This window comes from Mauremys reevesii, linkage group 9, assembly GCF_016161935.1.
Source record: "Mauremys reevesii isolate NIE-2019 linkage group 9, ASM1616193v1, whole genome shotgun sequence".
Classification (NCBI taxonomy): domain Eukaryota; kingdom Metazoa; phylum Chordata; order Testudines; family Geoemydidae; genus Mauremys; species Mauremys reevesii.
The window spans coordinates 96,837,487-96,957,870 of NC_052631.1; the positions used below are offsets into that span (position 1 = coordinate 96,837,487).

General features: G+C 43.5%; 1 protein-coding gene across 10 annotated transcripts; it reads left to right on the plus strand.

Annotated features, from left to right (window-relative positions):
• The first annotated feature begins 3,837 nt into the window (after window positions 1–3,837).
• Window positions 3,838–116,883, plus strand: ATP11C (ATPase phospholipid transporting 11C). Of its 10 annotated transcripts, none has more exons than XR_005584322.1 (31): window positions 3,838–4,332; window positions 43,032–43,151; window positions 49,280–49,369; window positions 60,840–60,920; window positions 62,023–62,130; window positions 64,809–64,937; window positions 67,288–67,391; window positions 68,117–68,167; window positions 70,296–70,360; window positions 71,931–72,012; window positions 72,394–72,544; window positions 73,556–73,753; window positions 76,526–76,687; window positions 77,705–77,859; window positions 78,757–78,828; window positions 80,160–80,233; window positions 83,108–83,211; window positions 84,247–84,428; window positions 86,094–86,357; window positions 86,953–87,127; window positions 88,636–88,738; window positions 91,012–91,157; window positions 91,727–91,786; window positions 93,413–93,540; window positions 96,600–96,735; window positions 98,134–98,199; window positions 99,251–99,354; window positions 103,579–103,732; window positions 108,951–109,016; window positions 113,056–113,631; window positions 113,697–116,883. XR_005584322.1 is itself a non-coding variant. In XM_039487081.1 (31 exons), exons 1-30 carry the CDS (start codon window positions 4,306–4,308, stop codon window positions 110,294–110,296), a joined length of 3,456 nt encoding a protein of 1,151 aa, XP_039343015.1. In that variant the 5' UTR covers window positions 3,838–4,305; the 3' UTR covers window positions 110,297–110,302; window positions 113,056–113,188. The 10 variants fall into 10 exon arrangements, 5 of the variants coding, with proteins under 5 accessions (XP_039343015.1, XP_039343014.1, XP_039343019.1 ...); XR_005584324.1 differs by lacking the exon at window positions 113,697–116,883 and adding an exon at window positions 109,897–110,066 and having other exon boundaries at window positions 108,926–109,016; window positions 113,056–113,188; XR_005584323.1 differs by lacking the exon at window positions 113,697–116,883 and adding an exon at window positions 109,897–110,066 and having other exon boundaries at window positions 113,056–113,188.
• The last annotated feature ends 3,501 nt before the right edge of the window (window positions 116,884–120,384 follow it).

Sequence of the window (120,384 nt, forward strand, 5' to 3'; positions counted from 1 at the left end):
AAAATTGTTTAAAAATGCTATACACTTAAAAATATTAAGTTCTAGACTTAAGAGTGTCTTGGAATACAAGCCAAAACTTGAGTGAAACTAAATATCCTGGAGCTTTCTGAGGTTTTTGCTTTGCATTCATTGTAACAACTGTCCAAAATACTTATTTTGATGGGTTTTACTTGTGATTATAGCCAGCATGTGCCGCAACACCTATAGTTAAGGTTGCCCAACACTTTCTCTTATAAGACCCTGTTTTCAGCTGCTTCTAATTTTGCCAAACGTAAACGGTTCAGCCTTAGGCAGACACGCGGTGAGGAAAATTTAAGGCTGAATTTTTGGGGGAAGTTCAAGCTAAAATGGTTGAGCCATTTCTGAGAATGAGCTCAGGGAAAAATATTGTTCTGCCCATTTAAAAAAACCTTGCAATTGTTTTGGTGCGAAGCTCTAGCATCTCCATATTTTGGAACCATGGATATGACATTTGGCAGGGGCAGTGAGCCTGGGGTCAGGAATGTGCCCTTTGCCATCTTGGTGAAAAGTCATCCAAATTTGGCCAGGTTATATGCCTCTGCAAATCTTACTTTGCACCTGCTCACTAGAGTCTTGTTAGGGTTTGGCAGCTAAAATCTCTTAAGTTTTTGTCTGTACTGAGCATGCTCCAGCCCCTCACAGCTCATTTGGAATGACCCAACTGTGTGTGTAATATCCCGGGGCTGAACACGACTTTGCCTGCAATGGCTCCTCCTGACTTCAAGGCCCAGCGTGGTACGAAGTGCTGGAACTGAGAGCAGGGAGACTCTCTCTTGGGCTCCCGATATTGGCAGTCTTGTCAAGGCAATGAGTAGGAAAAGGAGGTGAGGCCCTGACTCAAGTACAAAGTGGGTAGGAGATGTGGGGAGATTAGGAGCTGGGATAGGCAGGGACAGTGGAAGGGGAAGGATAGGAATTGGAGAACAGAAATGGGTGGGAACTGGGGACAGGGCGGCAGCAGTGAGGGTTTGGTGATAGATTAAGAAGGAAAAGGACGAGGCGGGAGCGAGGGCAGGGATGGAGTAGATGTGGCAACGCAGGCAGGAGCTGGGGTTGGGAGAGATGGGTAAAAGCTGGAGGAGATGGGACAGCAGCTGGGGTGGGGGTAAATGCTGAGACAGGCAATAGGAGCAGAATGACAGAAGGGGTTATAAACACTGGAGCACGCTCCTTTCCAGAACATGGAACAGAACCCAGGATTATTGACTCTGAACATTCCTTTGCAATCTAGCAACTAGCTGGGTTCAGTGTGTGTCTCATCCCCATCTGGTGGCTCAACTACATGATAGATAACAGCCTTCTGCTGCTACCAGTTGGACTGTTAGGTCATGTAGGGCTGTGCTGTGGCTCTAAAGATCCCAACTCTACTGATCACTCAGGAGTTACTATATTTCCACATGATGGAAATTATGTTTGTTTGCTTTTTAAATGACAGGATATTACACCCCAAAAACTACCTTAAAAAGAGTTACAGTTGCAAACTCAAGCACTCAGAACTTAGGAAATGCTAGAACTATGTTTCCCTTTGCAGCCTTACTTTGGCTTTCTTGTGTATACGCATTAGGATACAGTCTTTAATTACACGAACCCATATTTTCCCACTGGGCCCTGCACCCTGCATTTGTACATAATAATATTATAGTTTATATTTTTACCAATAAGGGCAAAACACATAACTAGAGGGCTTGATCCTGCAATCCTTTACTCACATAACAATACTATCATTATATAGCATTTTTCAGCAGTAGATCTCAAAGCAGGCCTGTATCATTATCTCCCTTTGATTGAGGCACAGTGAGGAAAAGTGACTTGTTCAAATTCACCCAGCAGGCCAGAGCCAGCAGTTAGAAATCAAGCTATCCTGAATCTTAAGACTGGGCTCTAACCACTACTTGGCCATAGTGATAGCACATTAGAACCTCAGCGTTACAAACACCTCAGGAATAGAAGTTGGTTTTAACTCTGGACAAAACATTGTGGTTGCTCTTTCAAAAGTTTACAACTGAACATTGAATTAATACAGCTTTGAAACGTTACTGTGAAGAAGAAATGTGCTGCTTTCCCTTTTTTTAAAATTAGTTTACCTTTAAACAGCACTGTACTGTATTTGCTTTTGTGTGTGTGTCTCTGCTGCTGCCTGCTTTGTGTACTTCTGGTTCCAAATGAGGTGTGTGGTTGACCAGTCAGTTTGTAAGTCTGACTCTGAGGTTCTACTGTACTTAAGTATATGAAGAACACAGAACAGTTACTTCTGGTAATAAGTATTTTGCTATTTCCCTTAATCTTTTCCACTTTTCTGGATAGTGTTGCGCCTCTTAACGTCAAATGGTCGATACAAGGGTTTGGCACATCAGTCCAGCAGTGCTCATTTGTATGAATAATTTTTAAGCCATGTGTGTAGGCAGGGGCGGCTCTAGTAATTTTGCCGCCCCAAGCACGGCGGCACGCTGCGGGGGGCGCGCTGGTGGTCGCCAGTCCCACGGCTCCTGTGGACCTCCCGCAGGCATGCCTGCGGAAGGTCCACCAGAGCCGCCTGCCGCCATCCCGGCGACTGGCAGAGCGCCCACCTCGCCATGTCGCCCCAAGCACGCGCTTGGCGCGCTGGGGTCTGGAGCCGGCCCTGTGTGTAGGCCCTTCAGAAGCATTTCTTGTGTGAGTAAAGCAAGCTGGAGGTGGCCCTAGGCCAGTGGTTCCCAAACTGGGGTTCGTGAAATGTTACAGGGGGATCTTGGGAAAAAATCCCTAATGGCGGACAGAGCTGTCCCTAGGGACTCTGGGCAGCACCAGGCCAGCAGCCCGGAGCCCCTGGACTTCCAAGAGCTAAGCAGATCAAAGCAAGCATCTCTATCACATGGAGATTTAAACTTCAAGACTTCTTATAAGAAATGGAAAGGGAGGTGGATATTTTTTGCTGTTTTTTAAATTAAATAGGCAGCTAGTATTGTTTTTTAAATTATTATGAAGAACAAGTTGTTTGCCTGGACTGCTCAAGACCTGAATGCTTGCGTAGGAGGAACTCTTTGAGTTGGCTTTTTAAATCCCTTCATGCTGATGAAACATAGGAGCCTTGTTTTATAACAGGCTCATCCAAAGTGATACAAGCTATGCAAGTGAGATCTTGGAAGAGAGTTGCTGTTTTCCTAATGTAATAAAAATACTGTAGTGATAAATAATAATTAATAGTAAATAGTGTGTAATAAGCATGTCATAAAAACAAATTTTATATGTCCAAGATCACTGCTTTTATAATTTATACTCAGGTAAAGGAAAAAAATCCCTGGAAATATTCATTTTTAGGAGGGAGTTCGCGAGACTTGACATTTTAGTGAAAGGGTTTCACAGGTTGTTAAGGTTTGGGAACCACTGCCCTAGGCATACAAAGAAACCAGTACAGGTACCACGTGTCCATGCTGACCTGAGTGAGGTTGCCAACACAGAGGGTTACAATCGAAAAAAGGGATGATGGTTTATTTGTATTTATTTTTTAAATAATCTAAAATTCAGGCAATCTGGCGCCTGCCCCTGCCCTGCAGCAGCTGCTACGTTTTCTCCAGCGGCATCAGCTCTGCTGGAGAGCACGTTTCGAAAGGCTAGTTCAACCCTCTCCCAGGGCTGACCGGTAGCCCATGTTTCTGCGCCGTGGGCGGAGCAGCCTCTGCGCTCAGGCTGGTGGTGAATACTACACGTCCCAGGCTGCTCTAGGGAGGGTGGGGACGGTCCCGCCCCGCTGAGAGCCAGCCAGACAAAAGCCCTAGGGGGAGGCGCTACTGAGCAAGAGAAAGTGGAAGTACGCGGGGCGGGGTGGCTGGGCGCAGGGGCGAAGCGAGGGGGGCTCGGAGCAGCTGGCAGGGCAGGAAGCTGTGCGCCCTGAGCCTTGGAGAGGTGGGGGCGCTGCGCCCTAGCGCACGGGCCGCTCCCCAGCTCAGGCAGCAGGGCCCCGGGGCGGTGCCCGGTGCCCCCGCCGCTGCTGGCGGGAGGGAGAAGCCGCTCAGTCCCCGGGGCCGTCCCAGCGCCCTGGAGCCGAGCCGCTGGGTGGGCAGCCTGGCTATGGTGCGCGGCTCCCGGCTGCAGCGCCCGGGGAGAGCCTAGCGGCGGCGCCCCGGGAGGCGAAGGAGAGTCCCCAGTGCCGGGCGGCGATGCGGCCGGGAGCTGCGCGCCGGTGACCGTGGTGGGGCGGGGAGCTTGTGGCCGGCCCGGGCGCTGCTCCGCCCGCCGCAGTGGTCCCCTGCAGGGGCTTGTGCCATCCGGCTGCCTGAATCCCCGAGCCTCAGCCGCCGCCTCGCAATGCTTCGCTGGAGCATTAATCGCTTTGTAAGTACAACCTCCACCCCACCCTCCCGGCCATGTTCGGGCAGGAACCGCTTCTGGGGCGCATGGAACCGCTTCTGGGGCGCATGGCCCGCAATCCCCGGGCCCAGGGCAGTGATGGGAGGGTACCTGGCAGCTCAGGGGCTGATCACGCAACCCCCTTCGGCAGCCCCCCCTGGAATGAAATGAAGGCACTGGGCATTGCCCCAGATTAGGGGCTGATCACGTCTCCTCCTCCGGCCCCCCCAAATGCGGTCCCGCCAAGGGACAGTGCCTGCGCTCAGCCCAGCAGCTGAGAGCCCCTCCAGATGCACCGACCTGAAGGCACGGTGCAGGATGGAAAAAACAACAAAAACCAGGCTGCTCCCCCCCTCCTCCTAAATGCTGATTGTAACCTACCAGGCTAGATGGGATTGGTAGGTGAATAATTCCTCCTGACCCTGCAAAAATCATAATCTGTCTTTTGATTGTCTGTGCCATCGCTTTCTTTTGTTCCCCCTGTCAGAAGCACATGGTCACCTCCAGTGGTCACTGATACTGAATACAAAGGCTTAATAAGGGGACTTTCCTGCATCTCTTTGAGCCTATGTCTGCAGGTATCAGGGGACTAATGGGAGTAGGAACCAAGGCAACTGCATAATGTAGGCATATGCTGTACATCCACTTTACAGGGCAGGCAAAGGACCCGAAGGGGTCCCGAATGGGAAACCTGTCTTAAGCAACCTCCCAACAAACCAGCAAAAATCGGTTGCCTGGTAGTGGAGGAATTTAAAGGTCAAAGAAAATTGTACCAGGAACCTTGGAGATAATTTACATGGTCATGTAAAACAGGGACTTTCCTTTTGGAGAGGTGTGTGGGTGTGTGATCTAGGAATGTGAACAAGGTTGCTGCAGGGGGCATGGCTCCTAACACCAGGCAGTGGTGTGCATAGGGGAAAAAGCTGAGGTTTCAGAAGCTTGCAGTAGAACCTCTAGCACAGTGCTTCTCGAGCTATCTGATGTGGGGGACCGGCAATTTTTTTTTCCAATGTGCCAGGGGCCGGTGCCATATTATTATCCTATTTGACGCTCTTATGAGGAAACTCGCCACAACCGGCAGCCGATGGCTCGTGGACTGGCACTGGTCCACAGACCACCACTTTGAGAAGCACTGCTCTAGCATACCCTTGTGCTTGCACAGACAAGGAACAGGGGTTACATAGTGCTGAACTCAAAAGTCAGTAAGTTTGGAGCCAGTTTGCTAGAATACAGAGTCACACTGGAGCAAATTAGCCTTTGCAAGCTGTTAGACTGGGTAGTTTTTTTGCAACAGCTGTTCCTTTCTGCAGAGTACAAATCCGTTATTAATTATGCTCTGAAGTTGTGGGCAGTTGGATTGTGATTCTTTCAGTGATGCGACAAGGACCTGAACTGGACACTTTAAATCTTTATGGAAGAAAATTTCTGATTAGCTAACCATTTACAATACCTGTTCAGGATCTAGGGTGGGTTTTTGTGTGTTTTTTTTTTTTTTTTTTACAGTTTACTTGTTATGGAAACTTCTTGAAGCTATACTTAGATGATATTTCTTCTTGAATGTTGTGAATCTTTGGAAATTCTGTCAAAGATAAGCATTGTTTTCCTGTTTTGGAACCCAGTAAAAGCCATTTACATCTGGCTAGAAGTCCTGCGTCGCTATTTCATGTTTTCAGCATTAGAAACATTTGAAAGCCAAGAAATACTCAGTTAATGTTGCAGTGGGATGCGGGGAGGAGCGGGGGTGTTAAAATGTCAGTGTGTGGGAAAGGTTCTGTGGAGAATCTGAACTCTGACCCAGTATGCCCATCTCCTGTTGGAATTTATGATTTCCTTGTTTACATGGGTATCTGACATGGTAACACGATGTGCTCAATGTTATGTTGTGTGGCTTGCTTGTACTTTCAGAAGCAAGGTGAGCATGTATCGTAGTCTCTTATTTTTTTGAAGTGCATTGGGGTGACATTGTGGTATTACAACCCTTGCATATATGAGAGGTCTGATCTAGATTGGACTGCCTTGTTTATAGTAAGGGAGTTGATGGGGAGGAGGGCTGTTTCTGGACTGAGTATTGAGGATGACAGATGACACGTTAGTGGGGTTTTTTTTTCACTGTCATTGTACCAGCGGCCATTTCTTGGTCAGCGGCCTGTGTGCACTGGGTGGGAGATAAGGTAGGTGTGCATTTTCAACACAGGGTTGAGAGGTTGTTTCATGTTGCAAATGCAGCTCGGGTATTTATGGTGGCTCCCTGGGTCATTTTTCAGTTGTCAATGGACCTCTGCTTAAGAGAAGAAACTGAGTGAGGCAGTTGTAGAAAAAGCTGTTCTGTTTAATAGACACAATTACCAAATGTGGACAATTACCAGAAGAGAGGCTCTGGAAGTTCTCTGACCTACTGCCCACCTGCCCTCTCCGGGCCTGAATCCCCATTGCCCTGCACCTTATCTAGCCATTTACATTGGTGTAAAGAGGGTGTGAAATGCTACCAGATCAAAACAGGAATATTTTGTATTTCCTGTACACTACTATAAATTAATACACAAGGTACAGAAAGAGCAGTGGTGAATGGTTCCTTCAGTCAAAACTGTCTGCACATACTCGGAAAGATTCTGCAAAGCTACCTCTGCAGGTGGGGTAGGGACATTAAAATTTGGGTGAATCTGAGCCCTTTAAATAGGGTACTGTATGTTTAAAGGGGTGTTCATTTGTAGTTTTCAGGATGGATGAGTTTACAGGGTCAGAGTTAAGGTTGTTAGCAGGACCTGAACTGTGCATTTTTGTACTTTATAACAAGTCTTCATTACTTCATAGAAAAAAATGTTTTATAATAAGTCTTTCTGACATTGTCATATTAAAAGCGTGTATATTTTTTTAAGAAAATCCTTGTGCATTCGTAATAACTTTGATTAAATTCTTTCAGTCTTAAGAACCAATTTACTCCTTTTGCACCTATGGTGTTTTACGCTCCGGACTTCTTTCTGCTTTGCCAATGAAACTAAATCAATGAGTTTCACCTTCTAACTCTTCTTCAGTTGTTCAAGGCTGCAGTGTTTGCATTGTAAACATTAGTACCTATAAACAACAAAAAAAAGCTGACTTCATGTGACTTAAAACAATAAAAATTCTATTTTTTTGAGGGGTTTATTTTTTGCATGTCTTTAATTACGGATAGGGTTGGCAAAATTTGATTTTTTTATTTTTATATATATATATTTTATATATATAAAATTAACATTGGTTTAAATTTTCACAGTTGGGTCACATGGATTTAAAGCTTTTTTTCAATGTTTATTAAGTTTTTATCAACGTATATTTTTACAGTGGCGGGAAATTAAGTGTGGGTGTCAGTAATGTATTCACAATAGACATTGATATTCAAAAAGTGAAAGCCTTATAATGGTTAAAACTCAAATTGTCAACATCACATATCAAAATATATAAAGTAAATATCCTTAAATCAAACACTGATAATTTCTGAAGCAGCATTTTTCTTAATGTGCCTATCTGTCAATTTCAGTTATCAATGGAAATATTTTTTTGTTGGTTTGCCTGTGAACAGTGAAATTTACCTTTACTGATTAAAAAAATCTAATCCTTTCAAGCCTAACAATGGTCAGAGTGCACTAGTGTTCTTAAATTTATATGTTCCTAATCTATGTCCAGATTTGGGGTTTGAATCTGAACAATTGTCACTACCAAGTTTTGACAGACCCCGTCTCATCTGTAAGAGCAGTTAGCTACTGATAATCTCAAGAGCCTGGCTATGCAGCTTAATTTAAAGCAGTTTGTAAAGGGGCCAACCAATAGGTCTGGTAAGTGTGTCTTCAGATAGTATGTTAAAGACAAAAAGGACAAGTACTCCTGTTCTTTTTGCGGATACAGACTAACACGGCTGCTACTCTGAAACCTATGTTAAAGACCTTCACCTTACCAGTGAAACTGCTTTGAGATTTTCATTGTGACCTCATTGCTTGGGCTGAATTTTGTAATTGCTCATTTTTCCTGTGCAGCAGTAATTGTGTGGAGCCCAGAGTCTTAGCATTATTGCAGTAGACTGTGTCCGTTCATTTAGGAGTGTAATTTCTAGCACAGGGCAGAGCTAACAGAACCGATTGGGATTACATTGGGGTTTATATTCTTATACACGTGTATTGTAGGACAACTGAAGAACTTCTGGAGGCCAAATTATACCTCTTGGCTATAGGTTACTTGGTTAGTAATATAAAATTGTTCCAGAGTTGTTGCTGTTGAATCACTGGACTTAATTACGTTTGAGAGAGTTGAGGGCTATATTTGAGGCACTGGGTTGACAAAGTTTTTGACTGAAGTGTGGCCATAACACAGCAGCTCTGAAAACAATAATGGCTAGTCTGCACATTTTTGTGGTCTATTTTAAATTTATGCCTGAGACATTGGGTTAACTTCATTGCGCAATAGAAAATACGGTTAGTGGTCACCACTGACATTTCAAAACTGTGGAGACAAAGCTGTCAGATCTAGTTGAAATGCACTGAAATACGTCTCCCAGACTCTGCCTTGAATTTAACTCCGTCTCGTGCCAAATCTAGGAATACTTCTCTGCTGGCTCAACACTTTTTTTTTTTTGGCCATATCAAGAAAACGCCTGCTGGAAGAAGTATCTCATCTGCAGCAGCTGAATTCGACTCAGAGCCTTCTTTTTCAGGGGGCTTTTTATGTAATTCGTTAGCCCTTATGGAATATTCAGGCCAGGTATGATGATTTCTTTTTTTTTCTTTCTTTTTCGGTGGTTGCTTGAGACTACAGTTCTGGAGTGAAAAGGCTTCTTTCAAGAACTGGCAGGCTCAACAGTATCTGTATGAGTGCTGGAGTTGTGTTCGGGCAGACTAGCCATTATTGTTTTCAGAGCGGCTGTGTTATGGGCACACTTTAATCAAACCAGTGCCTCAAATATAGCCCTCAACTCTCTCTCAAACATAATTAAGTCCAGTGATTCAATAGCAACAATTTTGGAACAATTTTATACTACTAACCAAGTAACCTATAGCTGAGAGATATAATTTGGCCTCCAGAAGTTCTTCAGTTTATAATACACGTGTATAAAAATATAAACCCTGATGTAATCCCGGTTGGTTCTGTTAGCTCTGCCCTGTGCTAGAAATTTACACTCCTAAATAAACGGACACAGTCTATTGCAATAATGCTAAGACTCTCTGGGCTCCACACAGTTACTGCTGCACAGGATCGACTCCTGCATTATCACTGGAGGCTGACTTGTACACATTTGTCTTGTTTGTAGTTTATACCAAATAAATATTGTACTGCACTATTAAGCATTCTTTCGCTCCTCTGTGACCCAAATAAAAAAACCAGAATGTCTAATTTATTGACATTAAAAGTTTAAAAAAAACCAACCTCCTCCTCCTTCCCCCCTCTTGTGTACCCTCCCACCCCACGCCACCTTTAAAATACAGTCTGTGTGACATCTTCCAGGGATACTGAGATTCACCATCCGTAAGGATGGACTGTAATCTCTCCGACCGAATGAATTTTTCATGAGTGCAATGTGTTAATTTTTTATAAGATGATCTTCGCATGGTCTTGTTTTTAGTGCTTGGATTTAGCCGCAGCACTGGTGGATGCGTCAGGCTGCACAGCAACCTCCAGCCTGAAATGACTGGAAGCTTCCTCTAACGCACAAAGGGAGAAAAAGAATGACTGATTAAAAATCCTGGAATTTTCTCTGATCTGCTTGGCTTGGGGCTCAGAAACGTGCTGGGTACCTACCAGCTGGAAGCTGAACCTACTAGCTAGAGGCAGATGTGAAAGATAAAGGTAGGAGAGGCTCTACCAGGGGCAGTGCAGTGGTGAGGCCCCAGGTGTTGGGAAGGGTGTGGAGGCTGGAGTTTCTGCCAGGAAGATGTCCCTGGGCACTGACTGTGGGGACCTTCTCGATGTGCTGAATCAGCTTCTGGCTAGAAGGTGTGAGACAAATTTTAAAGCTTCACCACTACCCCCAGGTGATGAAAGGATGAAGGCGCTTTCTCTCTTCTCTCCCAGTTTTCCCCACAGAGAAGGGGTTGAGAGTGGAGACCAGCTTCTTGGCTGCTGTTTTGCTGGCCAGGGGTAGGGAGGTGGTGATGGTTTGCCATTTTGTCTCCCAGCCTTCTTTCCTTTTGTTCCTTCTGTTATCCTGCACTATGAGTAATTGCTATATTTGCTTCTGCTACTGCTTTCAGTTTTGCCAAGTGGCATGAAACTGATTCTCTTGGTTCCCAGGATTCCGAATAGCAGCAGTGCAACTGGCTGGAGTCTTGCTAGTTTACTCTGCTTGACTAAGCAATGAGCAGCAGCAGAGGCACTGGAACTGTCTGTGCAGGCTCAGGAAAGCAGCATGGCCATAAGAGGGAGAAACATTGGAAAATAAAAGCCTTGGGCTGCATTGTTCTCTTGAGGTTCTGGCTGCAATTGCAGCCAGATGGCGTTCCTATTAAGGAGTGAGGAAGGTTTCCAGAGCTGGTGCGATGGTGCAGGGCTTCTGTCTGGGTGTGTCTAGTGCCTCAGGGATCCCAGGAAGTGTACTAGATTTTTGAGGCAGGTCCCATAGTCTATTCCTGGAGGGAGCAACATGTGGGGATCTCTGCAAAGAGATCTTCAGAGAGACGCCTCTTCCAGTGCCCCATCCTGTGAGTTCTGGAAACGTTGGTCTTTCAAAAGACTTGCATGTCATGGCAGCAGCACTACCGGAAAAATTCAGTATCACTATTCAAATGGGAGGAAGATTGTCTGACACGAGGTTAAAGCTACTCTGACAGATGCTGTCATTTCTCAACTAGATGGTTTCTGCCAGAGGCTCATAAATGTCAATGAATATTAAAACCCCATTTTCACATGCATCTCACAGCTTATATATAATAAGTTTCTTCCCTTATCAACATTGAGATTATTGAACATTGAGATAATTGAACTTGGATCAGTTTTCTTCTTGTAGATCAGGGGTTCTCAAACTGGGGGTCGGGACCCCTCAGGGGGTCATGAGGGTATTACATGCGGGGGTGGGTCATGAGCTGTCAGCCTCCATCCCAAACCCTGCTTTGCCTCCAGCATTTATAATAGTGTTAAATATATAAAAAAGTGTTTTTAGTGTATAAGGGGGATTGCACTCAGTCTTGCTGTGTGAAAGGGGTTACCAGAACAAAAGTCAGAGAACCCCTGCTGTAGATGTATTCTTATGTAAAGTTTAAAAAGAATGGTAGGAAATTAACTACCAGTAGTAGGAGAGGGTACAGTCAGAATATGTAGTTTATTTTGGAGCTGTTCCACTACTCTGTCTACATATAAGTAGAAGATTTCAGGATTCTGATCTTAATTTTGTAAGTGTAAATTTTGAAGTGATTTTGCTGAAGTCAATGACATCATCTTTGTTAATAAGATCAGAATTAGGCCCAGTACATGGAGGAATCAGATGCACACAGTTGTTAATCTACTTTAAGGAATACCGCCAGCTTGAAATATAATCAGTTTTCAAAAGTGCATTTAAAAGCAGCTTCCAGTGCTACACTGGAGTCTCCCTAGGAATGTTTTGTGGTCTTGCAATCATATTTTTCTTAAAACTTGTGTTGCTATGAGAAAAGCCACAGAAACAAAGTTGGAAGGTGACAATAACAAAGTGCTGTCAATTGGAAGAATTAGAGAGAACATTTTTTTTGTTTCTAAATGATAGTAAATTTAGGTCTTAGTGGGTTTTTTTTTTAAAGTAGGTCTAAAAAAGAAAAAGAAGTGTCCTTTGAAATAAATTGACTTCAAGGAGCTTTGCACCACTTGTATGAATGAACTTGGACCGTTCTCCTTTTATGGGCAAAATCTTGTTCGCCATATTCTTGAAATCAGTTAGGTAAATTGAATGAGTAAAATAAGCAGGATTGACTCATTATCCAAATCAGATGACTTAAAATGAACTAATGCTGCACAGTGGTTAGGCTCTGTTAGCCATGTCCCCTCCAAAGTCCTACAGCAATAACAGTGTGTTTTCTAGTAAAAGATATTCCCTCACTCACCTATCCTGCGACCAACAAAACACATACTTAGGTCACTGTCTGATCTAACGATCACAGGTGTAAATGTGGGCAAATTCCTTTGACTTCGTGTTATTTTCAATTTATATCCTGCAAATGACGCTGGACTCTGGCTCCTGAAGTTTTTCTTACTATCCTTAAGAATATGAAAGATCTAAAAGTACAGAAGTTGGCATACACATTTTAAATTGGCTACTGGCTGATTCATCAGACTGGTGCTTGAATTAAAAAATAAGTGGACAGTAATTTACAACCACAGTTTATTTTGTCTTAAATTTCACTACCTTGAGTTTACTACCCTGGACTTTTGGGGCATGTTACACTTTGTTGTGGTTGTGCTATGAAGCTATTTCATTGTATAATACCAAATTGATTGGTTTAGTTAAATTGCCTTCTAGGAGTTTTTGTTAGTAGTTTCAGAGAGGTAGCCATGTTAGTCTGTATTAGCAAAACCCATGAGGAGTACTTGTGGCACTTTAGTGACTAACAAATTTATTTGGGCATAAGCTTTCGTGGGCTATAACATACTTTAATCAGATTCATGGGTCGAGGTGCATCCGATGAAGTGGGTTTTAGCCCACGAAAGCTTATGCCCAAATAAACTTGTTACTCTCTAAGGTCCCACAAAGACTCCTTGTTGTTTTTGTTAGTAGTTGCGAGGCTTACTTGCAGGGAACTGAGCTCAGAGTTTGACCATCTTAACACCAGTGGTACACTGATGTTGATGGAGTTACGTTACAGTATCTTTTGTGATTTGAGTTGGTGGGAAGAACTGTCTCTGTGATTTACTTTCAAAAACATAGGAAATAAATTAGTGTTTAGCACTAATGTCTTCAAAGAGCCCACAGATTTCCTTCTTAGCCTGTGCTTTTATGTCCATATGTGCCTCTTTTCTATAGTTTAGATTCCTTTGTTGTTGTTTTAGAGTAATATTTGTGCCACTCAATGTAAAGCAGCAGCAAGCCCAACAGCTACCAACAAAACTTTCCTTCCCTCCAAAACCTGCTCCTCTCTCAGCCCCTTCTTAAAAGCCTCAGTAAATAGGCCTTGCCGCATGCCCTGAAGGTCAGCCGACTTGGGCTATTTTGGGCTAAGGTAGAAGCTTAGCTCTGTTAAGTTTTCTGCTGTCATTCAGGCTAAAAGCCCATATGCTGTCTCATTGTCTGCACTCAGCAATAGATTATGTTCTAATAGAGGTGTTGTTTTTTTCTGGATGCTATAATAATGAATGTCCAGGAGTGATGCACTGGTGGTTCTCTGATATGTTGCGTGTTTTGCTCACCTTTGGCTGTCTCTTTTTATTGCCTTCTGATACCCTGTCGTTTCTTGCTTTCTTCTTCCAATTTCTTCGCCTCCTCCCCTCTCGTTCCCTTCTGCTTTCTGTGTGCATGTAACAGATGGGAATTTTCCTGGAACTCTGTCTGATGTATGATTCACAGCCAGGCTGGCTTCACTTCCTCTGCACAAAGGAGTAAGTGAAGGTGGAGAGAGTGAAAACCAAGAATCCCTTTAAAAATGCAGGCAGTGGGGCACTCTAGGGTATGCATTCTGACTCTTTGTAGGAGAAGAGTAGGTAGGAGGCCAGTCAGAGCACCCTAGGAATGTAATTATGGCAAAAAAAAGCAGAGCTTGCCCTGCCCTGCTGCTTTTTGAGAATGCAGCTTCAGGCAGTTTGAGGTGGGAGGCAAATCCGCACTTCAGATTAAAAGTGTAAACGTTCCAAGTCAGAGTGTCTTAACGTAAACACATGCAATTGAATAGGCCGGGCAGGGATGTAGTCACTTATGGTCTGTTTGTCTTTGATTTTTCAGAGGTTCTTAACCTATAGTCAAGGGTTCATCTCAGCTAAGCCCTGGTCTAACACTGCAAATTTATGATCAGTATAACATGGCTCAGGGGCGTGGAAAATCTACACCCTGGAGTGATGCAGTTATACTGACCAAACTCCTGGTGTAGACACTCCCGTCGAGGTGGAGTACCTACCCCAATGGGGAAAAGCTCTCCCGTTGGCATAGGCAGCATGTGCTGCTGCAGTTCCGGAAGTGTAGACAAGCCCCTTATTCTCATGCCTTGTCTTCCCGCTCTCCTAATTCTCAACTAAAAACGAAACCAAAGTTCAGGTCAAAGTTCTGCAACAGCTGAATGTTACAACTTCAGATTTTGCATGTGGCAGACCTTCAGCAGAGGAGAGTCTTTTTTTTTTTCCCCTAAACTTAGCTTTATAATATTTGCTTTTATGTATGTGCAGTAAACACTACAGGGTTTTAATTTAATTATTCCCTCTGCTGGTGTGGATTTGCATAACTTTGCACTGGGCCAAATTCTGTAGTCTTTACGCAAGCAAACTGCCCATTGACTTCGGTGGTTCTCTTGCTGGAGTAGGGAATGTTGTATTTGGCTACCCTCATTGGTTCCCAATGAGGGGGGGGTGGGTGGATGTGTGTGTGAGAAGCCTCCTCTTCCATAAGTTCCAATCTCATCCTTTTCCCCCCAACTTCCCCCATACCATGCCGTGCTTGGTACAGTATAGTTACTTCCCTTCCCGCCCTTTATGCATTTTCTCCGTGTCCATTGTTTTTCTTTTCTGGGTCCTGTTTCCTTCCTTTTCTTATCCTCTGGTTTCTACCTGTACCCTGCTCCCCAGTCACTGCTGTTTTGAGGTGTACGGAGAGAAGAAAAGAGGGGTGTCATTTGTGTCCCGTGAGGCTGGGAGAATTCGTGTTCTTGCGGCTGAGTTAGAACTTTTTCCCTCCTGTGGTACTATGTCGTTTCTCATACCGCAGTCCTCACCGTAGTATCTGAGTGCTTTTCAGTAGCATGTTAAGCAACATGGTGAACATTTGTCATGTGCGTGTTCTCTTATCCTCTCCCCAGGAGGTGAAGTGTGTGCAGGAGAGTGTCCTGGTTTGGATATTATAGAGTAAGTAAAGTAGTGTGTGTGTGTGTGTGTGTGTGTGTGTGTGTGTGCGCACACACACACACACACCTATATATGTTATAGCAGACGAGGTTAAAGAAAATTGCTTTCCACTTAGAGTGGAAGGTGATGAGTTTGTGGTTGCCCTTAATTCAGTAGCCCACTGGCCCAAGCCTTCAGCCATGTATGTGCACATGAACTGTTGCACAGCCAGCTGCATTAGGAGTGGCTGCAGGGCTGGAGTCAAGCAGATAACTCTGAAGCATATTTCGGTTGGGTGGGGTAGAGGCTAGCTACAATCAAGCAGCTTTCCCCATCTCTACCACCCTTTTCTCTGTGCCTTACCCCCTCCCATACTCCCTCCAGACTTGTCTGGCATTCCCAGGGTGGGAAACACTGCCCTAGGCTGATAAACACAAACTTTAATATATACTGGGCCAAATTGGAGGTTACACAGTGAGATCAAGAATGTAGATGTGGCAGAATTTGGGCAGGTCTGTCGTGTGCATTAAATGAGGTAGGGGTCTGTGGGGAAAAAATATTATGTGATCACATAATTCAAAATTGTACCATAGTGCATACGTACAAGAGGTCTGAATTAAGGTTGCACAGGCAACCTTAATTCTGGCATATCCTAATTTCTGACTGCTTGACTTTGCAACCTTAATAATGTTCTTTTAATGTAGTCTTTTGTGTAACTCCCTAGGGACTTTTTTTTATATTAAAAAAAAAAAAAGGCAAGCTGAAAAAACCCAGAAATTCTGTCACGTGACATCATATTGACACCCGCATAGGACATCAGCAAGGTTGTAACCTTTAGATCCACCACCTAGACCTCTGCCACTTGCACTAATGGAGTAACTGAGAGCTGTAGTTGGTTGTCCTCTTCTGTGTGGACCAGCACTAAAATGGGATGTGACGTGTTTTGCTAGTGGGTTTCACAGGTATTTGCTGACAGCAAAGGAATGGGGAGACTCGGCAATCTTGGGTTCCATCCTGGGCTTTGGAGGTTTGTGTGTTCTAATGGGCACAGACTCTTCTTCTCACTTCCCCCAGGCATGACCCCCTTCTGCCCTGTCCCCACAAACTCATTCCCGTCCCTGTTTCTCCTCCCTGGCTCCTCCTCACAGTCCCATTCTCCTTGCCTACCCGGTCCCAGTCACCACTCCTCAGGTTTCTCATCTTCGCCCCAGTCTTCTTGCTCAACCACTCCGGAACTCATCAGGTTGTCTGTCCACTCCTTTCCATCCCCCCAGTCTGGCTCTTGCTCACTCTGTATTTCAGTTGGACGGCTTATTCCTCCACTCTGCCTGGGCGCCAGCAGAGAGGTCATTGAGAGTACTGGAGAGACAGGACCCCAGCTCTCAATTCATGTGCATGGCTGGCCCCACCCTGGCTGGGAGTGTTACAGGGAAGGTCCTTTTGAACACTTGTAGGTGTGTGCTGGAGCATGCTCGGTCGCCCTGTGGGGATTGTGCATGTGCAGTCTGATTGGCCTCAGGAGCTCCGAGGTGCGGGCACATGATCCAGGGCATGTGGAGATTTCGGCTGCTAAATTCTAAGAAGTTGCAAGCTACATTTCCTCTCCCACCCCCTCAAAAAGAGAGAATATTATAAGTTGGCTAAATTTCAGTGGATTCTTCTAAGACCACAAAAGGCACATCCTTGGGATAAAGACTGGCTTTCTACCAAATTTTAAATATATGCTCCAAAGCATGGGGAAAACCTATGCTACTGGAAGACACCTTTTCCTTGAACATTGCGAAACAGTGTGTTGTTCCATAGCCTGGTTATTTAAATCAAAACCTGTTTTTCATTGTGGGTCATCTGAAAAGTATGTGTTTTACTTTCCAAGGTTTGGGGTGGGAGGAAAAGGGAACGGTTTCTTGCCTGGCAGGTTTTGCTAGTGGCTTAGTTGGGTGAAAGAAATACAAAATTCTTCAGGGCCATCTGCTCCCCTCCTCCCCCGGCGGGGAGGGTGTGGAGAGAAACAAGAAAGGAAAGGCGCAGAAAGGGGTTCTGGTAAAACCCCTGTACAAGGTGCATGGTAAGCAAGTAGAGAGATGGCAGTTCCCCAGCATGATTCTTCTCCTCCTCCCTCACTGTCTGTGGAAGCCCTCCAAGGGGCCAGGGCAAAGATGAGGCGAGGATGGGCCTGAGAAATGACTGTTCGCTGCAATATTCTTGCTTCTCTTCTCTTCCTTCCCAAATATCCTGCTGTGAGGAGTTGACAGATCATGTAAGGACCATTTCAGCATTATTTGTTGCTAGTTTCAGCAACCGGCACACAGGGGACCTGCCCAGGGAAGCAGTGGGAGCATGACTCTGCCATGGGGATGGGGGTCAGGGTTTTCAATGTAGTGCAGGGACCAAGGCTGTTTAATCCTGCAGCTCCTTTTAGGCAGGTGAGTGAAGGATTTCAATAGGAAGGAAGTTTCTCCTTTAGTGAAGAGGTTGATGACAATCCATCTGCCAAGGTGTGTGTGTGTACCCAGGCATGTACACCTGTCTCCATGGCACTCACTTCCTCCACTGCTACGTGTCTGGTTTGAGAACACGGTGAGAAGTATGTGATGGAGCAATCATTGCAGCCAGGTATATAATGTGCCCGCAAAAATAAGCGGCTCCTGTTTCTCATGCTCAGTCAAGTTTGCCCAGCACTGGATGTTTTTAAGCCATCGTGGAGCCAGTGGTGAATGAATACTGACCGTGAGGATGTAACATTTATACCCGTTGACATTCTCAGGAAGGGTATTAGAGGTGATGAGCTACAGTAGCAGTCTTGCATCATCTTCACGTTTATCACTAAGACTTGGGAGGAGTCTTGAAAACTAATAAAACTGGAGAGCTAGTTTGCTGGAGTTTCTTTCTCCTCCCCTCCCTCAGGGTTCTTGAGGGTCAATCTACAGTCGGGGTTTTCAACCCTTTTCTTCCTAAGCCCCTTCCTCCCCTCACCCCCAATTTGTTATAAAAACTCCATGGCACAACTGGTTTTCTGCATATGAAAGCCAGAGCTGGCGTTAGGGGGTAGCAAGCAGGGCAATTGCCTGGGCCCCCATGTCACGGGGGGCCCGGAAAGTTAAGTGGCTCAGGCTTTGGCTTCAGCCCCACATGGCGTGGGGGGCGATGGCTTTTTCCTTGGGCCCCAGCGAGTGTAATACTGGCTCTGCTTGGCAGACCTCCCGAAACCTGTTCGCGGCCCCCAGGCTTGTGCTGCTAACAGGTGCGCCGTGTAGTTGCTGTTTGTCGGCAGGAGAGAGCTCTCCCGCTGACAAAACCGTCCACCTCCAGCGAGCGGCATTTGCTTTGTCGGCAGGAGAGCGCTCCTGCTAACAAAGCGCTGTTCATCCCGGTGCTTTTCATGGACAAAACTTTTGTGTGTGTGTGTGTGTGTGTGTGTGTGTGTGTGTGTGTTTTAACACCTATGAATGACAAAAGTTTTGTCGTTCAGTTGCCACTCTGGGCAAAGCCTTAGAGACCACCGGGGCAGTATAGTAACTGTATGGTGTTTGCCTGGTATGGCTATTTGGAGCTAGATCTTCATAAAATAAGGTGCATACACAATGTAATGCCTTCTTTGGTGTTTGGAATTGCTGTAATTTTTGCATGAAGTCGGTATTAGAATGTGCAAATACCAAGGGGGCCCAGGCCTTGCTTTATGAACTTCTCCACTTCTGTTTATCACCTTCTGCACATAGAGACCCAATTGCAGGATTGGGACTTTTGCATTCTTTGAAAATTAGTTTATACGTTTTTTTTTTTCAAATGTAAAAGTGCTTTCGTGTGCTTTCTCTGCTTGTATCTGGCACTAGAGCCGATAAAACATAGGAATAGTACATAATTTAGTTTTCTCTTACAGAGTGATGTTGGATTCTATGCTATTACTGCTGATGAAATCTGGATTTGTTTGCACCAGTAAGATCTCTTTTTAACAAAGTAACACTAAGATCTCATCCAGTCCTTGTTAATGCATTCAGATGAGCTTGTAGTTTCTGGATCCATTCCCAGTACAATGTAAGAAATCCAGATGCATTAGGAAGGATTAGATTGTAATGTAACTCTGTGGGAAACCTAGGTGTTAAGACCGCACTGGGACTAAATCTTCTAACAAACTGGCTTAGTAAAGATTGGTAGCTCTGACTTTGTTAATGGTGACCTGCAGAAAGAAAAGATAACATTAGCAATATATTGTACAAAACAACTTTCCCATATTGTATTAAATACTTTCTTACCATTATAGCAACTTAATAGCCTTACACACATTTTGGCTTGCCTTAAAATGATCCTGAGTAGTTTGGCAACAGACGGATAAATTCTGCTTTTATACCGGTGTGTGATTCTGCTTGATTCCCGTGGGGCTGCCTAGGAGTAATTATGAACAGAATTTGATGATGTATTTTTAATCTTGTATCTGGATTTGTGGGAGATACCACTAACTGCCCAAAGCCAATTCATTCCGTGGCTTGGTTTTTTTGTTTTTGTTTTTGTTTTTGTTTTTGTTTTTTATTAAAGCATTTTGAAATACTATCAGTATAAAAGATGATATATACAAAATCAAAATCCACGGTTAGAACATAAGTATGCCTAAAACTATCAGCTGGTCTGTAGGAGGATCTAAATATGGTGCACGCTGCCTTATTTTCTTGAATCTGCAAAAGCCTTACAACTATGAAAATGATCTGAAGAGCAGTTCTAATTTGAAAAGTGACTGCAGAAATTACACAGTGTGTCCCTGTGACTCCTGGTCACGCTTGCTCTGTGCCAACAAAGGTGGTATTTTATACCTGCTAGCTCAGGAAACTCAGCATGTGACCCGAAAGTCGAGGTATGTTCTTTCTGACTCGTGCGTCACCACTAGAGAGATTCCATCGTGTTTCTGCTTTGCAAACCTAGTGGCTTTAGATTAGAGTAACAGGCCCAAATTATATGTTCTATCATCAGAACTTTATTTAACAGATCACTTCTTATTTTAGTGCTTGGACAGTGGAAAGAGTAGATACAGATATAATGGAGAAAAAGAACAAAGGACACACCTAATGCTCTCACTTGCTTATAGTGTTACTGGTTTTGCATTTCAGCTGGGAGTGTTTTTGAGGGTTTTTATTCTCCAAACACTGTATTGGTGTCATCTCAGAGTTTGATCTGCACTTTGAGTGGAAATGTTTATAGGCCGGCACTTTAAAAAATGTGCGTAAGCAACTTGCTAAGAGCTGTTAACGTTGTACTGTGGCTAACCTTTTAAAACTAGTTTGACCTTTCCAAATAGGAAATAATGAATCAATGACAGTGATGCAATTCATGAAGACTAAATTAGAAAGGCTTAACTTCTTAAAGAGGACAAAATGAATTTCTGCATAGTTGCAGTTTGTGAGTGTAATATATGTATGAAGAACCTCTCTGTTACTAAATAAAAAAACATTAAACTGCAGCCCAGAGGTTAAACTGTCCAAATGTATCTGTTATACTTGTGGATTTTTAAGAACGTTAGTAGCTTTAGTAAATAACTTTGCCCTCTCTTTGCACAAAAGTCGTGTGTGTGTGTGTGTGTGTGTGAGAGAAACAAGAGTACAATTTGTTCTACCGACTACCATTGCAGCATAAAGGTTTGGTCCTGCAAGCTGATTTGGTGTGAGGAAGGCTTGTGTAAGGATTACTGTTAGTCACAGTGGTGACTACTTGCATGCACACAGGTTTGTAGAATTGGACCCAAATTGTGTAACTAATTTGCATCCCACTGAAACTGAAGCAAATATGTGAACAGAACCTTTTTAAAGGACGTCGTGTTTACTGGTCTCTCTCTTTGCTTCCTGACTATTGCAGTGACTGCGTCCAGATGTGTAACTGCACGATGGTAATTTTGTGGCCATGTGCTCTTGCAGTTCACATTATTTCCTTGTACTTCGGCACAAGAAATAAAAATCAACAAAGCATATCTTTAGGGAACTTAATACCGGACAGGTTAATACTAACAAGGCCAGGGTTCTCTTCTAGTTTTGCTGTCCAAAGGTAACAAAATTTGGTTGTCAAAAGTAAGTATGGCTGGGCACTGATTATACTGTGTCTGTTTTGGTTTAAGAAAAAACAATTCAGTGCTGAGAAATAATATAGAAAATAATATAGAGAATAAATAATATTCTCAAAATATTTTTGATTATCCTGCTTATATAAAGGCTCTCTGCAATGTTAGGACAAGGCTACATTATTGCTTGCTTGTTAGGCCAAGCAGTGATGTTACATCTCAGAGTTGTACCTCTTGGGCTAAATCTTACTCTTCGTTACAATTCCGCTGATGTCAGAGGGTTACTTTTAATTGCCTGGTATTTTACTGTAGAACTTTCACTCAGTAGCAGGCAAACTCTAACGAGTTTTGTAAAGTCAAGTTGAAAATTCAGTATTGCTATTCTAGACATAGGTTGCTTTGTTGAGCATACCATATTGGTCGTCTTAAATTCATTGTTTTGTTGTTTTTTCCCTTCCCCTCTTCTCCCTCCCTTCGAGTGACCTTGTCAATGTTCATTTAGGTGAATGTGTTGAAATTAGACCCTGTGTCCAGAGGTTTGTCCCATTTGAATTCTCTTCCCGAAAGATTGTTTCCCTAAACTAAACTAAACTGAATTGATGGAAATGGAACTTTCCATTTATCAACGAAATGTTCCAGTAATTTCAGATCTTACTAGAAGGGAATTCTGATGTCAAGAAACTTCTGTCTTATGAATTGTGGGCCAAGAAATGCCCAGATTCCCTTGCCAGAAAGATAAGCTTCAGCAAAGCTCGTGGGAGTGCATGGAGATAGCTGACTGTGCTATAGAGAGTGATTCCAGCGTCGTAGTAGATGGTTTGGCCATTTCTTTTTGGAGAGGTTTCCTGACCGTTGCTCTCCTTACAGGGGTGCACAGAAGATAAGAAATACCCTTGCTTTTGCTGCAGTGAAAAGCACTCTTAGGAGCGTGTAGGACTGAGGCCACTTGGTGGCAGCAGGGGTGCTGGTGGTGGTAATTTTCATGTCCAAAGCATTTACACATGGTGCGGGTGGGAATCGTGCTATGTGCCTAGATTGAAAGCAGCCACTAGGTTATTGCCTTTAGACTGAGGCTAACACAGTCTTTAGGCTTCCTATGAGTGGATTTATTTTCCTCTTTGGTGCAGTCTCTGCTCTTTGGCAGCTGCGTTTCTTCAGTGTAGTGGCTTTGTCAGTTTCTGGTGAGGCAGATGAGGTCATGTGTTTTCTCCTGGGCAAGGCTTACAGCTGCATTAACCAGCCTGATAGGAACCGGAGCCAAAAGGATTTCCTGAGGATAAACGAGAGGTAGCGTGTGAGATCCCTCTCTTCTGACTGAGCTACTTACAGTGTCGGTCACTGCATGAGAGCCCCAGTGAAACCTGTTGAGAACCAACTGGGGAGGACGACTGATGGATGAGAGTAACTCTCTGAGGCCCACAGAAGGGAGACATAGGAAAGCCACTACCTTAAATTATCGCTAGGGAAATGGGGTGACTGGAAGCTTGCTCTGCTGTTGAAACTGTCACTGGGGGCTGACGGCTTCCTGTCTGATCTGAAAGAGGTCATGTTCACCTGACGTGAAGAATTGAGGTTTCCCCTGAAATCTAGATCCGCCCACCATCTAAAAAAAAGAAACAAAATAAATATTCAGAAGGAACGAGGAGACCTGTTTTTGAGAAGAAAAGCCCCGTGTCCTGGGTATACGGTCATTGAGGGGATGGGAGAACATCTGCCATTATGTTTAGGGATTCTCTCTTGCACCAACGTCCCAGACAGGAAGCTATGTATAGAGGTGGAGGAGAATCCATGACGTACACAAATGAAGTTAAACCCAGCATGAGCGAAGTTAGTCATAGGCGCGTTTTGGGCCAATAATACAAATACTGGCCTCCACAGACAGCTCCTGCTTTTGCCATAAACCTGCCCCAAGCATCTCTAAAGAGACGCCTATAAAATAACTCTTGCTGTATGTACAGAGGGCTTTCTGGATACTCAATATAGAGAAGTAATGATCCAGTGGATGAGAACTGGGAGACTTGGATAATTTCCCCAACCTTTTCAAATATGTCTTAATTTGGGGTTTCCAACTTCTGAGCTACTCAGGGCCAATGCTGAGCACAGACAACTTGTGTTGCCTTCAGCTGGAGTTGGGGGGGCTCAGCGCCTCTGAAAAGTGGGTCCTGGTTTTCACATACATACGTGTAAATAGAGAGTTGATCTACAGTTATACTAGAATGCTGTACTTACAGACTAAGCAGCGGGGGTTCCTGGGAGGGAGGTGTGTGAGTGGGGAGGGAGGTGGAGAGAGGAGTTGTTGGTATCTAGTAACAGGCTGAGTTTCCCCTTCCACTCTCACTGGGCTTTTGTACTGAAACTGCTTTGAAGGTTGAGACTGGCCTTGTAAAATAAACTGCTTTGCATAGCAGCTAATAGATAAGAAACTCTGGTTGTTTAACAGGGGAAATAAATGGACTGTGACAAATTCAGGGCTGGAGTAGCTATTGGGTTCCGGGAAGTGGGCGGGCAGAAGCCCACTGCTAAAGGTCCCCCCACCCCTCCAGCTTAAGGGGAGGATGTACAGGACCTCAAAACCCAACTGAGCTCGGGGGACAACTAATAAAAGAACAGGGACAGGAGTGCGGTCAGAGTAGGCAGGCACAAAATACATGGTCTCTGATAGGTGCCGATTGTGGCCCTTTGGCTGTGGAAAATGATGAACAAAGTCAATGATTGGGGCTGGAGGGGTAGAAATGTTGTGGTTAGTGAACTAGAATGACTTTGACTTTAACTAACAAGTCCATGTTTTCTGGGTTGTATTTGTTGTTGTTTTTTTCAATCAAGAAATTAATTGCTTAAATGCTGATTCCTGAGGACACCCTAGCCTGCTTTGGTTAATGAACTGAGCCATGTGTTACTGCAACTACTGAAGTTTAGTAGCATAATCGTGCTCATTTCTCAGTTCATTCATCCCAATTTGGGCTTGCACTGGGACTTCCCAGTCTCACAGCCCAAGGGTGAAAAGCCTCTCATTTGTGTGTGGTGTTTTTGCAGTAAACTGAAACTTGGAACTAAATATATCAGGGCTTGACCTGATTCTGCTCTCATTTACATGGGTGCAAATTGGGCATGAATCCACTGACGCCACAGGAGTAGCGCTGTTGGAGAACAGGTGTGAGGTCAGACTCAGGCCTCCTATTTCACAGATTGAAAATGCTAATGAAATAAGATAATAAAATAGCGAACCTTTGAACCCAGCTAGCTCTTCTGTTTCAGAAGGCAGCTGATTTGAAGCTGTATTAAAAAAACAAAACATAACTTATGTAACTTATATACACCATGGATATATAAGCTCTTTACAGGAGGATTATTGGGAGTGGACTGCATCCACCCTGACTGAATTGCCCCTTTCAACACTAGTTCTCCACTTGTAAGGTAACTCCCTTCTCTTCATGTATAATAATAATGCCTGAATCTGCAATTTTCACTCCATGCATCTGAAGAAGTGTGGGGTTTTTTTGTTTGTTTTTGTTTTTTTTACCCATGAAAGCTTATGCCCAAATAAATCTGTTAGTCTTTAAGGTGCCACTGGACTCCTCGTTGTTTTTCATTGACATCAGTGGCCTTCGGATCAAGCCCTTATATCAGGAAACATATTACTGAGGAAAGTGCTTCTACTGCAGGTTGTCAGAGGCTCTGGAAATCAAGTCTCTCTTTACCAGTTGACTGACTGAAAGGTCACAACCTCGCCTCTGGGTGGTGGAAGTGGTGACAAACAGAATGAGAAGCTGCTTTCTAGGTGATAGGATATGGAGAATACTGCTCCAGGTGATGAAACAAAGCTGGTTTCAAACCGTGTCCTGGGCAATGCAGGTAGATTCCTGTTGGCTCAAATGCAGAGAAGTCAGACAGGAGCAGTGTATGGCTGTAGATGGAAGAGTTTTGAGTAAAAACTGACCAGAACCCCATGCCGGATGTTTAAATTTTGTATTTTTATAATTCAAGAACTCTAGGCTCTCAAAGAACTGGGAAGGGACTGAAAACCCAGCAGACTATTGCCATTCCAGCTGACACAAACTAGTTAATTGCAAACTTGGAACCTTTCCTTCCCCCCCCCCCCCCCAAGCCTCTTTGTATTCATTTTTGTTGGCTGAAGTCACTGGATTTTCTTGGAAATGCTTATTGGATTTCCGAGAGAGCCTGCAAATGGCTGCAATGAGAGATGTGAGCTAAGCGTGAAAGGAGTTGATTTTTGAAAAGGGAAGAGACCACATTAGATTTTCTTCATGACTTCTGTACATCCTCCGGGACCTCTTTAAAACCCAGCTTCAGTTCTTGTCTCTCAAGTCTTCTTGTGACACCTAGCTTCATGTGCTGACAACACAGCGGTCAAACTTTTTAGTTTGTTCTGCCAAAAATAAAATAAAATGCTACTTATGATGTAAATGATGGGTTTCACAAGCCAGCCAATAGGGCAGGCGAAAGAGTCCAAGTGTGTTCGTTCAGAATGCTATGGCATCTGTGTCAGCATGAGTGACATTTTCCATGTAACAGCAGGAATTAATGAAGAGCAACCCAGTGTCTGCTCTGGGGTTTAGAGGAGACGGATGCGATGGGCTTTAGCAACACACAGCTGTCCTGGTGCTGCAGTTGTGGGCAGTGTGACTCGGTTGTTCGTGAAGAGCAGTTTCTCACTATCGCTCTCTTTAGACTGTTCTGTTAGTTCAGAGATGTGCCTTTTGTTTCTTATTTTCACATCTGTTGTGATGTAAAACGCAGAAGTACACACACTGCACTGCCTGCTCTTGCATTGCTGCGCTGTTCAGTCGCTCAAAATGCCTTGTGTGGAAGGAGTTGAGTTAAAAATACCTAGAGTTGGGCCTTGGGGAGTGTCTGTTTCAAGTATCAGAGGGGTAGCCGTGTTAGTCTGGTTCTGTAGAAGCAGCAAAGAATCCTGTGGCACCTTATAGACTAACAGATGTTTTGCAGCATGAGCTTTCGTGGGTGAATACCCACTTCTTCGGATGCAAGCAGAGTTTCAAGTGTAGTTTTGGGATCTGCAGGGAGCTTTGGCTTCACCCCTTTGGATTTGAGGGCATTTGCACAGGGCGGAAGTTCTGTGCTGCTCTCCTCCGTGACCACTCGATGCCTTGGTCTCCTTACTACACTGTGGAGCTGCAATTGCGCTAATAGAATGGAGCGGAAGTGAATCCTGACCTCAATGGCATTTAGTGGCAGAAAACTCAGGTGTAAAGGGGCAGCTTCCTGTCTCCACCACCTGTGAAGCCTGGATGGTTTGCTCTTCTCAAAACACTTCCAAAAAGCATGTGCAATCACATGGCTTTCTGGTAACTTTTAACAACTCGCTGAGCTCCCAGTGTTGGATATAATCATGAGCGCATAGAGACTGAATTTCAGTCTGAAGTTACAGCATGTAATGCGTGGGACTAAGCAGAGAGATGGGATGGTTCTAAAGTCGACCAACGCTGGAGTTCTACATCGAACAGGAAACAACGGTTCTGCAGAGGGAGACTGACAGTCATTGCCCTGGGCTGTGTTGATACCCAGATTGCTGGGTCTTTGCTCCTGGGTATTTCAGGCTTTGGAGGGCACATGCTCATCTTCCCTTGCTGCACCATTGACAAGTACAATCCACGTAACGCAGAGGTCCTGTCAGGTCACACGTTTGCGCTCTGACCCCGCTTGGTACATCGTGTCAGGGAAAACCCTGTTCACTCTCCTCACTGGTTGTGGGAAACTCCATCGGGGCATCTCTGAAGTCGTTGTTCTGGGACCAGAGTAGTGAAGAGGAAGGTGGCGCTGGTGGAGGCTTCATTGGTGAAGGTCCTTATCAGGGAAAGGAGCCCAGCCTCCCCACCACCCATAAGAACGGCCGTACCGGGTCAGACCAAAGGTCCATCTAGCCCAGTATCCTGTCTACTGACAGTGGCCAATGCCAGGTGCCCCAGAGGGAGTGAACCTAACAGGCAATGATCAAGTGATCTCTCTCCTGCCATCCATCTCCACCCTCTGACAAACAGAGGCTAGGGACACCATTCTTGCCCGTCCTGGCTACAGCTGCTGGTAAGTAGGAAGGATGCTGGGATCTCTCCCAGGGCACTCTCCCTCCATCTTGCAGAAGAGAGGAGCATTTTCTTTTAGCCTGAGCTGTCCTCTCTATGTGCTGGTTGAGAACTCTCTCTCCTTGCCCTCCCCAGAGATGTTTAGCTGCTGGGGTGGGGTTGGGTGATAGAACTAGCATCATGTCCACCTCTGTTCTACCCCTGTTGTCTCTGAACTGGAGGGAAGAAGGAAGATCTCTATACTCCACTAACTCATCTTTCTCTCTCTCTCTCCCCCCCCCACCCCTTGCCAGGGCATGCTGGTGTGTGGAGTTCTCAAGCCCTGTATGACCTTGTAGTTCTGAAGTGCATTGGGATCCTTTGTGATTAGGGGGTTTACATAAATGTCTAATAAGACTGTGCCCCAGTGACCTTTTCTTCCGCTGGGAGAGCTGAGGACCATTAGCCGTAGCCTCCTTTTGCGTGTCTAGTTGTCTCTGCAGCAGCTTGACCCAGAAGCTTTGTTGCTGCAGACTTTGAGATTAAGAGACTATTTCCAGGCACCTGGCCCAGATCACTTCCTCTTCCACTGCACGTATCAGCAGGGCCATCAGATGACCGAGCCAAACCCTCATGAAGAGGAAACACTGTCTCCCTCCAGGTCACTGTGGAGTCTGTGAAGCATAAGGCTGGCTCATCATTTGCGCGCTTGCTGTTGATCATTACACAAACTGCTCCCAGTGGGTTCATCTCCCCTGCTAGAGCCCAGCGAGGAGCTGATCCTTCTTGGCAACGGGAAGAGTTGTGCTCAGTCAAGTTCTTTGTTCCAGTTTTGTAGTTGTTTTATCCCTGCCCCGCCCTCTAAGTAGGTTTTTTTTTTTTTTTTCCAAGCCAACTTTTCCTGGAATCTCAGGCTATTAAAACTATTTTTTCCCCATGCAAAAGTCATCCTTTCTAAAACGGAGAACAGCCCTTCCTTAAAGCATTTATTTATGAGGCAGCATGGTCTAGTGGATAGAGCATTGGAGTGGGACTTGGGAGCCCCGATTCTATTCCTGACTCTGCCACTAGTCTGTTGGGTGACCGTGGACAAGTTGCTTCACCTTTCTGTGCCTCAGTTTCTCCAGATGTGCAATTTCTCCTTTGTAAATGCCCTCCTTTGGAAAGCGTGTTGAAATCGACTGATGAAAAGCACTGGGTATTTATTATTTTGCCTGACATGTTGCACTAATCGCTCTGTTCCCATTTCCTTGTGTTATTCCAAGTCTGCAAATCTGCATGCATCTCCTTTGTTTGGATGCTCATTGCCTTGTAACCTCTCCAGGAGAGGGAGAGGCTGTGCAGACATTCCAAGGACTGAGGACTTGCCCAGCTGTCCAGGCAGCTGAGGTGGTGTGACAGTAATGTCCCACTTTGGGGAAAGGGCCCATCCTGTGAAAACCAAGGATGGGGGTGGGGAGGGACGAGCATGAGGAAAATGGGTGGGCCAATTTCATTCCTGGCTGTTACACCAATGGCACTGGTGGAGTTGCACCAGGGATAAAGTTGGCCGAGTGTTTTAAGCCCCTTGTCACATACGTGTGTGTGTGTGTGTGTGTGTGTGTAAACATCCTCAAAACATTGAGGGTTCATTAACTGCACTAAAAACCTGGTGGCAAAAACTACAGCTTTTTGTTTGGTTTTCCCTGGTTTTTTGGCCATTCCGGTTCCCCCCCCCCCCCCCCCCCGGGCCCTGAAAAGAATCACAGATCCTTTCCTACCTACCCCCAGTATATCAGCCTTCTTCGTGAGTCCCCCCAAAAAAAATCAAACCCAATGTCCCTCTCCTCCCCATGATCTTGGGGCACATTCCCTTCCCTGATACCTCTCGCTCACCTGTAGCAGCCGGTCTGATTTCCCTCGCTAGTGCCTTCCTTGGTTCCCTGGCAGAACCCTTCCCAGGCCCCTGGGCTCACTGGCCTGTCAGCTGCTCCCAAAGTTTGGGTCAAGAATCCATAGCAAGGAAAGTGGATCATATCAGAAGCACAGGCCTGAGGTTAGTTAGGGTTGGACAGTGGGCGGAGCAGGTGACATGAAACTTGCTCAAGTTGAAGTCTGAACCGTGCAGCACTTGTGGCCAAGAAAACAGCTTGCAATGATAGTGGTTCCTTCTCCCTGCCTGATTGCGCTGCTTGGGCAGCCTGTAAATGGCTGTTTACCATTCAGCTGGATTAAGTTTCATGCACTAGCAGAAATGGACATCCCTTCCAAATAAGCCTGAAACAGTCAGACTTTGAGGTTTTTATACCTTGAGGGCAATAAGGCCTGTTGGAATCAAGAATGACACACTGTCAAAATCTGTGGAGTAACATCAGTTTAAGGTGGTTTGAAGGAGATTGCAAACAGGCTCAGAGATTTTGCTAGCACAACATTATTGAGATATGAGGGCAGGGGACTGGACTCGAGGTCCCTTCCAGTCCTAAAGTCTATGAATCTATATTTCACCATAAAAGCCATGTAAAAAGTCCTCTTTATCCTCACTCTGGGTAAGGAAATATATTTTCCCTGCTATATCTTATTCATCTATTTATTATGGTGGCTTATGATGATAACTGCATAACTAATTCTGACTGTTTTTTCCTTCACCTGTGTTTTTAAAAAGAGAAGTTGATTCTGTATAACACAGTTTGCATTTGGTGTTAGTTTGTTGCAACCTTGGCTATATTTTTCTGGCTGAAATTATGTGAAGAGCATGAGCCTGAATACAGGTGAAAGGATCTTTCTTTAAAACTCCAGCTTTGCTCTCCTTAAAGCATTGGACTTCAACCTTCCAATTAGAATCTGCCATCAAAACACCCCATACCCTCCGATGAAAGTAACTTTCCAGCTGGTCCCTGCTTCCCTAGTTAAATGACCCCTCCTCCTGGAAAGCATTTGTTTGAGTTGAATGCGCTCCACTTCATACCACACTGATCTTTGCTCAGCTTTTGTGTAGAGGTTGTTTTCCTTTTGATCTTGCTAGGGTTTTTTTTTTATATTTTAAAACCAATATTTTGCTTCCCTGGATTTTCACATTGTATCGAATGCCTCTTTGCTATAGAAGCTAGATTTGGATTAAGAGTTATGGAATTCTCTATAAACCAGGAACTATGGCAAAGATTATGGTCCATGCGGGTAAGAATAGTCTGTTTAGTTACTTAATTAGTAAATGTTTAGTAGAAGTGTTGCAGCCAGGTATTAATTTAACTGCCACTTCTGTGAATAGTAACTAACTGCAAACAGTCATGTAAAAAACTGCTACAAGCATTATGATAAAAATGAGGTGATGTGGCAATAAAACTGACCCAGACAGAGAGCCTAGTTTGCTATAATGAGGAGTCCAGTGGCACCTAAACCCGCTTCTTCAGATAAACTCACATCTGAAGAAGTTGTTTTTTTTACCCACGAAAGCTTATGCCCAAATGAATCTGTTAGTTTTCAAGGTGCCACCGGACTCCTTGTTGTTTTTGTGGGTACAGACTAACACGGCTACCCCTCTGATACTTAGTTTGCTATAGATCTGCTGACTTTTGAAAATTGCCGCTGTGTGTGTGCGTGCGTGTGGGTGTGCGTGTGCGTGCTTTTTTAAGTATAGATCAGCTTTTCCCTTCTGCATCAGTTGGTAAATGGAACGATACGAGGGTGGTTAGACTAAGGGCTTGTTTACACTTACTGGGGGATCAATACATTGGCGGTAGACCGGCTACATCGACCGCAGATTGCTCCCCTGTCAACTCCTGTACTCCACCTCATCGAGAAGAGTAAGGGGAGTCGATGGGAGAGCATCTCCTGTTGACGTCACGTAGTGTGGACCCCACGGTAAGTAGATCTAAGCTATGTCTATTTGAGTTACGCTATTCACGTAAATCAAATGTGTAGCTTAGATCGAATTTCCCCTGAAGTGTAGAGAAGGCCAAAACCTGTTACTTCAGAAGATCTAAGCTGAATAACTTGACTTAATACTTCCTAAGCCTTTTGGCTATATTTAGGGTAGGCTGTGACTCCCTTCAGTTGGGGAAAAGCTTTGTATTGTTGTATGCTCTGTAAGTACCTCCAGTTTTTAGCAGTTTTCACTTTTTAAAATGTCTCTCTTCCCCCGCCCGATCCTTTTCTAGGACAGCTGTTTGTGATTTGCCTTGTGGAGTGAAAACAGCTGTAGTGAATTTAGAAGTTGTTTTGATTAGTTTGGTTGTTTCAAGTATATTCCCCACGTGGTTGTTTCTGTTGCTCGGAGCCTCAGGAAAGACACTTCTTGTTGTTTCTGTTAGAGTAACACAGTGGTCCCTAAACTGTGTGCCTTTGACAGGCCTGGCAAGCCCCCCTGGGGGGCGAGGAGGGAGGGAGCACCACCTGACCCAGATCCACTCTGCCTCCAGTGAGTGAGGGATTGAACCTAGATCCATTTGTTATACCGTGTTTATCTCTGTCATCAGCAACCACGCTTGATCCTTTGTCTTACGCAGGGAAAGAAACTCAACAACCCTTAAATGATTTGAAGAAAACCATCAGCCTGACGTTTTGCTGTGCAGATGTCCTCCTCTCATAGGCTTTCCAAAGGAGATGTGTGTTTGGAACTCAGAATTGGTTACTTTGTATAGTAAATCCATTACTTACAGTTGCTCCATGCCTGAACTGGAACTTATTGCAAAAGAGGGTGCTTGGAACACAGCAGTAATCCTCTTTTAAAATATGTTTGTGAAGTTTACAATGCTTATCTTGATTTGTACATGATGGAAACTGTGATATATTGCAGCAATAGTGCTCTGGTGGTGCTGTAACATATACAGCTAAGCAATACACACTCAAAGCAGGGCAAAAAAATCACGTTGTTGAGTTATGGGAGTTGTGCACCTGTGCATGGCTCTGAAAATGTGCTTTTCATAGGGTGGATTTTGAAGGGCAGACTAACATAAAGACTCTTAGTGGAACAGCTTCAGCACACTGGTGACTTTTAAAATCTCAAATGGAGAGTGAATACTTTAAAGTACAGTTTGTGTTTGTTTCTAGGCTGATGTTTTGAAAAGGAGCCCTAAATGTTTGGATTTCAAGTTTGAAAGTTGATTAGCGTGTCTATGAGCATAGCTTCCAAATGGATTGATAGGCTTTTTAAAATGATAATTGTTTGGTAACACAGCTGAAATAGGTTCTAAGCCAGGGGTTTTCAGACTCTTGTCCTGGCGACCCCTTTCACATCACAAGCCTCTGAGTGTGACCCCCCCCCATACATTAAAAACACATGTTTATATATTTAACACTATTATAAATGCTGGAGGCAAAGTGGGGTTTGGGGTGGAGTCTGACAGCTCATGACCCCCCAGGTCATAACCTCATGACCCCCTAGGGGTCCCAACCCCCAGTTTGAGAACCCCTGTTTTAAGCTTTTGTTTCCTGTCTGACCTATTCCTGCATTTCCTGGTCTTGTGCACCATAGGGGCTGTTGCTCTGTTGAGGTGAGGGGAATGTCGAATGTTGTGAGAATGAGACTTAAGTGATTTCTCTTCTTTCCCAGTTTCTCTTCCCTTTTCTGTCGTCACCTCCCATCTCATTTTCACATATTTCTGGTCCTTCTGTTACCTCATTATTATAGGATCAGCTTGCCCCTATCTGGAGGAAACCCTATGAGTGAATGAAACTACCTAGGCTTGAGCTCAGAGTTTCCTGCAAGTTTTCGCCTCAAGGGAGGTGGGTTTGGGGACATGGGGAGTTCATAAAGCCACTCTAACTGTGTCTTGATCTATGGAATCACAGCTCCTCTTTAATAGGAGGTGTCTGATTGTAGCAAACAGTTACAACTATACCTAAAATTGTTTGAAAATGAACATAGCTTGAGTTCCAGTTCTGTCTCCCTTGTTTACCAGGAGCAATATCCTCTGGCATATGCACTACAGCAGGTGGTGACATCTAGTGGCTGAATAATTTACTGCAAGTCCGCATAGGTATCATAACATGCAATCTATTTCCAACCCCTTGTACAGAGGCAGGAGCTGTCCAAATGGCGTTGTAATAGCCAAAGGAGGAGGAGGCTGGGGTAATTTGAGACCTACCATGTTGTACATGCATGTTGGCCTAATAACTCCTAATCCTACAGCCCCATTTGCAAGACACTTGTGAAAGAGCTTTTGTTCTATCAGAACCTGATTTAAAAACCTCTAATAGCCTCAAAACCCACTGAGCATTGGCTTTGTGTTGAGGTGGTCCTGATCCCCAGCAGCTCAACTGTGAGTGAAGCTTTGTTGGAAGGTCTGCAGGTAGCAGCATAAGTCACAGTAGAGACTAACTGAATGTGGAGTGAGTGCAGGTGATGGCCCTGAAACATCTCAAGAGGAGGTTGTACTCAGGTGAAGCAGGTAGGGGTGCTTGATCTTCCTCACTTGCCAAGACACCCTTTCCCCTTGGTCAGTGGTGAGGTCCTGTGGATCTCGGGGCATCCACAGATTGCTGGAACCCTTGTGTAGAGGTCCAGTATATCTGCACAGCCAGTGTCTTCTGATCCTCCTGGCATCCAAGTGTTAACGGTACCTCTGCATGCACTCCCTGCTGGGGAGGTGTTTCCAGCAGGTAGGGAGAGAATGCATGTAATATCCTGTCAACAGACAGCAATAATCTTCTTCCCTAAGCTTTCTGCAGGGGATGATGAAGCAGTGAGTGACCACCCCCAGACTCATTTCTTTCCCCCCCCCACACACACACTTGATCAGGGCTTCCATGCTCTTTAGACCAAAATACATTTGATCTGCCACTGCTCACCTGTGCAAGCTAAATCTGAAAAATATTTGGGAGGTCTTGTTCCCTGACCTCTCCTGCAAACATCCAGCCACTTACAGAGGAGCGTCATAATTCAGCCCGTGGAAAAACTTAATTGTGTGATTCATCTCCTCGGTGGAGGAGCCTTGTGCCACGGGAAGCTATGACATTTCTTATAGTAACGCCCATGCTGATTACTAGCCTTTCATACATGGAAAAAGCACCTAGATCCACCAGACGATGAGACTGACACTTGACTCATAGATAAGCAATGTATTTTCTTTTTGGTTTTTATAGCAAAATCTAAATCTTGATTAAATAAAGTAGAAAAATCCCTAAATTCTCTCTCTAATATGCACATTAATGTGTATATTACACATAAAAAACGGCAGCCTCTGCTTTTAAATTGCTGAGAACACTGTAGTTAAGGTCTCCTTCGACCAATTAGTCAGTAACCTGTTACTATGGTTTGTAAAATGATGAACTATTTAGTGCTGTTGTCAAAATAGCAGCTTTCAGTTCTACAGCAAAATGAACAAATAACCTTTGTTAGTTATGTAGAAGATTTTGTATGTGCATTCGCTTACTTGTTAACTGGAAAATCAGAATAATTTGTAATGGGTCGCCCAACTGTTTGTGTGTCTTCATTGGTGTTGACATACTATAGTGTCAGGTGCCTTAGAATTTCCTGGGATAGAGAGCACGTTTCTAGTGCAGAAGATTACCAGAAAGTGGACAAAGCAGGACAAGCCAGGCTGGGAAGAGAAGGCTGGTTGGACCACGTAACAGCAGAGCTTCTCCGCCTTGTGGCATTCTCTGTCCAGATCTCTGGGGTGCAGCAGGTTAGTCGGGGCTTTATGCTTGTACAAGCTGTTGCAGTTGAAAAAATGGAGGAGGAAAAGTAAAAGCAGAATTGCAAGACTCAGTACTGATGCTAATGCAGACTGGCTGATGGAAGAGCAGATGTGAGGAAGAGGCAGACCTGTCTCGCTGGTAGACCATGGTCTCTGTTATAACTAGAGAACTGTGTGCTTTGTACGTTATTCCTTCTTCGAACAAGGAAAGGCTGTGCTTGTACAGTGAGCCTCGTATGTTTCATAAAAATGTTAGTGGGATTTTTCCTTTTTTTTAAAATTTGTTTCTCTTTCGAATGGGGAAGTTTGCAACATCCTGGTTAGAGTTCCCTGAGTGCATTTCTGGCAGTGCTTTCATTTCCTCTCTCTTGAGCTAGAGAGATGCTAGCAAACCATATTTGGCTCCAGTCCGCTGCCTCTTGGAGCCTTTAAAGGGATTGTGGGACTTGGTACTTGCTTCCTAATCTCCAGCATTCTTCTTCAGATTTAGAAGGCATTGTGTGAATGGCCCTGCCTCTCGCTCCTGGATCTCAGGTTCGTGGTGCTTGCTGTTGCCTCATAAGTACAACAGACTTTGTCTGTGGCCTTGCTTTCTTCTCTAGTTTCAAAGCAATAATCTTTACTTCCTGGCCTAACTGTCATGCTCATGCTCTGCAGTCCAGAGAGGTCTGACAGCCACAGCTCACGCTAGAGGTGACTGCGCTGCATTGCACATGAAACTCGGAGTGGATAGTTGGTGACATGATTGCGGATGGAATGTACTATGTAACTGTAGAGATACTGGCTGCAATCTTTGGCTTCTGCAAATCTGAAGGCGCTATATTGATCATTCTGTAAATGCTCTCTGGGCTCCGAAGCCAGGCTTGGGGCTTGTGTGCTGCCCTGGGTATTTATGGAGCACGTTTCGCACAGCTCTTTTCTTCGCAGAACGGCAGCCTGTATTGTGAGTTCATCTTGATTATTTAATCTGCATTCCAGCAGAGGTGTGTGGGCACATCTGCCCATGTGAAAACCCACCTTTCCAAACTCCCATGGATCTAGGTATAAGTAAATTTTCATAGGTAGGGCAAAATCTCCCCCTCTGCTAGCATGGGGTGGGGCAACTTCAGGAGCTGAGCAGGAGACTCCCAGAGCAGTGCTCTGACTTCCTGGCCTCCCCCTGACCCCATGTATGGTGTAGGAGGTGGGGAGACATTGGGGAATAAGGGGGATGAGTGTGAGAGGGATTGCCGCTCTCTGAGACGTACTTCACCCACGCTGCTCGGTGTGCATGGCTTTCGCTTTTTACATTAAATAAGAACAGCTATATACGGTCAGACCAATGGTCTATTTAGCATAGTATCCTGTCTTCTGACAGTGGCCAGTGCCAGATGCTTCCAAGGGAATGAACAGAACTGGGCAATCTGTTGAGTGATCCATCATCAGATGTCCTCCAGTCCCAGCGTCTGGACTGAATGACATGGAGATTAGGGGCACCCAGAGCATATGGTTGCGTCTCTGACCATCTTGGCTAATAGCCATTGATTCCGCAAACTTTCCTCAGATCCTAGCTAATGCTGGACGTTGCTAATCTAGCGTGAGTTTTCCCAGTGCCTTTTTTCTGCCTCTGGAATTTGTGTGCGGTTTGAGAAGCATTTCCTGCAGCAGGGGCTTTTCAGCTGAATGGAATGTTAGGACATGAAGCCAGAGGGTGTTAGCTATGTACCACTGCAGCAGCAGAGCACACGTTTGCCAGACGTTTGGCGCATGCTCAGCATATTGCATTGTTGGGTTGAGTTTCAAAGCAAACAACCTAAACTAAGGATTAAAAAGAATGAGAGGAGTTTGTATGGTATCTTAGTGCTATATTAGCCTGTCTGGCTGTTTAATTCCTTCAAGAAAAAGTTGGAAACTTTACTCTATTGATTTAAAATCCAAACCTTGAGTCTGGAAAATTCAGCAAAATCTGAGAAGTTCCTTTGTATACAGGTAACACACGTGAATGCCCTTAATTTTCTGTTTTAAAGTGGTCTAGACCTGTGACAGATATTGGAACCATATGCAGTATCTTTGGGGGGAACATATCGTATTAAGTGTGTCTATCACTGTGAGCCAGGGATTTTATATATGATTGTGGCCTACTCCGTAGGGGCAGGGTGGTTATCACAACTGTTTCCAGAACTAAAACAGTGGGAGATGATTAAAGTGAATCACTTAGGACAGTGGTTCTCAGCCTTTCCAGACAAATGTACCCCTTTCAGGAGTCTGATTTGTCTTGCGTGCCCCCTAGTTTCTCCTCACTTAAAAACTATTTGCTTACAAAATCCGACCTAAAAATACAAAAGTATCACAGCCCACTTATTACTGAAAAATTGCCGACTTTCTCATTTTTTACCACAGAATTAATAAAATAAATCAATTGGAATATAAATATTGTACTTACATTTCAGTGCATAGTATATAGAGCAATATAAACAAGTCATTGGATGAAATTTCAGTTTGTACTGACTTCGCTAGTGTTTTTATGTAGCCTGTTGTAAAACTAGGCAAATATCTAGATGAGTTGATGTATCTCATGGAAGACCTCTGTTGAGAACCACCGACTTAGCTGGTAAACGCCTCCAGAGAGATACCACCCTCTGGGGGAACTTGCATAGACTGGTTCAGACTGTTTTTTCTCCAGAAACCAGCAAGCAAAGAAAGGGCTTTTGATGTAAAAAGGCTGAGTTTAAACTTACTCAGGGCCTCCTTTCTGATCCAGTAAACGGGCAGGACCTGCTGTCCAAGGGCCTCAACCCTTGTGGAAGAGTTGGAAAGACTTTGGCCTACCAGGACCCCATAAGACTGATGTGTGAGGTCTGGTTAGCTTTTAGCATATATGGAGGAACTTGTATTGGTTTTAATGTTTTCTTTGTAACACGTTTGCCTTAAGAATAAAGGTGCTTGCTTAGAAGTAGCCATGTGGCAACTTGTAACTGCTCATAGCCCTGAGAGGGAGAGCAATTTGCAGGCGCTGGCCTTTAGGCAGACTGCCTTGCTGGGAGCATCGCAGTGTAAGGCAGTGAGCTCTGTAGCTTTAAAATTCCGGGCTGGAGGAAGAGGGACCCAGGTCTCCACCCACGAGAAGTGGTGGCTGAGAGCTGGAAACCTTAAATGAGTGCCCTTGATGGATCACAGAGGGGGAACACAGATGCATTCAACCTGAAACACTGACAGCATCAAAAAAGCATTCTGCAGAATCAGGCAAATCCCTACTGTTCAGAACAGGGGTGGGCAAACTTTTTGGCACATCCGGGTATGGAAATTGTATGGTGGGCCATGAATGCTCAAGAAATTGAGGATTAGGGTGCGGGAGGGGGTGAGGGCTTTGGCTGGCGGTGTGAGTTCTGTAGTGGGGCTGGGGATGAGGGGTTGGTGTGCAGGAGGGGTCAGGGGTCCAGGCTCCAGGTGGCGCTTTCCTCAAGCAGCCCCCAGAAACAGTGGCATGTCCTCCTTCCAGCTCCTAGGCGGAGGCACAGCCAGGCAGCTCTGTGTGCTGTCCCATCCGCAGGCTCCACCTCTGCAGCTCCCATTGGCTGTGATTGCTGGCCAATGGGAGCTGCAGGGGCAATGTGCGGAGCCCCCTGGCTGCCCCTATTCATAGGAGGCGGAGGAGGGACATGCTGCTGCTTCTGGGAACTGCATGGCGGCCTGGCATGTGCAGAGCGGGGCAAGCCCCGAACCCCGCTCCCTGGCTGGAGCTCGAGGGCCAGATTAAAATGTGTGAAGGGCTGGATGCGGCCATAGTTTGCCCTCCCCTAGTTTAGAGTCTGGTAGGCACATCAGTCTCTGGGCAAAGATGCTACTTAATTTAATGTGCCACACTCTTGGGAGTAGAAAACTAGTCTTCCTGTCTTGGTTTCAGTTGGAACTGCCCTGGTTTACAGCTTGCGGATGCTTCCTGCTCTCTGTTAGATTATTTTCGAAAAGCGGCTTCAAAGAAAATGTTGTTGTTGCTTTTCTGAACATAACAGTGTTTTTCAACCTGTTTTAAAATTTCCTAATACGTAGCATTAAGTACCAAGAAGGAGAGACTCTGAGACCCCCGAGATAAACTACAAGCTTAGTACTGCTGGGAACAGAACTCTCAAGGTCATGCAGTTGTGAGTTTCTCAGTGTGGTGTGGTCAGTGAATGAAAATCTTACATGCAAGATAGAATTTAGAAAGGATGGGAACCTAATTAAGAAATTATTGTTGTGATTTGTTCTAAAATGGTCACTTTTCATCTGCCAGGAAGCTTTTGTGTGGCTGCCAATCAGAAGCCAGTGCAAATGTGTCAGCCCAACAGTATACTCCCATCCAATGCTTTCCCCATTCAAGTAAAGAATTTCTGAGGGTTACAGGTTACTGCTTTCTACCCATACAAAGTAATACCCAGTATATATCTGTATGGTAATAATGTATCGATCTAGCTGTCAAATATTAATTGTAAAAGCCACTTTTCCTGCTATTGAATTGACTCAATTTATAACAGGTTGGGATTTAATGTATAAGAGCTTTCCAAGTAGTGGTATTCTTCTCACTACATGATCTTTCAGGTTCCTTGCCTCTTACATACGTTACATTTAGTGCGTTCTTTGTTGCATTAAAAAAGACTTGCATGTAGTTGCATATTCCCTCAAGAACTTAAAGCACTGAGTAAATTAAAGATAATGCAAGACTTGTCTCTACACTTGGAAATTGACCGCAGTAGCTGTTCTGTAATAGCTATTCTAGAATAGCTCTCCGTGTGGAATAAGAGTGCCATTTGCTGGTTTAGCTTAATTTGCGCAATCCGCTTTGAAAGCATAACTATTCTGGAATAAGAGCATCCACGTGGGGAGCTATTCTGGTATCGCTATTGCAGTTTAAATTTACATCCTACTTTATTCTGGATTAACTTCCAAATGTGAACAAGACCTAAGAAAATGATCACAGAGTTATAGCTAACCCTCTGACTTTTCCTCCCAGCAGCAAATGTAAGGCACTGGGAATCTTAAGTGTTTGTTGGATCTTGATTTATGCACAAATATTGCAGAATGCAAAATGGGAATTGGTTTGACTGTCTCCTCATGCCGTTTTTGCCACTAGACCAATGGGGCACATCTTTGCTCTCAAGATTTTTACAATCTCCTTTGCAGGTCCTGCCTTCCTGTGGGTTTATGTACTTCTTATCATAGTGGGGCTTTGATCCTGACTGGGGACTCGGAGCACCACTACACTGAAAACAATTAGTACTAATATCCTCCTGGAAATGTGTTCATTTGGGTTTTTTTTTTAATTTTTTATTATTTTGGGGTCCTTTTTGTGTTTCCAGGTCAAATTTTTTTCTGTCAGAGTTTTCCTTGTTTGGTTTTGGTTGGAGAATGTGTGAGAGAGAGAGCATGAGTGGGGGACGCAGGGAGAGAATGTAACAGGTCTGTTTTAACGAGGAGAGGAATTCTTTTCACATTTGACCCGGATCTCTGACATGTTTATAAATACCCCATGTCCTGTTGTTCTCTTTGCTATGAAGGCTATCCGGTCGAGGGGATTTAATTAAGGTGTGACAGTGGTTATAATTCATTTGTAGCATCTCACTCTGGTTTAAAAAAAGAAATCTGCCTGCCTGCCATATTTTAGCCTCTTAACATTGATGTAGAGCAGGGGTCAGCAACTTTTCAGAAGCGGTGTCCTGAGCCTTCCTTCATTCACTCTAATTTAAAGTTTCGCGTGCCAGTCATACATTTTAATGTTTTTAGAAGGTGTCTTTCTAGAAGTCTATAATATAGAACTAAACTATTGTTGTACGTAAAGTAAATAAGGTTTTAAAAATGTTTAAGAAGCTTCATTTAAAATTAAATTAAAATGCAGAGCCCCCCGGACCAGTGGCCAGGACCTGGACAGCGTGAGTGCCACCAAAAATCAGCTCGCGTGCTGCCTTCAGCACCCGTGCCATAGGTTGCCTACCCCTGAGGTAGAGCTTTAAAGTGCAACTATGGGATTGCGTGAATCCTACAACTATCTGCATGAAACTGGGATTACTTGGAAGGGTTTCCAGATGACTACCTGAGCTGTTCTCCTATATAGTAGCAATTTCCTGCACCATGCTGGGAGCAGAATGGATTTTCCACATTCACGTGGGTTTGTCTCTGGGAAATCCAGTGTTTTTGAGGAGGAGAATAGCACAGAGAGCTGTCAAGGAAAACGTACTTCAGTTGGAATGGCACAGAGGGAGAGAAGGGCAACTAGAGGGGAAACGTGAGATACTGAGAGCTGGAACGGAGAGACCTGACAAGGGAAGCGTTGAGAAAACCCAGTATTGTAATAAGATGAGTCAGGCCTCAAAAATCATGATTGGCTTTAAACTCCTGAAATTCAATTTTTATTTTTTTTTTAATTCTGGATTTTGAGCTTCCAGAGTTCCATGTTCTCAATCTTTCCTTTGAAAACATGAAGGCTAGAAACATACTTTATCTCTGCTTTCATTTTGTAATCACATGACACCGGGAGCTGTGACTTTTTAAGAGAAACCCCAAATATGCTGAGATTAGTGATTACAAACTCAAGACTTGGCGGGATGGTTACTACCAGTTGGACTGGCCCTCCAGTGTCCTGATATCCCAGATCATAGATGTGGGTATGATCCTCCCTGCCAGCAGATGGAGAATGTCAGATTTGTGATGCAGTCATTCATCGTGCCTACCACAGTGTGCCTCAATGGTTTCCACCTCCAAGGACTGGAAACAATATTTTTTGTCTGCTGAGACTTCAGTTAAGATTAGCGTTGCTTCCTAAAAATCTCCGTAATGAAATCTTTTCCTTTTGAAACGGTGGAAGTCCCTTTTGTGAGTGTCTGCCTGTGCTCACCGCCCAGCTGAAATGTTCTTGAGCACCTGAATGCTTAAACGAGAAGATAAATAATTAATTTTCCTGACACATTAATAACACAGCTAACACCTGCCTTTTTGGCGCACTGCAGATGCTTCTACCTTGAGTAGATGAACGTGCACATGGGGACTTTTAGTGCCTGGCAACAGAGTCCACGCAGGTGCCTAGTGTGCAGAGTAGATTTATATCCAATCTTGCCTCAAATGGAAGTGTTTCTGTAGACAAGCTCTAAGAAGAATTTTTCTTAAATAGTCACGCAATGATGTTTTAGCGGAACATATGAAGATTAAAAAGGAAACAACAAATCAAAATGTTTAGAAATGACTCGGCCACAGATCAGAAGAGATTTCAAGGTTGGTGTAAAGATGTGTTCAGAGGTCAGACGCTCAAAATAGCTCACATTGGGGAGCCCCAGGCAATGACTGACAAAGCCCTTAGAGGGTATTTTCCCCCCTCATGAAGCAGAAAGTGGAAAGGTTTCTTCTTAGTAGCAGTTTAAGGCAACTCAAGCAGATTGAGATATTTCCACTTGAGAGATGCCAGCCACTAATAGAACTGCTCAGCTGTAGAGGGAAACTTTGCTTTCTTACATATCTGATTTGCAGTGTTATTGTGGCCACCTTGGTTCCAGAATAGGGACAAGGTGGGTGAGGCAGTATCTTTCATTGGACCAACTTCTGTTGGTGAAAGAGCTCTTTGTAAGCTCAAAAGCTTGTATCTTTCACTAACAGAAGTTGGTTAAATAAAAGATTATTACCTCACCCGCTTTGTGTCTCATACATATCTTAGGTTTCAGAGTGGTAGCCTTGTTAGTTTGTTTAAAACTACAAGGAGTCCTTGTGGCACCTTAAAACTAACACATTTATTTAGGCATTTGTAGTGGACCAGGAAAGGCTGAGAAAGGTGTAAATGTGGCCGGCTGGTATTTGGAAAGGTAATAATTACCCATTGTGTGAGATAGGAAGACCATGAATACAATCACTTCTGCACTGCATTCATTCCATTCAACACTGTAACAGGAGAGCCCAGGACAGTGGAAGTTCAGAAAGGCTGTGAGGGAGCCATCAGAATCAGAAGCATGTGGAACTCGTTATCTGCACACATGCATGGAAATGTGTGAACTTGAGAGCCAGGGACTTAACTTGCCTTTACCTTGTTGTCCCTGACAGTGCGCTGGCGAAGAGAAACGAGTTGGAACACGCACGGTGTTTGTTGGCCACCGCCCTGTTTCAGAAACCGATGCTTACGTCGAGCAGAAATTCTGTGATAATAGAATTGTCTCATCCAAGGTAAGTTGGTTCTCTTAATCGGCGAGCTATGGTCATTTAATCAACTGGAAAGTTTGCACGTTTCTGTTCCTGTTCCTCAACCTTATTGTATTTCATCAGTCATGGGTTCCTGACATTTACTTGAGTAGTTAAAATGCTCTTTGCAAGAAGAAATTGCCCCAGTGTTCAGCTGTTCCATTGCTGGTGCGGTAGGAGTTTTAATAACCAAGATTGTTAATCTAATAGGACTGTGGGTTGTAGTGTAAAATCATATACGTTGTATTAAAGAGACTCTTCTCTCTGACCCCTCTATTGAGAGGTTGGGGATGAAATGTTATGTTCTGCTCTCTAATTTTGCACAAAATGTCCCAGTGGGGTTTAGGAGAGATGTGCAAATGGTGTTAGAATTGCATTTGTTAATAACACTTGGGCATATTATGATACCCCCTTCTGAATCTAATTTATGATCTACCTGATGCAATCTGAAAGCAGCTTGGAAGCTCATTTTGCACCAAACCACTGGTTTATATATACACTTCCTTATTAACGCCCACCGAGTGAATGCACACATGAGTTCCCCCTCTGTGCGCTGAATAATATTGAGGCACAAAGAGTAGTACCTGCTTTGATGTTTTCTGGGTCTCCATTGTTTGGAGAGCGAAAATATAAAGGCAAGACAATATCTGGTGACTTAAAAGGTTTTCATTTGGGATTTGTTTGGTTATTTAAAAAATGGACAGATATCTAGAAGCACGACAGTTATCTTTTTTTTTTTTTTCTTCAAGTAGGACAAAAATAACCTAGTACAGTGTGTATTTTAACTCTTGGCCTTTCCCATAAAGAGGAAACCATGCAGTACTCTATTAATATAGCACTTGTCTATTCTGAACACAATGTGATGACACCTATCTTCCTTGACATCTATCAAGCTATTGCAAACGACTTGGAAAAATTGAAATACAATGTCAGACAGCTGGCATCAGCTATTGTTAAGCTAGTTGGGTGACTGTATATTTAGCTTGTTACTAAGGTGGCTTTGGGGATGCCCAGTATATAGTTACAGACTTTAGTCCTACTGTACTTATGATTTAAAGGTTACAGTGGGCATATTTTTTTTCTGTTCTAAACAATTCAAATGTCTGCTGCCTTTTATGTCCTTTTGCTGTCTGCATTAGAACCAGAACTGACTTTGTGCTAGGGACCAGTTCCTGCAGGCTGACCTAGGTAAAACTCCATTTGACTTTTTCGCATTAGGTCTGCAAGATTGTGCCATTGGGGAATATCCATTTGTTTTTGTTTTTTGTTTGTTTGTTTTTCTTTAGTGAATAGTTGAATTATTTAAAAAACACTAATCTTGTGTAGAACTTCATTGATTTTTTTTTTTTTAAAGTTATTTCCCTATTGATTTTTGACCTTTTTATATTTGGGAAGGAAGAATCCATGCCTACCCCTCTCTCCTCCTCCTGCCCCCCAACGTTTAAAATGAAGCAAATGTGGACATGGGTCTTTATTGTTTGCTTATTATCTGTGCACAAGCATCATTAATGATGTGAGTACGACTCTGGGGAAAAGGGACTTGTTTTTTTTTTCAAAGGACACATTTATTTGACCTGTTTTGTTTCTTAAACTTACTTTTAAAGTTCGTGTTATTTTTTCCAAAACAAATGATCCAGTGATCTTCTCCCTTTCTCACCCCTAAAAAAAATGTGAGAAACCAAATTGCAAGCAGGGCAACAAGGCCATGTTCCAATAGAAAACATGTATGCAGTTGCTTTGATTTTTTTTTTTTTTAAGAGAAAAAAGTGAGAGTATGGGGTCTCAAGATTTTAAGAGGTTATCTTCACAGCTGAGAGAAAAGTTTCATTATTTGAGCATTGTTTCCTTTTGATGTGTGGCATGCAGCACTAAAAGCTGTTTACAGGTGGGAATCCCATTGATTTTTGTACTATTTCCCCTAACCTCCTCCAGTTGTTTGTGGGGAGGACAAGGTGTCAACTTGGGAATCATTGATTTTTTTTTTTCCCCCTAAATTAAAATCCAGACAGTACTCTAGTTTATAAGTCAATGTAGAAAGCCAGAATTTAAAGTGTAAAGTTAGAAGAAGGAACATGGAGTTCTGTTGCATATCGGTGTGTAATTGTGTTTACTGACGTGCAAAAACCCAGTGGGCCAGATCTTGATGCTTGCTAAGTCAGGAACACAAAGAGAACTTAAAGCTACATAGCTGAGGAGCCCTTTTAGTGGCTTTGATCAATGAAGGGAGGCTCTAGGCCTGGTAACTTTAGTTAAAGGGCCATGATACCATAGGACTGAAGTCTTTTGTTGCTTAGCACAAATCCAGTAATGGCACTAATACCCCTAGATATATTTACTGTGAATCTTATCCTGCAGCCCTTAAACACAGGAATAGCTATGATTATTATTATTATTTTTTAATGGGCCCACTCCCATGTGGGAGGGCTTCAGGATCCAGCACTACTGCATGTCTTCAGCAAACTAGCAAGGGATGAATCTAGCCCATAGTCTGTCAAAGGAGCCAGGGATTGAAAATGACAGGAGTCTAAATTCCAGGACTTGCAATTCTGATGTTCATGTCCAGTGGCAAAATAGCACAACTGGACTGAGGGCACTTCCTGAATGGTGCGTTCATCTGCAGCTCTGGTAACTTTCAAGATATAAGACATCAACATTGATAACCTTCCCTTCCCTCCTGCTTCAGTGTTGCCTGATGCATGATGACTGCCTTCTATCTGTATTGCTTTAAACTGTTGTACATAATCTGGAAATATGGACCCCCACCTTCTAATGAGCATTACACAGGGGTCTGCAACCTTTCAGAAGTGGTGCACCGAGTCTTCATGTATTCACTCTAAATTAAAGTTTCGCGTGCCAGTAATACATTTTTATGTTTTTAGAAGGTCTCTTTCTATAAGTCTATAATATATAACTAAACTATTGTTGTATGTAAAGTAAATAAGGTTTTTAAAATGTTTAAGAAGCTTCATTTAAAATTAAATTAAAATGCAGAGTCCCCCGGACCAGTGGCCAGGACCCAGGCAGTGTGAGTGCCACTGAAAATCAGCTCGCGTGCCACCTTCGGCACACGTGCCATAGGTTGCCTACCCCTGGCATAACACAGTCACCTCCCACTGCAGGTGTTCATGAGACTATTGGCTTGTTCTCATGCTAGAATTAGAATGGTGGCTGGGTGAAGCATGGCCGTAATAGGAATAACCTGACTTTTTTTGAAACAGGTGTCAGCTAATGTTAGAAAAGCACCCTTCCTACATCCCCCCCCCATCCTTCAATTAATGTACAGGTCTGTCACATCTTACGTGCATTTAACATGCACAAATTCAGCTTTACACGGTTGGCAAAAACAAAACAAACAAAAAAAGAGAAAAATAACAATTTAAATACTGTTCCTGTAGTGCGGGCAATTCCACCCGCCATTACACTCAGTGTAATTTTGACTATACGCGGTTTTCGCTTTACGCGCTGACCGCGAAACGTAACCCCAGCGTAAGATGAGACAGACCAGTAGTGAAATCTTGACAGGTTTTTTTACTGTGATTCTGTCTCCCACAACAATTGGAGAAGCAGAGTTCTGTGCTGCTGCTGATTTCATAAACTGTTTGTTTCCACCTACAAGCTACAAAGGCCCAATTAAAAAAAAGTAGAGGGGGACAAATGGATTTTGGGTGGGGGGAAGAGGCAGAAGACAAAAGTGGATATTTTCTCAACTTAATTGCACAATTGGCACTGCTCTTGCATGTGGAAAGAGGAAGTGCAGTGTAGGAGTCAAACAGCTTCTTAGGCTTTTCTGTGGGAAGGAATTGTAATGGGGGTGCAAATATTGACTTTTTAGCCAAGTCCCGGAAGTTTCACCCAGTCTGTTCCGTACCCAAGCTTTTAGCTCCAACGTTTTATGTTCTGTCAGAGCTAGATTTGTTCTGTTGAAGCAGTTTAATTCTGAGTTCACTGAGTTTTTTTCTAAGCAATAACCTTGGACTCAAGGTCGGGCAACAAACAATTTAATCTGGTGGTTGTCAGTCTGCGCACATATCTGTCTTCAGTCCCAATGTGGGTCTCGGGGGCTGCAGTCTTATCACACTGCAGCCTTTTATGAGGATGTTAGTTGGGCTCACACTTACTTCAGACAGGAGTGCAATTACAGGGAAGTTATTGCCCATAGGAGGGACCATGTGGTTCACTTGACATGAGGGGAGAGGAAGGGTGTGGATGGATAAAGCACAGCATGTGGTCCGGAGTGTGGGTTTAATTTTTCCACTGACCTTGTAGATGTACGTAGGGTGATCAGACAGCAAGTGTGAAAAATCAGGACGGGACTGGGGGAGTAGGCACCTATATAAGACAGCCCCAAAATTGGGACATCTGGTCACCCTAGATGTAGGCCACCTGTCTCTTCGGTTGTGTGGCAATAAGGCACACTGCAGATGCTCCTTCTACTGTTTCACTGCTGATGTTCTAGTAGCAACATCTGCTACTGTCTATATCCTATCCTATATCCCCAGTAGCTGCCCACCCAGCTATGAAAACCTCCATTCCTCTTCTCTCTTCACCCACCAACTTCTACCATGCTGTGGCCATTGTCAGTGCGAAAACTTGCAACACATACACAATCCAAAACTTAAGGTCGGCTGAAAAACGAGCTGAATTTAATATAAAATAAATCCCTCTGTGGGAATAGCGTCCTCGTTCGTATTTAATTCAGATAAAACTTCCATTCTGGAATTTATCCAGATCTGCTACAGAATTTCCTCCTCCGCCTTCCCAGTTGTGATGGAGAATTCAAGTAGCTTTGTTGCAGAGTACAGGGCGAGACTCTGTATGTCGCACCTATAAGAGATGCAGACCAGAATTCATAGCCCAGGGGGTAGGTTGGATTTAACCTGCTGGTGGCACTCTTAGAGTTCCAAGTTCTTTCTTAATGTGCAAGCAGTCAGTCGGTCTTGGGCAGACACATGATGGTGGAGCTGTTGTTTTTGTTAGTGAGGTCTCTGTGTAGAAACAGTTGTCTCAGGGGTGGGGTTGGAAGCTGTGTAAGCAGCAGGAGAGTTTTGCTGCTCTCTGTGAACCAGGCATTGAAGTTGGTTTGAGAGTCCTGAAAGGCGTCCTCCTCCTGCGTGCTGTTTGACCGTCTTATTTTGGGACAGGTGTATGGGCGTTAATCTTAGAATATATCCACACTCTGCACCACAGATTTCCCCTCCGCTGGAAAACAGACCTGCAAGGCCCCAGACATCCACTCAGCGGAGTTGTAACACATCTTTGTGGCCTCTCAATTCTGCGGGTCAAAGTGGCCTCTAGAATAATTCTGACAGATCTGTGGACCTGGCCGAGTTACAGCAGCCTGTTCCCTACCGGTGGCAGTGCTGCCTAGACCCTCCACAGCAGTGTTCCTTGCTGCAGCTCTGCCGCCAGCATCACACCCTGTGTTTCCTATGCTGAGTTTAGAGAGGCAACCTGGAGCTGTTTTCCTCAGCCCTTGCCCAGGGGGAGTTCTCCCTTGGCTGGATCCAGGGCTTTTAGGGCACTTCGCTGCTGCTCTGCCAGCCCTTTTTATGCATCACACAAGGCTGGAGAAGGGTTAAGAATCCTTCGTACACAGAGAGTATGACGGCTGGTCTCTTTGTGAGAGAAACAATACAGGAAGACTCCTTGGATTGGTTTCCCCCTGTGCATTCATGTAGCAGCTACTCACAAAGTGCCCCCTTACTCTCGATATTCGATGCTAATGAGCCTAGATACAATGGTGATAGGCATGTTAAAAATACACCGAGAGTATACCATTAAAATTGCTTAATGCTATTGTGAGTTTCTGAAGAGGTTCAATAATAAGAGAACACACACCAGGGCCAAATCTATCCTGGGTATAACATCTGTGAAATTATACCAGGGATCCATCTGTCCAATATAACTACTTAACCTTTTATTTATTTATTTACTTATTTTTAATGAAATCTTATTTCTTAGGATTCTAAACATAAGTTCCCCTTCTTTAACTCTCAATCCCTGGGTAAATGTAGCTTCCTGACAGTTGTCGATCTTTGGTTCTATTGACATTCTGAAAATTTGTGTGCTGGTATTATTTGCACAGCTTATCTCTCTGTTCTTTCACCCTGCAGTACACTGTCTGGAATTTTCTTCCGAAGAATCTTTTTGAACAGTTTAGAAGAATTGCCAACTTTTATTTCCTTATCATTTTCCTTGTGCAGGTAAGGGCATTTTTAAATAGAAATGATGCAAGAATTAGTATTATTTAAACTGATTGTTCAAAGCTTTAAAAACAACTTGATAAAGGACTGAGACTGAAGACTGGCTCTTTACTGGTGCTTATGAAATCTTTTATTAGTAGCTATGTTTTGTCTCCTGCACACGCATTCAAAATACCGTAACTAGTAACATTTCTGAGGCCATCTCAGACCATATTGTGATGACTATTGTTACAATTTAAGGGCCCTATTAACACTATAAGTACCATGAGATCACTCACATAAATATGTCTACGTTGGGGCTGGAAGGTGTAATTTCCATCTTGAGGAGTCATGTTCATGCTAGTTGTGATCAAGCAGCATGCTCACAGTAGAAGTGTAGCTGCCACAGAGGGAGAGGCTAGCAGCTCAAATACATTCCTAGGGTCTCAGATGAGATCATGCGTAGGAAGTCTAGCGCCTCCCACTGCTCATACCCCTGTAGTTACACGTTTATTTTAGTGCCCGAGCTGAGTCGGATCTAATGTCGGTATCTTTCCTTGAAACTGGAAATTTCACCTCCAGCTCCTATGTAGACATACCCGGTGTGAGTAAAACACATGTTAACAGCTGCAGGATTGAAACCTACCTTTTTTTGTACACTTTATTGCTTCTCCCATCTAACCATACATTTTTCTCCTTTATAATAAGCAGCCTGGTAATAATATAGTTTGTGTAGATGTCAAGAAAACCAGAAGAGGTGCACAGTGTATCATTTGGATTTCTTTTATATTCAGATGAACATTTATTAAGTGTGAACGTGTGTAGGAGTGTTTGATTTTTTTTTAATTTTTTTTTGTAAAGAGATTTTATACATACTAAATTACAGACATATACACACACACACGATGTAATAAGATTGTCTTTTTTCCATGCTGATTTTCTATGTAAAGAGGGCATTGATCTTGGGATTAGGGGAAATGTTGGTAGATATGAGTGTTCATTTTCTGTTACATTAGCTGAAAAATCAGAAGCTCCCAAAATATATTTGCAAAACAAAGGTGTCTTTTTTGTTTGTTTAGTTTTTTAGTAAAATTTGGATGAAACACAGTGAAGTATATTTCCCTCTTTTTTACAACTGAAATTGGGGTTTTTAAAAAACACTCAACTGACTGGTTAAGTCAAACCAGACAGGCAAAACTTCAGCCTATTCTTTTAGTAAATGAAGTCTTAGATCTGTTACATACGGTAGTCTGCAATAAAGGTGTCCTCTGAGGGATTAAGCTGATTAATAGCTCTATGCTTCACTTTTATTAATGTTATATATAGAATCATAGAAATGTAGACTGGAAGGGACCTCAGTAGGTCGTCTAGACCAGTCCCTTGCACTGAGGCAGGACCTAAGTATTATCTAGACCAGAGGTGGCCAACCTGAGCCTGAGAAGGAGCCAGAATTTACCAATGTACATTGCCAAAGAGCCACAGTAATACGTCCTCCTGCCCACTAGCAGCCCTGCCGATCAACGCCTCCTGCTCCATCCCACACCTCCCAATCAGCTGTTTCGTGGTGTGCGGGAGGCTCTGGGGGTGAGGAGTGAGGGCACGGCAGGCTCAGGGGGAGGGGGCAGGAAGGGACTGAGTGAAGGCAGGGCCTGTGGCAGAGCCAGGGGTTGAGCAGTGAGCACCCCCCGGCACATTGGGAAGTTGGCGCCTGTAGCTCCAGCCCTGGAGTCGGTGCCTATACAAGGAGCTGCATATTAACTTCTGAAGAGCCGCATGTGGCTCTGGAGCCACCGGTTGGCCACCCCTCATCTAGACCATATCTGACAGGTGTTTATCTAACCTGGTCTTGAAAACCTCCAGTGACAGAGATTCTACAGCCTCCCTAAGTAATTTGTTCCAGGGCTTAACTACCCTTACAGCTAGGAAGTTTTTCCTAATAACTATCCTAAATTAAAGATTTACTGCTTGTCATGTCCTCAGTGGTTAATTTATCAGGATATCTTTATTTATTAAAGAGGAAGGTATCTCCTAGAACTGGAAGGGACCTTGAAAGGTCATCAAGTCCAGCCCCCTGCCTTCACTAGCAGGATCAAGTACTGATTTTTGCCCCAGATCCTAAGTGGCCCCCTCAAGGATTGAACTCACAACCCTGGATTTAGCAGGCCAATGCTCAAACCACTGAGCTATCTCAACCTTTTTCATACTTGAAGACTGTGTGACAGACCCAGGCCAGTGGGGTACAGGAGTCTGGTAGAGGGCAAATATACTGGTCACTGGATGAGTCGTTTTCTGTTCCCTGAGTGACCAGAGCAGGGGCAGCACTAGAGTAATCAGGAACCTGCTAGAACCAATTAAGGCAGACAGGCTGATTAGATCACCTGCAGCCAATCAAGGCAGGCTAATCAGGGCACCTGGGTTTAAAAAGGAGCTCGCTCCAGTCAGCTGAGGGGGAGCCAGAGGAGAGGAGCTGGGAGCAAGAGGCACAAGGAGAGTGAGCTGCTGGAGGACTAAGGAGTACAAGCGTTATCAGACACCAGGAGGAGGAGGCCATGGGGAAGTAGCCCAGGGAGTTGTAGCCGTCATGCAGCTGTTACAGGAGGCACTATAGACAGCTGCGATCCACAGGGCCCTGGGCCGGAACCCGGAGTAGAGGGCGGTCCTGGGTTCCCCGCAAACCTCCCAACTCCTGATCAGACACAGGAGGAGTTGACCCAGCCTGTGGGGAAGATCACTGAGGTGAGCAAATCTGCCAATAAGCGCAGGACCCACCAAGGTAGAGGAGGAACTTGGTCACAACTGTTATCATGTCCCCCTCAGTCTTCTCTTGGCCTACTCTGTCCTTGGTTTTCCCGTTGCTTTTAATGTATTTGTAAAGTGTTTTATTGTTACTCTTTTTGTCCCTAGTTAGTTTAATCTCATTTTGTGCTGTGACCTTTCTAATTTTATTCCTACATGCTTGTGGTGGTGTTTTTATTATATATAGTAGATATGTCATCTTTTGTAATTTGACACAGTTTCTACTTTTTGTATGACTGTTTTTTGAATTTCAGGTCGTTGAAGATCTCCTGGTTAATGCAGGGTGGTTTCTTACTATTCTTCCTATCTTTCCTACACCCTGGGCTTGTTGGCTCTTGTGCTTTTAATAATGTCTTTTTAAAAATTGCCAACTCTCCTGGACACCCCCCCACCCCCCACCCCTGAGTTGCTTCCCAGAGGATCTTACCTACCAATTCTTTGGGTTTGCTGAGGTCTATTGTCTTTATTCTGCTGTTTTTCCTCCTACCGCTCCTTAGAATCATGAACTCTACCATTTCATGGTCACTTCCACTCAGGCTGCCTTCCACCTTCAAATTCCCAACCCAAGTTCCCTATTGGTCAGAATCAAGTCTGGAACAACCTCTCCGCTAGGCGCTTTCTCCACCGTCTGTAATAAAAAGTGCATTCCAAGAACTTGTGGGATAATCTGTGCCCTGCTGTCTTATTTTCCCAACAGATGTCTGGATAATTGAAGTCCCCCATCACCACCAAGTACTGTGTTTTCAATGATTTGATTAGTTGTTTACAAAAAGATCCTTCCACGGCTTCCTCCTGGTTGGGTGGTCTATGATAGACCTCTACCATGACATCACCCTTGTTTTTCATCCCTTTTATCCTTACCCAGAGACTTGCCACAGGTCTGTTTTCCACTTCTATCTCAACCTAGTGCATATGTAATACATCTTTGCTATTCCTCCCCTTTTTTTTCCCCTGCTAATCCTTCCTGAAGAAGCTGTTCCCTTCTGTACCAGTATTCCTCTCCGATGGTGCTGTTGCAATCCTCTCCAGCTGGATTTCTCCCTCCGTCTTGGAGGTCTCCCTATTCATATTTACAATGAATTCCTCGTGTGAATGGATGCTCCTCAGCCTAGCCACCTCCTCCTGTAGCTCTCCTACCTGCCTCCAGAGTAGGCACCTCTCACCCTGGGTGGTCTCCCCAGCCTGGCTTTCTGTGTTGGGGAAATGCAGGCCACAGTCTGTGCAAACCCACACCAGGACCTAGGTAAAGGCAGGTTCTTTGTCTGGACGCAGGTGCAGGTGGCGAAGCCAAGAGCACTGCTGGCACCGGCAATGAGCCCTTTTCGAACCAGGATGATTTTATTCTTTCTTCCGCTTAGAAACTCTGTCTCAAACTCCTATGTTTGCTGTCTCCCCTTGGTCACTTAGCATCTGGCTTTTAAGCATCTGGCTATGTTACAGCTTAACAAAATTGGATGCCTAGTAAATTGTTATAAAGCATAATGCTCCTCCTCAGCCATCAAGATTTCCATGCCTGCTGCAGAAATAGGTGATCCCAACATAATTCCTGTGGACTATGCACAAGGTTGCCTGTTTGACACAAAGGGACAAACTCACTTTTGGGGTTAACTGATGCCAATGAAATCCAGTGGAGATGCACCACTCCAGTTTGTCAGAAGTGAACTTGGCCTGTGCATGCACTGAAGTAATGCGCTAAAGTCAGGATGTCCCACCAGCATACTGGGTAGTCTGAAGTCACAGTGTTACGTCTTATCTTCTGCCCCTCTTCGAGGAGAGGAGCCTGGAATAACTGAATTTGTTACCTCACTGAACCTAGCTGGGTGACGCTGACATATTTCCTGGCAGTTCAGTTGCGTACCCGTTTTAGACATAGACCTAGGGATCTGTCTATGAAATCGATCCTATGCAGATGGATTAAAGAGCATTTTTCTTGTTTTCTGTTTTTATTCCAAATACTGTGACCATGTTTAAAGTCAGAAAATTACCCACAAATTGAATTAGAGATAAAACCCACACCTGATACAGGTCACTAACAGACACCGGCCAGGCACTTTTCATTCTGGAAGTACTGAAGATTTCACTTATCTTTAATAAGCACTTAGGGCAATTCCATTCATTTAAAATATCAAGGGGCTACCTTGAGAAATGCCATTTATGACTGAAATGTTGGTGTCGATCAAGTTAACGTATGTTCAGTTAATGGACTTGCCTGAAGTGTTTCCTTATAAGTGAAGGGTTCAGCAGACTCTTGAGTGAGGAGTGCAGAGGAATTGTATGTTGAATTCAGTCCTGTGTTGGGGTTGATCCTGGTCCCACGTAGGCCTTGTGTCCAAAAGTTCATTGACTTCAGTGGCTCAGGGTCAAGTCCATGTTGGGGAGGGAATGTGTCTTTGCTTGAAAGCACACATGAAATATACATTCATGAAAATACCTTTTAGGTGGTTGCTTGATTAGTAAGGCATCCACTGGATTAATCTACTGAAACCATTATCTAGACAATTGCTTCACTGAAGCAACTTAACTCCCTGCAAATAAAGCTGAGTTTTTGGATAAGTATAGTCAGCACCTTTTTACCCAAATGGGGAAATGAAGGAGATAGGCAGCTTAGGAACTGGAACATACTTTTGAGTGACATAGGGAATGGTCTGGTGCTTCTTGAATCGTGGAATTCAGTTGGGTAGAAACAACAGATGAACAAAAACCTTCATATGCTAGCAGGACTCAGTTACTTTAAAATGAACTCAGAGTATGCTGCTGTAGTCCTGGTCTAGATACAGATGCAGGTTGAGCTACCTGCTGCTTGTTGGATCCTTATTATAAAGCAAGTGTCTTAGAAACAACTTCATAGTACACTTCAGCTATCTCTATTTTGCTGTGTTAGTCTCAAAAGTTGCCTGTGAGTTTCACAAAAGGGAAGACTGTACTACAGGGGATGTATACAGAATATGGTAATAATATTGGCAAACTACAGTGCATGGGCCAGATCCAGACCGCCAGCTGTTTTAATCCAGTCCTCATGCTCCCCCTGCAGAGCGAGGTCTGGGGCTTGCCCCACTCCCGTGCTCTAGCCGGGGAGTGGGATCAGGGGCCACTCCACGCGGCTCCTGGAAGCAGCAGCCTGGCCCCCTCCGGCTCCTACGTGTAGGGGCAGCCAGCGGGCTCCACTCTGAATGCTGCCCCCGCAGCTCCCATTGGCTGGGAACTGCAGCCAATGGGAGCTGCAGGGGCAGTGCCTGCGGACGGGCAGCCTGCAGAGCAGAGCCCCCTGGCTGCCTCATGTGTAGGAGCTGAAGAAGGGACATGTTGCTGTTTGAAGTAAGCGCTGCTCAGAGCCTGCACCCCTAAGCCTCTCCTCGTGCCCCAGCCCGGATACCCCCGCCTCCCACCCTCCGAACCCCTTGATCCCTGCCCAGAGCCCCCTCCCACACCCTGAACTCCTCATTTATGGCCCCAACCGCAGCCCTCCCCCCGTCCAATCCCAATTTTGTGAGCATTCATGGCCCACCATACAATTTCTATTCCCAGATGTGGCCCTCGGGCCAAAAAGTTTGCCCACCCCTGATCTATATGAACAAAAATATACCCAGAATACTCTCATGTATGCATCATGGCAAGCTCCCTTGGCACAGTCGAGCCTCAGAGTTACAAACTGACCAGTCAACCACACACCCCATTTCGAATCAGAAGTACTCAATCAGGCAGCAGTAGAGATCAACCAAACAAACAGAAAACAGCAAATACAGGACAGGACCGTGTTCAATGTAAACTACTAAAATAATAAAGGCAAGGCAGCATTTATCTTCTGCATAGTAAAGTTTCAAAACTGTATTAATTCAGTGTTCAGTTGTAAACTTTTGAAAGAGCAACCATGTTTTGTTCAGAGTTACGAACATTTCCGAGTTACGAACAACCTCCGTTCCTGAGGTGTTTGTGTCTCTAAGGTTCTACGGTAGGGGGGTGTGGGGATGGCAGAAGGCACAATACATTTGTGTTCAAAACTTTACATCATGTGGCCTCAGTTTTACTAAAAATGACGACACCATTGTGCCTGGGGACAGGCAGACCTTGAAAATTAATTCTCTGCGATAGAGGGATGACCTGTTTGATAAATCTGGTCATTTAGGGCCTGTCTACACAGTAAAAGCCGTGCTCAGGTTTGCCTACCTGAGCTACTTGAATCCAGCTAGTGCAGGTAACAGAAGCAGCGAGGACAGCACAGCATTTGGCTTCAGCACAGGTAGTACAATCCTGTCACAGCCCCTAGGTACACACTTGGCTCACTAGCCCACGCTGTGCTATCTATCCTACAATTTTTACCTGGGCTAGCTGGATTCACGCTAACAAAGTGAGCAAGTCCATACATCGCTTTTGCTGTGCAGACATCCCTTAGATGCATGACTGGCCATGTGTGCGTGCAAATACCCACTTGGAGCTCACACGTGCAGTGCTTGCATACAGAGCTGAGTGCTGCCATCTCTGAAAGTCCCTAGCCATCTAGGATTTACCACCGTTATATGTAAATACTTTAATGTGGTGTGAATTTGGCTTCTTAGAAATGGGACCCTTTCTGACTCTCTGCTCTGTTAGTGGTGTTTTTGCATAAAGCAGTGCAAAAATCACAGTGTGAGGCCATTTCCAGGGATTAATAGGTGCTGACTATCTCAAAACAGCTTCCTAGGGACAGATAAGAAACGTTTTATGCACAAGGTAGCTTTTTACAAAGAACTGAAAACAACACATACAGATTCTATTGTTCATGAGCGCTCCAGTAAAACACCAATAGATGTTGCAAAACAAAGGCCTTTTGTTTATATGAATACAAGGCATTTCTGGTAAACTTTCCTTGTGCTTTCCCTCTCCTCTATTACTCAGTACATCTGCCTCCATCTGTATTCCTGCCTCAACCCCCGCCACAATTGGCTAGATCCCTGAAGTAGGATGACACACTTCCTGTATGCCAGTTTGGGATCTGTGTGACCGCAATGCAGTGGTCTGTCCAAGTATGCTTCTCTTCCCCCCAGCCCCCTGTCATTTTAAGATCCTCTCTGGAGGATCTGTACTGGAGATTATGGTCTCTGGCAGCTAGGGAGCTGTACAATATGCTCAGATTGATTTGTCTCTCATTCTAGAACTAGTTTGGTCTGAACTCCAAGCTCCATTCGGCTGTCTGATTTTGCCCCATCACGTCCAAAGTGAAACTGGTCCGTGGGAATTTTAGGGTGGGGCTGAGGGGTGAAGCTCACCGGCAGCAATGAATATAAACTGCTCTGGTTATTCTGTAAAACCAAAGGTTCTGCATAGAATATGTAACCAATGCTGTAACGCTGGATGCCAAATCTTAGTGTTGCTGTGGTTTTAGTGTTTCTGATTCCTTTAATTTCTTCTAGTTATGAACCTGTTTCAGTGACCACACACTTCCTATTCCCTAAAAACTGGGCTGAATCATGAGAAGGTCAATAGAAATGGACAGTTCCCATTCTCTAGTGTCCCCCTACTATTTGTTTAAAGTCTCAAAGCTGCCCTCCTATGTTCTTTCCTTGCTACGGGCTCGTCTTCACTGCAGTGTCAGCTCGAGGTACACCGAGTGTTACCCCATGCCCAACTCCTGTGCACTCCCATAAGTTAAGTGGTGTTTTATACTCCACTTAGCTGATCCATCCAGAGGTGTGGATTATAGCGCAAGTACTGCTGAGGCTCAAGCTAATACTGCAGCAGGGAAACAGATACGCTTTGCTGCTAATCCGATCAGTGTGTGCCACTGTAGCATTTTGCAGTGCAGCTGCTCTCGCTTTTAGAGCCCTCTGACCTTCTTTTTATTCTTCTATAATTTTTCATTTTATTTTTTTGGGAATTTCTTGTTTTCGTTTTGTCCATGAAAAAAAGATTTTGTTTTATTTCTTTTTATTACATTTACATGAATAAAATACCTCAAATGACCATATGCTAATAAACATAGTGTAAAAATCCCAATTTGACTATATTACATGATTTTATTCCATGGTGTTGAAAGGTTTCAGGAATTAAAAGCTGACATAAGTTTCCCTACATTTTCTCTTTCCATGGTTTGTTGTCTTACAATCAATGTATACTTCGGGGGGGGGGAAACTTGCCACGATCTACACCAGGGACAGCCAATTATTTTTTGCCAGGGTCCAAATTTCTTGGTCAAGGTCCAGATGCCAGAGAAAATAATGCAAAAGTAACGATAATGATAAGTTAATAAAAAGACTTTGTGGTCTGTTCAGAAGTGTTCGGCGGTCCACACGTGGCCCGCAGTCTACCTCTTGCCTACTGACCTACACTACCTCTGGCCTACGTTAACCACAGAGTACATGAACCACAAAATAATGGTATTGGATAAATTGGCATTCTGGTATCGGAGTCCAAACCTACGTTGGTGACTGCGCAATCTGTGACTTTCTACAAGATGTTGAACCACTCACATTATAAAGACGTGTGTGCAGGTGCAAACTCCCCACCCCCAAGTCCCCCCTGCCCTTGAAATTAACTCAATACTTCAGCCTCCCATCTCCATCTCCATTCAGTGCCACAAACCCCATGGGACATCATGGCTCTTCCCAACCCCTACTGCTTCCTTCTCCAACTCTCCCATGCCCTCTTATGCCCTCTCTCCCATTGAATCTCACCCCCTCCAGTCCCCATTAGCCCTGGTAACCATTAGTCCCAGGGACCCCTCCCCTATCTCTGTGTCCAACAGAACATGCTCATCCGCAAAGTCAAGATTGTGAAGTTTTTCTTTATTCCACATAACTCCTGCAGCTTCCTTTAGTGTTGCTTTTGCATCACATAAGCCATCACAGTGCAGAGAAGAGAGGTGCAACCCTGGCAAACTCTGCTGATGATCTTAAACCAATTGCTCTCTCCTCTTCCTGTCCTTACACAGCTTTTCGAACCTTCATACACTCTTGACCAGTCTCTTTCTAGGAAGCCCATAGAGTCAGAAGATCTATAGCAATTCTGTGAATGTGGTGGCTGGGCCATGTATAGGTTAGACTCTTCTACTGCAGATGAATGAATTGACCTGGTCTTGTGGATCTAGCATTAGAGAGTTTTATGTGTTTAGAGCCAGCGGTCCTGGATTTAGTCCCCACAGATGACCCAGCCATTATGCGTGCACTAAGCCTGAATGAGAAACCCCTGTGCTTCACACCCAAATCCATGCATATTTCACTCTCCCCCTCAATAAATCACCCCCCCACTCCCTCCAAAGGTCAGCTCTGACCCCCACAAAATCAAATTAATATGGTCTACCCAGCCTTCCTGTGGCTTCACTGCTGCTTCTGGCTCCCCATCCCAGCCTCTGAAAGGAGCTGTGTTTGGAGCCGGAACAGTGATCTGGTTCCATTATGCCCCACTCCTCTGCAGCTGGCCACTCTGCAGGGCTGGCTGGGCTCAGCTCCCCGCTGTGGGCATTTTGACATGCCTCGCTTTGCCACTCCCACTCCATGCCTGACCCTCCTGCTCCATCCCTCCCCTCTTGTTAAAGGAGCCAGTCAGTGGCTCCCCTGTGCATTTGTCCTGCCCTGTGGGGAAGGAGTCAGTGGCACTCTGCCCACTTGCCCTGACCATGCACGTAGAACTCCCCAGAAGCTGGGCCTCCCCTTGCAGATGATTGGATTTTGTGAGCCAGCCAGTTAGACACTATCACAGTAGGAGAAGCAAGGAAAATGCATCTTAGTTCATTCTGGCAATTCTTGTTTGGGTTCTACTGATGATACTAGAGAATGGTCCATGGTGTGGTTGTTAAACATGGTACCCAGTGCTGGCCCTGCTGTTCAATCTTCAGGATGAGACTCACCATGTTTGGTGCAGATTATACTGTGTGTGGGCTGGCAGGTGCATGGAAATTTTCTGGTTTCAACCCATAGTGCCCCTTGCTTAGGCCGCACACCAAAAGGTACGTGACTGAGATGCCTTCATACAGCATTCTCTAAGCCCAGTTGGATACAGAAACTCGTTCAGCTGCTTCGGTCTGCTTTGGATCAAAACTTCATAGTCACTTAAGAGACTTTCCATTGACTTTCACTGGGATTTGTATACCTCAATTCTTAAGGTGGATATGTAAATCTTCCTCCTACTGAGGCTACGTTTACACTTACCTGCTGGGTCGACGCGGCAAGTTCGACTGCTCGGAGTTCGAATCGCGCCTGCCTGATCTGACGCCGATAGTTCGGACTCGAAAGCGCTTAGTTCGACGCACTCCCACCGCAGGAGAGGAGGAGGAGCCGAGCGGCGGAGCCGGAGCCGCGAGTTCGCCGCGCCTGGTCGGTGGGGTGAGAACTATAGGAACTAGCTTCAGCCGCTTCCTTTCACGCTTCGCGTGGCTGAATTTCGCCTCCGACTCTCTTAGACCTAGTCAGACCAGGGCTTAGATTGATTTACCGTGGTGTCTTCACCGCGGGGAGTCGACTGCTGCCGCTCCCCCATCAACTCTGCCTGTGCCTCTCACTGAGCTGGAGTACAGGAGTCGAAGGAAGAGCACTCGGGGGTCGATTTATCGCATCTAGACTATATGCGATAAATCAATCCCCGCTGGGTCGATTGCTGCCCGCTGATCCGGCAGGTAGTGAAGATACACCCACAGAGTGTGTTGAATGAATCAACTCTAATGATAGCAATTGATAGTGACTCCCTAAAAAAAATTATAACACAAGTTTGTTTGTTTTTTCTGTAGGTGATAGTAGATACACCAACCAGCCCAATAACCAGTGGACTTCCACTTTTCTTTGTGATTATTGTTACAGCTATCAAACAGGTAATGTTTTCGATTCATGAGGGCATGGGAGTGAGCAAGAAATTGCTACAGTAGTGTGTGTGTGTGTGTGTGTGTGTGTTTGCTTTGGGTTTTTAAGTATGTTCGTGGCAGAATGAATGAGAGAGATTTGGCATATAAAGACGTATGTACTTGACTCTACATATATTTGAAATAATAGAGGGCCAAGGCTAGAGGAACACTATCAATGTGAAATCTATTTAACTTCAAATTAGAAATAAAAAAGTAATTTTGGATACTATGCCGAACCTAAGTTCTCTGTCCAATTTTTGTAAATTTGATTGCATTTTCTCATTTTCAGTATGGCTTTTGTAATCTGTGTGTGTGTGTGTGTGTTTATTTAAAGTCATGTTGTGAGCTATTGCTTTTGATGGTTGCCTCTGCATTCACTGCACTACTATAATTTATTTCTTCCTTTTTAAAAATGCACTTTGGGCCTGATTTGGAGGTTAAAGAAGCATGATATAAATCCAGTTTCTATTCTACTCTGACGTCAATGGAAAAACAGGAATAGTTCTATTCAAACAATATCTGGTCCTGAAAACTTGTAGACCTCTTTCATTGAGTAATGTAAAAAACAAATTAACTTGCATTATTTGCTGTTTTTGTAAAGGGAATCAGTTGGGGAGCGGAAAGGAGTGCTAGAGTAAAATCTGAATCTGGCTTTTGTATTCTTTAGCTGAGACTGAAGAGAGAGAGAGTCTTTTCCTGCGTTAGACTGGAAAAGTGAGAATAACGGGCACTAAGCATATTATTCACATGATCAGCATATTCTTGCCAGTCTTGAGAATAATAGAAATATGTCACAGCAATTTAGATGTTTCTTGCATGCCGTGCCTAAAGATTAGTTTTGTGTGTGTTGTTTTAGTGTGTTCTGAATCTGTCAAATGTATATCTGAAGTTTTTAAAAATTAACTTGGTTCAGACGGAGCTATTCAGGTCGACGTTCCGGCGTGCATGAAGGAGCTCCAATGACTATGTTTAACTTACTTGCTTTTTTATCTCCCTCTCTCATACAACTTTATTAATTTATTTACTTCACTACCTGGGCTTGACTGTGTTACCTGTATATTGGTGTGTCTAGGGCTATGAGGACTGGCTGAGACACAGAGCTGACAAGGAAGTAAATAAAAGCAGCGTCTTCATTGTTGAAAATGCAAAGCAAGTGAAAAAACACAGCGAAAAAATCAAGGTAACCATTAATGGAAAGAGAGAGATGCACCTGTGAGCCATTGGGAAAACTCCCATTGATGTGGTAGCAGAATCCGCTGTGGCTGAATACTTGAATATGCTAAGGGCCTAATTCTGCAGTTGTTACTTTTCGTCGTCCCATCCTCTTCCCTAAACCTCAGTTTGCTTTCAGACTGGAAACCTTAGGAGCCATTCCAGTTAATAACCAGGTGCTTGCTTGGCTTTTGTCTGGTCACTTCTTTGAAAGGCTGCCATGCATGCACTTTGCTGCGGGGGCTGATGAGTAACTGATCTCTGCTCATTTTTCATGTGGTGGCTAGAACAGGCCGTCTTTCCTTTATCCCTAGCTTCCCAAGGACATCTGGGAAGATTTGTCTGCTAGCAGAGATGCTGATTTATCACCTCTCACTGTAGAATGCTAGATGGCTACTTTCTTTTTACCTTTTTATGTGAAATTGTAAGGAGGTGTCTCTTATCCTCGTCTGCGGCCCTGCTGAGTTGGGCTGACCTCGCAGGCCAACTCCTGCACTTGGATACAGGTGTGCAGTGCTGGTTGAAATCAGAAGGAGTTCTGGTTGTCGGAGGGCCGAACTGGCCCAGAGTGCCTGGGAGACAGTGGCCCTCTGTGCTTAGAAAGCGGCCCTAGCTAACAAGTAAATTGTCAGAGCTGGGATGGCTCATTTAATCTGTGGTGGAGGTTTTTTCTTGGTGCTGTAATATTGGTTTAGAACGCAACGGCATTTGTAAGAACAAATACTTGCTAGTGGCTTGTTGTGACAGTTCTTGGGGTGCCCAGGGCTGAGTCACCTTGTTACCCCCAGCCTCCAGCAAGAGGGAGTCTCGTGGGTAGCTGGATGTCAGCTCCCTGATGCCACCAGCTGTTCAGCCCCTCTCCTCTGGGCTATGGCAGCCCTTGCTTTGCCTTGCAGATCACCAGTAGGTGTACCCTAGTCCCCAGGCCCCTTTGAAATGTCTCCCCGTAGCGTTCCGTTCCTTCTCCACCGAACACTCACAGGCTATGTCTGCACTACACAGCTTTGTCGCTACAGCCGTGCTGCTAAAAGTCACACAGCAGAGCCGCTGTTTGTCTGCTCTCCTGCCAACAAAAAACTTCCACCCCCAACGAGCGGGGTTAGCTTGGTCGGCAGCAGAGCGCTCCTGTCCTGAAAGACACAAGTTTTGTCGTTCAGTTGCCAGTGTAGACAAAGACACAGTAATACCAGGTAAGCTGTCCCCCAAGGAACAGAGCTTGTTTGGTTCCATGGAGGATCAGCTACTGAGATATATTTATGGGGATCTCATTTTCATGAATGTAATCGCACTTCCTTAGCTACAAGATAAAGAGGTTTCCTTTTGCCTTTTCCGTTATAGCCCCAAAATTCATTGTTAGTCCCCCACACCAGGATGACCTCCTGAGGGTTTATTCCTTGGTATACTGACTTTGTATGCGAATAGAGCCTCCATTCTGTTGGCTTACAATGCTTAATTTACATGTGGACCGATGGAGACAGGTGATTATACGGCCTTCGTCTGGCAGAATCCCGTTTATCAACCCCATCTTGATTCAGACTTTTTTAGGAACGTATTTTCAGTTTATGTATACGTAACTTCTTCCATGGCATTTGTACAGATATATCACCTCAGTGTTAATGACCACTATGAGCCTGGCTTTCACTGAAGACCTCACATGACGTTCTTTATGGAGAAATACTGTGAAAACAGGGTGCTAACTGTAGTGAGTTTGTCAGGCCTGTCAAGAGTTACCATGACAGTGCAGTGACCCCTTTGCCAGTTGGCATTGAGGGGCTCTTAAGGTCACACTTGTGTTTTCCTCTTGGAGTAGAGAGAGATGTGAGGCCTTTGAGCAGAGGGTTCTGTTACACGTTGTCAAGCACATGGCTCAGGGTCCCTCAGCAGCAAATGAAATGAAGAAAAATCAAGAAAATATAAATTTAAAAAAATGCTACTTATTTGGGTACTATCTTGAGTGTAAAGAAAACATCACTCTGCTCCATCTCCTCACAGCAGGTGCCGTGTCCCCTCCATCCAGTAATGAGTATTTTCCAAAGCTAGGTAGTGAGGGACCGTAGTGTATGCAGCAGGTGCTACGGAATAGTCCTAGCTGAAGAAAAAGCTTTCCACTTGGCAGTCTAGTAGACGGGTGTGTGTGAGAGCTACATATATGAACAAGGGCTATGGTGGATAATTATCAAGCATACTGACAGATAAAGGAGAAAAGCCAAGATCTGTAGTCTGACTACATTACTACATTTCCACTCAATATTGAAATAATTTCATAGCTTTGATAAACCCCTTCCAAAGGGCCCTCAAACTTCAAATTCCATTGTCCTGCAAACAATCCCTGCACAGGGGTCCTACTGAAGTGGGTGAGAGTTGTTAAATATGGAACCATTGTAAGAGAGAGTAAATGTGCAGGTACTGTCTTGCTATCATTATGCAGTACTGATTGGATGGCAAATCATCTGGGACAGTTGCACAATTGCAGTACTTTTTTTTGGTGGTAAGCTTAAAAAGCTCTTCAAATTCCCATGATCGGAGAGGATTTTCCTCTTTCTTGTAGACTTGGATAAAACAAGATAAACCGGTTAAACCTTTAATCATCTCCTTCAGGGCCTGATGCAATGAATCATTAAAAAACCACAGTTGCATTCTTTCCAGGTTGGCGATATTGTAGAAGTGAAAGCAGACGAAACCTTCCCCTGTGACCTGATCTTCTTGGCATCGAGTAATGACGATGGGATCTGTTACGTCACGACGGCAAGTCTGGATGGCGAGTCAAATTTCAAGGTAACAAGAATGAAAACATGTCAGGCAGGAGTCTAGAGTGCAGAGTCAATGCATTGCAGTGGCTCCTCTGTGCTCCGATTTGTTTTGTTTTAGTTGCAATTGAAGTCAGCCTGTGTGTCTGTCAGTTCAGTTTGAGAACGCTTTGGGATCACACATTTGGATTGTGAATTGATTGTGTTTAGCTTCCATTTCCATTTCTGTTTGGCTCTCTCATCCAGTCGCTCAACACTGAAGTGCTCTCTGGATTTTTTTTTTTTTTTGGTGTGTGTTTTAAATAACTATTCCTAATGGCACTGTTCCAAACTGGCTTGGTCTTGACAGATATACCTGCATGCTGTATCGTTTATCCTGCTAAAGCAGGTTACCACTTCATCTTCTGCACCCATGTAGAAAGATCTAATGAATTAGTAAACAGATCACTGCAGTTTCAGCTGGGTTATTATAGCAGTCACCCATAGTGACCTTTGCAATTGAGATTTTATCAGGGCTTTCACTCTATAACTCCCTGCTTTCGCTCTCTCTGCACTTATGAGTAGTTCTCCCCTTTTTGTGACTGAAATTCTTCATGCTTGATATGAGCTCCTAGGTGTATTGTTCTGGATTGTTTTGCAGAAAAAGCCTTTATTTAAACTATACTCTGTTCCCATTGGCAGAAAATTTTAAGATGCATTTTTTCATACTCCTGACTCAAAAGGGCTAAACTTTGAGATTTGAAATTGTACCAGTTGGGTAGGCCTCACTGAGGATGGATTCTTTCTCTAATTTATTCCCTCTATCTTTCTCCCCCACCCCTCCAATTGAAACCCCCCTCTAAGGATACGAAAACTTGGGTTCACTCATGCACAGGACTTGGTTTCACTCATGCACATGCAATGTTCACTAATTTGTGCTAACATTGGTAGCTGTAGAACTAATGTTAGTGTAGAATTCTTCCAACTCCCACAGAAGTCAGTGGTCGTATGTATCTTCATTCGTTAAAAGGGTGTTGGATCAGGTACATGGCTAATCTCTGTATTGATAGCCATTAGGTAATGTAGAAATGTATGCATGGAAGCTGATTCTGTGTTGAAATATATTTGATTGTATAGAGGTCACCAACTCTTTAGAAGGGAGCCTTTCTCCTGTGCAGCTTATGAACTTCACAAGCCAAGTAGTGCTGGGTCTGCAACCTTAGTGGATAGGTTAGCAAAGAGGAGTGGAGCTTTCAAGCTCCACACCCCTAAAGTACGCCTTCCTGTATTAAAGCAGGTTTAAATGTATGCCATAAAATATACAAGGATGTGCAACACGGCTGAGTTAATTTCAGAACCGGAACATGTTTCCTGATTTTGAGCATCTGACATGTGACACTAAAGTTCTACAATAAGCAGCTTATATTGTTTCTGCTTGGTCATTAGCGGTTGTCTCCTGGATGCTGATTAACAAAGAAGAAAACTCAGAGTTTGGGGGACAGGGGAGAAGAGTGGGGAAAATGGCAGAACAACATAACTGAGGCTTACCTGTCCTGTGGGGGCGGTGGAATTTTTGATGTAAGACACAGACATTCTACTACAAAATCATTCAACACTGGTATTCAAAATGCTGTTAATTCCCGCCTATAATTTGTGTACTAGAGCTGTTTCTCCCATCAGTTGCAGGAAGAGGAATCCGAGGCTAAGAAGTGAGAAAGCGTTTTAGTGAATGTGTTTATGGAGACTGATTAAGGCAATATATCTTGCTGACTGAAGTTTAGAACTCTTAAGTAGTTTCTATAAATAGAACTTTAAAACAGCGAATTGGAGTCTTCCCAGGCTTTCCAATTAGCCATGTGAGAAAGGAACTTGCACAGCAGTTGATGCTAAGAATAGCTCTTGGTTCTGTCAATACTGCTCCTGCTTCCCTAGCAGCAGACCTATCTTCTAATTACCTTCAGAAGCTGCACCGGGCAATTTCCTTAGAGGAACTGAAAACCTGTTGAGCACTTGCAGCTCTCTCTTGAAGTAAACAAGTGTTGCAGGAGTTTAGCATGCCTTAGGACAGCCCTGAAGGAGGAGTATGTCTCATAATTGGCAGGTACAATTATGGTCACTTATTAAGTAACCCTCTGTCTTACCAGACCAGTCCAAAGTATTTCCTAAGCATATTAAATTCCAACCTGTTCTACCTTTCATTAGAGGACCCTTCCCTCTCCTCCCCCTTGTCCTTAAACAACTGATGGGTTACTTCAGTGGTCGCTTAAGACAAGCCTCATTATACATCAGTGTTTTAAGTACTGAGCTATAACTACTCATTGGGCGAAGACCTTCTCCGTGCTTGTGCTTCGGTGGAGTTGTGTGTCTCCGTAACAGCTCTTGTTGCTCTCTCCACCTAGACTCATTACGCAGTGCGGGATACTACTGGGCTCCGGACAGACGACGACATCGACTCCCTGACTGCCACAATTGAATGTGAGCAGCCTCAACCTGACCTCTACAAGTAAGTACGGGAACAGCCGCTACTCCCGGTACTCAGCTGATCCTTGTCATTGGTCCATCACTTGGGGTCCTTTGAGCAAACGAACTAGAGCTCGGTTGGCACCTATCTAACAAAGTAGTTTAAGGGAGCCGCTGAATTCTCGTTACAGCTGAATAGGCTGCATTTGGAGTTCAGAAGAGTGATTGTCTTCTTGTTATCCACTAGGAATGAAAGGCTTTTTAAGGTAACACATGCAGATGTTCCTGGAGAATTTACTGAGCTGTCCGGCAAAGCTCCCTGGAAATTGGACTTCTATGGCAAAGCATCTGCCCTGGGAGGTTCTAGTGCACCAGAGTGTCACTAGCCCATTTGCCTTTACAAACTTGGGTGTAGGCCTGCTTAGAAACATGGCTTTGTTACCTTTTGAACAATTTTAAGAGTGGAAACCCATTGGCACCCTGGCCCCAAATCAGCAAGGTGCAGAGAACAGCCTCATTCTAGTCAGTGGGGCTCCTTGCACACTTAAACCTCCGCATGTGCTTAAGTACTTGGTTGGCTCATGGCCTGCATAATGAGTTCTTTCCAAAGCTCCATCTCTCTAAGAGCACAAGACTCTGATGTCTTCTAACCTCATTTCTTCACACCTGCCTGTTGTGTGACGATCCTTATGTTTGTGATGGCTCCTTGTAATGAAATATACAGCAAACATTAGCTAACAAACGTCCTCTTATATACTTTGATCACAGATTTGTTGGAAGAATTAACATCTACAGAAGTAACCAGGAGCCTGTAGCCCGGTTAGTTCACTTAGCTCATTGTTACTCATTGTAGATGGTGTTTGTATCCTTTATTATTTCTTCATTGATAGTTCCTAGCATCCTGCTTATCAAAGAGGAGTTGTGGAGATTAATAGGCCTGAAATTTGAGCTTCCTTATCCTACCTTTTTTCTTTCATTTTGCAGTTTGGTTTTATGTGTTAGTGACTTGAGAAAATTTTAGTCATTCCGAATGAGGGATCACTTGGTGATTCCCTGTTCTGTTCATTCCCTCTGGGTCACCTGGCATTGGCCACTGTCGGACGACAGGATACTGGGTAGATGGACCTTTGGTCTGACCCAGTATGGCTGCTCGTATGTTCTTATGAGGGCAGCAAGCCCTCTTAAAAATCCCAACTCTTCAGCTGTGACAGTCTCCAACAAATGCCCCAGGATGTTGTGTTTGTTGGGTTTGCCGATGTGGGAGTTTACAGGATGTGAGCAAATGTGCAACCCTCTGCATCCTCTGTCACCTGTGCTGGAATGATCCTGGTGAGCTGGCAGATAAATGACACTGACAGGCTCCCTGCTCTCTGAGCTCTTGCAGGGCAGGATCCCCCATCAGTTTCACTCTGGCTGACTTGCTAAAACAGAACCAGAAGAAGCAAAGAGTGATGTGCTGGGCATGTGCTCACAACATGTGCTCTCCAGCAAACCCAGCCTTTGCTTTGCTGAAGAGCTAGGGTTTTAATGAGGTGCAGCCTGTGTTTTGGGTGACCAGTGCATTTTCTACATCAGTGGGACAAAATAGAGGGTGGGTGAGAATGTAGATTTCATTCTCACCAAAGGTTATTGATTGTGGGTCTGTCAGATGGGCTGTTTCTGTGCACAAAATGTTTTTTTTTTTTCCCCTAAGCAACATATGTATATTAGTTTGCAAAACTGTTTTCCCTATTGCTATTTATTTAGTGAGTACAACCATGTGCTCAGAGCTGTGTAAAACCTGAACACAAAGACAGTCCCTGCCTTAATAAGGTTACACTCTACAGATAGCACAAAGAAAAAGACACACTAGAAAGTCTAGAGATGACTGACTTAGTCTATTTATTCCAGCTGTGTATTGTAAAAGCATGTTTCATGCTAACATCTTTGTATATATGTCACAGGAGAAAGCACCAACAGTGCTGCAAAATTAATGGGCCAAATTTTAAAGTTTAAAGAAAATCAAACTTTAATCCAAGAAGCAGTGAAAGATAGATTTCAGATGGAAGTGGAAGCAAGCATGTCCGTTAACCCAAGAGTTTTGGAAAGTGTTACTAGATAATAATAGATTCCATGGCCAAAAAGGACCTTTGTGACAATCTAATCTGACCTCCTATACAGCACAGAGAGCGACAGGAGGGCTTTGAAAACCAAATGGTCACCTCTCAGCCTGCATTTGTAGTGCTTGTGATGTTTCTCGCTAGTCAAGCAGAGATGCAGCAGATGTGCCCCTCAGATTCTTAAGTTGAGAGACTAATGGTGGACTCAAATACTGACTGCAATACAGAACTTTTGAGGGAGCCTTGAAACCTGACAACTTGATTTTTGAGGATTTACACAAACTTTTCTTGCCTTTAAAAATTCTTCACCCGATTAGGATTAGAAGTGGAAAGGACAAGTGGTCATGAAGGGAAATAAGAAATTAATACAACAGACAAAGCAACATGGGAGCAAAAAAATAAGTTAAACATTTTACAGCATCATCAATTTTTTTTCAAAACGCTCCTGGGGCCTTAGCACTCTTGAAAATTAGTCCACTTATGTAGGGACCCAAGTATAGGTTTTAGACTCTACAGCATCAGGGACTTATTCTTGAAAATCTTGACTTGAATTCTAAAATGAGTTAGACAGTGGAGAGTCTGAATACTAGTAATACTTTGTGTGATAAGAAATAAGAAACCACAAATGTAAATATAGGTGTGAAGGCAAAAATACAGTCCCAGAATAAACAAATCCCTTATTTAAGAGAAAAAACAAACAAACAAATCCCCAGAATGAAGCATATTTACAGTATTTGGGTTTAAAGGACTTCTGCTTTAGCTTTCTTGAACTCTGGGTATAAAATTTAAACAAGTTGGACTGAAATTGTTCGTAAGCAATCTGATACTGTAACTTTTTCTGTGTTTAGGTCTTTGGGTCCCGAAAACCTGCTGCTGAAGGGTTCTACTTTAAAAAATACAAAGAAGATTTATGGTGAACAGCTTTTTATTGATAGTTCTGATGGATAACGGAATGAAGTTAGCAAACAAATCTAAATGTCTGTCGTAGCATCTAGTGATGGAAAACTCCTGTCTGCAGTGCTTCTTTCAGAGCTCAGTACATATCTCATGCTCACGCACAAGTTAATGAATTAATTTTGAGAGTAAAATTTCATGAGCTGCTGTGTCAGATGTTTAACTGAAATCTGAATATGTTGATCAGGAGCTTCAGAAATTACTTGTGCTTTTTGAGAGCCCATCTTGAAACTAAAGCTGGGTGAAATTTATTTTTTTTTGGCAAATAAAATTTTTGCTGAAAAAATGTTTTTTTCAGGGCTCCGAAACTTTTGAATTCTTTTTCCAATTTCAAAAAGAAAAAAATGGGGAGGGGGAGTAAAGCGGGCCAAATCGAAATGAAAATCCCCCCATAAAAAGTCATTTTGAGTTGACCAAAATGTTTTTGTAGATTCAAAATAATTAAAAAATAATAATTTTGAATTGACCTGGAATGTTTTGGTCAATTAGAAATGATTTTTTTTTTTTTTTAGTTTGTGTTGGACAAAATATTTCTGAAGAATGCTTCTGATTAGAATCACTGCAGATTTTTTCAGCTCATCTCCCAAACAAAAAAAAATCAATTATTCACTCAGATCTATTTGTGACACCTTTAAAGAGGCCCAGCTCAGCCCTTTCTGCAATGTAGGGACCCCTTTACAGTGTCTCAAGTTGTAAGTCCCCTTTGAAAATTATTGGCCGTACACTCAGTACTTTATCTCCATCCACTAACACCTGTAATTCTGTCCAAAAAGCAGTAAAGTTTGTCTGGCAAAAATGTATCCCTTATAAACTTCATGCTGCTTACTGCTGCTGGTTCCACTATCCTTCAGGGAACCAAACTGAGCCAAGGTGTAAATGGCTATAGCTCCATTGAAGTGAAGTGGATTTGCACCTGCTTACACCAGTACTGAATTTGGTCTAGATTTTTCAGAGATTCTTTTCTCTTCCTTCCCAGTACTTGTTTCCTTTTACTTTTGGCAGGAGTTGGACTTACAGGATGCTAATTGTCAGTATCACATTCTGAGTGGATCTTGTGCTGTATCTGCTTTTCTCCTTACGTCTCCTGCTCTTCTCCCTCTCACCCAGGCCTTTTCAGAATCACTATCAGTACTGCAACACCTTTGTTTGCCAATTCCACTAATACCCTAGTATATACACACTTATATGCAGCTATCTTTTTTCCCCCTGTCAGTTTGTACAAGCCATTGTGATAGATGAAAATGTAACAAACTTTGTACAGAAATAAATTATGCTCTGGGAATCTATTCGGGTGTTCACGCCTCTCATCAACATTCACATGATTTATTGTGGCACTTGTGTTAGCATTATTCGATACCACTGGGGGTTCCTTGCTTACATAACAATGCATAACACTTGGGTAATTCCACCGTCTGTGGATAATGAATCTAAAACACTGTGCAAACGTTAATACACCTCACTGACAAGTGAGAGGTAGGCTTGCAACTCAGAAAGGGAACGATTACAAGTGATGCTTTAATGTTCTGTAGGAGTTGCGGTTTATACTGGAATGGAAACAAAAATGGCTTTGAACTACCAAGGAAAATCACAAAAACGGTCAGCTGTAGAAAAGTAAGTGTGCTTCAGAAAGAGAAAAGTTTATAACAACTGTTCGTTTCCTTATGGGTTCATTTGTGCAGAAATAATCCCATCATTTGCTGCCTTTTGTTTCCGATACACTCTGTGTAGAAAATCTGTATATTGGGTTAAGCATGTCTCTTAAAAAGCTACAGCATTAAGTCAAACTTTTAAAAAGTATTACTCCAGGCTTATGCTTTACTCTACTGGGTGAGAAGTATTAAAAATCCTGGGTTTGACCCTAAAGGTCAGGGCTGTCAAAAGCAGTACTCTAGAGTTTCCCTTTTAAAAACAAGAATAGTCTAATCCTGATTGCTTGCATGATTGACTATTAAAAATAGCTGCATGGATTTTAAACATAAATCTATTTTTCAGATCAATCAACGCCTTCTTGATAGTGTATTTATGCATCTTAGTGAGTAAAGCTACGGTGTGCACCACTCTGAAATACATCTGGCAGAGTAATCCGTTTAATGATGAGCCATGGTATAACCAAAAGACAATAAAAGAAAGAGATATGTTCAAGGTAAATGGGGTTGTGTTTCAGGATCTCCTCCAGCCTTATTTATTCTGACAGTTTTGTTTAATCTGCCAACCCCTGTCTTCCCTGCATGTTGTTTGGAATACATACTAAGGAAAGTACTGTCAATCTCTAAGCTCTCTTTTTCCTTTTGCTTGTCATTATTTCCTGTCTCAGCTGCTCCATGCCACTCTTTTATGTGCAAAAATGCTTGGGAGTGGTTGGGCAAAACACGGCTGAGGAAGACTCAGATGCTAAAGCTGCCCACGTATTGGTGTTCTTCTCATACAGAACGTGTGTGCCAACCATTTATGTTTCTAAATGGCTTCCTCTTATTTGCTGACAAAAGACAGATCAATAGAATTTTGGCCACTGAGATGTACTTAAACACAGTAGCACATGCTTGGTCCATATCTGAACTCCAGCCAGTTTTTCAAACTTGAATATATAAATTTAGACTGGGGCCACTTTCCTTAGGTGTCTAAATATGGATGTAAGTGTTTGAGGTTTTAGGTAGCCAGGCTTGAAAAAGCTGGCCTGGTGTCTCAACTTACCTTATTTGCTATCAGAGTTTTAGGAGACCTTGTGATTTCGCTTACAGCAGTTGTACGGTAGTGTAGCGCTCCTGACATCAGAGCAGTTTCTCCTGATTTAAACTTGTTCAAGTGAGATCGGAATCAGGCCTTTGGTATTTACAGAACGGTGTTTGGATACAATGTTGATTTAGACAGTTCTTGTGGTTGTGAATAAAATGCCACCATGAGCCAAATTCTCTTCACTTATGCCTTTACAACTCCGTGCGAGTCAGTGAGTTTCCTAAGATGGAACTGAGAGCAGAATTTGGTCCATTAACCTTAGTTTTCTCAAGACTTTTATTTTTCATATCGAGTTCTCTTTTCACCACTGAAAATAAAATCTAATCAGAACCTTGAATTTGTTGTTGTCGATTATGCCTGTATCTGGCTGAGTTGGATATCTGATTGGTACATGCTGCCTCTTTTTATTTTTCCTTTGCAGATCTTAAGAATGTTCACAGACTTCCTGTCATTTATGGTTCTGTTCAATTTCATTATCCCGGTCTCCATGTACGTTACTGTAGAAATGCAAAAATTCTTGGGCTCCTTCTTTATTGCTTGGGATAAGGAGATGTATGATGAAGAAATCAAGGAAGGGGCACTGGTGAATACCTCGGACCTCAACGAAGAACTCGGTCAGGTCAGAACATGCTCTCCATTTGTGCTAACTTAAAATTGGATGCATGGACAATGTCTCATGGTAAAACTGTGCAACTCTTCCTTGGACTAAAACAACTGTAGTGAAATCCCTCTTGTAGAACCTGTGGGCCAGAACTTCAGCTATGAAGCTAATTTGGGCCATAGTGCTACTTAGAGCAGTTTCGTGTCTGCTTTTAGTTTCATCTGGCTGCCTTCCATGGCCAGGGGCTGTTCTAGCAGCCAGGAGTCACTGGAGCATAGAGGTATACTAGCCATGGGTATAGTAGTTTCATCTTCTATCTGTGCTTTGATTAGGAAACAGTCATCCTTGACTGGCACTTAGAGAGACAGATGACGTTGTTATTTTGCTTAGTTTCCTATTGGTAGGAAGCTCTGATGCAATATTTGTGTGGATTTAGATTTGTATACAATATGTAATTCCCTCCCTTCTGGTGGTTCTGCTCACCATCCTAGAAACATCTAGGTGCTTAGGGAAATACTCCTATGTCCAAAACCTAGAGGCATAAAAGCTCTGGAGTATTGATCCAAGTGGGGGATTTATGGCAGTGGTTTTTAGCCAGGGGTACGTCTGGGGGTTCTCCAGGGGTACTTCAATTCATCTAGATATTTGCCTAGTTTTACAACAGGCTACATAAAAAGCACTAGTAAAGTCAGTACAAACTAAAATTTCAAACAATGACTTGTTTATACTGCTCTATATGCTAAACTCTGAAATGAAAGTACAATATTTATATTCCAGTTGAGTTATTTTGTAATCATATGGTAAAAATGAGGAAGTCAGCAATTTTTCAGTAATCGTGGGCTGTGACACTTTTTTGTATTTTTAGGTCTGATTTTGTAAGCAAACAGTTTTTAAGTGAGGTGAAACTTGGGGTACACACAAGAGAAATCAGACTCCTGACAGGGGTACAGTAGTCTGGGAAGGTTGAGAGCCATTTTTATGGTTTATGGTACCCTTAGAGGAAGTCTGTTAGAAGTGATTTAATCCTGCTCTGTTGTCACCGTACCAGATTAACATTAACTTTTTAATGAGACCATCTAAAGTAGAAGTTACAAACATTACTCTATAAATTAATTAAAACAAAGAGAAGTCACACGTGGCTGCAGGGCAGGACAGAACATAAGAATGGCCATACTGGATCAGACCAAATGTCCATCTGCCAGGTATCCTGTCTTTCGATAGTGGCCTATGCCAGGTGCCCCAGAGGGAATGAACAGAAGAGGTAATCTTCAAGTGATCCATCCCCTGTCGCCCATTCCCAGCTTCTGGCAAACAGAGGCTAGGGACACCATCCCTGCCCATCCTGGCTAATAGCCATTGATGGACCTATCCTCCATGAACTTATCTAGTTCTGTTTTGAACTGTGTTATAGTCTTGGCCTTAGAGAGAAAGAGAGACCTGATTGCTGTATGTGTGCCAGCACTGCAGCCTTCAGCAGCTCTGAAAAATCATTAGAAAGTCAGTGCTGCAGTAGTTAATCATTCTCCCTTATTAACAACCTTTGTCTGTCTGCTAATCACTCGTCGACCTGTCAAGATATAACTGTAACTATTTTTGGTGGCAGTTTAAGTTGAGTGTGCTACTCTTTGCTTCTGAAAACTAGATGAGCTTATAAATTGCATGTACAATTTCTATTGAACATGCAATTTATCATGCAGTTTGTTTCCACATAGAAGAACGTCAAACCCTAACTGCATGTCAGTTATTTGTTCGCTTTCCTTGAATTAATTAAAAATTAAAAATTCTCTGTAAGCTTTCTCTGTGCAGGTTAGTGAGGAAAGTATGATTCTGGTAACCTTGCACTGCATGCATTTGATATGCAACTGCACTACTACTGTTTTCTCTGCACTGCTGGGACTCTTAAGTAGCTAATGTTTCACTCGGGTCAACCACAACAGCGCAGTGCAATTGATAGTACTGTAGTATACCCTACTTTTGTTCCTGTAAAGAAAACATTTAATTTGAAACAACTGTTAGCTAATTTAATTGCATTGTCAACATAAAACTCCCATAAAGCAAAAAAAAAAAGGGGTTGTGCTACTAGCACTGATTAAACAGCTGCTGTGCTTTTTAAAATACAGTTTACTTTGCACAGTGTTATACCTTGTTGCACTTTTCTCAGCTGGGACAGTGAAAATCAGTGAAATCAATTTCCATTTGTTTACATATAAAATCCCTCTCATTTCCATGTTCTCAGACTTCCCCATTTGAGTTCAGGAATTGCAGAGGAATGTTTATTTGTTTAAAAGCAAGTGTTCAAAATGGAATCTCTTTTCTTTGTTGGAAAAATATATGGAAACTTTTTGTATTGATCAATAGGTTTGCTAAAAACTTTTAAAAAATCAAAATTTTGGTCTTTTGATTTGATTCGGTGCTAAGTACAGCACCGTCTGAGAAAGATTAGCCAGGGGAACAGATGGTTGAGAGGGAGTAAACAAGGGCCGTAAGACAGGTTCTCGGAGAGTTTTAAAACCTAAACAGGGCAATTGTGTAATGACTTGGAAGCAGAGAAGTTGTTCTGGGAATGAGTGCAATATTGTCTTTTCTTTGTATTAATATACCTTACTCCAAACTTCGAAGTCCAAGTTAAGCAAGTGCCAATAGTTCTCTCCTGGATCAGGTCTTACTAATTAAGTTGCCCGTTATTCTCCTTTTCTCAGTGCTGCCTCAGCTTCTTTCTTTTAGACAACAATGAAAGCCGGGAGTGTAGCGAAGAAAAAGTACAGCAGTGACTTCCTCCCTTTCTTTTAGGTCGAGTATGTGTTCACAGACAAAACTGGAACCCTTACTGAAAACAGCATGAAGTTCATTGAGTGCTGCATAGATGGACACAAGTACAAAGACGGCATTTCAGAGGTGGATGGGTTCTCTCACACGGACGGGCCCCTGAAATATTATGGGAAAGCAGAAAAGGTATAACTGGGCTTCTGTAACGTCTATATTTTCACTGTCTGCTCTAGTTTTCTAAGAGTTAACAATAACTAGAGATGAGTGCAAGTGTAAAAATTCAGACACCGATTTTGAACACCTGTAAGCTTGGCAGTGTTCAGAACACATGTTTTGGGTTCAGCCCCTTACAGACACTTTGAAAAACTGGCTTGCTCTGTCCAATCTCTTCCGTCTCCCAAGTTCAGGAGGGTTTGGGTCTGAGAGTTTGGTTTAGGTTCCTTCTTTAGCTATTATTCTTGGACACTGTACCTTGAGTTTGTGTAGCAGTAATGACAAGTGCAGGGGAGAGCACGTATCCATTTTCAGGAATCGATCCCATCCTTTGTCTAACCAAGACCATGCTAAATAGAGTTGTAGCAGAAGTGCTGTTCAGCTGCTTTGCTAAAGTGGCATCACAGCAGAGAACTAGAAGCATTGCAATAAAATAAATGATTGAACCAGAGTGCTGATTTTTCTTGTCTGCCTTGTTCAATCTTCATTTTACCCCTGCATCCCGCTGAAATGAATTAGCGCTCTGTTACGTTTGAGCAGAGCTCCTGGCTGATTATGGAGCCATTAAAGATACCTGCCATGTTTTGCAAGAGTAGGGCTTTGCATCAGTGTTGTTGGCTCAGTTTCGCATCCCATCAGCTGTTGTGCAGTTTGGTTGCTACTCTCCATCTCTGAGGCAATTCAGTGGTGGTACATTTTCAAAGTACTGTGGGATGAAAGACACCATGTAAATTAAGTTCCTATTAAAGGTGAGATTTTTCAAAGGTGGCTAACGGAGTTAGAATTTGGGTGCCAAACCTACATTGGTTCCTTTGAATATTCCAACCTAAAAGGTTGGTAATTCTGACCAAATCCCAGTAGTTGAGATTCAGCAGCTTAACTAGAATAATGGTTATTTTTACTTCTCACTGAAAATTAATCCTGTCTGGTACCCTGGGCAGGAAAAGAAGCTGGTAAGTAACGCGTTTCCTGTATTTTGACTCTGCTTAGTGTCGAGAAGAGCTGTTCCTCCGTGCTTTGTGTCTGTGCCATACGGTTCAAATCCAAGAAGGAGACAACGTAGATGGATTGAGAATAAACCAGGAGCGCAGGACCTATATCGCCTCTTCACCAGATGAAATAGCTTTGGTAAAAGGCGCCAAAAAGTAAGGGAGTGGAGTCTGTTTTCAGCACTGAAGGTTTTTCTTACTCTTGTAACTAACTTGTGCTGTTGAATGCGACTTAATGGAACCCAAAAGTTGCCCTATGATAATAAAATGCTCATGGGCCAGTAATTGACAAGGAGAACTGTAGAGTGTAGAAAGCACAATGGGAAAAACTCTTGTCTGGCCTGGTCCAGAGCCCACAGGAGTCTTTCGACAGGGGGAATGAGTCTTGTTTTGGATCAGGCCCATAGCAGAGTTGTGCTTAATCAATATTTGTATCTTTACTGAACGACTTCACAATAAGCAAAGGTTTGGGAATCATAACTTGCACATCACAGTGTATTTTGGGGATTCTTTTCAGTAGAATGATGTCCCAAGTTGCTTGATTAAACAGAGCCGTACTGTATCCAAGCTCCCTGGGACGCTGGCAGGTTCTGCTGCATTGTAGAAGACACAGTCAATGAGTACTGCATGTGTATCAACGCAAAATAATTTCCTTTTTGTGCAGTGGCAAAAAACTCTAAGGAGACAAAGCAGCCCCATGAAGACCACCTTTGTTAGCCCTTTCTGATGTACTTGTATTACCTTATTGCTATTTGAAGCGATAATAGCAGACCAAGCAGATCTGTTTTTGCCATGAATGTAACACAGTGTGCGCGTGTGTTAAGTCACATGGCCTATAGAGACCTCAGAGTCTTCTAGGATATGATCCCCTTCTCCTTAAGAGTGTAGAAATCGGGAAATGCAGAGAATAGCCTGGTGAGCTACTGAAATACATAGACTGGATGCTGTAGCCCAGGTCACGTTTCAGAATATGGAAATGAAAATGAGAATGTTACAAATGTAAATTACGTATCAGTGTTTTCAAGGTCTTTCTGTCCTCTCCTTTGTTGACAGGTATGGTTTCACTTTTCTAGGACATGAAGCTGATTACATGAAAGTACAGAACCAAAAGAATGAAATTGAAAAGTAAGTGTGGCTGCATTGTGGTGAGGAATATTGCTCACGCTAACTGAATGCTCTCTGCCAAGTGGCAGCTTGCACGTGGTTTTGATTAAACTCAGGAAAAATGGTAAATGTTGCAGGGTGGAAACAATGCAACAGGCTGTGTCAGACTGATAACTGCTCTGCATGAAAGCCAGTCCGAATTACAGAGCACCTGGCAGCAGAGAATTGGCTGAAAGATTAAATTGGTTGCAGCTTTTGCTGAATAACAAATCAATCAAAGCCTAAAACAAGGTCCTCTGACCATGTCCTGCACCACGGTTTGAAACCTGGAAACTCTCTTGGGTCTGTGGATTGTTGTGATTACCTCCTAGGTGGTGAATATGTGAGAGCTGTTGCAACTATAAGCCTCAACTATACAAAGTTGAACCTTTGCGTAAACATGCTCCAACCCGAACCCCTTCTTGGACTGAAAATAATTCGGCCTTACACTGCGGCAACTGCTCATGTTACCCCCAAGGGATATGTACCACTTGAAAGATAGAATACCTGGTCCGGCTGCCTTCCTAGATCTTGTCTTATTAGCAAGTTTAATTTCAAACTTCTCTTCATCTCCATAGAAAGGGAGGATGCAGAGTTCCTATTTGCGGCTTTTGGTGTTCAGCCAACCTGTTAGGCTGCTTGCCCTGATTGACAGCTGGGTATTCCAATCAGGACCTTCAGCCTCTGACCAGTCAGCTGTCTCAGGAAGGTCCTAACTCGCTTCTCCCACTTGCATCCCAACTAGCTTCTCCCAGTCTGGTGCTGTGTGGTTTCCAGTCACATATCTGAGCCCCAGCCAAGCATGATATGATGTATCAAGCACACATCTGGCTTGTTCACATCAGCCTTGCATCAAGGAAGTGGCCCATAAACAACTACTACAAGGAATCTCCATACTCTGTGAATGCATGTGGTGCAGCATTGTTAAATTTACAAGCATCTTAGTGTTGCGCTGGGTTTATCTTAAAGAAAATGAAAATAACATGCCCATGTGCATTCCTTTCAGGCAAACGATAACTCAGCCCTGCTTTCCCTGAAATGCTCCAGCAGTCGTGTTGCTCTCTGTCTAATCACATGACTCTTAATGATGGAAGTGGGCATTGTTCACCTGTCATGTATAAATGACTCGTAGCTTGAATACCTAGAGCATATCTTTAATAAGGAAATGGGTCAGCTGGCACCTGATACTTGTAGTCTAGCAGAGAGTTCTGCAGTTCATTCTTAGTATGTTATTATGTCTTACAACCTTCTACTGAATATCATTTTTAAGTTTGTTTCTCAAATTTCTAAGTTCTGTTCTTTCCTTTTTAAAGGTATCAGCTTCTTCATGTACTAAACTTTGATCCTGTCCGCCGCCGGATGAGTGTTATTGTGAAAACCAGTACAGGTATTGTTAAAACAGTGGGTACCACTGTGTATCAAATATACGTCTGCATTTCCTCTAGTACTGTGAGTGTATGAAAGACCTCCCATTACGGCACAGAAAAGCTAATCTGTTACGTTTCGTGGGCCTTAGCCTGACCTGCAAAATTCACTCGCACGCTACCTGAGCGTCCAAAAATCTCTCATTTGCACGTGCAGATCTGGTAATGGCACTGCACTGGTACACATGTTACAAGCTCGGAGGCACCTGCACATGAGAACTTGACCCTTGAAGTGTGATGATGAGATCAGTGGTCATATTTCTGATAGACCTTTACTGTGCATGCCCAAGCTAACACTTCAGGAAAGCCCACTGCAGAGTCCTAGTGAGGCGCAGTTTTTCTGACATGCTTATGATGCTCTACAATGGGGGTAGGCAACCTATGGCACACGTGCCTAAGGCGACACGTGAGCTGATTTTCAGTGGCACTCACGCTGCCCGGGTCCTGGCCACTGGTCTGGGGGACTCTGCATATTAATTTAATTTTAAATGAAGCTTCTTAAACATTTTTGAAACCTTATTTACTTTACATACAACAATAGTTTAGTTATATATTATAGACTTATGGAAAGAGACCTTCTAAAAACGTTAAAATGTATTACTGGCACGCGAAACCTTAAATTAGAGTGAATAAATGAAGACTCGTCACACCACTTCTGAAAGGTTGCCGACCTCTGCTCTATAAGAAGGTGTCAGTCTTGTTGGAATATGGCATTTGCCAGCATTTCCCTGGTAACATGACCGTACAATTTTGTGCCACATTTGAGCCCAAACCAAGGGATCTGAGCTAGGAAGGACCCTTTTTTATTTTCTTTTATGGATTTGAAAAATGATCCAATTGGTCATTTAAAAGAAAAATGTTTTTAGAGATCTAGAAGTGCCCAGAGAATTAGAAATTGCTGGCTCCAGATGCTTTTCTACGTTCAAACTCCTCCAGATTTTTATTTTAAGCTGAAGTTGTGCTGGTTTTTAGGTGCTATGGCATAGCTTTGATCCCTCTAGGGGAAGAATAATTACAAATGACAGCACTTTAATTTAGAAGTCTGGTTTGCTTGCCACACATGCTAACTTCATTAAGACTTTCAGTCCGTATGCCCATTGATGTGATGGACCAAATCTAGCCCTTGGGTAACCCTGATTTCAGTGACGTTACACCAGGCATGAATATGTTGCAGTGTATCTGTGTGGCAACTAAATAATTCAAGGACATATACATCCCTGGGAACTGATTTGACTTGCTAGGCCATAGAAATGTGTCCTCAGAGTTGTTAATATCTCCTCTTTATAATACATGCGCATGCATCCGCCCACACCACAACTCAGAGACCTGAGTACATAGAACGTGGCATACTGTAATCCGTCTGAAACAGCTGATAGATGGCAGGATCTAAAAGAATACATTCCAAACCATGTATAAGATGCTGAATTGAAGTATTTAGAACGAATCTCTAATATAAACGACTGTAATTGGATATTCTTATGATTGGATGCATCTATTTTTGCCCCCGTTTATTTTTCAGAATTGTACTTGATTGACCACCAGTATGAGTGAATACAGAATTAATAATTTCCTCATGGGCTTTTCTATTGTGCTCATCGCTGAGTACCTGAGTGCTTCACAAATATTAATGAATTTATTCTCATGACACCCCTGTGAGATGAGGGGATATATTAAGCCCATTTTACAGCTGTGGGGGTTGAGGCACAGAGAGTATGGTCAAAAGTGTCCAATAATTTTGGGTGCCCAATTTGAAATGCATAGGGCCTCATTTTTCAGAGCACTTAGCATTCTATAGCACATTAGATATTCAGTGCACGGCTCCCATTAGTTTCAGTTGCAGCTATGAGTTCTCAGCTCTTCTGCAAATCAACACACAATTTGTGACCGCCTGTGAAAAGCTTGGTTTAAGTGACTTGCTTAGCATCACCTAGGATGATGGCAGAGGCAGGGTAGAACCCAGGTCCCCAGGGCACTGTTCAAGTTCCTTAACTATGAGACCCTCATGTCTCTTCCTGCAGTCCCCTGCCTCATTCACACACCTTCCAGCTTCTGCAGCCAATGAAACAGGGAACCTACAAACAATAGCCTCCTTCACTACACAGCCCTGATTGATGCCCACAGCAGGGTCCCATGCACTGAATACAGATGGGGTCCTGTGGGAAAAATAGGTGATCACATAATTAACGGCTGTATCATAATGCAAACGGACAAGAGGGCTGAATTAAGGGGACCTGATTTGTCCCATTCCCTCCCCCGCCCCCCACACCCTTGGCTCTTGTCCCCTCTGCATTCAGATTAAGCAGCTTGCTCCTCCATGCTGCCTAGCTCCAGCAGAGGGGGCTTTGAGAGCATAGGAAAGATGGGGGCTCCCTGCTCTCATTGCTGGTCCCTGGCCTGGCCCACAGGAGCAGAGAGCTGCAGTGGCAAGGAAGGTGATGCTCAGCTCCAGGCTGAAGTGCGCCCAGCGCAGAAAGAATCTTTGGGAAAGATTCTGTTCCAAAGGCACCAGAGCTTTCGTTCTCAGAAATGGCTGAAACACTCAAAACATTCAGCCTGAGGCAGACATCCTCAGCCTGGAAAACCGCAACCCAAACTGTTAGCGTTTGGCAAAGTTACAAGCAGCTGAAAGCATGGTATTATAGTGGGGCTTGTCGTCCTTAATAGGTGGCAACCTTAATAGCGTTACCAGGCATTACCAGCCCTGCCTATAACAGCTCCATTTGCAATCTTGCCATATTTGTTCCTTCCATCGAAGTTTACTGCTCATTGAAGACAACGGTCTTTAAATCTCACTACACATTTTGAATGCTTCAGTCTTCTTTTTAATTCTGTTCTAGGAAAGTTCCTCCTATTCTGTAAAGGAGCAGACTCTTCTATGTTTCCAAGGGTGCAACAAGATGAAATACAACAAACTAAAGTGCATGTGGAACGTAACGCAATGGTAAGCGTGTACACGAAACTAGGTTTGTTCTTGTTGGAAGGGAAGCCTTTCTCCAAAGATAAAGCTCTGACCTTGGGTTGAGGAAAATGTGAGCTTTAGTTCTTGATGTTTCGAAGTCCATGTCTGACTTGTTTCCTTTTCTGTTCTTCTGGCTTCCAACTTTATTTAACTTCAGATCTACTTATTCGATCCTGATTCCTGTAGGGTCTGATCACCTCCCAAGGAGTTAAAAACAGCAATAACAATAACATTTTCTCTCTTTTTTTTTTTCCTTTCTAGCCTTGTAGAAAAATCCTGGAATCAGTTTCTAGTTTTGTTTTGTGTGTGTGCTGTTTTGAGAAGCATTTATCTAAATTGAGCTATATTGAGAGAAGAGGTTTATAGTTAGTTCTGAATGTGCTGAAGCTAGGGGCTTGTCTACACTACTGCCTGGGGTCGATCTAAAATACGCAACTTCAGCTTCGTGAATAGCGTAGCTGAAGTCGACGTACTTAGATCTACTTACAGTGTCTTCACTGTGGTAAATCGATAATTTATGCTCTCCCATCGACTCCGCTTGCGCTCCTCATTCTGGTGGAGTACCGGAGTCGATGGGAGAGCACTCAGCAGTCGATTTATCGTATCTTTACAAGACGCGATAAATTGACCCCCGCTGGATCGATGGCTGCCCGCCGATCTGGCGAGTAGTGTAGACATGCCCTAGTATTGGTTCTGATCTCTTCTTCTTATACTGCAATGTATTTAAAACAGCCTTGTTTTACAATTCTGTATTTCTCGTGACCTTATTACTGCTAAAGATGCTCAATTCCACAGCTTATAATACATATTGTAATGTTCCATGTCCAAGGTTTGCCATGTGTGGAGATTAATATATAAACAAAGAGGAAATGGTCCTTAAGATGTAGAATCACTTCTAACATTGGACCCAGTCTTTGCAGGCACTGAGTGACCTATAGAAACCAAAAGTAAAAATTTTAAGGTAGTGGCTGTTTAAAAGGTGTTTTTTAGTGCACATATCCACTTCTCTGTTTCAAGGATGGATATCGAACTCTTTGTGTGGCCTTCAAAGAACTAACTCAAGAGGACTATAAAAAAATTAACGATCAGCTCAGTGAAGCGAAAATGGCTCTACAGGACAGAGAAGAAAAGATGGCCAGGATTTTTGATGACATAGAGACCGACATGCATTTGATAGGGGCTACTGCTGTGGAAGACAGGTAAGATGGTGGCAGGCAAGCAGATGAAATATGAATGCTGTAGCTGTTCAGAAGGGCGTAGTCTGTATCTCCCTCAGTCTGAAATTACCCTGAGAGTAATTTCAGGACAACGAGGGAAGGGTGGGTGAATGACCAACATGAGACCATTGAGTAGCAGTCTGTGCCGTGACAGTCCACCATGGTGCTTATTGAAAGCTGTGTGCTGACCCTAAGAAAAAGACAGAATGTCTAAAGCAACTATTTCATGGCACGTCCCACAACCAATTGCCTATTTGCTAAAAATATACTGGTTTAAACAGTAAGTACTCTAACATTTTAATCAAAAGCATGCAGCATTATGCCCCTAATTTATGTACCAAACTAATACAAATTCAGGTGCAGTTGCAGTAACTATATGTGTAAATTTGGCTGTCGTTTATTTTTCACTCTGTGCTTCATGGTGCTAGTCAAAGAGTTGGGTGAAGTGGCTGAATGGAGGACTAGGAACTGCTACGTTGTAATCCTGGCTCTAACGCTAAATCCCTCTGGACACGCCTACATGGCAAAAAACCCCTCAGAGCAGCACATCTTGTGAGTCTGAGCAGAGCCGGCTTTATGACCCGCAGGGCCCCGATTAGAATACTCAGCGCAGGGCGTCCGCTCCGGGTTTTCCGCAGCACCGAAGGACCCCCCGCCGCTGAAATGCCGCCAAAGACCCCCTTAGGCGCGGGGCCTGATTCTGGGGAATCGGGTGAATCGGCTTAAAGCTAGCCCTGAGTCTGAGACTAGTCAGGCTTGTGCTATGGTATTAAAAATAGCTGTGTAGAAATTCGGGCTTTAGCTGGAGCTCTGGGTCTGAAACCCGCCCCCTTCCCCATGCTCTGAGACTCACTGCCTGGTTTGTTTGTGGTTTTTTTGGGGGGTGGGGTGGGGAGAGGGCAAGGGGGGTTGCCATATAGATGTAACCTCTGTGACCTAGAGCAAATAATTTAACATCTTTGCCTCGTCTTTCCCGAATGTAAAATGAGAAAAGCTGTCAGCCTAAAAAGCGTTTGTGGATTAAATGGTTAACGTTTGCTAAAACAAATAAAGTTAATTAAGTGAAAAGTATTGTTATTGGACCCATTCCTGAAGCCCTTCCTGGGACTAACCACCCGTCAGACTTTACCCCACACTCTGCCACAAAACTCCCACCTACTTTCCTGTAGGAATTTGTTCAGCGGGTGCTGCAATATAGTCAGACTTCTTTCAGTTTAAAGTTCATCTGAAAGCCGCCTTGCTGGGTGGGTTGTTTTATTCAGCCCTGTGCAAAGCGTGATACGTAGCCCTGGTGGTATTAACATACGCTGGCAAAGTACTATGCTGGTTTTAGCTAGAGATGTCACGGTTGGTCCATAAGTCAGTCTTTGGTAAACAGCATGTGGGTTTATTTGCTCCCAGTGGAAATTCTTAGCAATCTATAAGCCACACTCATGTAACGTGGCACTTCTGTCCCCGCTAGTAGCTAGGGTGGTTTGTCTGCTGCTGCCTCTAGGTATTTATCTGAGGCAGTAAAGGCTGGTGGGTTTTAGATCTAGATCCTCCCCAGGCTCATTGTAACATTCACGAATCGTTCTCTGTGAATTCTGAGGAGAAATGGTCTTTTTAAGGTAAATGAGATGGCTGATGTATTGCCTCAATGTACAGACTGCAGGAGCACGCGGCGGAAACCATTGAGGCCCTGCAAACGGCAGGCATGAAGGTCTGGGTGCTGACTGGGGACAAGATGGAAACTGCAAAATCCACCTGCTATGCCTCCAGGCTCTTCCAGACAAACACTGAATTACTGGAGCTGACCACAAAAACGATGGGAGACAGCGACAGGAAAGAGGATCGATTACACGAGCTGTTGCTGGAGTATCATAAAAAGCTGCTGCCGGATTTCCCCAAAAATAGCGGAAAGCTTAAAAGGTGCGAGAGAGCACGTGGGCCGTTTGTGTCTGGATAACTGCCCTCAGTGAATGCTTAAAAGGAAGGGAAATGATTTAGCCTCGGTCCTGCAATCCCACGTCTGCAGGGGAAGAGCTCTGGATTTCAGGGGGACTGCTTGTGGGGATGTGTCCCCCACCTGAATAACATTGCAGGACTGGGGCCTCTCTGCCTATAAAGAGTCCCCTGCTTTCCTATTTCTCAAACATAACTGTGCAGTACATGGGCATGCCCTGCTTTTCCTTTTATATCCAAGCCGTTTGAGTTAACTGAGCACTCACACACACTGTAAAAAGCGACAGAGTCCTGTGGCACCTTATAAACTAACAGACGTATTGGAACATAAGCTTACTTCGTCAGATGCATGAACCCATGCATCTGGTGAAGTGGGTATTCACCCACGAAAGCTCATGCTCCAATACGTCTGTTAGTCTGTAAAGTGCCACAGGACTCTTTGTCGCTTTCGTTTAGAAACCATTTCTTTGTCGCTCAGATAACAACACAGAAATGACTAAATTTACTTCTTAGAAACTTAAAGCTCAGACTTTCAAGTCGTCTTTTTCTGCTTGTATTATAGGAGCTGGACGGTGAGCCAAGAATATGGACTGATTATAGATGGCTCGACGCTGTCGCTGATATTAAATCCTTCCCAGGATTCCAGTTCCAGTAATTACAAAAGCATTTTCCTACAGATTTGCCTGAAGTGTACTGCAGTTCTGTGTTGTCGGATGGCTCCTTTGCAGAAAGCCCAGGTAGGTGCTGTCGATACACTGATAGGCTCATTTTGCAGGAGGCAGCAGCTGCAGGCTGTTTTGGGTGTTACTTGCAGCACACGTCAGTAGTTAAAACAACTAATCAGCTTGGATCATAGCTCCAAACTTTCCAATCCCTATGTGTATAGAGGGGCGCCAAAATCCATATTTAGGCATCTATACACAGTGGTTTGATTTTTTTTTCAGAGGTGCTGGACACATGTTGCATGGGCTATAAGTCAGTGTATAACTCGGCCCCTGGACAGGCTGCAAGCTGGGGCAGCAGCTGTCTTCCAATACCTAAGCACAGACAATGCTCCAGAATGTATTTGCTCTAGATGCAAAAGATTCCCACCGGAAACAAGGCTAAGTGGTTTCTCTGCATGGGAGAAACAATTGGTCTGTACCTTAAAGTGAAGCTGTCTTGCTGTATACAAGTAAAACCTCTTAATTTAACCAAAAAAAGGGGGGGGGGGAAAGGGGGGAGATCATGTAAGTATGAAAAACATGTACCATGCAACTGGACCTTCAGCAAGTGCTATCTACTTTCCTTTTCCAAAGGACAGATGCTGCCAGAGGTATTTCAACAAGTCTATTATAAACCCTCTGATGACTTTGATTTAACAGACTGTCTCCTGAACCAGGAAATTTAACAAAATTCACTCATCTGACTCTTTTTTTTTATTTTATTTTTTGGCTGTGTAGGAGCCTTTTCCGTGCGTTGGTGTATTTGTGCCACAGTCTTGTCTTTCATAGATGTACTTACTGTTTCCTGGAACTATTTTTACAAACGCTTTGAAGTTCAACTCACCTATAAATAAAGGGACAGACTGATTGATCTATTTGATTCCATTCTAAGCTTTGAAAACAGGATTTTATTACTTTTCCACAACAACTGATAATATCAAAAGGCCATAAACAGTGTATTTCCTGCACTGCTCTAGGGACATAGGATGCGACCAGTTGCTGCATGACTTAGTGTCACATTAAACACATGGGAGTCGCATCCTTGTAACTGGGGCAGAGTCTGACGTTTGGAATGGAAGGAAGGGTACCACTGTTTGTATCCCGGCATTTCAGCTAACTACAAGTTAATTCCAGCACCAGCTCTTGGTGATGACCATGATAATACTCCAATTGGCCTCAATGGGATTATTTCAGGCCTTGATCTTAAATGGCTTAAAAGGGAAAAGAAGAAAAAAATAGACCCGCTGCAGTTCGATTGTGTTAACTGGAATTGGATCTAGTTGGGTGGGCTTTTAGGACAACTAGAAAATCCTCGCAGGATTTAAAATGAAGGCTGCACTGAACCTCAACCCTGTGCGAATTAGTTTGAATCGCTTTGTTGAAAAGCCGACCTGACTTACTTTTTGTCAACCAGAAAAAAACGTGTGAGGCTGTTGTCTCCTGGCCAGTACTGTATGTGCTGAGTTACTCAAGAATGCTTGAAAGAACAATTGAATCTTTGGACATTTCTGCTGACCTGTTGTGTATTTTGATATTTTTAGATCGTTAGAATGGTGAAAAACACCAAGGGCAATCCAATAACACTATCAATAGGAGATGGTGCCAACGATGTTAGCATGATCTTGGAAGCACATGTTGGAATAGGTGAGAAATGTGTGGAAATCATAATACCTCACTCTAGTGCAGCACTTTCCATCAGTAGCTCTCAAAGCGCTTCACAAAGGAGGTCAGTATCATTAGCCCCTTTTTACAGATGGGGAAACTGAGGCACAGAGAAGGGCTGTGACTTGCCCAAGGTCACCCAGCAGGCCAATGGCAGAGCTGGGAACAGACTCCAGGTCTCTGGAGTCTCTTTCCACTAGGCCACACTGCCTCCTCATGAGAAGAAAATAAGTAAAATACAAAGTAGATAGAATGTACTATGTCCTTTAAGCCTTGAAGTTGGGAAATAAGGTATGGACATGTCAACGCTGATGGTTTCTTTACTTGATATAGAGTCAAACAGGTCATCAGACCCTTTAGTGCCCCATAGGCATTTCTGAAAACTTTGCCCCAGTCTGTTTAGCTTGAAGACATGCCTGTTTATTGGTCAGTTGAGGGAGATGGTCAGTGAACACCTTTGCTTTCACATGGCCTGACCTTGCTCCCATTGCAGTCAATGACAAAACTCCTTCTGAATAAAGCAGGAGCCAAAACGGACCCAGGAAGCATTAACACTGGAGCCTTGATGCACGTGAAGTATCGTTAAACACATGGCTCTACACTCGTCGTGCAGCATACAGGGATTTGCTAACTTCTGGTAACAGGGAGTGCCTGGCCAGTTTCCCACTGCTGAAAATATGAGATAGTTGTAAAGGTTTTTAACATGTTCTGCCTGAACCGTGTTTGCAAGACAAGAAATCAGTTCTTAAGGGTTTAGATTACAGGATTTTAAAATATTAGTAAAATATAATAACTATTTCTGAATGCTCAGGGTTAAATCCTGGGCCCATTAAAGCCAATGGGAGTTTTGCCATTGACTTAAAATAACCAGGATTTCTCCCTAAGAAAATATTTGCTTCTTTCTCAAGGTACATGGGAAACTTTTATTTAAAGCAAGATGCCGATTTATAAGTAAATAAGCTACATTTTCCATTCAGAAAATACAGGGCCCAATTCAGGGGTCATGCAAATTGCATGGATCAGTTTGTCATAGAGCAGAATTAAGGGGAAAAATAATGCTTTCACATCAATTTGGCAATCGGTATAAAATGAGCTCAATTTCAATGTCCAATTGTTGCAAGGAGGGAATGTAGCCGTCAAAGCGATGAAGGTGTGAGAGAATCTCGGTTCATTCCCGCTTTCTTGCACCTTCCTCTGGCTTTCCCTGTTGTATCCCGCTCAAGCCCAGTTCTGTTCCCATTGAAATCCATGGAGATTGTCTATTGATGGCAATGGAAACAGGACTGGGCAGCAGGTTAAATCAAATGTTTCTCTACTCTTCTCATCATTGTTAGCTTTGGGCCTGAAAACGTAATTGGATTAGTACTTAATTAGCCCAGCTGGGCTGAAATTGGCCTATATTCTTTAATTGGATGTTTGTAAATTCATTGGAATGCGGTTTTGCTGGTTACAGCTGGTTGTAATTCACCACAGTGGATCAAAATCTACTTTCCAAAGATTGATTTCCAATGATGTTGTTGTGTTTGCCCCTTTCTTATGACTGATCTCATGTTGGAACCAATCTGAGATTTTTCTCTAATGCTGCCAGAGGTAGTAGAAACATTAGAGAACTTGAGTGTCACTGAGACGGGAAGGATGGAAGAGAAAAGATGGAGTCATCCTTCCTGGCGATTGAAATGTCTCGTTACCTCCAATAAATGGAAGCGTTTTTTCGTACAGCTTCCTTCGTCATTCACTGAATGTACCTGTCGATTGAACAAAACCAGCTGTCTTGAGCTCAGCTATATAATGGGGGATGGCTTAGTATTCTAAGTATCTTCAGTGAAATAACAAGACTGCACGAACTATGTGTTTACGTGCTGGCAGGGATGCAGGCAAAACTCAACTCCCACTCTTTAACCGTCCAATAAACTCCATTCTTTGCAGTTTCTTTTGTTAGGACCTGCTGGATAAGAACTTGAAAAGAAAAGACCTTATTGTTATGAAGGACAGTAATGATCCCATGGAGTGTTAGGATTTTGCTTCCTAGTTTACCTGTCTGGAGCTCTCCGCCCCAGAATGGCACTGCCTAGCACATTGGGATCCTTGGGGAGGTGACAAGTGCTTCCTTCAGATAAATGTTATTAAATCAGCAAGTCTTTTTTATATATTTATTGTCGTTTGGAAAGTTAAACTGTGTTGGCAAATCTAGTGGCTGGTCTGAATCTCAATTCCAGTACCCTGTAAATCGCTCACCATATTGATGTGTCATTCAGGTATAAAAGGCAAAGAAGGTCGTCAGGCAGCAAGAAACAGTGACTACGCGGTTCCAAAGTTTATGCATTTAAGAAAATTGCTACTGGCACATGGGCATTTATATTACGTGAGAATAGCACACCTTGTACAGTATTTCTTCTATAAGGTAAGGATTTACATTCAACTAACAAAGCTCGTGTCATTGAACACCATTCAGGCATTTTTCCCCTTTAATATTGACAAAGTCCACTAAAGTTTGTTTTGTAATCCTTTTTTGTAGTTCATTTTTCTTTGTAGCTTTAAAAGTATATATCAGTAGTAGTACCAGCTAGAGCGAATGGCCCAGGATAGAAGACTATGGAGATCTGTTGTTGGCGGCCTATACCCCGGTTGGGGTGACGGGCATGAATGAATGAATAGTTAGTAATATACATCTTATGGTTACGGGTTGTACACAGTGTGTGTTAATCTTCTGCAGTAGTCCTTGTTCCAATGCCCACTGTAAATATTACAGCTGTATTGTTTGTCGTTTCATAGCAACAAAAAGATGGTTGAAAGAGTTTACAATCCAACTAGCATTAGCTTCATGTTTCATAGCCAGATTTTTAGCCTTAAATGTTTTCTATATGATAATACATTAAATGTGAAGCATAATTCAGATTTATATTGAAAAATCAAACAGCCCTTAAGAGCACAAGATGCTTCTCTACTAAAATCTGTCTCTAATTTTTCTAGAACCTTTGCTTCATTTTACCACAATTTTTATACCAGTTCTTCTGTGGATTCTCGCAACAGGTATGTTCCAATAACAAGTTGATAAAAACATGCTCTAAACTGTCAGAAAGTGAAGTTCCATAGTCGAGATTTGGTTTTATCCTGCATGCTCTCCAACTAACTTTATCAAAGATGCCACTTAATGGAAACTAATCTGATTGCTAAGCAACAGATTTGGAACATTAAATATTTGAGGTATAACTTTAAAAAAAAAAAAAAAAGAAGTTCCAAACTTTTTTTCCCTTTTTTCCAACCATGCACAGAGGGGCATTTTCCAAAAGTAACATGAGAATGTTTTTAGAAAGTCTTGCTGTTAACTCATGTTGACCTCACCTCCTCTATTTTATAAAAGAACAAAGCCACACTATTGCATTTCCTTGTACTAAAAATGTCTCTCACAGGACTAGGTAGAGGAGCTTATTCCTTAACAATAAGCGTTAAAATAATGAACCCGTTGAGGATCTAGTCCCAAATAAAACAATGAGCCTATATTCGACCTATTACAAATGAGTGCCTCAGCTGTGTAGAACTTTGTGCCCAGCTGTGTAGAACTTTGTGACAGGTGGGATGATGTGGCTATTAAAACAAAAAGGTCTTGGAACAACAGTTTTGGGTTCCTGTGCTCATTTGTGCATTTGTTTGTTGTCTCTGGGTTGCCCCAGGAGCAATCAGAAGGAAGAGCAAAACCATTCAGGCAATTGGAAAATGACTTCCATTGAACCAAAAAGAGGCTTTTCTTGGCGTAGTCCCTGTCTAACAAGGAATCTTTCAGAGAGCAGGTGCTGAGGACAGAACGTGTGTGTTTGTTAAAGTGGCCTAGGCAGTCTCAACTGTATTAATTAGAATCCAAACAAGAGAGCAGCTGTTGACAAGGTAGGAAGTGACTGCTCTAAAATCATTTTGCCTCCTACCTTCCCATGCTGCACTCCTAAAACAATGAGGCCAAGATTTTAAACAGGCCACTTTAACTTGTTAATCCCATGGGCTCAACTGCTCTTTAATTACAACCTAAAAAGGCTTGTCTCACTGACAAAGCCTCCCATGTGTGCTCGCAAGCTCAACTTTCCAGTGGCCCTCAGTGAACCTGAGCAAAAAGACCGGGGACATAATGAAAGTGGCTGAAAGACTGTATTACCTTGATACAAATTCAGCCACTGGTCTTTTTGAGATCCCTGCTTCTTGGTAATACTCATAATGACAACCACATCACTTCTTTTCGAGTTGCTTGTACACTAGACTTACCATCTCCCATATTAAAGGTGCAGAATGAGACTGCAGGAGGGGTGTTTGATTAACAGAAGGAACCTCATTTTAAATTTGGAATCTGAAAGTATCATTGGGCTTGATCCAGCAGCCATCGAGCTTGCTGGAAATTTGCCCTTTGACTTCAGTTTGGGCAGAAACAGGACTTTTGTCATTAAACTGTAACAGTGGTAAAGGCAAATACAACTTGCCTTTAACTCGGTTGCCTCCAAGCAGGAATTGGGCTAAATTAGTCATGTGTTTGTTGCTTTGACAAGAATCTGAACTGTCCCGTGTGCGTGGAGGGTAAGAATAGGAAAGCTTTTTATCTTTTTAGGGGAACATTTTTAAAGTAAACGGGGACTTTTCTGTAAATATTATTCACCCCCTTCTGCTGTTTTTAAGCCTCTGTACGATGCTGCTTACCTTACAATGTACAACATCTGCTTCACATCACTACCTATCCTGGCCTACAGTCTACTGGAGCAGCATATTAACATTGAAACTCTGACCTCAGATCCAAGATTGTATATGTAAGTAACAAAGAGTTTTGCAAGTTCCCACTATACTCTTGCCATTAACTTTCTAGCAGAGATTAAGGCTTGTTAGTAAGATTAATTTTGCAGCATTTGCTACTGTTGATCTCCAGACACTCCAGTCCCGCCTCTGTGAAGTGGCAGGAGTGAACGGAAGAGTAGCGAAAAGGCTCAGGTCCTTCTGTCGCTCGAGTGGAGTCTTGGAACTAGCGTGCTACTTTGAGGTCCTATGGCTTATTTGTAGTCATTTTGAAGGGGCCCTTATTCACTGTAGCATTCTCCAATCCATTTAAACAAGGCAGCGGCCCCTTGCTGTATCTGTGCAAAGGTGTGCCCTGCCATGACTGCAATTCCGCTTTCTGCAGGAAAGGGAAAGTCAGGCAGTGTGCCCCTCTACTGCCGTGTCTTGTACAAAATGGGAATTATTCCTGAGTCAGCCAGTGACACGCGAGCAGGTGATGGGAGGGCGGAAGGCATGTCCTGATGATGAGAGAAGAGCTGCACTCACTGACAAAGAGATGCATATTTCTGAGAGTCTGGCATGCAGGGAGCTAGAGCCTTAGTTGGGGTAAATTTATTCCCCATCCTCTCCATGTCTCCCTAGACTTCCCCCAACAAGGCTTTAATCAGCACTTCAAGTACTAAAAGCTGAAGACTGTGCTGTGCTATCAGTAGTCCCACAGTAGCTTTCAGGAACAGCGTATAAACATTGCTAGGGGAAAGTGTTGGTTAATAGAAGTCTCTCTTTCCTGGGGGGGTTCCTTAGTAAAGGCTATCAGAGAGCATATGGTTTTTCATGGGAAACCAAATGCATAGATTCTCCAATCTTCTCTCCCTCTCTCCCGCCCCATCAGCCGCTGGTGTGTACACACACACCTGGCACAATCCCTTTATCACCAGCTGAAGGAGGCACTTTTTTCTCGGACTCTCTTATTAACATACCGGCAGCACACAACTGATCCCAGGTTTCCTGTTGCCCATGCCCACAAGTAAACTGTAGAGATTACTCTCTGCATTTAGAGCACCAGCAGGGTTGCTCCATTCTTTTCTGTTTTGGGTTCTTACACTGTGTCTATCACTGTGGTACTGGTGCACCTTCCTGTAGTCCATTAAGCTGTATGGCTGGCATCTGTCATGGTGGCAGCGACCTGTTCGAGCCAAGAGCCCTGGGCCAGAGAGCAGCCAGCTATCACTATTCACCAGGCACTAGTGTGGAGTCAGAGTGTAATCTGCCTTAGAGCTCAAAAAGGTAGCGTATGCAGTGGACTTTGCCTGCTTTTGAAATGGGCACTCAAACGTCCTCTGCTACCCTCCTTCCATTTGGCAAAAGACCACGGCATGTTTTTAGACCCTTGCTGAATCCTGTGTAGCAAATGCACTCACCTGGCTGGCTAGAGAATGGTGAGAATACAAAGGGGGGCGAGCCTAGGAAAAACAAATGAATTTTACAAGACGCTGGCTCTAATCTGAATCCTCGTGACTTTGCATGTGTGGCTGACTACAAAGTGACTGCAGTGCAACTGATGTAGACAATGCCGAGTTGCTGCTCTGCAGAGCTTGAATTTTGAGCCACTATAAAAGTCCTGCGAATGAAAAAGTGCTGCGGGATGTAAATGCAAAGACAAAATAAAACATGCAGGAAAGATCTGATGATTTTCCTGACCCCCAAGTGTTAGCCCTGTTATGATACGACCTTCTCTCAGAAGCACACATTACAGAACGTCTTCCTCCTTCGGCTTATTATAGCATTGCCTTTGCCACATCATAATTGGACTTAAGTAAGCCTCTGTATTATAAACTATAATTATAGTTCAGTGCCACAGCTGTTTGCAGAATCCTGCCTGCTGGAAATTGAAGTAATACATTGTTACTTATGGGGGGAGGGAGGGTGCTGTTTTTCACTTAGATGTTGTCTCTGCCTCTCCCCCCCCCCGTACCCCTCAACTCTAGCTAACCCCCCAAATCCCAGCAATAATAATGATAAATTAAAAAGACTATAAAAGCTTCTCCTGAATGGGGGGTATATACTTCCTAGAGATTTTGGGAGAACCTGCTTTTTTCTGCCCAGCCACTGTTACTTATAGATGGCCGTAATCAAAGCCTGCAGTGCTTGGTATCTCTCCATTCCTCTAGTATATGTGCATTGTTCTGGGATCCTTTGGAAATGGACAGAAGAAACAAAGGTTTCAGAGTAGCAGCCCTGTTAGTCTGTATCCGCAAAAAGAACAGGAGTACTTGTGGCACCTTAGAGACTAACACATTTATTTCAGCATGAGCTTTCGTGCGCTGTAGCTTGTTAGTCTCTAAGGTGCCACAAGTACTCCTGTTCTTTTTTTAGAAGAAACAAAAGAAACTGGTACACTGAGAGATTCCACCAGAGGGAGCTCATTTCTACAACCACATCAGCAGAGCCTTCTGTGAAAATGTTCCAGAGCCTGCAACCACTGTTGTTTAAGAGCCAGTTCTTGTATCTAAATTAACCCCGCCTCAAAAAATCCAACAAATTCCCCCTATATTCATGTACATTTTGCATACAATTCAGCAGGTTACTGTCAGCCCGAGCATTTTCCTCAACAAAGGAAAGGCGCTAGCTCCACAATATCTAGGATTAATGTTTCCGAACTTGAAGAAATTTACCTTTTGAAAAATACAGGTTAGGCAGAAGCAAATGGAGAGGGGCTAGCAGTTAATTTGGTCATGTCAATGACTCCTTCATTACTATCCTCTTTTAAAATTGAGCTGCTGGAATTTACAGGTGCTAAGTTGTGTAGTAGTTTTGTAAGAGCAATAGAATAATAGTGCAACCCGCTGTCTTCTGTTTGGACTGCGTCAGGTTACTTCTCCAGAACTGAAAGAGGAATGCATTCATATGCTGAGCCACAGCGGTCATAGATTTCTCACGTCGTTTGTGCTCTCTCCCTATAGCGAGAGACTTGCTTTTGTGTCGCACAAATCTCGCCACCAAAATGAAGGGCCTGATTCAAACCCTGTTGAAGTCAGTGGAAAGACTCTGAAAAAGTGAAAGTGATTTTTCTTGTCACTCTGTTTCTTGACAGGAAAATTTCTGATAATGCCATGTTACAATGGAAGCCTTTCTTATACTGGACCTTTCTAGGCGCCTTTGAAGGACTTGTGTTTTTCTTTGGAGTTTACTTTCTTTTTCAAAATTCATCATTAGAAGATAATGGAAAGGTAAACAAACAAATAAATAAATAAACCTGTTGAGTGTATTAGTGTGTGTTTCTGTACATTTTGTATAATATGTGTATGTATCAGTCAGTGAAATGTGTCTAGAGTCTTGTCTTATGATGTAGTCACGAGTTCCCTTAATAGAGCAGGAATAATTTGAGATCTGTAAACCAAATTAGGAAAGATTTCTTTAATTCTCTGTATGTGAAGCCTTTTCCAGCTTGCCATGTAAACAATTTGAGAAATGGTTATGCTGTCTAGGTAGAACAACCCCATATACAAATGTGATTGCAGTCAAAACCATGAGACCATCTCCTACCTTAGGCTTCACGCACAACTTTTACGGGGCGTTCTGTGTGCAGAATGATAGCAGGATGAGGCCCGCCACCTTCAAACCTTCTAGTTTGTAGTGAAACTTAACCTGTCCAAATGAGCTCTTTCAAAAGTTGATATTCGGAGAGAAGCTGTTGAAATGTGGGTTGATTTCCTGTAGGTATAAAACACGTATGCATAGAATTTTTGGAAAAGTTTTTTATAAGCTCCATTTTATAACACAGTTAACCCACTGTACTGTCATTACAACACCCTTATGTACTTCAAGGGTGACTTTCTGTAATCATTCTGGTTCTATTCAAGTGAATTTGTTTTGCACTAGTATGCTATGTAAATGATTTGAGAGTCTGAGTGACACTCTGAAAACGAGCTATGTGGCTATGTCTTGTTTTGTAACTACTTAGGACTGTAAGGACTGCTACCAGCAATTAATCATAATATCCATGTATGTTTGATTGAATCCTTTTTCGCTCCTATTAACTTTAATTTTTTTGCATTTTTTAAAACTTTTGCATTTCACTTTCTGTTTTAATGTATGCATCCAGATCTTGACAGCCTGTGGTAAGCATCTGTCCCATTCATTGCCGTCATTTGGATAAATATGCAGTATCTGCTTTTCTTTGTTGTGCGTAGTCACTAGTATCTGCAAACAAGCAAACTCAGACTATTCTAGTTTGAAAATATCAACCAGTATGTTCAGCAAATGGAACAAAGTTACACAAAAAGTGCAGCTACTGTGATGCTTTCCATGTTATAAGAAAGCACAAACTGAGGAAATCACCTAAATCCAGGTGCTCCAAGTGACTTACATTCTTGATAAACATGGCTGTCGGTAGAAGATTGTTACTGTCACAACAAGTTAATTGTTTGTATGGTACTGCATGGCATAGGAGTATTGTAATGGGCAGCAAGCTTTACAAGAGCATTTGCTGGTGCATATCTTTGTATAGTTGACTCTAAAATAAGTCACTCCATTGAATTTTACCCACTGTAGTTACTAATTGTGTAGTTTGTGTTGTTTTTCCAACAAGACAAAGAGATACATGTGGCGATTACCGTGTTTTTCAGGTTTTTGGGAACTGGACGTTTGGAACTATTGTTTTTACTGTATTAGTGTTCACCGTCACTCTGAAGGTTAGAACTTTCCTTTATTTTCAATATGCCATTGAAAGATTATAGCAGAAATAAATTGCGTGTACTGTAGTGTAACATTATAGCATAAAGTGTATAATTTCTCAGCGATATTTGTTTCCTGTAGGGTTTTGGATCTTTGATCCTTATGTGTATTTAAAATGTCCATCATTTCTTTACTGTACAATGTATCTCACACAACTGATAGTCTCATCTTGATTTTTCGTGTGTGGGTGGTGGTCTCTCCCCTGGTACTGGTGAATTTGTTCTGTTGCCTTTTCTTCCCTACCTTCACCTCTTGGGTTTTCAGCTCAGGAATGGAGAGAGAGAGATAACAGAAATTTTTTCTTTACCCAGTCTTGGCTCCAGTACTTTTCAATGAGTTGGAGCTCTGTCATAAAAATACACTTGCCAAATCATAATAATTTAATAATTTGCATTGCAGTAGAGCCCAAAGGCCTTACCAAGGATCCAGGGTGTGGTGAGCTGTGTGTATATACAGCCTACGCTGGCAAAGGGTCAGCCTTTGTTCCCTTGTAGTGGTTAGATTATGTATAGAGTCTGCTATTGCCTGCTGGTCCGTTACCTCAAGCAGGAGAGCATCATGTTGTTAGATCCAGCGGTCCCTGGTTTGTTCCCCACAGGCATCATTACAAATTCAAGAACATAAGATGCAGCCCCTTCACCAAAGACCTTACAAGAGTTGTCTGACCCATCGTTCAGAATAGCAAGTGAAGCGTGTGGGAAGAATATACTCACAACACAGTCATTTCCCAGATGGAGTATTGAGTGGTGTCAGGCTTTTTCAGTGAAGCCTTTCAGTAATGACTTAAAGCTCATCAGGGAAGGTCTTTCGTTGGTGTTGTGCCAATGTGCAAATCAAGTATTTTTATTGTTGAACCTTTGCTAAGAGACAGTCGACTAGTGAATTTAGACATCTACATGAATGGAAGGAGAACCTCTACTGCATGTGAAGGAAATTTGTGATATAAATGGCACTGGAGATACACTTCGTAATTAACCACTATTCCATTGGTTGTTTTCACCTATATAGCTCGCGTTGGATACTCGATTCTGGACCTGGATGAACCACTTCGTGATTTGGGGCTCCTTAGCCTTTTATGTCTTTTTCTCGTTCTTTTGGGGAGGAATCATTTGGCAAGTATCTTTCTTCTTTCAGTGATGTTTTTGATTTGTCTTTAGGTGAATGTGCAGTGCTTGCATTGTGTGACAGAGCCAGACTAATTCATGGGTGTGGTGGAATCCAGGGATTGTGGGTTATGTTGTTAATCTAAAATGGTAGATCCCTAAAATCAGTAAATAGTTTTAGTATTAGATGCTGATTAATATACAGTAAATAGTGCAAACTGCATGGAAGAAAATCACCCAGAAGCAGACTGAGATTGAAGTTGGTACTTCTGCTAATGAACATCTCTAGATGATGGTTTCCAAATGTGAAACCATCTTATTCTTTGTTTCATGGCAACTGCAGTAATATCTAACTGCTGGGGATGTGTTTTGTTTTGTGGTGGTGGGATTAGTGATTCGTTATCCTTTGAGATAAGTGAAGGAACTCTTTCACTGTGTATTAGCAGAGCTTGTAAAATCCACTTGCTTGTGGTGATCGTACTTGCCTGGAACAGCTTTCTGTCAACATGTACAGAAGCAAAGCTTGCCTTTAAAAACAAAAATGGAGTTTCTAGCCCCTAGGGCTGTAAAGATAACCTTTCACATGAGAGATGATGCAGAGCTGTCTTCCTCAGTCTTCAAACAGACCATTCTAATGCTGCTGCTGCTCATGGCTTTCCCATGCTGTAACCAAGTGGAAGCTGACGCTGAATCTTGTCAGTTTTCACGGCTGCTACTGTGAGTTCCCTGTGGAAAACAGGGTCACTTAAGAGACCCCGGTTAATTTCCCTACTCCTTAGGGAAAGCTAAGAGCAGCTGTGGAGGCTGGTACTTGGGTTTCTGACTGAGGAGAAGCCTGGAGAAGGGTAAGTTAGTGGAGACCACTGTTACTTGAGCAGCAACCAGGAAGCTGAGGGTCGTGTGTAGTGGGGTACGGGAGGTGAGGGAATGGGGGCCTTCCCTTTCCAGTGGCCAGAAGAGTTTGGGGGATTCAGATTGATCAGACACCTGTTAGCTGCGATCTACAAAAGATGGAGCTTGCAAACAAACAACACTTTGGTGTGAATCCAACAGCTTTGGTGAAGAAGGGGGGTTTGGTGTTTTACCTTGGGGGTATTCTTGGATGTTAAGACCATCGTCTTAATTTGTCCTGGTAAATATTTCAAACTCTGGGTGGGTGGATGGGTGACCTGGAGGTGGGGAGAGAGAAAATGTAAGTGAAGCACACACTGTGGGAAAGATGCTAGTGGAGGGGGAAAGAGAACAGAGGACGCAGGCAATGAAAATAATGCAGGAATTGATACTTCGTAAGGGGGGGGAAGGTGGAATGAAGCCAGGAAGAGACAGGCCTGTCTCCCATTGACTGCGGTGGGGCCAGGATTTTACCCAACGTGTCTAACAAAAGCAGGTGAACCATAGTAAACTAAACTTGTTAGGCAATGTTCTATTAAATATGCTGCAGATTGATTCCCCCTGCAATAAACAGCACTCAGCCGTTGTATTCCTTTATTTGGCAGGGACAGCACCCTGAGTTGTAGGCTTTGCCCACAAGCCAGTCGGTGCTGGGTCTATTTTTCAGTCCCAGTCTGCTAATAAACAAGCTCAAGTAACTAAACTAGCTTTATTCAGGCCACAGGCTTCCTTTGCTCTGGACTCTAAGACCTCAAACAGATGTTTGTCTGTAATCGTACCAGCTATCTCATTACACTGCAGTTCATGAATTTTCCACTGGAGTGTTTACTTTGCATAGCTAAATGCGGAGCTAAATACTTAGCTAAACAACCAATGCTTTAGAATTCTTGTCCTCATTTATTTCTGAGGCTTCCTTCCCATGCATCTGTCAGTTCCCCTCTGTCATCAGGGGAGGTGGAAAGATACAGTTAACCCTTTGGGGGCTTTGAGTCTCTGGACTTTCACCACTAAAAACCACCTCAGAAAGCTCTACTTGAGTCCAAGTTCAAAGTAAAATGATGTGTTTGGGATAACTTTTTCTCAATAATAGTTTCCTTAATATTAATGGTCTGTGCATTTTACTGTGCAGACTAGACAATGTTTTGTCTTTGCTTCTTGAGGCTTGTCTACACTTACATTTTATAGCGCTCTAACTTGCTGGCTCAGGGGGGTGAAAAACTCCCCTGAGCTCAGCAAGTCTGAGCGCTTTAAAGCGCTAGTGTAAACAGGCTCTGGGTGCTGGGAGCTGGCTCCCAGCATTCGGAGCTAATCCCCTCGTGGAGGTGGATTACCAGGAGGCTTGCCCATGACCACACTCGCACTTCAAAGCGCTGCCGCGGGAACGTTCCAGTGTAGCCAGGCCCTAAGAGATGGCCTCAAAACTCATCGCTCTTCATATTTAGGGATTAAGATCATAACAAATGTTAATGACAGAGAAATAGTGAGGAGATAACATTGGGGGAAGCCTTAAAAGCAGTGAAAGCTGATGTGGTCTCCTGGAGATCAGGGTCAAATTTTCAGAAATTTCCTTTTCAAAATGATATCGGCTCGTTAGATCCTACGTTTAATTGAAAGCCAATGGACTTAGGCGCCCATGTGTCTACTTTTGAAAATGAGATGTGGGCACTTTTGAAAATTCTCTCCCCCCCAGTCAAAAATGAGTCAGAAAATAAGGGACTAGGGATGGAAGAGAAAAACAGGCAGGAAAAATGAAAAGAGGTGACTCTCCGAAGAGTCTAATTATTGCCCACGCGCTGCCGTTTAGTTAGGTAATTGAAAATGTCATCAAAGGGAAGCTGAAGCAAACATGTTTTGAAAATGCATGTGACGATTGCAATGTAAGATGAAACGCTGTGTGTTTAGAAGGCAGTAATTCCTGCCTGGGAGGCATTTTCCAACAAGCAGTTGGAATAGATTCAGGATTAACTCTTTTTACATAATCCCAGAGTTTCTGGCCAGTTGCAAAAAATACCGTTCTGACACCAGCACAATCTGAATGTAACATACCTAACTAACAGAGACATGGCAGAGTGTTGCAAGGAAAGCCCGGATACAAGTATGTAGCTGAGAAGTAGACAGATACAAAAGGGACATCTAAGGCGGAAGGGGGGCAGAGTAGTAAATACCATGAGAGCTGAGGTGCAGACAGTAGCGTAGTTGCTGAGAAGGGCCTTGGAACTGGTAGCTGAAGATGAAGGGCAGGCGATGAAGGGATTTGAAGGTGGGAGTGATGTGGTCAGAGTAACGACCTAGCAGCAGCGTTTTGGTTGGTTTGGTGGGGAGATCATGGACGCCAGCATTGCAGGAGTCAAAGAGGAAGGTGTGATACTAAATGCCTGGACAAGGGCTTCAGCTGCAGGGCGGAGAGGGAAGGGCTGCACTTAGAGTTGTGGTTTTAGGGAGAAAACAGATATGGTTAGGTGGCCTGTCTGAATGGAGCAGAGGAAGAAGTTTGAATAAGGGCTCATCTACGCAAAGATTTAGTTCATGGCAAGCTGGGCTGTGAATCTACCCCATACCAGCCTGTCCTATGCAAGCGCAATAATGAGCTTTTATCTGCTTCTCTTACAAAGAAGACTAGATCAAAGGGCACTAATGAACTGTTACTGTGCATCAGCAGGGTCTACATAGGCAGTTGGAGTGCGGGAAGCGAGGGCAGAGCAGATTCAAACCCCAGCCCTAAAACAACACATTCCAGGGACAGTGATGCGCCTGCCTATGATTGAGAGAGGAGGGGGAAGCTGTGCCCTTTTGAATGTGGGTCCGCACAGGGTGGCCAGCAGGCGGTATGGGACTGACAGAGGTGGGAGACTGTATAGCAAGGGAGATTCGGGATAATGGTGATTGACACTACATCAAGTAGGGACGAAAGCTGATGGTCTGAGGGACACACAGCAGCAGACCAGAGGAGGAGTTGCTGATGTAGAAGTAAGAGGAGAAGAAGCAGGAGAGAATTCAAGGGTGGAGCAGAGGAGTGGGGAGTGACTGTGACAAACAGCGTCTGGCTTGGAGGATGACATTGGAAAAGAGGCTCTGAGCCTTTGCTGGGAGGGAGCTGCTACGTGCTTTTAGAGCAGTTTCAGTAGATTGCGGAGCAGCCAGATGAGAGAGTAAAATAAAAGCAGCAGGAACGGGTATCTTTGCAGGCACAAGCGCTGCCCTCTTTACATGTGCAAACATCCCCCTTCCTCCTCCGTATGAAAATTTGTCCCATGAAAGTGCTAGTCACAATTTGAATCTCCCCTCGCTGGAAAACTGCAGTGGCCGATTGTATTGTCTAAGTCTGTGTCCCTTCTCTTTCAGGCCTTTCTTGAAGCAGCAACGAATGTATTTTGTATTTGCTCATATGGTGACGTCCGTATCAACCTGGCTGGCCATAGTTCTCCTTATCTTTATCAGCCTTTTCCCGGAGATTCTTCTAGTAGTTTTTAAAAATGCGAAAAGGAAAAACCATCAGGTAAGGAATGAAAGAATATACCACAACACTTCCCTTGTTTGGAAGAGGCGCTTCCGTTCTTTTAAACACCTGACAAACTTTGGGGTAGCAATGCACCATTTGCACCTAGGGAGAGGCTGCCTGCCTCTCATCGTGTCATTCCTTCATGTGCCAAAAAAGGTCAAAAAGTGTTAACCAGAGGTACTGCCCCAATCTGCGGAAGCAGATGCATCAGCAGTGCCTTTTCAGTCAGCGTTTGACGTCTGTATATAGTGTAACTGCTTCTGCTTCTAGAAAGTATATCTTGCAAATCACATTGGACTTCATTCTGCTCAGTTTCACTGCTCCAACCCCATTACAAGTCTTAATTGACTGTCAAAACTTGCAAATTTGACCTAATCAATCATCTAAGGGGAGTTCTTAGGGATTTTGTTTTTTGGGGGATTAATGATTTTTTGATGGGTAAGATATCTTTTGTTGTTTTCATTATCTTCCTCATTCTCATCATAAGGGTGGAAAAGTGGATTTTGCACCTGAGTTGCTAAATTTTCACAGTGAATTTGCAAGGGACTTGACAGCTAGTTCAAATACACCTCTACCTCGATATAACGCAACCTGATATAACATGAATTTGGATATAACGTGGTAAAGCAGTTCTCCGGGGGCGGGGCAGGGCTGCGCACTCTGGTGGATCAAAGCAAATTCGATATAACGCGGTTTCACCTATAACGCGGTAAGATTTTTTTGGCTCCCAAGGACAGCGTTCTATCAGGGTAGAGGTGTACAGTCAAAAATAGCCTTTCCCCACAGTCCCTGTTACCAGAGTATTGGGAAACCTCACAATCACTTATGCCTTTATTATCCTACGAGGTAGGGAAGCAGTACAAAGAATCATACAATATCAGGGTTGGAAGGGACCTCAGGAGGTATCTAGTCCAACCCCCTGCTCAAAGCAGGACCAATCCCCAACTAAATCATCCCAGCCAGGGCTTTGTCAAGCCAGGGCTTAAAAACCTCTAAGGATGGAGATTCCACCACCTCCCTAGGTAACCCATTCCAGTGCTTCACCACCCTCCTAGCGAAACCGTGTTTCCTAATATCCAACCTAGACCTCCCCCACTGCAACTTGAGACCATTGCTCCATGTTCTGTCATCTGCCACCACTGAGAACAGCCGAGCTCCATCCTCTTTGGAACCCCCCTTCAGGGAGTTGAAGGCTGCTATCAAATCCCCCCTCAGTCTTCTCTTCTGCAGACCCCAGTTCCCTCAGCCTCTCCCCATAAGTCACGTGCCCCAGCCCCCTGATCATTTTTGTTGCCTCTGTTGGACTCTCTCCAATTTGTCCACATCCCTTCTGTAGTGGGGCCCCCAAAACTGGATGCACTTCTCCAGATGTGGCCTCACCAGTGCCGAACAGAGGGGAATAATCACTTCCCTCAATCTGCTGGCAGTGCTCCTACTAATACAGCCCACTATGCCGTTGGCCTTCTTGGCAACAAGGGCACACTGCTGACTCATATCCAGCTTCTCATCCACTGTAATCCCCAGGTCCTGTTTTACAGCTGGGGAACTGAGATACAATGGCTGATTGACTTGACCCGAGATCACATAGGAAGTTTGTGGTGGACTGGGGATTAGAACCCAGTTTTCTAGAGTCCCAGCCTAGAGCCCTAACCACCAGACTGTCCTCTTTCTTTATCGCTACCTGTCAAAAAAGACAGTGGGTTTTCCCATGCAGTCTTTCCTGAAGGCCAATCTCACTCTGCTAAAAGAAGGGGAGGAGTGGTGGGAGGGTCTGTTTTTAAAATAGAAATTACCTGCTGCAAGCTTTAATGGCAGTAACTGTCTTTCAATGTTGGTGACAAGCACCAGTTTACCTTGGCCTATTTCCCCAACATTGAAAGCCAGCACAGCTGTGGTTAGAAAGTGCTTGGAAGATGGTGCAAGAAGGAACAATCAGTTGCACACCTACAAAACGCAAAATGACTGCGTAGGAAGGAGTATTGCGGAAAGGGATCTGGGGATCATAAGCTAAATATGAGTCAGCAGTGTAACGCTGTTGCAAAAAAAGCAAACATCATTCTGGGATGTATTAGCCAGAGTGTTGTAAACAAGACACAAGAAGTAATTCTTCCACTCTACTCCGCACTGATTAGGCCTCAACTGGAGTATTGTGCCCAGTTCTGGGTGCCACGTTTCAGGAAAGATGTGGACAAATTGGAGAAAGTCCAGAGAAGAGCAACAAAAATGATCAAAGGTCTAGAAAACATGACCTATGAGGGAAGATTGAAAAAATTGGGTTTGTTTAGTCTGGAAAAGAGAAGACTGAGAGGAGACATTCAAGTACATAAAAGGTTGTTACAAAGAGGAGGGAGAAGAATTGTTCTTAACCTCTGGGGACAGGACAAGAAGCAATGGGCTTAAATTGCAGCAAGGGCGGTTTTACGTTGGACATTAGGAAAAACTTCCTAACTGTCAGGGTGGTTAAGCGCTGGAATAAATTGCCTCAGGAGGTTGTGGAATCTCCTTCATTGGAGATTTTAAAGAGCAGGTTGGACAAACACCTGTCAGGGATGGTTTAGATAATACTTAGTCCTGCCATGCATGCTGGGGACTGGACTAGATGACCTCTCGAGGTCCATTCAGTCCTACGATTCTATGTTAACGAAAATGAAAAGTTTGTGTTCCCTGCTATATGCTTCTCCGGTTGTTAAAAACATCTGTGCAATGTCGCAGCAGAGCTCTTAGCCCCATCCTCCTCCACCGCTTCCTCCTCCTTTACTGGCACCTGCTAATGCTCAGCTACTTTAGCCTGTCATTCTGCGTTCCTCCCATAACCAGTGAATTTCTTTTCAGATGGGGTATATTAGCAATTTAGGTTCAACGTACTGTTTGCACATCTCTAAGCAGCAGGTTATTAAGCTGTCGTTTTGTGCCATTTTGATAACGTAGTTTCTAGGTGAGGTGCGACCCGAAATGTAAAAGAATTTGAATGTAACCATTTATGTTTTAAATGACACTAAGTTTAATCGGAATTTGTGTTCAGTGAAATTGTAAAATTACTTTCAAATACTGAAGTTTAGGAAGAAGAGGTTTTTCTCATTGTGCTCTGGTATCCTGTATGACTTTATTGTAAGCTCTGAGCACTTCTTTCAGGGTAATTTTTTTTTCTCTGGCCTCTGTATTCTGGCAAAAAATTGGTATTTAACTAGATATAAAAATATCGAAGACTTAAAGATGTTTCCTTAAAGCACTTGCTAGATTCCCTTAGCACAGTATTGATAGTGCAATACATGTGCCTACGAAATAACAAAATCTGTGAAACCAATTATTAGTATTCAGTTTTATCAGCAATGAAAACGTTTGGAATCTTTGTTATGTTTATCAGACAGGTTTCCACAGCCTACCACTTCCGGCGTAAAAGGCTGTGCTTGGGTTTTTTTGGAACTCTTTATTACATTGGTTCTAAGAACACTAAATCAGAACGAAAAAAGAGAAACCCAGTATCTGACTCTTCTTTAAAAATCTGTCCTCATCCTGCGTTCCCCTTGGCTTATAAGGAAGGCTAACCAGCTTGGTGGGTGGAAGGTGACGTCCAGTTCTTAAGACCTTGAGTCGCCATGTTAGAATTTTTCTTTTCTTATTCGGTTTTTGTTTAAGACGCTAAAAATAGAACCTAATGGCGTCTAGGAAGTTAGACTAGCCAGTTTCAAAGGAAGAGAATGGTTTGCTCTCAGCAGTGGTGGTGAGGAAGTTTCCTCAAGGTGGGAGAAATGTGGCATAATGAGTGTAGTGACTGAAAAGTCACTCAGGTCTAAAATCTCATCCCATTGACTTCAGTGGGAGCAGGACTTGGATCTTGCCGCAACTTAGGCAACAGCATCTGGTAGATCAGCAGTCTGGTGCCAAGATTTCCTTCTGGGGCCACACTGGCTGGGTAGAGTTTTGGGGTGGGGGGGTTCTTCCAGCTTCCCATTGTGTCCCAAAAGTTAGTCACTGAAAATGCCCAGCTGGTCTGTGCGTAAAAGGCGCGTCCTTGACCAATCTGTGGCCGGACCGCTAGTTGATTTGGCTAAAACTTCCTCACCGGTGGTGAAATCCTGACCCCTCTGAAGTCACTGGGAGTTCTGTTGTTGACTTCTTTTGGGTGTGTCTACACTGCACTCTAAGCCTGGGACTGTTGCTGGACCCAGGTGTCACAGCTGTGCTGACACATCCATACGGCACTAGGCTGCCCTTCTGACTTGGGTCTGCAGCCTGACTTGCGTCCACACTGCAAAATGACAGGGCTTGGACCGAGATCACACCGGGACTTGGACTGTGACCCAGCTCCCTAGCTGGGTCATAGGACCTGGGTTCTGACTGCTCGCTGACTCGCGTCAGACTGCTTTGGGTGTGGATGGCAGGGGGGCTTGGTCTCAAACCTGAGTCCAGGCCCAGGCTTAGAGTGTGTAGTGTAGACGTACCCATTGGGGCCAGGATTTCATCCCTTGTGCTCACACAGACAATCAAGACACGTACCATCCAGCATAGTCGTTTGGTGGTTCCCTCCTTCAGCAGGAGCAGGGCTGAAGCCTCGAGCCTCGGCAGCTGTGCTCCGGCTCTCGAATTGCTGAAGATTGTCATTATGTGCCTTGGAGGGCTAGTAAGTTTGGCCACCCTGGTGTGTATATACATAAAAAACACAAGATGAGCGTGTCAGGATGTTATGTTTCAAGTAGCAATACTAAAATCGTAGTCAAGAGTTTCGGACATGGGTGTCTAAAGTTAGACACCTGTGTCCGTAATTAGATGCCTAAGTAAGTGGCCTGATTTTCAAAGGTGTCAAGGAGCTGCAGCCTCCACTGATTTCAGTGGAAAATTCCAGACTAGGTCACTTATTCCAGCGTGCTGGCTAAGATTTCAAAAGCCAGTGTGTATGACTAGCAAGAGCAGTGACTGCTGTCTCTCCTTTCAAAGATGGCAGGTGAAATCCTGACCCCATCAAAATCCACGTGATTTTTGCCCTTGACTTCAGTGAAGCTGGGATTTCACCTGGAGCAGTCCCATTTTGTAACCTTTCTCTTCAGTGCACTGCTATTCGCTCGGCCTGTATTTGTCAATGTTTCTATGTGCAAGTGTTTTGAACTGCAAAATGCATTCATATTTTCTTTTGGTTTCTGCATTTCTCTCTCTCTGCTGCCATTTTCCACCTTTTGTGCTGTTGTGAACTAGGTAACGAAACGCCTTCCTTCCTCAGGAACATCCACTATCTTCATGCTCTCTCAAACTTCCAGCAATCACAGCTTTTCTTGGAATGAATAAGGTGATTTCCTTTCTTAATCAGTACAAGTTTGCTTGTGCTGCTGTTTTTTCCTTCTCTGAATGCTTAACCGCTGATAACCTGTGGTTTTTAGATCTGCTTGTGCAATAAACGGTTTTTTTAAAGGTACCTTTTCATTTAAATGTATTTTCTCTACGCCTTTCCCTTTGGTGTCGCTATCCCATTATTTAAAGCTTCACAACAACTTGCTGCACGTTAGCTCAGCAGTGCTTGTCGCATGCATCCTCATTATTTAATACGACCCGTAGATGTGCAGACAGACAGACGTAAAACAGGTTACACCCTCAGGGGACTTACAATCTGCATTTTGGACCAGATTGTCAGCTAGTGTAAACCGGTGCGGCTCCATGGAAATCCATGGAGTTGTGAGAAATAACACCAGCTGTGGATCTTGCCCTGTCTTTACATACCCTCTTTTCCCCCTGTAGAACCTGTTTGAGTGCATTAGCTAAAGCTTTCTTTGAAACATGGAAACAACAATCTACTTTATTTTGATTGTTCTCCCAGTTACTTGATGTGTATGCAAACAGTCCATCTCGCACTTGGCCAATTCTGTAGGCTAGCAGTAGCTTCTCAAACACATTCCTATGGCTAACAAAACAATATTTACTCACATTACAGTAAATCATGTATTTTGCTATTCGTACAAGCTATAAAGTTTCGACAAAATAAACAAAGATTTTGTACCAGTTACGCTGAGTGCAGTTCTCATTGCAGCTGCTCTCTCTGGGGATGGTAAGATAGCAGAGCATTTTATGCATGTTCCTAGTTGGTTTCATTTTCACCTTGCTGTGTTTGCCACATATGTCTCAGTGTCCAAAAATACTACTACAGAGGGTGATAGATTCTTTCCCTCTCCTAGAAACTTCCAAACTTCGATGCCCGAAATTGAGCATCTAAATGAGCGGGGGTGATCTTCAGAGTTGTGACGCACACCACTCATATCCACCAAAGGTGCCTTACTCGTTGGCACTCATACTTGAAAAATTTGGCCAATATTTCCTAATCTTGGCATTTATAACCCATGTCTTGGTTAGTCTTTTTGATTATTTTACTTAAAGTTTTATTACAGAATGATTCAATAAGTCTTTTTTTATTTGTTGCACCACTGGGTAGATGAACATGTCTCATGTGCTTTAAGTATTTTTGCCTCACTATTACAGAAAAAACTGAGCAATAGGAAGGAATCTGATTCACTGTCGTCCAGACCTTCTGTCAGACCTCTTCTTTTAAGAACATTCTCAGACGAGTCTAATGTATAGTAACAGGTACCCTGTCCAAAAGAATCGGGATGGTTTTAAAGGCACAGATTAACCAAATGTTCCAAAAATCAATTAAAATATAGTTCTTATCATCTTCTCAATTGGTGGTGTGGGGCACCTGTCGTTGCGAAACATAAAGGTGCAATGCTTGGCATACATTTTAATCTTGGGAGCGAGCCATACACATTTTTCAGAACCTCAGTAGATGTGTGCAGATTCTTTAGAGTTCCAAGATCCCACTGTGTGTAAATGAAAATGTACAGTCTAGTTGGCATAAGCAAGTTTATTTGAGTAATATTGAAACAACTGAGACTGAACATACTGTCATTAAATTATGTTAACAGTGATCATAAAACTTTAATACTCATGTATTTGTAAAGAAATATCCAAATCCCAATGATTAAAATTATTCCATTATTGCATCTGGATCAATTCAAAGGTTATGGGTTTGGTTTTTTTGTAAGTGCATGCTTTTCTGTCAGAATTAGAGAAAGAAATGTTAATGTATGTGAACAGAATGGAATCTAAACATGTAATGGAGTTGATTATATGTACAGCGCACTTGTATGTGTGTGTGTGTGTGTGTGTGTGTGTGTGTATACAGACATATAATTACTAGAGTACATGTTTGGCTTTTTAAATGATCATGTTTAGAATCACTCTATGCTTCCTGCTGTAGAAATAGATAAAAGTGCCAAATTTCATTCATGTTTAGAAGAAAAAGCTGCAGCCTTGCTACAAATGTCTTATTGTTCCTCCTAAGGTATTTGTATATAAATTTGCAAGTAAGGGAGCCATTGAGGCAAATAAATCCCAGGTTAGAAAGCCCACTTTCCCTGGTCTTTGTTAGTAAATATTTGTGTTAGTCTGGATGTCCATATTCCCAAGTATTAACCCTGCTGCTCCTTAGTGTAACTATTCTGTAGTGAAACAAGGAGGAGGTCTCATCATGAATGAAAGATTGCTTACGGATAAGTCTACCAGTGGGCTAAAAACGGAGCGTGCTGCCCATTATCCAGTGCCCTTATTAACAGAGCCCTAAGTATCGCTTAGAATAAAAATGTCACTTCCATTTAACTCAGTGATTGTTCTACTCTCCTGTACTTTAGGTGATGCTGCATGATGTTGTTTTCAAGCAGTCTGATTCGTTTGGCTTAGTTGCAGTCTTCAGTGTTTTCCTCTTTTGATAGACCACGCAGCCTGGTCAGTGTACCAGATTAAATAACTAGACCTGCAAATCGCCCGCCTTCTCTGACAGGCTATAGGCTGCTCTGGGGTGGAGTTTTCAGATGTGATAGGCCTGGAGGTCTGCTGGTCTCATTGCCAGTCAGTTGGAATCCCATTGCACCCCTGAGTGCTCCACTCACCACTGCAATTCAGAGAGCAAAGTCACAGTGGCTGAATTTTGCAGAAATGTGTCACCATTTGGGGCAGTTCTCTGCACCCAGATTTTTGTTTTGCACAAAGTTCCATAGACATGGCTAGGTTTTTAAATGTCACCACGGTTTTCGGGCACAGAAAAATGCACCTATTTCCACTCCAAAAATTCTCAGAGGGAAATTCTTAGTGAAAACAGGCTGTTTCCACATTTGCAGCAATCCATGAAAAACATTTGATATGAGTGCATCACTTTCTTGTTACAAATAATTTGCCCACCTTTGTGTGGATGCCGTGAGGCATACAGCCTCTGCAGAAGGTCTGCGCTCCCCACTCACCTGGGGGCAGCGCAGGAGCACCAAAGCAGTGATGGCAACCCTGATATTGCAGTAACTCCTGTCCCATTAGAGCACCAGTGTGTTGCAGACACCCAGCAGCCGAAGGATGGCTTGATCATCTGAGCCTCACGTTTTGCATTGTTAGTCGCTCTAAGAATCGTGTTAGCAGGATGTAGGCTACTTGAAAGCCCAGTTTCCAATCCCAGAAGACTGTGGTTGTTAAATTGTGTGCCACGTTGCTTACTTTGGGGGAAGTCTTATGGAAGCAAGGTGTTATGTGCATGTCAAATATTTATGCCTGTGGCCAGCTTCAGCCATCTGATCACTCAGATCTGACTGAGGATCTTTCCAGAGAGCAATTACCCACTTCTTCAGTAGTTAAATGCTGCAGTAATTTTTCCATCTGGGAAGCATATTGCTTCCTAAATGTTCTGCTTTCCAGGTCACATACATACTAGCGAGTGAGTTTTCCGTGCCTTATTCTACACCTCTTGATGGATATCATCCTCTCTCGCCTCCTGTGCAACTGGAGCTATGCATTCTGTGCACGTATGTGCATTGAATGATTGAAAAAATTAAGCAGCAAGAAAAAAAAAACAACTTTAAAAAAGAGAGGAACTTCCCCCTAGTCACTAAGTGCTATTAGTTGGGAAAGATCCCATCTTCCCTAGATTACAGGAGTTTCTCTTGGTAAATATTTAATTCCTGCATTAACATCAGATCAGATGTGATCAGTTCCCTTCACAAAGCAGTGTGGTGCCAGGTGCAGTTGGACTGAATTAATATGAGAATCACAGGGGAGAGCAAGTCAGAAGTTAATCCTTGACCTAATGTAGCATTTTGAAAACTGTGCAAATTAATTTTGTCACACTACTCTCTCCCCTTCACTGTGAATGCAGTTTGGCATTTTCATCACTGTCTTTTTATCACCATTCCTGTTATCCTCCTAGCAAATTCTAATATTTGGCTGCCTAGAATAACACAACTATGATTTTTGGAATGTAAAGATTAAAGTAAATGACCTTTTTCCTTCTAATTTTACAGACTGTACCCTTTAATTTGCCTATGCTATTGTCCTACAAACCTATGGAGAATGGTTACACCTCTGAAATGAAGCTCGAAGATGCTGTTACTAACTTGACACAAAGATGCCATCTCAGGATACCTCAAATGCAACAACTTTAAACACTGCACCGTGTTGTGCTCCAGGACAAGACGTGTGTTTGAACTCACAGTTCTCTTTAAGATGACACATGTATTGTAAGCAGCCCTGCTGACTAAGCAGCGGAGGCACTGGCCCTCATTTTTTTCAAAGTCTGAAAATGGAAAAGTCTGGGACATAAAAAGTCCATGGAATCGGGAGTGGAGAAAAGAACACCTAGAATTCCATGAAAATGGAACAATAGAAACTCTAGAGACACATGGATGCTCCTTATGCCCACTGAATAGGAGGAGACTCCTCCATTACAGATTCATCCAACAGCAATGAATGGCCACTAAAGTCTTATTCTTTTGCCTGACCAAAGAAGTAGCACAGCCTTTCTGCTTAATCACAGTCTTGTCCAGCTCCCTTGGAAGACACTGGAAGTTGGGTTGGACCCTAAATTAGAACCACGGTCTGTCGTCTTGCACAGCTCCCGTTGCTGCTAATGAGAGCTGAAGCCAGGATGTGATCGTTAGAAAAGTTCAGCTTTCAAATCCACGCAGCAGAAATACTTGAAAATATTGAAGGACTGAGCTGCTGATGGCGTGAAATGTCCAGTGGCATCCCCTTTCCATTGCAAACGGCAGGGTTAGACTGTTAAATGTTCTGTTTATTAAAATGCAGAAGTGTGTCAGCCTGAACGTTTCTGAGGAGCCGATCAAAATATTGGAAGAGTTTTCATGGGGCAAGACTTCTTTTCCACATTACCAAATTTGATTCTGGAACAGGCGGAAGACACAATGACAAACCCTTTCCCCTTATGTATTGAAAATACACGGAATTCTTTTATTACTCATGAAAAGCTCCTTAGTCAGGAAAGAATCTTAAATAAAAGTTATGTTGTGCCAGGTTTTCAGCCAAAGCTTAACTGGGCCTCTGTGGTTATGCTCACGCTCCTGTGAATGTAATTGCAGTTGTTTGGAGACCTTAAAGACCTGAATGGCAGTCACAGTCAGGGCCTTAAGTGACCCATTGACATTGATTGTGCTTGCAAATAATACCAGATAAATCTGCAATCTCCATTACCTGCACCAACAAAAAGGGAGGTCAGTTTTAAAAATAAGTGAATAAATACATCTGGTTCTAGGAGTATCATTTTACTTGGTTCTAAAATCAGCAGATTTTTTTTTTTAAATCTGCATATATCAAGATGTTGATGTTGATTTAATAATACCACGTGTGCATAGCATAAAGGTAAAATGCTTGACAACCAACTTCTATTTGTTTTTTATTATGCAGGAAAACAATACTACTTTGATTATAAACAATCCTGAGTGAGCATGGATTAAGTGCAATTGGCATTTTATTTTTTTAATAATATTTTTCCACCAGGTTGACTTCCCCTTCATCCTGTATGGCCCAGGTTTCCCTGTGCCAGATAAAGCAAACAAATAAATACTTGGGATAAAAATTTTCAGAGTATGTAAGTCCCATTTTCTTAGCCTCCCAAGTCTTATTGCAGGTCAATGAGACTTAGGCTCCTAAGTCACTTGGGCACTTTTGAAAATTTTACCTTTAGGCTTTGCTTTGCTCATGCACAAAGAGACTAGAAGTTAGGGCTGGACAGAAAATTCCCATCTCCATGAAATTTCGATGAACAACAGAAAAATTTTTTGCAAAAAATAATTTTCCATTCCCTCCCTTCAAAAAGTTTGGAAACTCTAAAACTGAAAAGGAGTTGGCACTACTGTTCTCAGAAAGCCGTGCACCTGATTTTATGCCTGCTAATAGACTTGGTTTTAAAAAACACTGACAGGTTGTTCAGTCTCTTGGCCTCTCTCCTCCTGCCTCTGAAGTTGTTGGGACATTTCCTGAGGAAAAGCTGGATCGGGCTCTCCTGCCCCCCAAGTAAGGGCAGGCAAATCCTCATCTATATATAAGCAGTCACCCCAAGCCTGCCATTCATGGAAAGCGAAGAGCAGAAACTGCATGCAAGAGACCTCTGTCACCCCTGCATGTCATGACTGCTTTATGCTACTCAACATGGGGCGGGGGGAAATGTGAGCAGGACACCCCACAGCTCCTAAGACCCAGCATGGACAAGAGAGTGGTCAGCCCCATTCACTGCACTGCACCTTACCTAGCAGTAGTGGCCGCGGCGCAGCCACGCCTTGCTGAGCACAGGGGTGGGATTGCATTCCCCTTCGTATTCCCTATAAGCAAGGCCCCTTTTCCTTTGGCTCGTCCCATGGGACTCGAATGGAGCCTTAGGTCTTGTCTGACCACCAGTGTTGATGGCTAACGTTGTGCCTACACATTCGAGCATGAGGGGCACATCCCACCGATACACTGACAATACGGTCTGTACGCCAGCTCTGATCTTTCTGCTTCTACGCACAGTTCTGTTTGCTTGTATGTTTATATAATCTTCAAAATGTGGGCACTGAAAGGCAGACTTCCAATGATCTGAGACCATTCCAAGGCTGACGCGGACCGCCTCCTTCCTGGTTTGTTTTGTGTAGCATTCTACATTGTTGGGATCCAATTCCGTTCCGGCGGATGCCAGCTGAATTTTTGCTTTTGGCTTCAGTGAGAGCAGGATTGTGGTATATTCTCAGGAGTACTGATGGGGGAGGGGAGGAGGAAGGGAGGAATAACTATCCTGCATTTTAAGAGTAAGCTTGATTGGAACCAAATTTTTCTCTTTCCATCTCCAAATATTTAAGTGAACCATTCACTGTAGACCTACATCTGACACCAAAACTGATGCGAGGATCCACAAGGGTGGGCTGGAATTAACACACAACATCTAGCAGACCAGCTGTAGAGTGTTGGAAATACAGGCTTTCTTGGGCAAGGGTCTTAGCTAGTGTATTGGTGCAGCCCCACTGAGTTCAGCAGAGCTATTCTGATGTACACCAGCTAAAGATATGACCCTCCGGATTCAAAACTAGCAAACTCCAAATCTATTGCTTCCTGAGGACCTGCGGTATAAGAGAGAACAGAAGAATGAATTTTGCAGTTAGGGAGGTCCTGCAGCTGAGGTCCTACCAGAGATTAGATAGCTCAGAATGGCAATAATTTGACAGTAACACAATACTGTGATTGTTGTTCACATCAAATACAAGTTGTATTGTTACGCCACATTTCAGTAATGAGCTAAAAGGTCAGTAGGAGCTTATAGGTGGAAAATCTTGAAGGAAACTGGTTAGTGTTTCTAACAATTCCCTGCATATTAATCACACTGATTAGTGACCCAGAAAGTTAAGAAAAGTAACTAGACTCGCTCAAAGTACTAGTGACAAGTTTCATAAACTCAGTCTATTTTTCAAAACTAATCTTTGTATGAGGATAGTATAAATTGCCAGGAATTACATACAAATTGAAATGCAAATTTGCATACCTACCTACCAGTGGAAGATATAATTAATATCACGGTTGCACCACTCATCCAACTTCTCAGCCATGGAATTTTTTTAAATAATGTAGCATATAAAAAGGTGTAAATTATACACAGTTGATGAGAAGAAACATTTTTCAGCTTCTTTTAAAAAATTGGGACTGCAAACTTACCTTTCCCCCTTCCCCACGTAAAATGCAATTTTATACATGTGTTGCTTTATATAACAGATATTGAATGTGAATGTTACCTTTTATGAATGCAACTTGCCCTTTTTCATTACGGAAACTTCTGTTTGAAGTAATCAATAAACTTTGGTATGTTCTGATTAATATTTTTGGCTCGTCTGTCTCCTGGAATGCTCCTAAACCTCATTTGCAGGAGCAAGTAAATGGCTTATCATAGACGCATAAGATGCAGGTCTTAATGGAGGAGGTAACTGGGAGAGGTGTGGTCTCTTACATGTTGTACACAGTGCTTCATTCTTCACGTAGGGCCTGATCCAACCACCTTGGGAGTCAGTAGAAAAACTCCCATTATCTTCAATGGGACTGGACTGGGTCGATAGAGACGTGTAATTCTCCATGGGCAACTCCCATTGCTGTCAACAAGAATTACACACAAGGGAAGAGTGTGGTAGCTTCTACCTTCTCAGCAAATCAGACCACTTAGTTAGGCACCAAATGTGAAAATGTTGGTCCTGATGCAGAATGTTATATACTGGGTACTTGGGTAAGGAGTAACTGAAACAATCAGCTGTTTTTAATCTTGCCTTCCACTCTACAAACAGAGCAGAGAAGATCAGAGCCCCATCTCTAAGCTGTCTGGAGTTGATGAAATGCAGGTTAGGATTTGTGCTAATGAAATTCAGTGTTGTTACAAATTGTTGGAGCAATTCAAATGCTGTGTGTGTTTATTTTTAAGACGGGTGTCTCTGACTCAAATTAAAATGTTCCCCCCCCCCGCCAAAGAAAAAGTTTGAGAAATTCTGTTTCTCCTCTTTAATTATTAAGCTTCTGTGAACCATCGCAGGACAGATGGCAGAGCTATTTAAAACTAACCTTTACGGAGTAGCATGTACTATTGGAAACCAAATATACATGTTGAGAATCTTAATAGTCTATTGTACTATATATTATACTGTACTGAGTGATAGGTAAAGTGATCTGAACGATTGCAAAGACTTTATCTGAATTGGCTATAAAGAGTGGCAGGAACAGAGTGGGAGCAAAGTTAGTGATGTGAAACTTGCGTCGATTGCCAAATACTTCAGAAAGCTCTGAACCGTCGCGGTAACATTTAAAATATCTATTTAGCTAAGGCGGGCCAGTGGTACTGAGCGTTCTCTCCCTCAGGTGCTTTGCTGGCTGCTCACATGCTCAGGGTCTAAGTGCTCACTACATGTGGGGTCGGGAAGGAATTTTCCTCCAGGTCAGATTGGTCAGGGACCCTGGTGGGGGTTCACCTTCCTCTGCATCGCATGGGTGCAGGTCACTTGCCAGGATTCCCTGGGTGTATCTCACTTAATCCTTTCTCTGCTCCTGCGGGGGCCTCAGCCACTGGTGCACCTCGGTCCCTCCCATGCACCGCCTGGTCTCCTGTGGGTCTTATTTCTGGGGTTGGGTTTAGTGTTGGGGTGCTGGGTGGTGTGGGTGGGTTATGTGATACAGGAGGTTGGACCAGATGATCTAGTGGTCTCTCTGGCCTTAAATTCTGACTCGATGAATTGGAGAAGTATTAGAAATGAGAAGTATTGGTCATTTCCTAACGTTCAGACCTTTTTTTTTTTTTTTTTTAAATAAGGACTTTTAAGGTCAAGTTTTCAAAATGTCAAAGCCTGCTTGCGCGTGCTCACTCCGTATTTGTGTGTTTCACTGCAGTAACGGCAAAACCAGATGCATCTGCATCTCTGTGTGTGAGAGAGAGAAAAGGTGGTCTTCCTATGGCTGCTTGTGGAAACATTAAATCTGATTTCAGCCTCGCTTTGAACCTTTTGAAATAGTGGGATATAAAGTGGTGAGCTGCCTCTGCAGCAGAAGACTTTGCAGTCTGCAAAGTCATCTCCCCCCTCCCCTGGTATGCTGGTATTTATAACAAGAAAGTAAAGTAAGTGAACTTAAGCAGGGTTCCAACTCAGCCCTGGGCATGGAGTCCAACCTTCCCACAGGTGTTAGCCTCCCCTCTGTACATCAGTCTGCCCCAAGCCGCAGATGGCTGATGCGGTTTAAAGCACGGCAGTTTCCGTAGCCAGGGAGTGATGTTGCTGGCATCACATCCAATTGCCTTTGACTTCCCTAACCCTATTGACCAGGTGCCTGTTTTACATCTGGATGAACTGGAGCAGCCTTTCCATATGCGATCAAATGAGGCATAAACCTACAATCTCCAGGATTGTCGTTGAACACCTTAGCCATTGACTTCAACGGGGCTGGGATTTTTCTCCGGCTCCTTAAAGATGTGAGGTTTGGTGGCCAAATGGTTATTTGCTATTTGCCATTGACTTCACTAGGGCCAGGATTTTTCCTTTGGTTCTCTGTCGCAGGTTTGAGGGAAGATGAACTGAAGTTAACCCCTTGTTCGCTGGGGACCAGGTAGTGTCCCTGTCCTCTGACTTACTGCCAAGATATTGGTAAACTGTAGACAAGTGAGCTTACGTATCTGATGCACTTTAAACTCTACTGAAATTGCTGGGTATATAAAAGGTCGTTCATCCCTGGTATAAGCTCTCATGTCAATATACTTATACCAGCAATGAACGTATCCCTTTCACTTCGGGTTAGTTCCAAACTAAATTTAGCTAAACTTGTTTTTCCAGTTTCCAGGATGGCTTAAAATATAAACTCTTAGCTTCGGCTCTGGACGTGGAATGGCGAGATTGCCCGGCCGCTCTCTGGGGCCATTAGTGCTTGCGGATATTTTCCCAGGGAGCACCAGCATCAAATGAACCATCATCTGTGTGCACATCCCAGGGCTTTAAACCCACTAACGCTCACCTGGGGAAGGCCTTGGGTTGGGGTTTGGCTGGAGACCGATGTACAGAATGGAGGGTTGTGGATGAGATAGGGGGAGGAAGGTGATAAACAGGGATGTAGCAACTGAATTCCTGAATTATGTGGATCTGCTGTCAGGAAACCCAGGCTAGAGGGACTGTAGCTGGACCTTCCTAAACCTCAGCAGCTGTTACAGTAAGGGCACAAGATGGGATTGAGGTGTCAGTCTCCACCACTAGCACATAGGTCACTGTGACCGAAAGGCCATGGATGCCAACTGGCCGAGGGCACAGGGCTACTCTGGGTTCACCAAAAGAATGTCATGGAAGGACTCTACTGAAAGCCTGTGTCCCATTGGTGGTCATAATCATGGCAAAACGGATGTTGTTTAAGGAGTTATGTATATACACTGAAAATTATGTTCTTAAGGTCTGTGATGAGACTGGTCACCTGAAAGGTAAAAAGTTGGTTTTCTTTCAGGCAAGAATTGCTTTTCTAGCTGCCTGCTTCCATGTAAATTAAATATTGTCTGGTTCCCAATGGGTCTGCAGTTACTATATGAGCCGAATGCTAATGAAGGATTGTGATATCTTCAAAGAGAGGAAATGTACAGGCAGAAGTGACCCAGCAGGAGAGAGAGAGAGCCCTGTTTACGTAAGGACAGTGAACTTTTGGGGGTACAACTCAGCAGTGCAGAGGCACACCCCCATTCCTTCCATCTGTCACGACAAGCAGCCAGCAGGGTTGATCTCCTAAGAAGGGACTGCAGCCAAACTGGTTGAAAATGCTGGGGAAATGACACAGTAAGCTACCTTGCAGAGAGCCACCTTCTGTAGCGA

Coding starts and splice junctions, on each gene's coding strand:
- ATP11C (XM_039487080.1), top strand. CDS start 4,306: ATGCTTCGCTGGAGCATTAATCGCTTT. Junction 83,212..84,246: donor ATGTGGAACGTAACGCAATG/GTAAGCGTGTAC, acceptor CTCTGTTTCAAG/GATGGATATCGAACTCTTTG. Junction 99,355..103,578: donor TTTTGGGGAGGAATCATTTG/GCAAGTATCTTT, acceptor CTTCTCTTTCAG/GCCTTTCTTGAAGCAGCAAC.